We start from the raw sequence: 143,761 nt of genomic DNA on the forward strand, positions 1-143,761 counted from the left end.
AGCTGATGGATTGCTTCATCTGAGTTTGAGATTTGCCAGGGCTACAGTGAGACCTTGTCTCAAAACAGAAACAGGAAACGGCTATGCAAGAGTATTCTCAGCCACACAAGGAGTTCAAGGGCACCTAGGTTGCATGGATCCTGGAAGGGGGGGGGGGGAGGGATGAAAATGCATTATTTGTACTCTAGTAGACTTCATCATTTAACCATATTTTGAAACTAAGCACATTTGTTTAAGGATCATCCTGATATGAATTTATAGACCTTTCCTTGGATGTTTGAATCCCCTGGGCCTTTCCCGGTTTTGTCCTTTGCTTCCAATGTGTACAGTGCTTACTAGTTTTCTAATGGGCAGACATGGGTCTTCTTGACATAGCTGGGGCTGAATGAAAAGTACTTATTCTTTCTTTTTTCCTTTCTTTCTCTTCTTCCTCCCCCTCCCTCCCTCCCTCCCTTCTTTCCTTCCTTCCTTCCTTCCTTCCTTCCTTCCTTCCTTCCTTCCTTCCTTCTCTCCTTCCTTTTCTGTCCTTTCTTTTTGTTTTGAGACAAGCCCTGGCTGCCCTGGAAACTGCTGCTGTAGACTAGACTGGTCTCACACTCACAGAGATCCACCTACCTCTGTCTCCTGAGTGAGGAATGGAAACGATTAAGTGAAATGTAGTACTAAGCAAGACATCCAGTTATGCCAGTCTACATGAAAGGAAATGACACATGACCCACTGAGACAGCTACAGGGTATGCTCACCTTGGTTTGGTAAACATGGAACCTGTCTCAGCCTGGCAGAGAACGGGGGATTTGGGGTCATAGAAACCAATGACTGTCCTTTGGGGCTTTTGGAAGGAAAAGCAAGCTCCTCCATTGAAAATAAAATTACAACTGTGTGAAGTATCTTTTTGCTGCATTTGGGAGTCAGCACACTGCTGTTTTAGAGACATTACTTAACTGTCCAATTCCTGTGACTATGGAAAAAGGGGATATAGGAATGTTGCGTGAATTTCACACAACATGGGACGCATTCTGCCATGAGTACACATAGCTGAATAAAAAGCAGCAGCATTTGGCAATGCCCTGGGGCGTTTTGAGTTGTCAGGGCTTAGAGAGAAGGGGCATGAGGAAGTGATACAGGCATCTAGTGAATGGGCCAAGGCCCACGGGTACTACTCAGCTTTCCCCAAAACACAGGACAGCCATCCACAGCAAAGGAGAGCTGAACTTAACATTCATTATCTTGCTAATACTTTTATAATGTTTAAGAACTGCTCACAAACTCCTTTATGAATATTTTTTATTAAATATTACAATTGTTAATTATAGATCAATGTTATATTAATAAAAATAATCCAGTGTGAGAATGTTTTAGTTGGAAAAGGTGACACAAGAGTTGACATTTTCATTTTAAAGTCTAATTTCCATTTATTTTTTAATTTTTTTGGCAGGGGTTAAAAAAAACTTATTTTGAGCAAAAGAAGACAGGGACAGAGTCATCTGCTTTCAAGTTTCTAGATGGAGCCATTGGTGGTCATGAAGACTGTGAACAAGTCTATTATTTGATGAGAAATGCAAAGGCTTAGTCAGAGATCACCAGCTTGTGTCCCGTTGTAGTCCACCCCTAGGGTAAGGCCTCTGGAGTCAGACAGGTTTGTACTGGGAACTATTCTGTCACCGTGAGGTTCAGAGTAAGTTACTGACCTGATACATCAGTTTCTACATCTGCAAATGAAAGCAGTAATCTTTGAAGCACGTATAAGAGTGTATGTGTGGGTATGCACATGTGTGTGGGGGTATTCACGTGTATGTGTGTGCATGTGTGTGGGTATGCATATGTATGCGTGCATATGCATGGTGTATGTGTGTGTGTGTGAGAGAGAGAGAGGGAGAGAGAGAGAAAGAGAGAGAGAGAGGGAGAGAGAGAGAGGGAGAGAGCGAGAGAAGGCAGTTCAGCAGCAGCAGGCTTCATTACCTTAGAAACTGATGCTTTTGGGGCCAGGGAATGCTTTGCCAAATAGGTGGTTGTCTGTCCTGTGCTTTGGGGAAGTATCCACGACTCACCCACTCAATGCCTGCATCAGCTCCCAATTCCCTTCTCTCCTAGTCCTGACCACTTGAAATGCCCCAGATGTACTTGCCAAATGTCTCCTGTTGATAACGCACATCCCCCAAACCCCTTGCTTTAAGAATTGATCTGGTGCATAATATGTTCTCAAAGAAGATTAGCTATTACTGTCATCACCATCACTGTCATCATCGTCACCACCACTACCACCACCACCACCACCACCACCACCACCACCACCATCATCATCATCAGTATTGCTTTCAGGAGCCGCAATTTTATGCTCACAAAAACCTTTGTTCCTTTTGTTGGACTTCATAAAAACGTGAAGAAAAAAAAATACAAGAGGGAGAGAAAGAATGGTCTAAAAAGTACAATCGGCTCCCAAACATTTTCTTTAAACACAGTGATTTTCTCTCCTTTCGTCTGTAAGGAGAAGACAGTGACCCTATATGCAACCTCTTTGTTGCTTCTCAATATTTCCCAAATTTCACCAGGTTCTGCTGCTGCCCTTAAAGCAAAGGCTGTCGCTGTGCCGAGCTGGCTCTGTGAGGAAGGGGGAAGACAGCCTGGCTAAATCACTGGCACGCTATTATACAAGTTTCGCTCTGGTGAGCCACACTGTCCTCGACTGTAATTTCCGTGTATTTCCTCACCTCTCACCTTCCTCCACAGTTATTACTTAACCCACTGACCCAGATAGCTGCTTATTAACATTTAATACATGCCCAAGTGTTCGTGGGCTTTGAACAAAACATGAAGAAGTTTCTGATTTGCTTTCAGCTCGCTGCCCTTGAACCATTACACGAGTACATCTGTAAAGCTCTGCCCGGTCATGGCTCTAACCAGGGCACATATCATGAAGAAGAACCAGGCCCTCCCCCATGCGCACACGCAGGCTCTCATTCATTTAACTGCGCGTGATGAGCTCTGATGAACTCCTATTGTAATGGCCCTGTTACGGAAAGGAGGTCACGGTGCAGATTCACAATGCAGCACAGAGTTTATTCTCTTCTTGTTGGGAAAGCAGGAGATGGGCAGACCAAATGAGTCCAAGGCACATTCATCAAATGCGTCCTAGAAGCCCCTAACCCTGTCTTTAGGGCTCAGCAATATTTTCTGGGCTGCTTGAGTTTTGTATCAACTTGACACAAATCTCCACATATCTGAGAAGAAGGAATCACAATGGAGGAACTGCTGCCATCAGACTGGCCTTGATTAATGACTAATGTAGGAGGGCTCTGCTCAGAGTGGGTGAAGCCACCAACAGATGAGTAGTTCTGGGTGGTATATGTACATATACATATACATATACACATGCATATGTATACACACATGGATATATATACACATATATACATGTGTGTGTGTGCAAGCTGAACAGTCACAGTAAGCAGAGCTCCTTTATGGTATCTGCTTCAGTTTCTGCCTCTGGGTTCTGCTTTGAGTTCCTGCCTTGACTTTGCTCAAAGATAGACTGTAATCTTTGAAGTAAAATAAACTCTTCCCTTCCCAAGTTGCTTATGATCATAGTATTTATTGCAGCAATAGAAACCCCAACTAAGACAGTTCCCCGCGTTTAAAATCAAATGAGAATGAGAAGTGGGTGTAGTGATACACACTTGTAAACCCAGCACTAGGGAAACTGAGGCAGGAAGACAGAGAGCTGCAGTCTAGCCTAGTAATGTACAGAGTAAACTCAAGGCAAGGTGCACCCTAGACATGAACCTCCCCATGCATTCTCCATTCCCCATTTCTACCGTCTCAGCCAAAGAGGAGCAATGGCACTTGGTGCATTTCCTTTTGATGATCATGTAGAATTGTGGGATCCCTCCTAACTCCAGTCAAAGCCTATTGAATCATCCACAGCTCTGCAGTGTTCAACTTAACATCTGACCCCATTTAAGTCACCCTACACATACTTATGTTTGAGTTCCATTTTGCTTTTAACAACACATCTCCAGAGACCAATGGCTCTCTACCCTCCCTAAGGCTACAACCCTTAATACAGTTACTCATGTTGTGATGAACCCCCCAGCATAAAATTATTTTGTTGTTACTTCAGAACTATAAATTGGCTACTGTCACATATCATAATGTAAATATCTGATACAAGACCTTTGTGGGGGTCGCGACCCACAGGTTGAGAACCATCAGACTTAGCCACCCATCATTCTTATTTACTAGGCACAAACAACCTCTAAACATATTAATAAAAATGAATCTTGAGAGGATGGATGAAGGCTTCAGGGAAGAGGAAGTTCTGGCCATCATGCAGATAGGGAGAAAATTGCTCATCACAAGCTACATTCAAAATAAAACAAAACAACAAAAACAAAAACAAACCCCAAACCTGGTCACCTGAGGTCAGTATATTCTTAAGGAAGATGTTGTCCAAGGAGCCGATGTGCCCAGTTACAAAACTTCTCAGTGTGCAAACAAAGAACACCCTAGTCCTTGTCGCTGAGCTGGGCTGGCCTTGCTGGCTGGTGTAATTTACTGCCCAGTCACCCAGGGCTCCCCAACTGCTCTGTGCTGGGCTCCAGGCTGTCTGGGAGAGAGGCCGGCTGGCTCCATGACCCTGGGGCTGCAGTCTGTGATGCAGGCTAAGTTTTTGTGTTAATAACAAACATTAACTTATTTTTAGGTGGTGTTGGACTTTTCGGGTGCTACCAGAGCCCCCTAGATCATTGCCTAGCATTATGTGTCAACCTTTACTGCTTTTCATAACAATGTCCTCGGCGGACAGTTGGAGTAGAAACAAGACTGGATTTATGGTCAGAAACTTGCATTTAAATGTCTGCACAGCTGTTTATTAAAACAGATAGGCTTTGGCCAAACCACTTACCCTCACTGAGCCACAATTAGTTTTGAGGGCTATTTAATGGAGTTAGGAAAAGATGTATCTGCCACAGACTGGGTGCTTAGTATATGCTGGACACAGCTAGTTCTCTGCACTCTATATGAATTATTTATTCATGTGATTGCCATCATACCCCATTCTCACCCCATTTTAAAGAGGAGAAAACTGAGGAGTAGGGGGGAGTTAAATAAGGCCCAACGTTCTACACTATAAAAGCAAAGCGACGGCAGCCAGTGGTCCAGGCACGAAGAAGGATGGATGGAAGGAAGTGTGGTTTCCATGGCTCTTCTTTGTTTTTAAAAAACCACTTTCCTATAACAAGCTCACAAGTAAAACCACCATGCAGCTAGACCAAGGTAGCTGCTCAAACACACTCCATCCCAAGCTCTGTGCCTCTTGGTGAGCGCCTGTGGAAGTAGAATGGCCATTCTGAAGCCATGGGGCTTTCCTGGGGTTTTCTAGGTTTATTCTCATTTCCATTTTTATGGAGTTATTCAACACACACAGAAGGAAGGGAGAAAAGGAAAGAGGGAGGGAGGGGGAGGGAAAGAAGGAAGGGGGAGGGAGGGACAGATGGAGGTAGGATGAGGGAGGGAGGGAGGGAAGGGAGGGAGGGAGGGAGGGAGGGAGGGAGGGAGGGAGGGAGGGAGGGAGGGAGGGAGGGAAAACTCCCTACCATATGAACCCAGTCTTTTGCTCCTGGGCATAAATCAGAGAACTCCATATCTGCCCACAGAGATCTTTGCACATCCATGTTTAGTGGTGCTCTATTGATGGCAACAGGAAAATGGAGTCAACCTCGATGTCTATCAACAGGTGAACAGGTAATGAAAATGTGGTCCATAGACAAAATGGGGGATTATTCAGCTGTAAAGAAAATTAAAATCTGCAGGAAAATGGGAAGATTTTAGAATGTGAGGTTACCCAGGAGCTCAGAAGACAAGAAATACATTCTCCTCATACGTGAACCCTCTGCTACAATGTGTACATGTCCAAGCTGAAAGGGCAGTATATTAGAGCATTTAGACGAAAGACCAGGCAAGGCTAACAGTGGATGAGGAGGGAGCACACAACGCAGCCGATGTGGGTGTCACGAACGTGGATGAGCAATTAATTACTGCTCTATGTTAACTCTACCATAATCGTTTCTTTTCTTTTTCTAGGCAGACAAAGGCTTGCTTTATTTTAATGACTGGTCTATGTGATCTATTTCCAAGGCCACTAAGTACAGACAGGAGAGAGATACTTTTAAAATATGGAACATGATAAATTTGCATACCATGCTTGCTCAGGGACCAGGCTAATTTTCTTTGAATTATTCCAATTGTAGTATATATGCTGCTGAAGAAAGCATAGTCATTTTCCTTCCTTCCTTCCTTCCTTCCTTCCTTCCTTCCTTCCTTCCTTCCTTCCTTCCTTCCTTCCTTCCTCCCTTCCTTTCTTCTTTTTTGTATGAATAAGTCCAAAACACCTTTTAAGACAGAGCTGGCCAGTACACAGTTGGTCAACACTTCTCCCCTTTAACTATTTTCCCCTAGACAAAGACTAATAAGCTCTTAGAGCTGGCTGTTATCTCTGAAAGTGTCAAGGGCAAACTTCTCAGTTTTAGGCAGGATGACTCCGGGCTCAGAGCATCCAAGGAGCCTTGAGTGAATGCCAAGCATAGATTCAGCTGCCCACATCTGGTTGTGCCCATGGCTTTCTCCATTTGGTCAAAACCCACCACCACCACCACCACCACCACCACCACCACCAAAACCCAAAGCCATTTATTTTGGTAAAGGTAAACACACACAGTGGTATAGTGTCCCCTCCACCCCCGGCCTCTCACACAACTTCAACAACCACTTGGCCAGTCTCATTCCATCCATGTTCCTCACATCCTCCACCTCCTTCTCCCATCTCCCTAGAGAAATTTTAGTGATTCTCTGGCAACACTTTGTCATGGGCTCGATGTGGTGGCACACACCTTCGATCCAAGTACTCCGGAGGCAGAAGCAGACAGACCTCCTTGAGTTCGAGGGCAGCCTGATCTACGTACAGGTGGAGTTCCAGGACAGCTAGGCCACAGAGAAACCTTATCTCAAAAAACCAAACCAAACAGAGAAGCCCTGGAAGGTCTCTGATTTTAATGTCAGTACCAGGTTATTATCACACCAGGATAGCTAAGCTTGGTTTTAAATTGAACGGGATTAAAAAAAATCACCTAGGAGACAAATCCCTAGGCAGGTATATGAGGATGTTTCCAGGGAGATTTAACTGATGTGGTCCGGGGCCCTGGTCTGAGTAAAACAGAGAAGGTAAACCAAACACCAGCCTCTCTATCTCTTTGCTTGTTGACTGCCGATGCAGCGTGGTCAACCTCCTCAGGTCCTTCTGCCTTGACTTCCTAGCTATGATGAACTGAACCTCCAAACTGTGAGCCAACATCAACCCTTTCTCTCATATGCTGATTCTGTCCATAATGCAACACACTAAAATAAAAATAAATAAATAAATGAATATAACAGTTTTGGAGGCGGGAGGGGTGGCTCAGGGATTAAGAGCACTTGCTGCTCTGGAAGCAGACTGATTCCCAGTATATACATGGAGTGTGGGCTCATAGCTATGTGTAACTTCAATTCCAGGGGCCCTGACATCCTATCCTGACTTCCACAGGCATTGGGAACACAGGCAGTGCATAGACAAAGAACACTCATACACATAAAATAAAATAATCTAAAGCCCCAAATAAATAAATAAATAAATAAATAAATAAATAAATAAATTTTAAAAAGAGCTGGGGCTGAGGTATCCCACACCTCTAACCTCAGCAATGGGAGGTAAGGGAGGTGGATCTCTGTGAGTTTGAGGCCAGCTTATTCTATATAGGAAGTCTATTCTATATATCCCAGGATAGCTACAGCAACATAACGATCCCCTGTCTCGATACAAACAAATTAAAAAGACAACTTTGCTTACAAATTGTGATGGTTTGTATATGCTTGGCTCAGGGAGTGACGCTGTTTGGAGGTGTGGCCTTGTTGGAGCAGGTGTGGCCTTATTAGAATAGCTGTGTCACCATGGGTGTTGCCTTTAAGACCCTACTCCTAGTTGTCTGGAATCGAGTATTCTGCTAGCAGCCTTCAGATGAAGATTGTAGAACTCTCAGCAACTTCTGCACCATGCCTGCCTGGATGCTGCCATCCTCTCACCTTGATGATAATGGACTGGACCTCTGAGCCTGGAAGCCAGCTCCAATTAAATGCCATCCTTATAAGGCTTGCCTTGGTCATGGTGTCTGTTCACAGACACAAATCATCAAATATGCTTCCAAGGTTTAAATTGTTTCATTTGCCACAGAGTTTTAAAAAAATAGTTGTTTTGTAGTAAGTGACTATGGCACTGTGGAGGATACAGACTTGATGCTCTGAAGGAGTCTGCCTTTGATTCTAAACAGTTACCTATGAAGCTGGATCCAGCGTATGCTGGATAAAGCCATAGTGCACCATGAGGCAGAACTGGGCAGCCCACAGAGAGGTTATTTAGGCTGTCAGGTCCCAAGCCCGCTCTGCCACTTCCTAACCACGTGACCACGGGTAAGTGAATGTCTCCCTCACCTCGGGGAGGGGGAAATTGACCATGGGGCTAATAACAGAGCTGCCTGTTAGAGGTTTTTGAAGGAGACCTCTCATAGTACATGTGGTTGGATCCGAACACGGAACTTCATAATTAATCAGGAAACATCAGCAGGGCTATATGCCGACGTGGTGCCGTATGACCTGTTAATAAGTCCTGCAGGTGAGTGTGATAGAGGGCAATCCTCTCTGGTGATTACATCACAAAGAATACCACACAAGCATTATATATGTTATTATTATAGTGATGATTGTTTGGACTAGGGATTGCTTTCTTGTTGTCTTTCTGTTTCTATGAAGTTCAGGCTGCTCTGGTGTTTGCTATGTGTCCCAGGCTGGCTTTGAACATTCCACAATTCTGCTGACATAGTAGCAGTAAATGCCCATGAAGGGAAGCCTTCCTTCTTTCTCTCTCTTTTCTGAATGTGCTTCCCTAACGCTTTGGGTCTCACTCTTTCTCCACTGCCCCTCTCCCTAAGCTGTGGATGCTTTTCTGTTGTGTGACTGACTTCCTAGCCTGCCTAGTGTCTCCTCTCCATTGTCCTCTTCTGGGTGACCGCTGAGATTACAGCTTGCTTACCCTGGGGTGGTTTTGTTTATTTGTCTGTTTGCTTTGTTTTGTTTTCTTCTAAGCTCAAATAAGATTGTCCTTGTCCTTCCACTTGAATCCATCTTTAAATTATTTGATTAACGAGACTAAGAACCCAAGCGGGAGCCCTGATTTCCCCAGTGATGCTTATGGGCAGAGATTACAGACATTGTACATTGTACTTTGCCAGCAATTGATTTTTCTTTCCTTTTTCTTTCGGACAGGGTTTCGTGTATCCACTGATGGCCTTGAACTTGTTAGCAGAGAAGGACTTGAACTTCTGATTCTCCCTTTCTTTATATCATGCTTAGGAATGCCAGACCGTGCCTGCAGGCCTGTGATCCCTGCCAAGTTTATGCCACGATGGGCGTCAAACCGAGTGTTTTACACAGACATCGATGGTCAAGCACTCTCCTGACTGAGATGGAATTGCCTTTATCAAAGTTTTAAAATTGTGTGCATGTGTGTTTGTGAATGATACCTAGTGTGCCAGGGAAGGCATGTGGAGGCCAGAGGACAACTTTATGGAGTTGGTTTTCTCTTCTCACCTTTATACAAGTTCAAAAGATCAAATTCCTGGCTGCCAGGTTTTGGGGGCAAATGCCTTTGGCTGCTGAGCCCTCTCTCCCTCAGGTTCTGAAATTGCTTTTCCTGGGTTAATCCTATTGGTGTCTCTGTGGGAAGTGCCTGGAGGGATACTTCCCCTCCCCTGCTGCCTCTTGGAGGCAGAGGTCAGAAGCACTGGCCAGTTCTCAGTTGTTTTTAATTCCCACAGGGGTGCTCAATTCTCAGAAGAGAGCCAATGATTGACAGGGAACTCTAGGTTGTATCTGCCTGTAATGCCAATACTGGAGGCTGAGGCAGGGGGATCTTGAGTTATCAACCAGCCTGGGCTGCAAAGTAAATTCAAGATGACTAGTAAGATCCTGTTTCGAGCTATCAGAGAATAGATAAACAGCCCTTATAGCAACTGGTAGCAGCAGAGGCATCTGTTACTCAGGACAGTGGGAATGACACCAGAAATGTCCTGGGATGGGTGATAAATTCTGCATACCCAATGCAGAACATTAGGCCTGGTTTTAAAGAGCACGGAGCTTACTCATCTTTCCCCCACTTACCTCCACTCTCTTGCCTCTCTACCCCAGAGCCATATATAGCCCCATCCCCGGTCACTTTAACCTCTGGAAGCCTGGGGGCAAGCCACGAGGTGAGTGTCTGGGCGTCTGCATCTGGGAATGGTCTATGCCACAGCATACAATCTTTACCTTGGTAGAAATAGTGTCTACCTATTAAGAATAAATAAAAGATAGACCCTAGTGGGATCTGTTTACTTGCAAGCTTTAAGAACTGCTCAAAGTCTGCAGACAACTGTGTCTCCCTGGCTCCCACCAATCCCAAGACCTGGTTGATCAGGACTCTTAGTTAAATACATATTTACTTCTTGTATTCACTCAACCACGCCAGATTTGTAGACATAAAGTGTTTCTAACTCCTGTAGAAGTAGCATGACTTCTTTATTGGATAAGAAGGAAAATAAAAAATGATGAGGTGGTCATGATGTTTATGGTGCAATTAACATAGATTTCGATCACATACATTTATCACAATAATAACAACGGTAACAACATTTGATTTCCTGGGAACAAAGCAAACCCTGATGAAAATTTTAAAATTCAAAAGAAAATGCACTGAGATATATTGTCAATAATTCAGTTTTGCAAATAGGGGGTGCCTATCAGGTGCCCAGGTTTGGTTTGAGCAAGCCTTCTCCTGAGAGCCACGGTTGAATCCCAATGCAGTTTCCTCAAAGAATTATTGTTTAGTGGAGAGACTATGACAAGGTTACAGATAATTGTCACGTAAGCCAAAGAAAAATGTATGACTGACGAGGCATCCCAACAGTGTTCTGAGGGGATTTATGAGCTGTGAATGTCTCTCCTCTTTGCAGGAGGAAATATAGGTTTAGATAAGAGACCCTACTGTTATTTACTTTCTTCCAGTGCAAGGGATCAAATCCAGGCCACCACTCATGGCAGGCAAGAAGCTCTACCGCTACAAGTCCCCAGCCTTGTTTTCACCTTAAAGAAATATTTAAGTCAGGCAGTGGTGGCACACGCCTTTAATCCCAGCACTTGGGAGGCAGAGGCAGGTAGATTTCTGAGTTTGAGGCCAGCCTGGTCTACAAAGTGAGTTCCAGGACAGCCAGGGCTAGCTATACAGAGAAACCCTGTCTCAAAAAAACAAAAACTAAAAAACCAACCAAACAAACAAAAATTAAGACAGCATTTTACTAAATTGTTCAGACTATAAGACAGACTGGCCTTAATTTTGTGGTCATCCTGTCTCAGCTGCCTAAGTAGCTGGAATCCTAGGCCCACTCTACCAGGTCTAGCTTTTTAAAGAAAGAAACAAATAAACAACTTTCTGAGCAGTATGTGGGATTCAGTGCTGGGTCCCTTTAATCTCAGCACTAGGGAGGCAGAGGCAGGCAGACCTGTGTGAGTTCAAGGTCAATGTTGTCTTCAGAGGGAGTTCTAGGTCAGCCAGGGTCACACAGTAAGGCCTCATCTCAAAAACAAATAAGTAAATAGTAAGAAACAAATATAGGCAGCTCTCAGGAATAATCAACTGCACATTATCATGACAGTGTGTGTGTGTGTGTGTGTGTGTGTGTGTGACTCTATTTTCCAGAGACAAGCTTTCTGATATTAGATGTCTGGTGGGAGTTAACGCTAAAGATGGAAGTTAGGGCCTTGCTTGTGCTAGATTCTTGGGCTTCCCTTTTTAGTTTTGCCCTAGAGCACAATCCCTTGTGGTAAAAATTCTGTCTCCACAAGCTCAGTATGGCATGTGAGGGCAGGCATGTATATTCACCCCAAACCTTCACATTGGGCTGGGATGTTACAAGGGTAGTAGAGTAATTGTCTAGCATGCATGAAGTCTTGGGGGGTTGATCCCACTCAGCAGGGCATAAAACTAGGTACCACTGCTCATACCCACTAAATGAGCACCGAGAAGTTGAGGCAAGAGACTCAGAAGTTGTTAACAGCCCCCCCCCCAACTCCCCTACCCCGCCACACCAGCCTGTTTGCCCAGGATTAGAGTAATAGAGCACAAGGCTATGAAGTTGGTCTCTCCAGCGGTCCAATTCTGTCTCAAATTTCTGCAAGTTGTTAGGTTACCTCATGCCTTGGTTTTCCTCTTCTGCAACATGAGGTGAACAAGAGAACCTACCTCGGAAGTTTAAATGAGTTAATGCATAAGATAAGTTTAGAAATAATGTCAGGGACTGTCAAGTTTTCTGTTTTTGTCTTGTTTGACCTCTCTAAGGGGTACAATACAGTTGACACCCTATGTTCCCCGGGGGTCACCTTCTGGTACCTACAGCTCCTTTGTCTTTCTGACCCTCTCCTGCTTACAGGGCTACTTGTCGCAGTCTCCTTTTCTTCCTTGTTAAAGGATAGAATTACAATGTTTTATTTTTCAGAGTTATTTTTATTTTAGTATGTTTGCATGTGGGAGGGTGTATGATGTATGTGTGCGAGTGTATGATGAAAGGACAGAGGGGGAGAGAGGGAGAGGGAGAGGGAGAGGGAGAGGGAGAGGGAGAGGGAGAGGGAGAGGGAGAGGGAGAGGGAGAGGGAGAGGGAGAGGGAGAGGGAGAGGGAGAGGGAGAGGGAGAGGGAGAGGGAGAGGGAGAGAGAATATACAGGCATGCATAAGCCATAAAGCACACGGGGAGGTCAGAGGACAACTTTAGGAAGTCAGTTCTCTCTGCATCTTTGAGGCGAGGTCTCTGTTTTTGCTGAGGTTCATCTTCCAGGATATCTGGTCCACAGGCATTCTCCTGCCTCCAGCTTTCTTCTCACTTTAGGAGTCCTGGGATTGCAGATGCTCTCACTTTTTCCAGCTTTTTGATGTGGGGTCTGGGGATTGAAGTCTGCTTGCCAGGGTGGTGCAGAAATGCTTCGCCCACTAAGGCATCTTGCTAGCCTTATTTTTTATTTCTTATTTGTGGCTGGGTTTCTGTGAAGATATATAGATTTTGATTGGCTCTCTTTTTGATGCCAGAACGGGGGCAACACAGAAGTCCATAAAATCAAAAAAGTGTCCCAAAGAGCTAAGACAAAGAGGTTTGTTTTATAGACAGAAAAAGACTAAAGAAAGTTAAAAATAAGAACCAGGCTTGTCATATCTATGTTACTGTCCTTGCAAGGTAAGGACAGGAAGTCAGTCCAGGAGAAAACCTGGTGAACAGTAGGTTGCTTCAGGTTATCTTTGTGTGATCGGAGCAGAGGGGACTCTCTTATGTGTTATCTGCGTCTGGCTGACACAACCGGTAAGGGAAACCAGACTGCAGTCACTCCAAGCTTTTTTGGAGAAGGGTCACCACACAGCCTAGCTTCAGTCTGGTAATGTCGGATTTTAGCTCCAGTGGCTCTATATTGATTTTTTTAGTCTTGTCTGTCAGATCTGGTCCGAAACAATGGCTTCCTGTAATTTTCATTTACCATGCCGGTCCTTTCCATGTGGGCAACTCCCTTAGGAGACCACATCTGCCCTCTGCGTTCCTTGTCACACACTTGCAATGGACTAAGCTCAGCCAGATCCAGGCTGCAACGGCCTCTCTGTGACTGCTCTAGTGTGGAGCTCCAGGCCTTCGTGTTTGGCTAGATGCGTGACTCTTCCCACCCTGCTCTTCCTACCGAGCTTCCTCATCTTTTAACTCATCCTTCCTCACTGTTTTCAAGATCTTACCCCATCTGGCTACTTTAGAGTCCATTAGCTGTCGCTCTTGTTCTTCACATTCTGAAAGCCAGTTTCTTGTCTCAAGCTCTCTGAGGGGGGTTGGGGGTAGGTACTTCTCGTCGTTTGCCCAGTCAGTCTCCTTCCTCTCTTTCCCCTTGTCATCTTCTTGGTCCTGCAGAATCTAATGGCCACCTCTCTGAGGACGCCTCTTGGGGTCGCCGCGTGTATGATTTAGGTGCTCCTTGGGCTTCATCACGCAGTGAGTAACTTTTAGAAAACACTATCAATGTGGTCCTTGCCACGCCCACGTGGTTCTCTTCTTTCACTGGGAGTTCCATGAGGGCTTCAGCCTCCAAGTTTCCTTGGGCTTCGTTTTCTACGGACCTCATACAGTACATCTGGCACACCGAAGAGACACCGAATGGAAGCCGCAGACGAGACTGGTCTCACAAGCCATGAGGTGCCCTTGTGAGCCTGGTGTCTCAGTGTGCGTCATATATGCACGTCCTTAACTTCACGGATAGAAGATTTTCAGATGACCGTTGATAAAGCAAGGACTACTTAACAACAAAGTTGAATGGGCTTACACTGGCGCTGTAAGTGGCGCGGCAGCATTAAAGGTCCGTTAGGAACACTTCCGGTCTGGAAGACCAAAACAAACAAACAAACAAACAAACAAAAAACCCTCTCTGGCTTCTCCGTTGAGCAGGGTTAATGATCGAGCTAAGGGGCCAGCACACAGGAAGGTGGGACCGCCCCTAGGAAGATGCGTTTGCCTTAAGCCATGCTACAGAGATAGGCAGACTAATTATCCTTTAGTAAAGTAATGGACTTTTCCTTCCCAGGATTCTCTGACTCAGTCTGTAGAGGATCACTGATATGTGACTTCATAAGTAGGCCAGAAAAGCACCACGTTTTCTTTTTCTTATTTCTACCTCTGTCCTAAGAATGCTTTCCCCAGCACTTTGGGCTTCATGCTCTCTCAAGACCCACTCCCTACCCTGCGGCCATGTGCTGATCTCTCCACGTTGACTTTTTTCTTCTGCTTTTCATTTTTACAGCTGCCGAGATTTACCGCTGGTCTCTCTCAGGGCTGGGGGTGGGTGGTTGTGTGGAGCAAGAGGAGTGGGGTCGGGGGTTCTTTTAAACTCTAATAATAGTGTCTAAAAGCTTCCCTTTGAGCCTGCTCTTAAATTCTTTTATCAACGGAAACTAAGAACCGTTAGAAGAGATCCCAGTTTCCCTGGTATCATCAGGTGACTACAAGGGGATTCTCCCAAAGTTTCTGGAAACGTAACTTCTTCACTTCACTTCTAGGAACTAACCTAGATAAATACTCAGAGGCAAGCAATCCTCACCAGGATGTTCATGAGCAAGTATTTCATGGTGGCTAAAAACACTGAAAAAGAAATGCACGAACGAGGACTGTAGAGATAGCTCACTAAGGAGAGCATAGATCAGCTGCTCTTCCAGAGCCGCTAGCAGTTCCCAACAGTCTGTAACTCTAGTTTCAGAGGATTCCCCCCACCCCTGCCCGCCCCCCCCCCGCCCACCTCCAGGTGCGCTATGCACACAAGCATTGCACAGACATAGAAACAGGCAAAGCACCCATAGGCATAAAGTAAAATCTATTTAAAACATTCAGAGATATTTAAAGTGCTCAGAATTATGGTACAGCCATAGAACAGAGTCCTAAGTGATGTGGAGCAACATTCATATTACTTACAAAAAACATGGGTTAAAAATAAACTAATGTAGTACAATCTTAAATCATACAAAGAGAAAAACCTCACCCATGTTCAGAGAAAAGATGGGGGGTTGGGAGGGACATTAAAATGAGCTATTTGATGTTGACAACTTGATTGATTTTCATTTTGTTCCTTTTGATTGTTGGTATTTCCTAAATCATCTACAATAAATGTCCTTACTTTTAGAATCCAAACGATTAAAAGCAAAAAGCTGGCCGTGGCACATCGCCTGTAGCGCCAGCACTTGTGAGGCAGAGGCAGAAGGATCAGGAGTTCAAAGCCATCCTCAGCTGCATAGTGAAGTCAACTTAGAAATTTTGGTTGTGTGAGACTATAGTTAACAACAACAATGCAATAACAACAAAAGTTTCTTGCTATGTAGCCTTGGCTGGCCTATAATTCCTATGTAGACCAGGCTGGACTCGAACTCACAGATTGGTCTGCCTCTGCCTTCTGTGGTCTGGGATTAAAGATGTGTGCCACCATGCTGGGTTCAAATGTCTTTTGATCTTTCTGTGCAGCATTATTTATCTTTCTAGTGAAAAACTTACATCTTCCTTTGGACACATATCCTTCACTATTTTGGATTATAGAATATAGGTGAAGTTGACCTCCGACCCCAACTCCTTTGGAGGATGGGTATATGAAACACATCTAGCCAATCACTGCTTTCTTTTTTTGACATAGGGTCTTCCTATATCTCCCTAGCTGACATGAAACTCACTACACAGACCAGGCTGGCCTTGAACTCACAGAAATCTGCAAGCCTCTGTCTCCCAAGTACTGCCACCACATCCAGCTTCAATGGATGTCTTTTACTGATGAGCAAGTGACCTAAGACCAGTAAGTGAAGCTCTATCACTGCTTTTATAGAAGAGGCTGATGGGACAGAAGAGCTGTGCTCTGTTGGCAGTAGGATGCTGGAAGCCTAGCTGCTTGAGCACACAACACCAACAGAGCAACACAAAGCAGGTGTCCATGAAGGCTGGAGATGGAGGGGGAAACCTATTCACATCCAACACACACACACACACACACACACACACACACACACACACACCCCACTGTCGTCACCACCATTCCCATTCAAATCCTGACAGCTTTGAGTTCTCGGATGCAGGAGAATGTGCAATGAAAGCATCCTTGAGCCATTCAGGGGTAAGCACCCCAAAACGCTGCTTTCTTTTTTTGCTTGTTTAAGTCAGTTTGCAATATATTGCTACAATTTGGCACTCAACAGCCCCTCACTAAAATAATGACAAAGGACAGAAAAACACATAAAACACAATCACGACAGCATCTAGGGTTATCACAAAATATAGTACAGAACTGGCCCATCCGTTCTCCCTGAGAGAGAAAACAGTTCCATCTTTGAAAATGTTCAGTTGGACAGTGCTTATCTGTAACGTGGTTCATTCCCATAGCCCTGCACTAATAGCACCTTGCACATGTCTTCTTGCAGTACAAAGCAGGCAGGGGGTCCTATTGAAAATAGCTAACAACCCTAAAAGCACAGGTCCTGGAGGCTCTCTGCTGTGCGCAGCGTTCAACCTGTAATTGCTGGCTCTAAGGAGATGTGAGGTGGGTGTCTCAGGAGTGGGTTGGAACACGGGGCCACTTAGGAATGTGCTTAGGGGGTGGCTTTTAAAAACAAATCAGTGCAATAAGATTTCAATATTCTACTAGCCAATATGGCCTGTGGAGTGTCCTGGCTCAACATGAGTTCTATTCTCAGATGTTATTGCCTCTTATCAGAACGGCTGTTTTCCCCATCACATGGTGAATTCCTACAGGCGGGGATCTTGTCTTATTAATTTGTGTGTAGGCCTTGGTGCCTACTGGCAAGTCCTGGGCATTCAATAATGTTTGTTGAGTGGTAAACGCTGATGACAATTTAGAACAGTATAATTCCCTACTCTGCTTTTATTTTTTTTCCGAACAGAAATTTCTTGCCTGGAATTAAATTGCAATATGGTTTCCTTTTCAACACACTTCTGGAGATGCTATCTTCTCCAATGTCAGTTGATTGAACAAGAAAAAATGTAATTTTTCCTCTCTCAGGCATAATGTTAATCTTTTAACTCATAGTCTCATAGTAGCTTTTTTTTTTTTCTTAACACAAGATGGATTTAGAAGTAAGTCAAGATCCTAGAAGTTTAGGAGTATTGAGTGCTATCACTTACGTCTGTCAACCCAAGAGGAAAGTGTAGCTCGATGCCCCTCTGCAACTGCATGACCAGAACTGGTTACAAGGATGCTGGGCAGGGCTCCCATCTCAGATCCCACGGATGGTGAGCACGGGGCCACATCTACTAACAGTGCCTCGCTCCTCCTTGCTGGCCTGAAGGTGCTCCAAAGTGCACTTTTTAAGGAAGGGACACATTAAGTGGTGTCAGGAGAGGCAGTTATATACCTGGGTCATTTGATCATTCTCTAGTACTGACACATTTTAAGTGAATAGTTTGGAAAATGAATTTTCTTAAGCCTGTCAATATCCGAAAGGATGGCTTCAATATTAAATGATGTCAGAAAGCTGGGAAGTGATATATTATTCTTGATGATACTCAATGAGGCCATGTGTATTTAAATTGTTATTTTCCCCAGTGATTATCTCCCTTTTATTTTTCCATTCTTAAAAATATTATTTGTATTATCTATCCATCCATCTATCTATTTATCTACTCATCCATCTATCCATCCATCCACCCACCTATCTACCTACCTTCCAATTTATTACATTTTTGTGGTGGTGTGTGTCTGCCCTAGTTTACACTTTTAAGCATTCTGTAGGGCTGTTTAATCCATTTGTCAGGATGCCAGTGAGACCACTCATTTGGACCGTCTAGGGCTCTTGCTACCAAGCTGGAAGGTGCCTGAGTCCCAGGACCTATACAGTGGAGAGAAAGAACACACTCTTCAAAGTTGTTCTCTGACACCCACATGAAGCACCTTCAATAAACAAATAATAAATAAGTAAACAAATTATAAAAAAATATGTGGGGAAACGATACCAGAAAAAATATTGGTTTGAGGTCTCACACTTAAACACTATTAAGTGTACAATCTTGGGACTTAAAGAACCCCCAAAACAAACGTTTATCTTCTCTACTTCATAACGTTAACTGTAGACCCGGATACTATAAAAACCCAGATTGTTACTGTCCACCCCCGGATAGCCACAGTGACTGTGAAATGTCCCTAGGTAGAAATTGTCTTAAGAGAATTACTTTAGGAGTTGGAGAGTTGGGTCAATTAGTTAAGAACAAGAAAGTTGGCGCATGACTTTAATCCCAGCACTTGGGAGGCAGAGGCAGGCGAATTTCTGAGTTCGAGGCAGCCTGGTCTACAAAGTGAGTTCCAGGACAGCCAGTAACCCTGTCTCGAAACAAACAAACAAACAAACAAAGAAACAAACAAAGAACAAGAGTAGTTGGGCTCCAGGCACCCACAAGATGATACACAAGCATCCGTAACTCTAGTTTCAGGAGATCTGACATCCTTCTGACCTCCCTGGGCACTAGTCACACACGTGGCACACACACATATTCATGTAAGTAAAACACTCATACACATTAAAAAAAAACTTTAAAAGGAAATTATTTTGCTTTTATCTTGCTCCTAAGGCAGACCACAGTCGGATCGAGTTGGGGAAAGGGGGACTCAGAGGGGATGGGGCGGGGGGGGGGTGTTGAGGGTGAGATTAAAAAAATAATTAACACAAGAGAAAAGGCACCCAAATGCAAATAGGTTTTAAAAACCGAGTTTCAAAGCTAACTCCTTCACAGGATGCCTCTGTAGTCCACTGGCCCAGTTTCCACAAGTCTCAGCAGGAGCTTGGCTGGGTGGAGGTCCACGCTGGCCAATAGAAATCAGCTGTATTCTTACAGGTTTCGCAGCAGGTGGAGAAACTGAGCATGAAAAATTACTTAAACGTGGGCTCGGTCTTTTACTGAGGTCAGGGGTGCCACGATCCGTCCTCCTCTACCAACAGGAACAGAAATAAATGTTGGGGACCCAGTTTCCTAATCCCTTCGCCCGGCAATCCCGACTAGTAACACCTCCACCATAAGCCGAATATATTCTCCCCGCTCCGGAGCTTGCTGGAGGGACCGGTGGTTGTCCTTTATTGTCTAGGGAGCACCTGCCAGGTGGCTGGCCCGTACCTAATGCGCTCGTGGCGCTGGGCTTCACAAAGCGCGGGCAGCACCTGCGTGGCCAGCCAGCCGCCTGGACTGAAGGACCACCGATGGAGGGAGAGTGCTAGGAGGAAGAGGATCCAGGGTGGAGGGCCTGTGGGGGCTCCTGGTCTTAGAGGGCACAGCGCCCCCGGGATCAGCTTATTGCAGCCCGAGAGCCCCGGGCACTAGGCAGCGGGAGGGAGTGCGACCCGGGCGGGAGAAGGGAGGGGCGTGGCCACGAGCTGGGAGGAGGGCTGGAGGAGGGGCTGTCGCGCGCCGCTAGTGGCTCTGGGGGCTCGGCTTTGCCGCGCTCGGTGCACTTGGGCGAGAGCTGTAGCAGAGAGAGGAGCTCAGAGTCTAGCGCAGCCACCGCGATGAGAGGCGCTCGCGGCGCCTGGGATCTGCTCTGCGTCCTGTTGGTCCTGCTCCGTGGCCAGACAGGTGGGAAAGAGCGGCAGACAAGAGGACTGCACCCTCTGTGGGCGCAGCCCGGGTCCGGGAGGGGTGCCACCTGGGTGCGTCCGGAGTGGTAGCTGTTGGCTTTTCCCATGCCTACCACCTCGAAGGTGGTAGGCGGCCGCGGGACTCTGGTGGCCCGCCTCGCTCACCTGAGCTGAGAGACCTCAGCCCGGGTGGTGGAGACCCGGGGCCGAGGGTCTTCTGGGAACCCAGGCAGCGAGCTGCAGGCTGCGGGCGAGTTTGGTGATGCTTTTGTGCCGACTGCGCGCGGGTGGCAGGGGCGGGCGGCCTCGGGCTTCGCACCGAGAGCGTCCTCTCTCCGAGCGAGGTGCGGCCACGGCTTCCTTTTTGTTAAAAGTTGCGCGTGGGTGACCGACGCCTGGGACAACCAGCCCACGGGTCCCGGACACACGCCGGGCAAAGTTGGAGAGCCTTTTCTTGCGGCCGCTGCTTCCCCACCTCGGGCGCTCTTTGTGCACAGTGCTGGGGACGCAACTGCAGCCGCTCTCATCGTGCGCGGCGCCACCCGAGGAGACGAATCTCGGGCTTGCTTGCCCCCACCCAACTCCGTTTTTTGCACGGGGAGCACGCGGCGTGAGGCTCTGGGGCGGGACCCCACGAGCCTGTAGGTGGCGGCTATGGGGACAACTTGAGCCGGGCGTGTGGCGAGCAGCCGCTAGGTTGCAGACTTTTTCCTTTTGTAAATCTCGTGCTAGGGGCTCGCCCCTCTCTGCAGCCGCACGGTGTTCGTTGCTGCCACGCGCCAGGGAGCTGCTGTAGCCTACGTTGGTCGCCAGCTTCTGGGAATCAGGGACTGCGTGCGGGGACGCAGCTGTTCTTGCCACCTCGTGCGCGCTGGACCAGGACCGAGTCAGTTCTCCCCAGCTTTGGAAACCTCTGGTTTCAGTGTATGCGACTTGTAATCGCAGGTGGCCGTTTTTTTTTTTTTTTTTTTTTTTTGGAGGGGAATCCCGAGATCCAGAAACCCTCTCCCACGTGATAGCCATACTCAGGGCTGCCTGGGGAGGCTAGGGGGTGGGGGAGAAGGGGTAAGCTTTCTGCAAATAGCATTTGTTTCTTCAAGCTGTTGGGAAAATCTTGTTACCTTTTGCAGGGTAACTTGGGTCTCAAGATCTTAAGGTTCCGGAGCTCCTCAGCCCTGCCCCTTTTTTTGCCAGGTGTCGCTGGTGCACTGCCCGTGCAGGTTGCCTGCTTAGTCCTGAAGCCCTGCTCCCTCCTAGGTCATTTTCAAAACAAAAACCAGAAACCCTTTTAGGTTACCTTGATGCTATAGGCTAGAGACAATCTGCACGCTGCAATAAGGCGTCAGATGGCCAGCATCTCTGTGACCTGTTTTGAGCCCACCGCTGACTGCGTTTTCCAGATCTCACTCCCTAGATGCTTTTGAAAGGCTGGGAGAGGGCTTTTTTTTTGTGGGGGAAGTCTTGCATCTGGACCTCTGCGCGCACAGAAGAGGGGTCACCAAGGGTCACAAATGAGTGTTCAGATTCCTAGGCATATTTGACCACTTAGCTGAAAATGACCCCAGTGATCTTTTACGTTTTCCACCTTGTTCTGCTTTAGAGCAAGGTGGAACGCCACAAAGATCACAGTTCCCTTTTGAAAACAGAAACGAGTCAATGGTTTGCATTTTCCCCCTGATTAGTCTGCTCTGGCCAATAACTTTTTGGCAGAGGGAATTTGAAGGTCTGATTCCTGGCACAGGGTGTGTTGTAATTCCTTTCTCTGTCTCTCCCGTTTCAGGCCTCCTTTTCAGCCATTCTGCCTCCTTGGTTTTGTGCCCTTGGGCGGTCATTTAAATTGGGAGTGGGTGTGTGTTGGGGGGGACTTTGGTTTCCACGGAAGGTACTTGAAGACATTTGCATCACGAAGGATCTGAGGAGTTCACAATTTCAGAAAGCAGCTTTCTTGTCTAAGGGCCTTTTGGGGTGTGTGTGTGTGTGTGTGTGTGTGTGTGTGTGTGTTACGGTTTTGCTCCAGGCTTTGCAGGAAGCAGTTTTGTGTTTTTGTTTATGCTGTAACCTTTGGAGGGCTAACCAGTGCCTGCTCTGCAGTAACCCCTCCTTCCGGGGCATTCACAGTGGGTTTACAGCTCAACAGGATGGTCCTAGAACAGTGAATCAGACCTCCTCCCCCTCCCCACACCCCCTGTTCCTGCAGGTGCAAGTCCCTAGTCATTCATGGTCATTCACGCACCTGGCATTCTGGCTTACGATCCTGCTGGAGATAATCTGATAGTTCCTTGAAGAGATCCTCAATAATTCCACGTCTCCCCCATTCTGGGCTCTCCCCATCCATCCACACATTCGTATGACGTTATAAATCATGTATGCCATGCTTTTGCAACACTCTTCCTACTGTGCTTTAAATATCATATCATGGATGTGTTTTGTGCATACTTGGGGCTTCACAATCAGTAAATGTCTGCAAGGCTCCCCATACTGAGGGCTTTGCCTGCCATTTCTGTACTCAGGGGCCCAGGAGGTTAGACCACTACAGTGTCTATTCCTATTCCACCATTGTTTTCCAATTGGAGAATAAGTCACTTGCCCAAAACAGCCAGTGAAGGAACCGGAGCTCAGCTCCGTGTGCCCAACTGTGCATCCATTATACAACTCACCAGAATCTGATGTAAAGTAAGACAAAAGTATTTAATGAGTGGTTACTATAAGTCCATCCTGTTAGAGGTTCTGGGGGCCCAGGACTGCTGCTTTGGCTAAGAGGACTTCAGGTGACCTGTCTTAGCACATTTTGGTCTTTTCAATTTGAGTGGGTTAATTTGCTATGAGGATCCACTACTGTATAGTTTGGGTAGGGGTGTTTAAGACTATCATGAAGGTTTTGGTGGGGAAAAGGGAAGATAAGTTATCTCTAAAATGAAGTTGAAAACCATTCCCAGCCCCCCTCAAATAGCAAGGACTACAGCATTATATATGTGTCCCTGATAACTGGCTGGTGATCTCAGTGGCTGTTTACCGTGTGACCAAGTACGGTGAAATACAGTGACCACTCACCGCAGTCCCAGAGGAGACTCTCATCAGGAGTGTTTTGTGGGCTTCCCTGTCGCTCACTGAAGTTGCAGATGTTGTTTTGGTCATGGGTTTTTGCCACTGTTGTTGACAGTCCTTAGAAGTTACTCTTAGGAGTCTTGAGTCATTTCCTCCAGGATCCTCCAGCCGATTAAAGAAAGGGCGCGAGGAAATGAGCCAAACCAGCCATGCTGCTGTCCAGAGCAATTCTTAGCTGGATCTAGGTGGCAAGAGCACAGTCTCCTTTCTCCAGAATGAATTAGGTTCAAGAGTTGGCAGGCTGGGGTGTGGAAAGTGCTGTAGTCATGTGTGGTAACTTTTCCAAAAGTGGGATTAAAAGACATTTATCGGGATCCAAGTATGCAAAATTTCATATGCAGCTTCAACAGCACCAGTCGGTATTTTCACGGGGCAAGCAGAGCTTGGAAGGAAGTTGCCAGTGGGAGGGAGACATTGGAATGGAGGGCTAATTAATCCAGCAAGGCTCTTGTTGAAAAAAAAAAAAAAAACGTAGGAGAGAGAGAGAGAGACCTGGGAGCAAGACTGGCCCCCTGGCTCAGATTGCTGGCTGTTTGGGGGGATGGATGTGTGAGCCATCATCCGACTTCAGTCTCTGAGAAAGAAAGTTGTTTGAAGTCAGTAGCCAGCTCGTGGGCATGCTTGTTCGACTGACTGGATGCTTCTAGAAAACACGGGAGACGGTGCCTACTGAGTGTTCCGACCTGATCATTTCTCCACCTATCCCATGCTTCCGGTTCCCTCTTGGCTGTGGCACGTGCTCCCGTGTACAACTTGACGGCTAGGCTTCCAGCCGGTCTACAGAATGTAACTAAGTTTGATTACTATTTAGGGCAGGTGGCATCGGAGTTAAGAGCTTGGTTTCTGGAATTAACATCTGTGAGTTCTAATCCCAGAATCCCACTTACTGACTATGTGATCAGGGACCAGATGTTTAACCCTCCTGAGGGTCGCTTTCCACATCTGTATAAGGGGGAAGGGGGTCAGGGTGCAGAAGCTGGGGGGTGATTGCTGGAGGTTCTGTGTGAGGTGCGCTTAGTGCGGGAGCCCCTCAGAGGAAGTGGGTGGTCTCCAGCGCACTTGGATTTTATCACCCTCTTTCAGCTTAGTCTCTTAGAGAAAAAAACCACAAGTGGTCTAAAAGAAGATTACACAGCTTGTACTTTTTGGCTTTTTTGTTTTTGGTATTAAGATGAAATTTATGCCTCGATGACTAGGTTTTTAAAAAAAAATCTGCTGATGCGTGCTGCCTTCCCTACCTCTGTAGTTAGCATCCCCTTATTTGACTTCCCACCAAAGGGCAGAGTTTGGGATAAAAGTTTGGGGATCAAGAATCCAGGCAAACCCCTCCTCTGGTCCCAGGGGCCTTTTATTAGACATAAGTGGCTTCGCAGACACAGAATTGGAGGGGTTTTCCTGGACTACTTCCCCAGGAGTACAGGACCCTCACGAACTTGCCCTTGGCTGGGTTCTGACCCACAGCAGGCTGGAAACCACTGCCTTAACGGCTCTGCCACTCTCTGGACCAAGCTTTAAGCACAGGCAAGGCTAGCAAACACTGTATATCAGTTTAACGAAGTTTATCAATCCCCTGCTGGGGCCTCACAGGGACAGCAGATAGGAGGGTGGGAGGGACACTGGGGGGGTGCATATGCACGGGGGTGAGGGATGGTAGCATTTTTAAAGAGAGGAGCCTCAAGTCTAGTTGGGCGGTATTAGCAGAGACTAGGGGACAGTAGACACCCGCACAGGAGGTCTTACTTTGAGATAAGACAGCACGCACCTCACAGAAGGGGAGCGAACATCTGCCGCTGTGATAGTTGGAAGAGTTAAGGGAGACTGCGTGAGATGTGCAGATCTTGAGGAACATCTAGTCTTTGGTCTGGTCAGATGGCTGAAGGTTAAGGAAATGGAGGATAAGAAGGTAGAAATGTGGCCCCAGATTAGATTAGCCTCAAGGAATGGGGAGGGAGGGCGTTTACTTAGGGTTGAGCTTGGTCCAGATTGTGAAGAAGGCCTTGAAGGCCAGGCCAAGGTGGACTTGACTGGGAACAAGGTCACCAGTTGGAGCCACCTGCTTTGCCTTCTGTCCAATTAAGCGCAGTGTGGAGCAAAGCCATGACCTGCTCCAAAACGTGGGCTATCTTTATGATAGGAGGTCAAGATGAAGGCAGAGGGTTTTGTTGCTGTTGTTGTTAGTTCGTTTTTTGATTTTTAACTAAAATGTGTTTATCCTAAAATCGGCCCCTTTAACTTTTTGGAATGCACAGTTCAGGGTAGTTAGTACACTCACATTGTTATGAAACTAGCATTATCACTTCATCTTGCAAAACTGAAATGTTGTGCCTATTAGAGAACTCCTCACCCACCCCCTGGCTGGACTGTTCTGTGTGTCTGGTCTAAGTAGACCCCACAATGGTTGCCTTCTTCTGGTTGGCTTATTTTAGTACCGTAGCGTTTTCGGGGGTCTTCTGTGGGTGTAAGGCCAGAATGTCATGTTTATTTGTAGTTTTTGAGACAGGTTTTGCCATGTTGACCAAACCAACTTAACTCCTAATAGTCCTGCCTGTCTCTCTAGTGCCAGGAGGACATGCATGTGCCACCAGACCTGGCCAGGGTTCCCTCCTTTCAAGGCTGAATAGTTTTCCTTCTGTTGTATGTCGGTTGTTTCTCTGTCCACAGCTGGTGGGCACTTGGGCTAGCTCTAACTTCTGGAGACTGTGATTGATCTTTCAAGGGGATGCTTTGGAGGGCTATTATAGAACGGGTGTCTCACCTCAGAATGTGAGGCGCGTGCTCGTGGGAAAGAGCACAGAAGGACAACTCATTTGTACTCTTAGTGGTACCGGACAAAGGATGGGAAGCCCTGTCCGTTAGCTGTACTCTGGAAATGAGAGAGAAAGCCCGAGAGACCCAAGGGCATGCAGTTTGCACGACCTGCCATGCACCTAGAAGGGAAGGAGAACTGGGGTTCAGCTGGTGTAGGTCCCTGGGAGTAGTGGTGGATGGTGGCGGGTAGGGGTCACAGGGCAGGCTGAGAGTGAGACGAGGCTCTTTGAGGGAAAGAGCAAGGTACTACTGGGCCCCACTGGGCTTGGGTTACATTTAACTCAGACTCAATTTCACAGACACAAAGCTTGCTGTCAATGAAATTCTTTTTTGGGTCAGGTCCATGTAAGAAATAAATGAAACCCCAAAGTCCCAAGCTCTGACTCAACGCTATTATGAGAGGATTTGGGGGATTATAGAGAACTCTTGTGTTAAGTGTGTCCCGGTCGTATGAGAGAAAGAGAGATGTCACGAAAGGAACTGTCCAGTGGAGGCAGGAATAAAACGGGTGTTTTGGGCGTAGACACTGACACAGAGCTGATGAGCAGTTTGGGAAAGCAAGTCCTTTGAAGGCAATGTAAAGAAATTGGATTTATTAGTCCTGGCGATGATAAGGGGAGGAAGGTTGGTTTAGTGGCCGTTAGTCTTCAAGTATTTATAGTCTCTGACAAGAATGGTACTAGTTGCCAGTGGCTTCATTGCTTCAGAAGAAAACTGGGATTTTTTTTTTTTGAAAAAAAATTTTTTTAATTGTGGGCTGAAAAAGACTACCATGGTTGGTTAATCTCTGCAGGAGATAGGAGGAAAGCCAGATGTCATTTTGATATGGTCCTATCCCGCCTAATTCAGTTTGGCTTGATGTCCCTTTTATGGTCTGCAATCCTTGTAATGTAGTTTGGAAATGGGAAAATAGCTGGCTATGTTTGTTTCCTCCCTTGGTTGGCTGTGTGGTGTTTCTCAGATGTAGTGTGAAGACTCATAGGTCTTTGGCTCCATGGAAAACAGCCAGTGAGGAAGCCACAGCCTAAAAATAGGTTATTGATCTGTTGGGGGTCGGTCATCTAACCACGGAGCAAACCGTGCCTCGAAGTGAGTGGAGTGCCAAGATAAGGGAACGGAGGAAGTCTGAGGTCTAGAGAGATCCATCCTCACCTATGGGTGGAGGTGTGCTGTTGGGGTCTCCCTTGTGGTGGAATCACCCTGCACTGTGGTCAGGCAGAAAAACGCTCAGCTGGATGCAGGATGCTTGGCAGGGATGTAGGACCTGAATGCAGGATGCTCAGCCGTGATGTAGGATTCAGGATGCAGAACCACCCTTCTTTTCTGTTTTTTTGTTTTGTTTTGTTTTGTTTTGGTTTTGGTTTTGGTTTTTGGTTTTTCGAGACAGGGTTTCTCTGTGTAGCCCTGGCTGTCCTGGAACTCACTTTGTAGACCAGGCTGGCCTCGAACTCAGAAATCCACCTGCCTCTGCCTTCCAAGTGCTGGGATTAAAGGCGTGCGCTACCACCACCCGGCTCTCCTTTTCTGTTGATGGCTTGGGGTGCCTTGCTCCTTCTGTGGCTTGCCCATGACTCTTCGTCCCATCCTCCCTTCCCTTTGGGCATTCCACAGTCATGATTCAAAGTCACAGAGTAGATCAACCAGGGATCTGGAGTAAGGTGGGAGAGACCCCAGTCCTGCTTGTTCACTAGCTTCTGGTCAATAACATTGTGTAAGAATGAATGATGATATGTGTAAGGTGGGGGGGTCTAAGGGGCATCAGGGATGGGCAGACCCACTGGAATGCCAGGTGTCGGCACATTTAGTTGACAGTCTGGTCATATGCCTTACAGCTGGGTTAGAAGGCAAGGCTTCACTCCTTGAGTAGAACGGTGGGTTCAGAGGCATTCTGGGGACCTGAAATAAATCTTGAAGAGGGGGCCTGCCATTCAGTCAGTGTCTGAACAGCAAAAGTGTTGAGTGAGCCAAGAGGCTCCCGTAGAAAGACACTCTGGAAGATGAGGGTGCAAGGTGATAGGGCTAAGCTTTAGGGTACCTGGATTTTTCAGACTCCTTCAGAGATGGAAGCGCTTCCCACAATGCCATATGCGATGCTTTTTTTTTTTTTTTTTTTTTTTGGTAAATGAAATCTGGTCGAGTAATTGCCTATTCAGAGAAATAACTTTTAAAAAATGGAAAAGTATGCATCGTGCTTGTGCGTGTGGTTATGTCTGTGTATGTATCATGCAAATCCAGTTCGGGTTTGAACTGAGTTGTTTTTGAGTCCGTGGCTAATTACACGGCTCCTCGTTGCTACTCCCAGCCATGATTACAGATATCTGAACACCTGACAGTGGCAAAGAGCTGACTTCCCATCCTTCGATTATTGACAAAACTCTAGTGAGATGAGAAATAGGGTATGCAACAGGTTTTAAAAGAAGCCTTTTTAAAATTTTGAATTCTTTTGAACTTGCAAACCAAAGGATGGGCAAGACCTTTTGTAAGGTCTTTGCTGGGGCTGGCATGCACCAGGTCTTACCTGATTCCATGGCCACTCCTGTCTTAGGCTCTTAGGTATACTGCGGGGGCCTCTCTCTAAAACAGTATTGGGGAGAATGGTAGGTCATAGGCAGTCCATATATCCAGGAATGAGCGCATTTCTGGGTGTATGGACTGTACTTTGTTTGGAGTTTACTGGCAGAGATGGGCAGAATACTGTCACCTAGGAGAAGATGTAGGTCCTTGACCCTTACCTGGGAATAATACCTCACCCTTGACCTAGAGGGTCACTAGGAAATGAAACAGAGGGGATCCTCTTGTCTCTACCTTCGCCTGTGTCTTCAGTCTGCGAGGCAGAACATCCAGCTTGCCTCAGATGACTTGAGGTGTTTCAAAGGCTTAGGAGGGGGCACTCCCAAACGTTCTGACACTACCTGTAATTTGTATATAATAGTCTACCCTTAAGTGGAGAGATTGCTCTGTGCCTGAGAACAAATGACAGGGTGGCCACAGTGGACTTCCGCAGCAGTGACTGTGTCTCTATTGGGTGGAAGAATTCAAAGAATGGAATCCCAGTGCAGATTTGGGGAGAGAGGATGTACTGTGGATATTAGAAGTGTTCAGGCTAGTGGCTGTCATCCTACAAGGCTAGTGTATGCTTAAAAGGGAGAATAGAATTATATTTTAAAAGCCAAGACTCTTCTCTGAGAAACTAGACAGGTATTTTAAAGGTAATTGTTAGGTGGTAGAATTATTCTAAATGTGTTTCCACTTCCATCCTAATTGTCATGGTGTGGATATCCTCCATTGTTGTTGGAAAGATTTTTTTTTTTATTTAATAAGTGGGTGATATTTGATCGACTGATAAATACCATGTGGACTGGTTTTTGTTTTTTGTTTTTGTTTTTAATCTACAAATTCTCACTAAGTAGCTCAGGCTAGCCTGGTACACATTATGCTGCCCGGGTGGGCCTCAGTCCCCTGATCTTTCTGTTCCTCGTCCCCAGTGCTGACACTGTAAGCCCATGCCGCACAACCAGCTTTGGTTTTCTTAATATGAAGGCATTAGAGTAGCTAGTAGCAAATTTGTCCTTGAATGGTTTTGTATTTATTTTCATATAATATGTATGCTTAATGCAGGGAAATAGTAGGGATGTTCTGGGCTGTACCAGAACCAGAAAGCATCACTTTGATAGAAGAGGACCCACCGCCCCAGTTTTTAAAATAAGCTTAGCATATGTAGAAGGGGTTGTGAGTTTCTTCTTCAGATCTGAATGTGTTGCCTAATTTACATTTCCAGCATTTTTCAAGGGACATTAACTTAAAATTATCATCCAGTTTAGAACCGCTGTCTCCATAAGGGGCTGGGAGAGCGAGTGCCAGCGGGCAGGGAGCATCTCCTGACACAGGAAGTGACAAGGGACAGCAGCAGTGTCAGATGCTGGCCAGCACAGCGCCTTCTGTGGTGCTGCTCTTGAACAGAGCCGGTATGAGTAGCTATTAAACTTGGGTGGGGGGATAGCAGTGAATAACCCAGACCTGGGGCTTATGTTCTAGTGAATTCTTTCTTCTCAAGAGCCCAGAAAAAATCCGGGCATGGTGGCGCACGCCTTTAATCCCAGCACTTTGGAGGCAGGCGGATTTCTGAGTTCGAGGCCAGCCTGGTCTACAAAGTGAGTTCTAGGACAGCCAGGGCTATACAGGAAAACCCTGTCTCGAACCCCCCCCCCCCCCCCCCCGCAAAAGAGCCCAGAAAAGCAGGGAGGGAAAGAGAGTAAAGAAAGAAATGTGAAGGCTCGTCTTACAAAAATCTGCTGAATTTAGACTTAATGACCAGTGGTGTCTGTGGTTAGTGAAGGGACAAGCAGAGGAAGGCCTGAGAGGGCAAACTAAGAGGGCAGGGACAGGAGCTGGACTTGCAAGGATGGAGTGGAGGTCAGTGGGAATTTTGGGGTGATTTGGGGCCACTGCCTTCCCAGGAAGGACTGAACCAGGACAAATCAGATTGTCATTTGAGTCTTTGATTGTCATATAGGCCAGGGACCAAGTCAGAATTGAAACACTGGGGCATTCCCCACCTTCAGGATTTTGGGGCATCTTTAGAGTGCGCCAGGGAGTCTTGTCAGTCTGAAGATTTGGAACCCTTTGTTCTAGAACATACCAGAATGTTCTTCTTCCATAGCTGAGGGGGATGTTTCAGATGTTCTTTTTTTTTTTTAATCTTTATTTAATGTATATGAATTTTATATCTGCATGCATACCTACATGCCAGAATCCCATTACAGATGGTTGTGAGCCACCATGTGGTTGCCAGGAATTGAACTCAGGACCTCTGGAAGAACAACCAGTGCCCTTAACCGCTGAGCCGACTCTCCATCCTGCTTCAGACATTCCTTGGATCTATAGGAGGGTGGGGAGAGGGGCTCATTCTATACCAAAATTAAAACATCCTTTCATTTTTTTTTTTTTTATGAAGAAGCTGGGCATGACCATATTAAAGCCTACAAGACTGTACTTAGACAAAGTGCAGCTTAAGTCCCAAGCCTGTTACCATATCTGGTCAGGATGAACTACCAGCATGGAGATGTCACAGAATGGGACATAGTGAGGTTTATTTATTTATTTTTTGCATCTCAGCCTTTAGAATGGCCTTTCGGATACCCAGAACGCGTTAAGCTCTGAGCTCTTCAGTTTTAAAACTGGGATTTACTGAACTGAGGATTGAGACTTGGGGAATCAGGACTAGAAGTTTGATCCGTCTGTCCTTGGATGGTGGACATCTGGTCCTTGAGGAGGATCATGGTCCCCTCTTGGCTGGAACTGGGAAGGACATCCCTAAGTTGGTTGACTGGCCTAGTTGAAGGTTGTAGGGAGGAAGCCTGAGGTGGTTGCCCTGTGGCTTCAAGCACTGTTGATGAATTCACTGGCATTGGATATGGATCGCACATGCGGGGTTTTACTGGCCTACAGAATCATTTGTGTGAGGTCCTTGCTCCGTTTGATAGCTTGTTCTGATTCAGGGTAGTCTTCATTGTTGGGACCTACTGGTTGGGTTGAGACTTGCAGGGCCTGTGTTTAACTAGACCTCTGTTCTTGGCTTTCTATAGCTGTGATATGCACCATGACCAAAGCAACTTGGGGAGGAAAGGGTTTATTTATCTCACTCTACAGGTTAACAGTCTATCATCTAGGGAAGTCAAGGCAGGAACCTGGAGACAGGACCTAAGGCAGAACTGTGGAGGGGAGCTGCTACCTGGCTTTCTCCCGCCTGGCTTGCCTGGCCTGCTTTCTTACACAGCTAAATGGCACCACTCATAGTGGCCGGGGGCCCTCCTACAGCAATCAGTAAGTAGAAAAAAAGCATTACAGACATAGCCGCAGGCTAGTTGGATCAAGACAATTCCTCTGTCTAGGTTTCCTCTCCCCAGGTCCCCTAGGTTGGGTCAAGTTGATAATAAACACTTGTCAGTATAACCGTATTTAATTAAATTAACTATCACTTGACTGAGAAAGAGTAAACCCATTTTGAAAAACATCAGGTAGCCTCTGATCTCTATTGTTCCCTGACCCGTTTGGAAACTTTTTGGCAGCCATTTTTATTTCAACATGGAGGAACGTTGTCTTTGTTTTATGTAGCCCAGGCTGGCTTCAAACTCAGTATGTAGCTGAGGATACTTCAAACTCCTGGTCTTCCTGCCCTCCCCTCTCAAAAGCCGATACTACAGGTGTGTGTCACCACATTTGGCCAGCGTGGTTTTTTTCACAGTGGCATTTCAAGGACAACATAGTTTGAGCTCTCAGATCCACGAGGCCAGTCGTGGAGCCTCGCCCCTTCCCAGTTCACCATCTCATTCCTATGAAGCTTGATTTCCATCTAGAAATATTTTCAGTATGTAGCTCTAAAATACCAATTTCCTTTCGTAAACAGTCACGGTGTCACATCTGATCACTGCACTGACACCCCAACCTCCCACCCCACCCGAGCCTTCCAACCCATGGGGGAGGGACACTCTATTCAAGCAGGAAAACAAATCACACGGCTCTACCCTGCTGTGGAATATTCAGTACTCACCTTTCCCCTGGTGAACATAAGTACTATAAAAATGTAGACAAGTTTTACACATGTTTGGCTGACGCTGAGAGCAAGCCTCGGTTTGGAGGTCTCCCCGACGTTGCTTCTTGGTGGGCTTCATTCTGCCTTCGCTCCTGTGGAAGAGGCTGCGTGTTTGCTGATTGCATTCCTCTAACAATTAGCGTGCTTCAGTGTCTGCATTTCCTGTAAGCTGTCGATTGAGTGGTGGATCGTGATCACCTTTTGTTTTTAAAGGTAGACATTGTGTTCTCTCTAGTGGACCTTTGAGTATTTGCGGTGACAATGATGTTCTTCTAATAGGTGCCTTTAGACCTTTAGAAGCACTCCTGTCTGCCTCTTCCCAGAGCTGTTTTCTATTGGTTCCCTACCATGAGTGACATTTAAATCGGCCACTAGTGTGCTCTCTGTTCCTTTTGTGCCAGGAGCTGGGGGTTTGAAGGAAGAAGTATCCACCCCCCCACCTCCCCACCCCCCCAGCTAATTATCTGTTTGCAGAACTTGCTCTCTCAGGTTTCCAAGACAGGGACTCACCTATTCTCCACTATCACTTTCTTTTAGTGCCAAAAGTCAGCCTGCATCCAGTGTTGGGGGCGATGACTGGTCTTGCGCCTCTTTCTGAAGGGATGCTCTGGGAGGCATCTCAATGATGTACTCACAGCAGCTTGTCTGTAGTCTTTGCTGGAAAGGTCACATGTCTCATAGAAAGCCTCAGCCATCCTGTCCTTGCTCAGGTATCTTTGTATCTTTATTTTTTTCCTGTATTGTCTTTTTGCCATCAAGTGCTGTCAAAGTCAGATACACTAATATGGTTTTTCTCTGCCTCTGATTTGGCCACACATTTACCTAGATACCCACAGGAATGCTTTCTTTACTCTTCCCAGGACAGTCACTTTTGAGAGTTCATCTTTTCAGAGAAGAGACCACAGCCTTGACATAAAATCCCAAGCATGGCTTTCATTTTCCCTCACTAAAGAGTTGTTGAAGATCAGAAGTTTTTATTATTCTCCAATGGCTTCAGAGCCAACAGCAGCATATGTTGGACTTTCTTTGTCTTCTAGACCTACCATGTTCTTGGAAATCCTTTTAGTTCCATTATCATTTATCTAGAGTCACATTTTTCCTCACACTCTGATCTTCTGGCCTCAGCCTCGCAAATTCTGGGATTACAGCAAGGGCCATTGCACTCTGAGATACATTCTTGTATTTGTTCTTGTGCTCTGTACTTTGGTGGTTTGGGTTGGTTTTGCTTCCTGAGACAGGGTCTTACCAAGTATCCCTACCTGGCCTGGAACTCACTATGCAGACCAGAACTCACAGAGATCCAGCTGCCTGTACCTGCTGAGTGCTAGGTTTAAAGCCGTGATCCACTATGCCAGTCTTTGATTTTTTTTTTTTGAAGTAGGTTTCATGTATGCCAGCCTGGCTTCGAACCCACGATGTAATTGTGGGTGGCTTTCAACTCTTTATTTTCCTTCCTGGATACTGGAAGTTCAAGGGTGTGCCACCAGCTGAAAGACTTTACTTTCTACATTAGAGATGTCCCCCAGCTTTCTCATTTTTCTTAACAACTCTTTGGAATGCAGTAGCAGATCTTTTGGGGAGGGCAGGTCAATACTGTCTCGTAAGTATGGCAGACCGGAGCTCTCTGCTCTTGTTTTAACTAAGCGATAATCTTACTCTTTCGGCCTCTCCTCAGTCCCTCTCTCCAGACCTTCCTTCTCCTTGCCCCTCTTCTGTCCTTGAATCCCATCCCCAGCTCTGTCTATCTCCCTTTGTGGGGCTTCATCTGGGGTTGTGACTTCTTAGGGATCAACCTCTCTCATTCCAGAATACTCCAGCACACTGAATACACATGCGTCACCATCTCCTCTGCACTTCCGGTCTGTGTGGTTCTCCTCAGAATAAACTGTGTGACAAGCTGCCATGTTTGCTGCTGGTAGTTTGTCCTGACCCTCTTGGAGGCACACAGTAGATCACACAGGGCTGTGTTGTCATATTTTGGGCTCCCAGCACTCAATCACATTGGGTTGTGATGTCAGACCCTGGGCGCCCCACACATAGAGGCACTCAGTGCTGTGATGTCATACTCTGGGCTCTCTGCTCATTGGTTCACACAGTCTGTGTGATGTCATACTCTGGGCTCTCGGCTCATTGGCTTACACGGGCTGTGATGTCATACTCTGGGCGGCGCCCACATGCACGCTGAATCATATGCAGATCAATGAGTCATCTGAAGTATCGAATTCTGCCTGTTTGCTCAGTTTTGAGACTGAGGTTCATCAGTTACATTGCCGGTAACTCCTGAAGCCAGAACAGCCCCCAAACTCTTTAAAGTTACCTTTTGGTTTTGTTAATTTATGGCTTTGCCAAGCTTGGACCAAAGTGAAATATGAAATGACTGGCTGACGCCTTTGAAAACACAATCTTCCTTAAAAATATAATTTAAAAACGTTTGTCGCCGGGGACAAGAGTTGTGTTTGTAAACGATCTGAAAACAGATCAGTGTGAAAGCAAATACTTCCTGCCCCTCTGACATCAGCTGTCTGCGCTATTGTTTACAACAGAGCATTATGGTGGAAGTCAGTCAGGAGAGCAGGAAGCTCGTTAGGGAGTTGTCTTTGAGGAACACTTGGTAAGAACCAGTGTTCTTTGCCATTGGCTGTCTGGTAAAGGATTCTTGAGTTCTGAAGGAGACAGTCTTTTTTTTTTTTTTTTTTTTTTTAGTTTTGAAAGTGTTAACACCGCGTCTACATGGTTAATACCATATAATAAAGGTATCACTGCTGCCTAATTGGGTACATTTCCACTCCCTCCTGCCCCCCGTGGAAAAGTTTGCATATTTCTAATTATAATCATTTGAAAAAAAATGTTACCAGGGGTTGACATATTCATTTAAATTTCCAGAAATCTCAAATTTTCTTCGTCCGATTTGAGTCTCTTCCACTTGGTCTTGATTTCAAATATGCTAACAGGTTCCTAGCCAGGCGTGGAGGTGAGCACCTTACATGCCTTTAACCCCAGCACCTGGGAGGTAGAGACAGGGGGATCCCTGAGCTAGAGGCCAACCTGGTCTACATAGGAATGCCAGGACCACATAGGCTCTGTCCCAAACAAACAAACAAACAAACAAGCTTACAATTCTAGAATGGGCTTCCTTTCCCTGTCGTCAGGGATGGTCATATTCTAAAGCTATGAGAAAGAACTAGAGTTTTCTCAGTGGACATACTGGATGGGTTGTTGTTGTTTATTGTTGTATTTCTCAGTTCTAGAAAACAGTTCAGTTTCAGGCATTTTTCTCTTGTTCCTTACAGGCACTCAGATCAGTTTCCACAAGGGAGAATTCCTTGAAAAGGGATGCAGGCTTAATGTGTGGTTCTGAGTAAATATCACCCCAGAAAAATTAAGAGAAAAGTGAACACTCATTAAGCAAATTGACCACCAGCAAGCGTTCTGATGAGTGTTGAATCAAATCTGAATGCACCCATCTTGTCCATTAGTGTGCTTTTACACCAGGGCAATTGTTTGGCTCTAATTATTTTCTATTTTGCGTGTTTGAATGTAGAATGGCTACAGAATTAACTGTTGCCGGGCAATTATCTGATTAGCAATTGAGGAAAACGGTCACTGGTATCCGACCATTCACCAAGAAAAGCTGCTTTGGTGTAGGGCTCTGAGGGGACCCTGAAACAGACTGTTGGGAGCCAGACGTTTATTGGAAGGGTTATTCATGCTACATACATACAGACAGACAAGAGCATGGCGAGAGCTCACAGGAGAGTTCAGGCCCCAGTGTCGCAGACAGCAAGATAGGGTTCTGAAAGAGAGAGCAGCCTGGTCCCTTTTCAGAGTTCTCTGAGGGAAGCTGCAGCAAGGCTCTGCCTCCCTCGAAGGCAAAGTTTATTGCTATTTGAGGGAGGCAACCCTCCTGTTCAACCATGTAAGGGGACCCCTGCATAAGGGGACCCCCGTGCTTCATATTGCACCAGAGTGGGCTAGGAGGCCCCCAGCCCAGGGGGAGCATGGCAAGATGGGGGAGTGCCAGGCCCTCCGAGTCACTGAGCCAGATTGAGGTCTGATGCGCTGCAGAAGTTGTCTTTGCCACCAGTGTCACTGTTCTGGAGTCCTGTAGCTGTGACTGGTGCATTCTGTAACATTTCCCACTTGAAAGCTCGGGGATTTGAGAAATCTGTGCGCGCACGACTGGCTGCCAAGGCTTGTCAGGGGGACCCAGCGCGAGGCCGATTTCTAGGTGTAAAAGCCAGGCAGATTTGCTCACTCAAGAAAATCTGTCTCTGCAGGTTTTCCCTGAGTTCCAAGATAGAGATCCTGGTACGGCTTCTTGCTACACTAATGGCTGGTGTCCTGAGTCTCAGGGGTTTTGGGTTTTGTTTTTGACTGACTACTGTGTAGGTCAGGGGGCTACCATACCAGTTCTTCAACGGTCAGGACCAGCCACACCAGGCACGCCTGGGACCAGGTAAAGACGCCAGCCCGCTCTCTCCCCCAAACCTGCTGCACTGGAAATAATAGCAGCATGGGTTTCCAGTCCTTGATTTAATAAGGCCGTCAGAGGAAGCTGCTGCAGGCTGAAGGCTGAGAACCCCCAGCTATGAGGGGGTCAGAATGCCTGGGCTTCATCCCAGCACAAGGCCCAGGGCCTCTTAAGTCCCCCGATGCTCAGACAGGGTGCAGTTCTCGGTTCTCCTTCTGACAACCTAAGAATGGTAGACGGGAGTTTCAGTTAGTCCAGACAGGAAAGCAGACAGCTACAGTACTGAGGGGCTGTGCAGAGGTTTCCAGAAGCATGCGTGTGCGATGAGGGAGGCGAAGCCAAGGCCTTGCTGCAGGTGGTATTTTCAAAGGATAAATAGGGTTAGTACCTACCTTGATTCCAACCTTCCAGAGACTACACACCCAGTGTTGCTCACCTATGTGGGGGTATGAAGATAGCCCCTTGCGGGGCCTGGTTCCTACTGCCACACACACTTGCCTCCCGCTCTGCACTTACAGCTGCCCTGGCTTCCGTAAAGATATGTGGCTTCCTGGCCTCTGCTTACTACCTGGGGTACAGAGCACGGTGCTTCCCCTGACACTCCTTGGTGCATGCCAGTTTCTAGCTCCTGTGTCTCCCTTCACGATCCTCGTCCACCTCTAGGGTGGGTCAGGTCAGCTCCCTTGTGCTTCTCGGCTCTTCACACTTCTCACACAGTAATTATAGAACTGTGTAATTGTTGGTTTATGGCCCAGCCAGGAGCTAAATATAAACAGCGCGGGTGGGCATGGGGAGGTCTTGTACACTGTTGCTCTAAGGGCCCAGCACACAGCCAGACTTCAGTGTGGTATTTTTGAGTAATGGGGATGGAGGTAAGGTCTAGCCTTTACCCTTATTTCAAGAACACCTGAGCTTAAGGCTACATGATAGCGCTCTGATTTTGCTGAGTTTTAGGAAGGGCTAACTGGAAGCTGGTGCTGCTGCAGTAGCGTCTTCTTGCTTGCTTGCTTCTAAGCTCAGTTCTGGCTCTGGGATGCAGGAGAGAGCAGGTTCTCGAGGGCTAGACTTCCAGGAGAGATGGCAGAAGGAGAGAACCTGTACTTGGAGATCTTGGAGATGCTGTGATGCAGGGTCAGAGGACAGCAGCCTGCACTGGAAAGATCCTGGGAAGGTTGTCATGGAAAGGAGTGCTGCCTTACTCTCCCAGGGCTTCTGAGAACGGCTACCCACTTTGTGCCCAGAAGCAGTGATGAGGTATCCTGTTCTTCCCACACAGTAACAGAAGAGAGATGCAGGGACTAGAGAGATGGCTTAATGGTTAAAAGTGCTTTTTGCTTTTCCAGAGGAGTCAGTTAGGTTCCAGCAACCAGCAACTCACAACCACCTTAGCTTCAGGGGCCCAATGCCCTCTTCTGGCTTCTGAGGGTGTCTGCACACAGACAACAGACATATGGACAGAGACACAGACATACATACACACATAGACACACACACACACACACACACACACACTGAGGTAGACAGACAGACAGACACACACACACTGAGGTAGACAGACAGACAGACACAGACACACACCAATAAAAATGTAAAGAAAGAAGCACCATTGGCCTGTTAACTGGTTTTGCTCTGGCTAAAGCTTTGTATTTACTTTCTAGAAGGTGACAGCTTGGGGACTCCATCTCAGCAGCAGCAGCTGCAGCCGTAGATGGGGGCATTTGTTTAAAATAAGACTCAGTCTCATTGGTCTTTATGAGAGGCATTAGCAGTAACATTCACGCATGTCACTTATAAAAACAGCGTAGCCTTAAGAAACTTTTTTTTTTTTGAAGATGGTATTTCAAGACCCAGGGAGTTAAAATGCTCACATGATTATGGAAATCTTGCTTTGAGTAAAGAAACTAGTAATCTATTGACTATTTGAAATTATTGGGTGTCTGTACACATACTCTGTTTTTCCAATGCTAAGGTTTGAACCAGGGGTCTTGCTTGTGCCTGCTCTCTAAGCACTCTGCCACTGAGCTACACACCGCATGCCCCGCAACATACTTTCTTATAGCTGTTGTAAAATTCTGCTTTGGTTCAATAAATTAGTAGAACAGTCAATTTAGGAACAAAAGCTGTAAGATTTTAGGAGGCATGTACGGAGCTGACTAGGGCGGTTGGTGCCCTCGAGGGATGTGATTTTTGTTTCCCATGTCTGTAGTTTTAACGTCTTCATCAAGTACCATTTTCCTCCTAACTTAAGGGAATTCTGTATCCCCTTTCCCTCCCCCTGCCTTCCTGCTTCCTCCGGGCTCCAGGAGTGTTTTCTTTGGTACTTTCTCTGGTACTTCAGGTGCCACTAGGTCCTTATCTTCTCGCTGTGACATCACCAGCAGCATTACCTAGGTTCTGAAGGGAATTAGAGATGGTGCGAGGATCCCAAACAACTCTACTCATGGCTTTCCGTCATCTCCTCTGAGGCCTGGGGAGGCCAGTTGGCTTCCCCAAAGCTTCACTGCTTTGGCTCCGGATCCCTGTGTGGCTCTGAAACCTACACTGAGTGTCCCTGTATTCCTGTGCTGTCACCTGCTTACCCAAGCTCAGGGCAGCACCTGGCACTTATACCCTCTGGTCAGGCTTTAATAAGTGCTGTATAAAGTTACAAAGTTGGACAACTCCCCACCCCTACCCTTCTACCACCACCACCCACTCCCAAGAACTTCAGGCCACAACTGCTAACTTTTTTTGATCCTTGCTTTTTTTCTGGGGATGAGCGCATGCAGGCCACCCAGGCTGTGCCTCTGCCCTTGACCAGAGACTATTTTCCTGCCTTCTGAGAAGGCCTTCCACCAAGAAGGGTGCTTGGAGTTCCTCAGGGAGCCCCTTTAAGCCCTGCGAGTTCGACACAGGCTTGCTGTCTTCCTAGAAATCTCCAGCGCCTACACAACAGATTCTCCTCTTTGGCAGGGTAACGGGAAGGCGAGTAGAGATGGCTCAGTAGGGATTCGCCCCCCGGCCTGTTACCCAGGGCTGCAATGCACTGTCGCCCCGGAATAGAAGTCCTGTGGTAGAACAGTTAACAACTGCCTCTGCCCTTTGCTCCAGCAACTGCCTGAGATACAATTTCTAGTGGGAAACATGACTGCTTTAGTCCCCACTTCTGTAAGATGACATCTTGACAGTAGAAACAGAAGGAAATTTTCCTGTTTGCAAGTTGTGTGGGAAAAGGGAAGGTACAATTTCCCTTACTTGACAGGTTCCTTTAAAAGTAGGTTTTAGAGTATATTTCTGAGTAAAATGTATTGACTTGCCCATTATGAGGAAAATTAGCATATTCATCTAGTTTAGTCGAGTATAATTAATGCGCAGCATCTCTCAAAGCTAGAAAGTCAGAGAGGCCCCTCTCCAGAGTGTTGATCGCAGTTGAAAATGCCTCAGGGAAACCATCCAAATGTCAGGATGGGGAGAAAAAAAGAGAAGTGTGGCCCAAGCGCACACTGGAGCATTAGTCAGCCTTGAATAGGGATGCGGTTCTGGCACGCTACAGCATAAACGGGGCTCTGTGACTCTCCGAGGGAAACACGGAAGTCACCCAAGGACTAATAGTGCATGCGAACTCTTATTCCAGGCACCTAGGAGGACAGATTCATAGAGATAGAAAGTGGATTGGGAAGACTCAGGGAGAAAGGAGCATAGAGTTACCAGCTGGCGGGTGGGGAAGACAGGAAACGAGTGGAAGTGACCTGTGACAGTCACTGCCCAGCCTCGTGAATGTCCTTACTATTACCTCTCAGCTGCATACTTACAAATGGTTAAAGTGGTAATTAAATATTACGCATATTTTATCTAATACATTTCTGAAATGCCCCGATTGCCATATGCGTGTACATATGTATGCGTCTGTGTGCATACACACACATGGATGTGTGAAAATGTTAATCATTTCTTACCTAATGTCTCATTCGACACCATTAGAACTTGATGCTGGAGGACTGGAAACAGAGCCTAAGGTCCCCCAAGCTTTATTTGCAGTCATTTATTTTATTTTATTTTATTTTATATTTTGGCTTGCCACCATTACTACCTTACATTCTCTCCGGGGCCTGCAGGATTGGCATGTGGCAGAATTCTAAGACTCCTGAGAGAACATGGCAAGCCGAGAGGGCACCACCTTATCCACACGCACAGGCCACGCCTCTCCCTCCTGACCTGGATCTGTGGCCAACTCCTTCGTAGATCCCTGCAGGCCCCGTGTGCGCCGTGCAGCCAGGGAGGCAGCTGGGAGTCTGGACATGCTGAACTGTCTGTGGCCTGGAGTCTGACTGTCCTGCTGTAGCGCGTGGCTGAGCTGACCCTTGCCTCCCTTCTTGACCTGTCTCCTGCTTTGTTCTCGGTGTTCTGGAAGTTAAGGAAGTCGGTGTTGAAAGATGTGGACAGACAACCCCCGACACCATCCCCAGCCAATGGCCGCACAGATGATGGCCGGGTTCTTGTTCTGGTGTTTATTAGAGAGACCACTCCTTAGTGCTGCTTATCTGGTTCACATTACAGTAAGTGCTTTCCAGAAATCAAAACACGGAAACCTACATATTTACAGCAGGGGCTGTGCTGGGCGATGGGGAAAAACCCAGTGGAAATGAGAAAGTTCCTCCGCTGAGATCTGCGATGGAGCCACATAGACTGTCCATGTCAAACCCAGGGCTTGCCTCATTCCCCCAAGGCCAGGTTCATAATGGCTGGGGAGAGCTTCCTCTCTTTGGGCGTCTTTGAGCCAGGGTCAGGGGGGGCGTCCTGTTTCCTCAGACACTCATAGTTGGATTTTTCTTAGGATAAGCAAGCAGGGACTCTTTTAAAGGAAATATTTTTCTTGGGAAAACCTGAACTTCTAGAAACCGTATCTGGAAGAAGTTCTGAAAAACAATTAGTTAAGAAGACTCCTCCTCATTGGTGTGTGTTGGACCGGGAATCACTGACCTGGTGGCACCTGGTTATGCCACAGGGATTTGAGTACCTTCCATGTCCAGCCCCAAATCTTTAAGGAGAACCCTTTATCTTTACCCCTTGTGTTCTAAGTATTTGATTCTGGGTCCCGGGTTTTTCAAAATAATGTTTATATTATATCCTAATTATCTTTAAGTTTTATCTATTTTTACTTTGTGTGTATGTGTAAGGGCATGTGTATGCCATGACACACGTGCATGGAGGTCACACGCTAACTTTAAGGAGTCGGTTCTTTCCTTCTCTCTTGTGGATCCCAGAATTGAATTCAGATCAGGCTTTCCAGAAAATGCCTTATCTGCTGGGCAGACTTGCTAGCTCTGGAATTTTAAGCAGACACCCTAGAGCCATCACCTAAGTTTCCTGTAGTGGTAGAAGAAGCTTAGAGACAGGTCTCAGCTAGCCCAGCTGGGCCAGGAGTTGATGGATGTCAGGGATGACCTTGAACTCCTGAGACTCCTGGAGGGGCTGGGATTGCAGGCCCAGGGGCCCCACCGCAGTATAGGAAGTGCTCCGGAGTTGAAGGCAGGGCCTTTGGTGGCTGAGATGGACTCTAACCACTGGGCTACACCATCAGCAGGTCCTGGACTGGCATAGCTCTTGAGACTTTTGGACTTTAATTCTTGGGTGAAGAGACTTCTGTCAGTAGAATTCAGACCGTCTGTGTATCTGTCTCCACCTGGGGCAGCCCTTCCTTTGCTAGTTGCTTGAAAACAAACGCAGGTCGTTATGGGTTTTATTTAAAATGTACAACTATTAAATCATAGTCGAACCAAGCATTTCACATTTTCACCCTGTCCCTCAATCAGCGCGTAGCTCTGCTTGAAAGCTGGTGTGTAAAGCCCTCAGAGTCCTTTTCAGTCCCTTAGCAGCGGCAGAACATGACATCTCTTTGATCTTGGGTATGCTTTTCAAAAGGCACAGGCAGCCTGGGGCGTCTTCTTTGCCACCAGATAGATAGTGTTTAAGATTTTGGGGTGGGGTTAGAGCACACCCCACTAAGATGAGAGCTCAGAGAATTGGAGAATCGAGTTGTTCTTAACAGCAGAGTGAGATTGGCGAGGGGTTGGAGGTGGGGTGGGGTACAAAAGCCAGGAGCTGGGTGCAGCTGGGCCCGCAGCTGGTGGCCCTCCAGAGACAGAGATGGGAGATCACCTCAGCTCAGGCATTGGAGACCAGCCTGAACAACATAGCAAAATTTTACTGATAAGATTAAAACAGTAGTAACAATCAAACCCCCAAAGCTGAGAAGCAGAAGCGCAGGCTACAGGAAAGGTGATCTGGGGAGGTGATTTTCTAGCCCCGGGCCTGCCCAGTGGTTAGGGCAGAAACTGCCGAAGCGAGGCAGAGGCAGGAAGGGTTCACATGCAGCAGAGCAGTTGGGTAGGAGGGGATGGAGAAGGTAGCCTCCCACCCCTGGCTTGCTTGGGCACCCCTGTTTGCTTGGGGCTTCCTTCTCTGGCGCTGGAGGACTACGCTTCTTCCAAGACCCCTGAGATTGCCCTCACCCCAGCCTCTTAGGCAATGCGACTGCAGGCTGCCCCTGTTACTTTTGTGAAACCTGGCCAAATCCGCCAGGCCTCACTCCACCGGTATTTCTCCCTTTGGACTCCTCTCTCGGTCGGTCCCAGCGGAGAGCCTCCGTCAACTTTGTGCTACAGCTAAATTTTCCTCAAAGGACTCGTTCCAAAATATGAGCGGCTTAATGTGTGTCTTACCCTAACTTGGGTGTCCTTGAGCCAGTATGGGCTCCTGTACCACTAGGCCACATGCAGCATTCCCCGAGCTACTTCTAGCTTGTCGGAGCTCTTCAATCCCCTTCCTCCTTCAGGGACCTTGGGCCTTGCCGTCTATAGCTCTGGTCTTTGTAATCTACCCCAAGCCCCAACCCCAGTAATTTCACAGACACTCCAGGTACCACCACTTTGGACTAGACGGATCCAAATATCCCTAAGTCTATTTTTCTTCTAATCACTTGACATCCACAATGTTCCATCACAGAGGCCTCTGACACGAGTGTCATCTTGTCTCCTCACTGTCCAGGGCCAGCTTGCCTGGAGTCCCCTTAAGCACTTAGAAATACGGTCCTCCAGCCATCTTGCTCTTCCTTGTTTCTCAACTGACTTTGTTCTAGTCTCATTTTCTCAGGGCAGACTCCCTCCTGTGGAAAAGCAGGTCCTGGGCTGGTCTCCCCACCCTAACTAACCCCCAGCTCGCTGCTCTTTTTCTGGGGGGGGGGGGGTTGTACTTGCGCTCTCTCTCATCCCACCCGCAGCCTGGCCGTACACTTTGTTCAACTTGAACTCTGAACTCCCGGAACCCCTTTCTGATCTCTGCTGACACTCCATCCCTTTTCACTTTAATCAGTTCACTTTAATGCAGATATTCCTTACGTTACAATAGTAGGAATGTTGATTTAAAAAAAAAACTTAGAAGTTATAAATGTATTTAATTAATACACTCAATCTGTCAGATATCCTAGCTTAGCTGAGCCTGAGACTCACAACTGTTAGCCCACAGTTGGGCCAACTAAGTTGAGCCCTTGTTAAAAAAAAAAAAAAAAAAAGGCACCCAAACACTCCATGCCCAGTTTCCAGTGAGGATGGCTTCTTAATGTTCCTAAGGTGAAGAGCCAAGGATGGATAGCCCTTTTGCCAGCACTGGCTTCATTGGTCTCTGGCTGGGAGCGTCCCTCCTCCAGCTGGGTGTGTGGTAGGCGGGTGTGCTCTTAGCCCTCAGCACTCCCTAAGTTAAATAGCGGGGCTGAGTTCCTGCTGGTCCTCGGAGACCCAGCTCACACCTGTTGTAGCAATTGCAGGCATGCCCACTTTATTAGGTTTACTTTCTCCTCCTCTCTTCTGCCAGCTAGCTCGCTTTTAAGCCAATCTTGACAGATACCTCTCTGCAGGAGCTGCTTTTAAAAACACCCTGCAAAGATACCTTGTCCTTTGTTTTGGGAGTTTTGAAACTGACTTAAGCGGCTGCATTGCTAGTGCTTGAAACATCAAGTTGGCTCATAAATCCAACAGACTCCGCACCAACTCAAAACGTATCACGTCTCTGAACGCTAGACAGAAATTTGCATTAGACAAGGGGTTGTTTCCTGGGGCCTGTGGCCTAGGAGACAGGAGAGTTTGTTTATTGTCTACACCTCTATGACCTTGGTGATGAATTCCGTCAGTACTGTTATCTTTGTACTACTGATTTAAATATGACCCAGAAAGCTCTTTGGAGACCTCAGAGTCTTGTGTCTGTGTGTGAGTGTGGTCACAACTGACCAGGAAGATACTTTGAAAGGCAGGTAGTCTTAGTAGTTTGAGCATAAAGTGATTTGATTTATTTCAAAGCACATGCTACCCTAAGTACATTTGATTTTTTTTTTCCTTTTAGTGTACAATATATAAAACAACAGGAAAGGATGACGGTCTTTGACACTACATGTAGCAAACATACCCGCTGTGGTGTGGTGTAGGATGGTGTTCTCGGTTACTGGCCCATCTCTTAGACACACCTTCTCATTCCCTACGCCTACTTGTTTATTGGGCACCATCTGCATTCCTGGACTCTAAGAAACTTGACTCTACAGAGACTGGTGCTGACTGTCCTGGAGGCTGAGCACTCACTGCAGGCCCAGCCCCTCATAGGCGTAGCTTACCCTGATTCCCTGACACCATCTACTTTGAAGATGCTCTCTTCCTCAAACATCTGTGTAGATTCCCCAGACTTGGGTATCATGGTTGCTTCCCCTGGAACCTTTCTTGGTCCTTCTGGGAAGCCCAATAGCTGCTCCCCTCTTTGATGGAACACATTGCTCCTTCCCTCCCCCTCTCTCTATTTCATTCATGTTATCTGTCTTCTGTGCAGGGCTCTGGGTTGCCCACCAGCACCGTCTTTTAGTTATGTGATAGATTCTTGCTGAAGGCATTGGCTTCTGCAGAGCAGCGTGCAGACAGACAGTGACCTCTGTGACCTGGCTTCCCTTAGTGTGCGGGTGACCCAGAGTCTCCCTATCCCTAGGATTGGCTTGAGGGCCCATGTGACATTCACTGAGCCCTTCCTTACTGTCCCCAGCTTAGTTCTATTCCCAGTATCCTCTTTGTAAGGACTCCAGGGTGTTGTAGGTAATTACCAGGATTCTTTCATCTTGGTTCTTACCCACTCTATTCCTATGGGGCTAGGCTGTAAAAGTCTGTCAAAAACAAAGTGACACTCCGGCCGTCAGACTTTCTTTTTACTATAAATGTAACTAAGCACAGAAACTGAGGAACATTTGAGCTACAAGGTCTAGAGGCTCTGTCTTCTCCTGGCCTACTTCTCCAAAACTAGACTTCGTAGGTTTCCTTCCCAACCATTTCTTTATCTGGTTCCTTATATTTACCTACAAAGAAGGAAAGACTTTAAAATGACTTCCTCACTTTTAACCCCATCTAGAACTCCAGGCGTTGCAGGGATTTTTTTTTTCTTTTTTTTTTTTTTTTTTTTTTTTTTTTTTTTTTAAAAGAATAAGGCCCTGGGAGTCAAAGCTAACAAACAGGAGCCAACCACTACTGCAGGGGCTGGCCAGAGACTGGCTCAGCCAGCCAGGAGGATTCCTGGCCGGGCCTCTGTTTTGTTAATTGCTACATTGTAACAAACACAGGTATTACCTTTGTTTTGTTTTGTTTATAAAGAAAAAAAATGCCACACAACATACTGTATCTTCAGTAGGGAGCCAAATTCTTTTCTTTGAGATTTGGTTGCTTTTGAGTTTCAGAGGAGTTCTCAGAGGTGTTCTGAGCAGCCGTCCTTGCTGTGCATGCTCCGTACACCAAATGCAAGCTCTGTGGATTGTAATTCGGTTTCCTCCCAAGAAGTTCTCCTCAGGCGTGCTGAATACAGGCTGCAAATTGGAGGCCCCCTCTAATCTTAATCTAATCTAAACGTTTCACCCACATTAAATCCAACAGTAGATCTCCCCCAGTGAGGCACCCCTTACGTGTGTGTGTGTGTGTGTGTGTGTGTGTGTGTACAGCAAATACTTCATACATGTAACTGATCCATAATATACTATCTGTATGCATCCTGGACAGGTTTGGGAATAAAGTCAGATGACTCAGGCAGTGTGAGACTTAGTTGGTCACCCTGGGGCACAAGTGTCTTGGGCTCCCACTTCTGTGGAGTCAGCATGAGCTTCTAGATCCTTCAGCTCAGAGTTAAAAGGCCTCTTTCAACACTTCAGCACTGGCTGCTTCGGACAGTGAGGAATTCAGGGTGTTTTGTTTTTGTTTTTGTTTTTGTTTTGTTTTGTTTGTTGTTTTTCCAATTGTTTTTAATGACACAATTTAAGCCACCCCTGGAGCCACACCTAGTTTTAGCTAAGAGTGAGCCAGGGCCAGCTGGAGAAGGCTAATGTGGTTCTGGTCCACGATTTTTGTTTGTTTTATTTTAACTTCAGGTTTTTTTGTTTGTTTGTATGTTTGTTTGTTGGCTTCTTTGAAACAGATTTTTTTTTCTTCTGTATAGCCCTGGCTAGCCTCACACTCTGAGATCTGTCTGCCTTTGCCTCCTGAGCACTGGGATAAAAGACATGCACCACCACGCCTGGCTTAATTTTAGTTTAGTTTTTTTTTTTTTTTTCTTTTTTCTTTTTAAATGATGGTGCAATATACTCAACATGGAATGTGCTATCCTAAAGTATCTAGTTCAGCAGCGATGAGAGGTACACAGTGTGGGACAGTCGCCATCCCTTCTCGTTTCCAGGGCCTCTTTCTCCTCCTGCCAGAGTGGCCAGTGATAAATTGAGCTGCTCTCCCCGCCCCTCCAGCCTCTAGTAACTGCCACTCTGCTTTCTGATTCTGATTTTCCCAAACCCAGGTATTTCATGTAAGGAAGGACATGTATATTTATTTATCTGTGTCTTTTCGTGTTGTAGCTCAACAGTACTTCATTCTTTTTTTATGGCTTACTAATATTTCATTGCATTAACACCCAACATCGTGTGCTTCATCTGTCTGTAGACAGTTGTGCTCTTTCTGCCTCTGGGCTCCATCGAATAATACAAAAATGCTGTCGGGGTTGTGTCTGAGTCCCTGCCTTGAGCTGACCGGATTTTGGATAAATTTTACACAGTTTCTAGGGAAGCCACTGTGGGTGCGGAGGATGCCTTGATGTTTCTTTGGCACCAGTGCCTAAAGCTTTTCATAGTTGTCTACTTATGTGCCCCCTCTGTCAAGGGACTGTCATTGTTTGTTTGCTTGTTTGTTGTTTTGGTGAGCAAGAGCCCGCACTCAGCAAGGACTTGTAAGTTCTTCCTGGAGAGCAGCTGTGTTTGCCATCTGACCCTCCTTTTTCGTTAGATTCCAATCTCTAGGGTGCTGAGTTTTATCATATGTCGTTTTCTTTTGGTTCATTAATTAACATGTTCAGGGACAAGAGAAGAAATCTCACTACTGTCCATAGCCACACATGATGAAGGATGCGTGTTCATTCAGTGGTACAAAAATCTTGGTGGGAGACAAAAGGCAGCCCAATAAACTCATGGCTGAAAGCTTGCGGAATTGAATATCAGGTATGCACATCAAAATGTGTGCTTCAAAGTGGCCTCATGGCTCAGCTGAAATACTGAGATTGTGTGGGTGGGGGTTGGGGGTGGGGAGGTGGGGGATGGGGTGTGCATGGGCACACACAGCCCTGTGCACAGAGGTCAGAGGAGGGCCTCAGGTGTTTCCTTTGCTGTTTATCGCCCTTCTCCCCTGAGAAGTGATCTTTTACTGACCTGGGGCCTGCTCTCTGGGCTAGGCCAGCCAGCCAGAGCTCGAGGGCCTGGGACCTGCCTGTCTCTGCTTGCCAGCCTGGAGTTATAGCGGCACACTTTCGTGCCTGGCTTTTTCTGTGGTAATACTAAGGACACAAGTTTAGGATCTCAGGCTTGTCCCACAAGCCCTCCCATCCCTGAGCATCCCAATAATCCTGGAGTATCTTTCTGGGGGATAGTCCTTTAATGTGAATCTCTATTTTTCTAAACCGGAATCTCTGTCGTCGTCTTCATCATCATTTGGGAGGCTGTGATATAACAACACTGAAGATAGTTTAGAAACAAAACAATAAACATAACCTTCGCTTGTATCCCAATAAAACTTTTTATTTTATAGTGTGTATGAAGATTGAGCCCGTAAGTCATTGTTGAAAATAAAAACCCTAGATATATCCAGCGGCAATTATTTCTAAATTTCACCAAGTGACGCAAGGCATTGACTAAATTTTTTGGATTAAGTTTTCTAAGAATATTCTGTATTCACTGTAGCTAGTTAGTCTGTCCTCCCATCGGTCCGTCTCTGACGTTCGGCGAGGGTTTACATCATTGGCATATAAGGAACTGAAACAATAGCACCCCCACTGTTACTTTTAAATGCTTCCTTCCTAGGCCTCTGGAAACAGTCCTCTTTGCTCCTATGTCCATAAATAGGCCGGGCCATTGAGATGTGGAGCCTGGTAGCCCGGGCTGGCTCTTGTCATCTTACAGCATCTCCTGGATTACTGGTGCCTAGTGACCCTTGATGGCTATGGTCCCTGTCATTATTGTCCTGGGTGACAGCTTTTGCTCGAGAGCAACCCTTCGCTTGACCCCATGGGACTGTGGTTGCAGTCCAGGTGATCTGTTGGTTGGATTTAAACAGAGATTGCAGCTGGTCACGCATGCATAAGCCTGCAGAAGACAGTTTGAGGGTTCCTTTACAGTGCCTTCCGTCTGTCCCTGTCTTCGGGCCCTCTTCCTCCTGTCTGTATGCTTTTCGAGCTCCCCCCGCATGCCTGGCTTTGTGGCCATCTTTGCTTGTATATCTTTTTCCTCCATCTCACACTGGAAGGAGAGCTCTGCACTTGATACTGCCTGCCCTGGAACAAGGAGACATTCCCAGACCAGTGAAATTGTGACCTTGACATCCAGGAGTGATGTGTGTGTGTGTGTGTGTGTGTGTGTATGTGTGTGTGTGGAGAGAGGGAGGGAGGGAGGGAGGGATGGAGGGAGGGAGGGAGGGAGGGTGGGTGAGTTGTTTGAGATTTGAGACAGGGCCCCACTCTGTAGACCAGGCTAGTCTCAAACTCATGGACCTCTGACTGCCCCTACCTCTCAGGTGCTGGGATTAAAGGTGTGTGGCACTATGGCTGGCCGGATCCAATCTTTCTGTTACCATCTTAGAGGACATGTTTTTGGTCTCACTGTGTGGCATCTGCCTCAACCTGCCCTTTTTTCCCCCCCTGGCATTTTCTAACGCATGGTCTTGCCTCATTCCTTTGCTTTGGCCTCCTTCCTCTCCCTCCTCTCCCTCCCTCCTTTTCAGTGATTTAAAAACAACAAAATCAACTTCTTCGTGGCTTTCTTACCTGCTTTTGGCTGGTAGAACCCTTGTTTTTTTTTGGGGGGGGGGTTCCATCCTGAAGTCATTCCTGACTGGTGATCACTCTGCAGATTGGCCCATATGTATGCTGAGGTGTGGGGGCTCTTAATGGTCTTCCTTGTTCATCAACCTTAGCTAACATATATCCCCTTGGGCCATTTTCCAGCCAGGTGCCTCGCACAGGGCTTTCTGGGAGGGCTGTTTTTCTTGCTGTTCAGTCCTTGGCAGCCTTGTCCTCCCCCTCATCTGATAGGACCAAGGTCCAGCCCACCTCTTCTTCCTCAGTCTAAACTTCTAGCTGCATTTCATTTACTCTGGTGCTTGAGTGGTGCCCTTTCAAAACATTTTTTATTTATTATCAGTGAGTGCCTGTGTTCATTCACGTACCTTCAGAAGTCAGAGGGTAACTTTTAAGAATTGGTTCTATCCCCCGGCTTATAACTCAGATGGCCAGGTTTGCCTGACAGTGCCTTTTTCCCTGGCTCCTGGCACTGCGTTCTTTCTTTAACTCTGAAATGTATGTAAAGAGCATATGTCACACTAATGTGGACTCTCTAGGTGTTAGATTGATCAGATTGGAAGCCAACATATGTGGTAAACAACCCAGAGTCTAATCTTGATGATCCAGGCATTTTTTTTCCCCGTAACATTTGGGAGATATGTAGATATTATTTCAGTGAGGACTGTCCTGTAAGGAGTATTGTTTGAAAATAGGTGAATTCCAAAGCCTGAAGAAAAAAAGATGTCCTCTCATGTATATTCTTTTTAATGTACTTTTTTAGTTATGTGCACACACACACACATATATATGTATATATATGTGTATATATATATATATAGTATATATGTATATATTATATATGTATATATATATAATAGTATATATACACTATAGTATATATGCATACACATATGGTATATAATTTATATAGTATATATAAATTATTAGTATATACAGTGTATTATAGTATATATATTTATATAACATATGTATGTGTGCACGCATGTGTGTGTGTATCATACCTGCCTACTGCTATCCTGCCTCCTCAGTGCATTCCTGTCCTCCTCTTCTCTAGCTCTCCTCCTTCACCGAGTCTTTCTGTTTTGCCTTTGGTGACCAATTGACTCTAATAAGTAGGGTTTGGGGCTTGGTTATTTGAGCAAGGGTGGCTTACCAGTGGCTACACCACTGAGGAATACATCGTGCAGCTCATTTTTGTTTCTGGTTTCCACTGTGTAAGACGTAGCTGTGATTTTTTTTTTAAAAGATGAATATTCATGTAACAACAGCCTGAGGACAGACCATCCTCGTTGGGCACGGTTGACCCAGAGAAAGCTGTGTCCAGCCCGGCAACTTGTACACCAAGCGTGACCCATAGGACTAATTGAAGGCTGCAGAAAATAACTTTATAGATGAATTTAAACTTTAGACAGAATTCCCTTTGCAGCCACAAATAGCAGGGCTATTTTTATTGTAGCATCCACAGTCGAGATGGAACTCAATATTAGAAGAAATGGTTTACTTCGCCAAGACAGCTCACACTCAACACAGTCCTTGTTTTTCTTGGCAGCCACGTCTCAGCCATCTGCAAGTCCAGGGGAGCCGTCTCCGCCATCCATCCATCCAGCACAATCAGAGTTAATAGTTGAAGCTGGCGACACCCTCAGCCTGACGTGCATTGATCCCGACTTTGTCAGATGGACTTTCAAGACCTATTTCAATGAAATGGTTGAGAATAAAAAAAATGAATGGATCCAGGAAAAAGCCGAGGCCACTCGCACGGGCACATACACGTGCAGCAACAGCAATGGCCTCACGAGTTCTATTTACGTGTTTGTTAGAGGTAAATGCTGGGTTTTCCGTGGCGCTGTGGTGGAGGGTAGTTGCTTCCCTGTTCTCACCCAGAGGTGACCAAACCACAGGCAGGATTTGGCTGGCTGGTTCAAGGAGGCCTAACATACATGGTTTTCTTCACCAGCTTCCTCATGGCTTGGAGTGTGACCCCTGCTGGGGGTCTGCAGGCCGGAACTGGATTACAGTCTGGTTAACCCATTTGTCCTGGTGCTCGGAGTCAACCCCGGGAATAAATTAGGCCCTTTGGGAAAACTGTATTTTAATGCCTTGAAATACTAAATATTCCCACTTAAGTAAAAACACTTCAGGGAGCCCAAGGCCTCAAAAGGCCCGGACAGACTAGTACTTCAAAAGACTTGGCCCACTCTTAGGGACTACATTCCAGAAAACAACTCGGACAGCTAAGCATTTGTTGTCAGTCATAAGCTCCTTCGGGGTTGGTTCTTTTCAGCAATTACAGCCTCTCAGAAACAGAAGACAAAGATGTGGCAGTTGGAGCCCCTACACCTCATTTCCTAGACGCATTCAGCAATCTGTGGATGTGTGTTTGCTATCATGTCAAGAACTCTCGGGGCGGTATCCTTTGGGTGATGTAAAAACAAAGCTAATGTCAGTCTAAGAGACAAATGAGAAAGGCAGAAGATGGCAGTCCTGGTTGTAGCACCAGTTGGACTGGGACTGGGTCTGTCATTGATCGCATGCTTGCAGCTCTGTGAGTCTAGGCTGGATGCTTTCCTGTGCCTGGGAGGTGCTGCCCGGGGCCTCCGTTTCTCCCTGTGGTCCTCAGATAAGATGAGCAGTCTCACTTAGGGTATTGTTAGGGAAACACAATTATACAAATCTTAGCACGCTCAAAGAGGGGTTAATAAAGCTGCCTCTGAAGATGGCCGGGAAATTGACTGTGCCTCTGCCGGCGGCGTTATCGGTTGTCCTTCCTGAAGTGGGCAGCTGAGGAGACATGCTCAGTGATAAGCCCCAGCTTAGCTTCAGAAATGTTGGGCCCACCCGCAAGCTGCCGGTGACACTGGGGAAGAAATTTTTGTAATTTCCAGGCGGTAATGAGAGTAGCCATTGGGCTGCATGGTGGGCTGCGTAGACGCCTGCTTGCAGGTGGTTGAATTAGCCAGAGCAGTCAGCTCACACCCTTTCTTCACGGCTAGACCCTTACCTAGTGTGTGCCTCTCTCTGAGAGGGAAAGAAGTGACTCCTTTGGGAGGCTCCTATGCCCTGGTGATTGGGAAAGTATAGACAGAAAACCAACGGCAGCTTCTGATGGTTTTTCTTGTCTTTTTTTTTTTTAAATTAAGTGATAAAACAAATATATTTCAGTGGCCACAGATTCTGTTTGTGTGTGTGTTTATAACATTTGATTTCCATGTAGAGAGGATGATTTGAAAGCAGAATTTCAGAGGGCTGAGATGATAGCTTGTCAGGCAAGTGAGTGCTTGCCTACAGGCAGGAGGACCTGCATTTGATCCTTAATATCCACATAGAATGCTGGTATGTTGGAGGCCAGAGAGCAAGCTCAGCCTTTAAGAGAAGGTGCTGCTTTTACAGAGGACCCAGTTTGGTCCCCAGTACCCACACTGGGCAGGTCAGTTAGGACCACATAGGACTCCAGTTCCAGGAGATCTGACGCCCCTTCTTCCGCTCTTTGGTCCGCGTGCATCTGGATTAGCTAGCAGAGTCATATATGTAAAGTAAAATATCAGACTTTGAAATCCATTGTGTTATTCAAGCTTGTAATCTTTTAAATCTTTTAAACTTGTTTTCAGAGAGCAGGTTGTGGTGGTGCACACCCATGCCTTTAATCCCAGCTGAGGCGGGTGGATCTCTGAGTTAGAAGCTAACATTCAAGTTCCAGACCAGCCAGGGCTACATCTCGAGACCCTGTCTAAACAAACAAGCTCACAAAATGTTTTCAGTGTCTCCACATCCAGCTTTTTGTTCTTCTCCACAGATCCTGCCAAACTTTTCCTGGTTGGCCTTCCCTTGTTTGGCAAAGAAGACAGCGACGCGCTGGTCCGCTGCCCTCTGACAGACCCACAGGTGTCCAATTATTCCCTCATCGAGTGTGATGGGAAATCTCTCCCCACGGACCTGACGTTTGTCCCAAACCCCAAGGCTGGCATCACCATCAAAAACGTGAAGCGCGCCTACCACCGGCTCTGTGTCCGCTGTGCTGCTCAGCGTGACGGTACATGGCTGCATTCTGACAAATTCACCCTCAAAGTGCGGGCAGGTACGGCCTCTTTCTTCCATCCTGTGGGCGATGGAGACCCTATTCATGGGGCTGATTTCTCTCCTTCCACTTAGCCTAGGGCATCAGGACACAGCTACTAGTAAGATGACCACCTTCCAGATAATGGTAGACATTTGTAAATTCTTCCAGAGAGACAGGTCCACCGCTGTTGCTAGCTAAGATGGTCATTAAACCTCCTGGTTTAGGGCATCCCAAGGTGACATCCTTGCCGCAAGTGTTCCTACTCAATGCAAAGATTTAATTTGAGGACATAAGTCTACAAGTGATTTATGCTTGAATTTGGGTGGACCTGTTTGTTTGTTTGTTTTTTCCTGTAGCTGATTGGTTCCCAAGCTACTCAGGCTCTGGGAAAGAAAGTGCTCACAACCCATGAAGCTGGTTTCCATGGCATCACCTCGACCATTCAGTGGCCAGGAGATAAACTAGGCTTTATACTTGAGGTTATCTAATTCAGCATCACTTTGGGATTCAACTGATGAGAACTTTTAATCTGCTTTTGAAAAAACTGTACTCATTAAAATGAAGGGAATTTTAATTATTTAAAACCTAGAGTTTTTTTTTAGAAGTAAGCAAGGTGTGATTGTATAATATCTGGGAAAGGTACCCATTTGGTTGAAAGGATATTATCAACTGTAGTACGAGAGATCCTCAAAAAATCATCAAGGGTAGAGATTAAGACTGCTTTATCAGGCTACCCTCTGCCACCCGAGGGGGGAGGGGGGGGAAAGCCAGGAGTGTTCATGATCTCTTCCTGGGCTCTCCTGTCCTTTTCACTCAGCATGAATGAGTTTACTTGTGGATGAATGACTTCATAGGTCTATATTTAGGTATGCAAACAATACAGATTGGTTAGTATTGTGCTTTGTATTTTATTTAATGATGTATGGCACAAGCTGTGTGTAGTCGAGAAAAAGCAACGTTGGGTCTGGAGAAGTAGCTCAGGAGCTAGGAGTGCTTGCTGCTTGCTCTTCTAACAGATCAGCTCAGATTCCAGCTCCCACCTCGGGTGACCCGTGTCAGCCAACAACTCCAGCCCCAGGATAGTCTACACCCTCTGCTTTGGCTTTCTCAGACACCCTACATGCGTGGCATACACATACAAAGATACACACTAATAGATAAAGCTAAAATAAATTTTAAAAAGAAAAAAAAAGGTGTGTTAAAAATAAGACAAGTTGAAATTCCCACTGTGAAGGAAGGACTGACGTCAGGGCCGTATTCCTTTTCTTTGTAGCCATCAAGGCTATCCCTGTTGTGTCTGTGCCTGAAACAAGTCACCTCCTTAAGAAAGGGGACACATTTACGGTGGTGTGCACCATAAAAGATGTGTCTACATCCGTGAACTCCATGTGGCTAAAGATGAACCCTCAGGTGAGTGCTGTTTAAGTCCTATCACGGGCTGTGGTCTCTGTGTGGCTGATTGTACAGGTTGTCTCCAAAACTGGCCCAAGGGTGGTGACCCTGCTGGCAGTCATAGCTGTTAGGGACTGGCCTAGAGTACGTTCATGTGCTGTCTCAACTACGTACACTGCAGCATGTGTGTTCATTATGAGTGATAAATAGCTGCCACATTGTTACTATCTTTTGAGAAAAGAAAGGGCACCTGTCTCAGGTTGTTACTTAACGCTGGCTTTGTTTAAATGGCTTTAGTAAGGAAATTTAAAAAAAGCAAACAGAACAAAGTAAATGAATAGCTGTATACTATCCAGATAATGTATACTTAAGGTCTGCTTAGGCCACGTGACAGAAAGAGTCATCAACACCTCCCCACCCCCTTCTTCTTCTTCTGAGGAAATGCCAGCATGTATGACCCACAAAGCTCTTCTGATCCCGCAGAATGGCCACATCATCTGGGATATGGGGTTCTCTTTGTGCGGCTTGGATTTCCCCCTTTGAGGCTGGTTCCCTGAGATTAAATTGCTAATGGATTTCCGTTTTTTTGTTTGTTTGTTTGTTTGTTTGTTTGTTTTGTGGCTATTAATAAAATGGCTATCTTTCGTGTGGAACATTTGGACGAGTTTTTGTTCTCATTCAGTTGACAAGTATGTACTGAGTGCCTATTATATGTCAGATACTGTGCTGAACATGTCTTAAATAAAGCTTAGCCAAATCCTTCCTTCCCCATCTCTTTTTCTTCCAGGGCTAAGGCTTGAACCCAAAGGCCTTATGCCTGCCTGCGAGGCAAGGACACTGTCTAACCCTGATTTTAGACAATTTCATTTGGATTTTTTTTTTTTGTCTCAAATACTCAACAACAAGGTTTTGAAACTCTTAATTGTCCCCAATATTTTCCATTAAAATTCCCGCTGACTGAGTTTCTCTTCTACCCGTAGTGAGACAATGGCGTAGCTATCAGCAGGTCCTCTTTCTTTTACATCTAGGAATGTGAAATGTAAAATAAAGGGGTACACTTATTTTTCCTCCTCCTCCTCTTGGCCAGTGTTCAACGTTGGCAATTTCATGCCTGCATACAGAGTTCGGTGCGAAATGCATAGCCGTGGTGATGTGCATAATGGTGGCATTTGTACAGATCTTGATGGATGATAGATAACTTGCTTTGTCTACGAAGCCTGCCGCTGGCCTGGAGATCGGATTGGACTGGAGACTCATTCTTTCAAACCAATACCTCAGAGAAACAAGTTTTAGTTTCCAGACCATCTAATGTAATACAAATAATAGCTTCTGTATGGATTTTGGGCTAACCTTACAGAGCACAATCCCATATTAATTGGCTTTCTATAATCCTTGATTTCAGATGAGAGAACAATTTAGACTATGTGTGTGTGTGTGTGTGTGTGTGTGTGTATTTGAGCCTGTGTATACTTGAAAATTAGCCCTTTTAAGATGAGAAATTCAATTTGCCCCAGGTGGTTTTGTTCTGAACCCTGTTTCCCAGGAGCCCCCACATGCCATTCCCAATTAACCCACTGGCAATGGGAGCTAAGTCTTTAGTGTTAGGGGCTCTTTGGGGAGATCCCAATGTGTGCCTCCAAGGGTTAAAGAAAAACCAAATCATGTGCAGACAGCATGCAATGTGTGACTTGCAGATGGGACTCTTGGCCCTCTGCCAGGGTTCACCGTGAATCTTTTATTGATCCTTTGGCATAATTTGGAATGCTGTTAGCACTATCAGATTATTTTTAAAAAATCCATAATGTTTGAACTTGACCATTTAGAGGAAGCTTCACTCATGAGAAATGGAGGCTACAATGAGATCTTAGGAGTTGTTGCGATTATTTGTTCAAGCATTTTATTCTTGGGGTTTAGACAGGGCTCGCTCATCTTGGCCAGCTTTTCTAATGCTTCCGAACGAACACTGAGCTTTCTACTGGCTTTCAGTGCTGAGCTTGGTGGTATGCTAAGTTAAGATCTTTGACTTTGGGTGTCAGCTAGCACATCATTTTTGACCAAGCTATTTTGTTCTTCACTAATCATCTCAGACCTTGTGCTCAGCACCCTTTTGGGGGACTCTCTGATCCTAGGAAGAGTGGCGTTCCATCTGTTCTTGGTCACTGTGGCTTTGGCACTGAAGGCAGAAACAGCAGCCTAAAGGCCAGCGGGAGCATGGCGCTCATTTTTGGCTTATCATATAATAGAGCGATCCTATACCCTGATATGGCAGATTTCTACCACTGGAAACACCTAGAGGGATGGCTCAAGATCTGCTGAGGACCATGTGAGAATGGCAGGGAGAGCCCTATTTGTTATTCACACCTTTAGGAACAAAGGCCAGGTCCAGGTGTCTTTGACTTGATTAAGTCCTTGCAGCCAAACAGATTCTCTTCTTTTTAATAAACCTTGGGTCCAAAATTTTTATGTATGCTTATTTTAATGTAACAGGATTCCAAGTACTGTGACCCGGACATGATGTTAGCTCCATTACAGAGCCTTTGCTTTGCCTGTGTGAGGCCTTCAGTTCCAGCCCTGAAGAAAAATTCTTAACCTATAATTATACGAGAAAAAAAAAAAGGCATTGTCTATGTTTGTAGCTAGCAATGCTGTATATATAATAGAAATATAATGTGAGCTGCACAGGCCATTTAAAATTTTCTGATAGGCACATTCCAAAAATAAGTGATTTTTTAAAAAGTCATATTTGGCCCAGTAATATGAACTATCATCATTTTCTGCTAAAATTAACATAAGAGTTATTAATAATGTATTCTGCCTCTTATAATTCAGGATCTAGGATATATTTTATGTGGAGTCACAACTACAGTGTTTGAAGTACTCCATGGTCGCAAGTGGCTAGTCCTTATTAGTGACAGGTGGCCTGCACGTTTTCCAGGTTTCTCTTGTCTTTTCCCCATATACGTCATGCATTACCACGTGGTTGTAGCTTTAAGATTGATGCTTTACCTGTTATAGGTTCTTACTATTGTAGCCCAAGCTGGCCTTGGACCTGTAGCCATCTTTCTGTCTCAGCTCCCAGGTGCTGGCATTATATGTGAGCTGTCTTCAGTGTTTCTCTTACTTCCTACCCAGGCATAATCTTTAATGTCACATTTACCCAACAGGTATTTGTGTCGCTCCAAGCGTCACTGCAGTCGGTGTCACGGAACTTTTGTCCTCTGTTATCATGAGCCTTAGACACGGGTGATCCGAGGACCCCGGCATCCTGCCAAGCTCCTATTACCAGCACTGGCTGCCGGGCCTACACCGCCAGGGCAGTATAGCCATAGCTGGCCATCGCCCTTGGTCTTTATCGGTATCAGCTCCTGCTCGCTTGCTTTAATTGATGATGTTGTTTTCTCTATTGTAATGGGAATGTGTGCAGAGGCCAGCGGATTTGGAAGATGCAGATTTCAGAGTTAAGACTTCTTTAAATCTTTTCAGTGGAGTTGCCAATATTAAGGGTTTCCCATGGTAATTCCTGTGCAAGCATCTCTCCATGTCTGATCTGCAGACAGATCACAAGAGTGGTGCCCTAAGGCCAGAACCACAGTCCTTTCTGGTCAGCCTGCTGGAACACTTTGCGATGGGGTCTTAGAGACATCCTTTGCCTTATCCCTTGAGTCATTCAGAAAATTCTGCTGGGTTAATGACTATGGTGATGAATGTCAAGTCAGTTGTACATATTCTGGTTCTAATTTCATGTTTTTTAAGATACTAAATGCTAATGAAAAGGTTGTATGTTTTCTTTCAGTTGTTAGATTCACACATGGAAAAGGGTAAAGGGGGGTAGCGGGGCTGGGGATGTCTCTTGGTTGATTGAGTGCTTGCCTGGCATGCATGAAACCCTGGGTTCAACTCAGAGCACAACATAAACCAGGCTCGATCCTCCGTGCCCTCAGGTGGAGGGAGGCAGGTGGGAGTTCAAGGTCATTCTTGCCTACATAGGGAATTAGAAGCAATCCTGGTCTACATGGTCTACATCCGTTCTCAAAGGGCAAAAGGAAACAAAATGGGAATGTTAATATGACATATGTATGCTGACTCATTATGACATATCCATATTCTATAATATTTCTTGTGTGGTGACTCCGAAAATCTAATGCTGCGGAGAACTTGGAATGAATTTTCCCGTATTTTCCAATCGTTCATAATGACTATCTTTCAATATAATCCTGTGATATGAAGGGTCCCAGTGACAGGCTTGTCATGACGCTTTATTATCCCCCCTCAGTAGTGTATAATGAATGCTAATATGGAGAAGTTAATTGCTGCTATTTTTAATTTAGGAAAGATCCTGAATATAAATTATATGGTAATCTTTGATTTTTTTTTCTTCTTCCCCTTCTGAAAGCCTCAGCACATAGCCCAGGTAAAGCACAATAGCTGGCACCGGGGTGACTTCAATTATGAACGCCAGGAGACGCTGACTATCAGCTCGGCAAGAGTTGACGATTCTGGAGTGTTCATGTGTTATGCCAATAATACTTTTGGATCAGCAAATGTCACAACAACCTTGAAAGTAGTAGGTAAATATCTCTATGGGAATGTATAAATTACGGGCAATAGTGAGAGGAGAAATTACTAGATAGTTTCCTTTTTATGCAAATGGGATTCTAAGAACCAATTCTTAGAATTTATTATCACTGAATGAATGAATGAATGAATATTATCCCCAGAGCTTCTTGGCAGCAGAACACAAAACCAGATCTTACCAGTTTACCCAAAAGACAGGAGAGAACTGTCACTGAAGTTCAGACCTGTCCTTCTGCAAGCAGAACATATACTGACTTTCCCTTACGTCTTGGCCCTTGCTACAGTGGTTCGAGTTTTGCAACGGTTTGAGTTTTGCAATGACCAGAGATGTTCTTTACAAGGCCTCAGAGATGTGTAGAGCATAGAGCCTGGGGTACTTCTCTGTCTTCTGGAACGTGCTGTGTGTCAGTTGTTGGCTCTAGTCCCTTTGTGGTCAGTGTTGAGTTGGGCTTCTCCAGCCCGTTTGCTCTTCTCTGGCTCTGTTCTGTAGCTCTCAAGTTCACCGATGGCTCTCACGGTCGGGAAAGCTGTGCTGGTCCTGGAGAGCCTCAGAGAAGGGTCTTCGGGTCTCCTCTGCCTTGGGTTCATCACGTCTGCTCTGTACAGTAATAGGTGTGGCTTTGGTCTTCTGGATGCAAGAAAGTCCACAAGTATTTATATTTGAGGCAACTACTTAAAAAGAGAAGCCGAGCGTAGAGTGTTCCTGTTATTTTTGATTTATCCAAATCAATAATAGTTTTCCCCCAAAATATTTCATTCATAGGGTTTGTTTTTGTTTGTTTTGATTTTTATCTTCTGTATGTTGTTTGTTTATACCTAATTTTTTTTTTTTTTTGCTTTCTGTCTTTATTGTAATCAATATGAAAGCCTTTTTAATGAAACCATTTTCTTGACGCTTGCCTTTGATAACACCCATGTAAGGGGGGGGGGTGAAGCTCATCTCTGTAAGCGGTAATAAAGCAAAACACTGCTTGCTTGCGTCCAATCCCTCACCCCGCCCTGATTTCAGTAATTTATGGAACAGAGCTCTGTGATTTTTTTTTTTCTCCTGTAGTAACCTCATAAAAATCTGGTGCTTCTGCCCAAGTTCTAATGGAAAGTCTCTCAACAGATGAACACAGAGAAGACACTTGCTTGTAATTACAGAGTCATCACACACAAAGTGTGCTCCTCTGTCCCCAACTGTGATCGTGAGCCATTTATTAATTTGAATAGAAGGCTATGCTTTTAAAATATTAAACTCCATAAGCACTAATTTGCTAAGTTGATTAGGGAGCATGTTGATATACCCTCTTCAGCTCCAGAAAGCAATTAGGAAGGATGTTTTGAGCATATTGTTGTATGTAATCGGATTTAAAAAAAATCCATTCATCAGTTTCCAAGAATTAGAAATGTGTGACTGGAAAGCTCTGTGGCTATGAAATCCGAATCTGGTTTTGTCGTGGGTCAGGACTGGGTTGTGGTGGGACAGGAGCAGGAAGAGACAAAAAGGCTGATTCCGTAGGGACTAGGATTGGAGTTCAGATCCAACATGGCATGGGTGAGAGAATGAGACTTTCTGACCATCTGAATATATATGCACATACATACATATATACATACACACAAACACACAGTGTACGGTGAAGGCATTCAACGTATTACGGGAATACATATAGGCTATAAAAATGTTACTATAGTGACACAAATAAGCATATCCACCATCTCCCACAGTTATGTTTTGGTTTTGTGTGTGTGTGTGTGTGTGTGTGTGTGTGTGTGTGTGTGTAAGAGCAGACAGAATCTGACCTGGGTTTAGGTTAGGGGCTTTTCTGCTTCTCTTTCTAATGTACTCCAGTTCTTCTCTGTATTTCTTCAGAGGAAACTGCCTCCAGCTCCCACCACGTTACAGATGAAATGAGACAGATTTTATGGGAGTGTCAGGCAACAGCGTTTAAACCTGATTAAAAGTTAATGTGCCACTAGTGCAGAAGCTCTTGAAAAAGAACTTTGTTATAATAGTTTTGTTAGCATTGCTTTTTTTTTTATGTTATGGTATCTAAGGTAGAGTCTTAATCCTTTTTGCATTGTAGAAGTCTAAGGCTCAGTTCCACTATGTAGCCTACCCCTCCTGTGTTGCCAGCCTTCTGTTTTATGACAAATACCTGACATACTTAAGGTTTAAAGAAGCGAAGGGTCACTTTGGCTCATGTTCTAAGTCTGTGGACTTGAGACAGCTCTGGAACATCATGGTAGGAATGGGGGGGGTGCAGAAGAGAGATGGTCACCTATGGCAGCCAAGAAACAGAGCAGCCAGAAATAGCCAGACGCAAGATAGGCATTCCCCTAGTGATCCATGTCCATCAAATAGCACCCCAACAATGTACATCCATTGATGAACTTAGGACCTTTATGATCAAGTCCCTTCCTACAAGTCCATTCACTAGCAACCAAGTCTTTAACACAGGGGATTCTTCATAGTCAAATCAGAACACCTATATTGGCAAGGAAAGGTTACAGAAAACCCAGGACTGCTGAAAAAAATATATATATACATACATACACACACACATATATGTGTGTATATGTGTGTGTATGTATATATGTATGTATTTATTTTAAATTAATTAATTAATTTATTGTATGTGAGTACATTGGCAATGTCTTCAGAAACACCAGAAGAGGCCATTGGATCTTCATTACAGACAGCTGTGAGCCATCATGTGGTTGCTGGAATTGCTAGGTATCAGGAAATGCTAGGTATCAGGACCTATGGAAGGGCAGTCAGTGCTCTTACCTGCTGAGCCATCTCTCCAGCCCTGATACACATATATACATATATATGTATATATGTATACATGTATATATATTTTAAATATACATAGTTTATTTTTATGTCATGCTCATTGATGCTTTGCCTGCATGTATATCTATATGAGAAGATCAGAAACCCTGGAATTGGATTTGCAGACAGGTGTGAGCTGCCATGTGGGTGCTGGGAATTGAACCTGTGTCCTCTGGAAGAGCAGAGGATTTATTCACTGAGCATCTCTCTAGCCGTGCTTACACATTTTATCTATGGTAACCTGACTTCTTTTGTGTTTGTGCAGTTATCTGAATATATGACCTTGTGAAGCAATACTGATTCTTTTAACATAGCAGGATCTAACAAACAAATAAAGCCCTTGTTGTAAAGAACGGCATCATCATCTGGGAGCCCCAACTCCAGTTTTTAGTTTGGATGATTTTTTTTCATTCCCCACTGAAAATAATAATCCTTTCAGATTGGTTCAGTAGAGAGAGGAAGGACACAGGATTGTGGTTTTGACCTTGAACCTTTAGGCAACCAAACAGCATTAAAAAAAATACCCAAAACAAACAAACAAAAACCCTACAATGATAACCTTCTATGTATACATAGATAACTACAAAGTTAGTAAAAATTTGCAATACAGTTTAAGCACTTGAAAGTGAAATGGAACAAACTCTAACTTGGTGTGGCTGCTTCTTAAAGAGTTGAGTATTTTGCTTATATTTTTACATATGAGTTTTCATTATACAATTTTATTCATATTCTTATTCTCCCCCTTAAAATGTATAGAGACTCTAAAAAAAGCAGCCACTCTTGGCTTCTCTTAGACCCATGTTTAAAGCTAGACTTTGCCTATAATAGCTCTGGATCTAAACATAAATCATCAATTTCATCTATAAATTAGAGATTACAAGTATTGCCTATAAATTGGAGTAACCACTAAATCTCTAACCTGGGGCTGGGAGGTGGCTTAGTGGGCAGGAATGCTTGTTCTACCCACGAGGAGCTGAGTTCAAATCCGCCGCACTTATCTAAGAGACTGAGCATGGTTGCCTGTGACTAATTCCAAGACTAGGGGACAGAGATTGCAGATCCTGAGAGCTCCCTGGTCAGCCATCCTTCCTGAAATGGTGAATTTCTGATTCAGTGGAAGACCCCTGGAGTTCTGTCCTAGTTCCAGGGATAGCTCTGGCTGTCCTGGAACTCCTCCTGTAGACAAGGCTGGCCTCAAACTCAGAGATCTGTCTCTGGAGTGCTGGGATTAAAGGTGTGTACCACCACCACCCAGCTAGTCTCCGTACTCTAATTGTGCATGTACTATAGACATTGACAACACGCACACACACACACACACACACACACACACACACACACACACACACACTTGCAGAAAACCCATAACCTGCTTTTCATCTATAAATTAGAAGCTACAGCTCTCTGTTCCAGAATGATTGTAAGCATAAATGTCATAATTATTAAATGAAATGTGTGCTAACGTGCCTGAGGCAGTTCTTGGCACATAGTAAGCACCATCCCCTAAATGGTAGCTATAAAAATAAGATCGGCAATTACCTTATTGCTCTTTTTCAAGCTCGCTCTTGGATTATTACATAACCACGTCCAAGGCTGTACTATTTACTTCACCAATGTTCTGTCATGTCAAGAGTTATCGAAACCCGTGCAAATAGTACTTTGTGCATCTCTTAACCCATTTTAAGAAGAGTTCTCAAATGGAAATTATAGGATTTAGACTTAAAATAGATAATTTAAAAAAAGAAACTCTCGATTGCTAACTGGTTCTGAGACGTAGCATGCCAGTTTGTCACGTGTGGTTCCCTGCGCTTCTTCGAAACACACTCGAGATCCTTGGGTTTATTTTAAATTAGTTTTGCTATTTTTGATAAATGGAGAGTGCCATCCATATTTTAATGACTGGTTTAGCTAAACAGTCCTTCTCCCCTAGTTTAATGTCCTCTTTCCCAGTACCTTAATTCAAATTCGCCCTTTGCGATATTTTCCTTTTCTCACCTCCCAAAAGCACCCACCCCTCTCCCCACTAAGCGGTAAAAGCCCAGTTTTCACATTAAAGCATTGTCTGACGGATGACCCACGATGCGCTAACAGACGACACTCAGTACGGATGGGCGGGCTAGCCATTTTCTTCAATACAAAATGATATTCTATCACTTTTTGGAGCTTGTTCTTGCCTTGACTCGGTGGTATCCTTTTACTACATCTGTAATTCTTCTGGGCCTAGGCGGGGGCTATTTAATAAAGTATCCTGAACATGAACCTCACAATTGTGGAGGCGAGCGGGTGTAGAGACACTTACAGGGAACCGCTAGCAAGGCCGCCGTATACATCCGGGGCTCAGTGTGTGCCCTGCCTCACCCCGGAGATGGCAAAGAGCAAAGGCGGCTGACGCACATCTTCTCACGGGTGCCAGTCAACACTGGAAGCCGTCATTTGCCACCATTTCTGTGACTCTTAAGTTGACCTTGCATGCTCTTGTCAGTTGTGGATACTGACTGCTGTCTTAACTCTGTTCCGATTAGAAAAAGGATTCATCAACATCTCCCCTGTGAAGAACACTACAGTATTTGTAACCGATGGAGAAAACGTAGATTTGGTTGTTGAATACGAGGCCTACCCCAAACCCGAGCACCAGCAGTGGATATATATGAACAGGACCTCGGCTAACAAAGGGAAGGATTATGTCAAATCTGATAACAAAAGCAACATCAGGTAAGAAGGGGACCTGTGCCCGGCTCTCCCCGCAACCTTCCCGGGCCATGGTTTGGTGACCCAGCAATGAGTGGGAAGATGCCACATTGAGGAAGGACATCTGGGGCTTCCTCTGTGTCCTCGGCCAACAATTCCGTTTTGTTGTGAGTTTAGAATGTTCCCACCACATGTTTGGACGTGTGCCGACTCCGCGTCTCATTTGGGATGTGGTGGGTTACTTTTCTCTTAGTTTTAAGGGTAACCCAAAGCAATGACTAGCATATCTTCAGGACACAATAGTTCTCCTTAGAAAGAAAGGGGAGTTAGTATTGTTACTACTTTAATTAAATCTCTGGGGCAACTATGCATCACCATGCTTCCGGCCGGGTGATTGATTGTGGTTTTTTTTTTCTTTAGATCTCTTATTAAATCTTCAAAACATCGTAATTACAATAATAGCAGTCATGATACCTTGTGTGCTTTCGTCTGTTTCTGTCATCTGTACCTTACACACAGCTGCACACACCTTAGATGTAGCATTTGATTTATTTATTTTTTTAAACTTAACTTATAGTTGTGTAGATATGTAATGGTGCAGGGACACAGCGCACCCCTAAGTGTTCGTGAAGGTCGGAAGACAACCCTTGGGAGTGAGGTCTCTCCTTCCACGCTTACCTGCAGACTCAGGAGCTGTGCTGAAGGCACCTTTATCATCTCACTGACGCCGTGGCACTCTTTGTGCCCCTATCTTTGTGGAAGAGGAACCCAAGGCCCAGGCTTGGTGATGTGACCAAGATCAAATGACTCATAAGGGGCTGGAAACTGGGCAGAGTCTGTTAGTCCATTCAGGAGCTTCTGCTGACCATTGGATGAACATGAGAGAGAGCTGAGGCGCCCTTAGCTTGGGGTTTTGCATGCATTTGTCTAAAAAGGCTCAGGTCCCTAGAAGCCTATCCTGAGACAGGAGGTCAGGGGTTGGGGTTGCTAAAGGAAAGCTATGAGGAGTCAGGAAACCAGCTGAGAAAGGACCTTGGGGAATTCTCCATTGAGCTTTCCTGTACCTGGCCACTCGGGATCACCCTTGGCTGAAGGTGATAGAGGTGAAGCATCCCCAACAAGGGTCTGTGGGGACATGGGCATAGGCCGTAGAAGACACGCAGGACGGAGGAGCTTGCCCGAGAAGCTGAGACTAGAACATTCGATCTGTCTACCGATGGGGAGAGGAGAGTGAGCAAGGCCACTTGAGTGTGGGCAGTCGGGCATGGCCTGCTCAGGAGATCTATCATCTAGAGCTCACACTAGCTTAAGGATTGCATAGTGTCCCTCCATCAGCCGTCCTGTAGGTCCCTGAGTAGAACAGATACTTGCATAACAAATACACCTGGGGACTCTGGGACAAGAAGCCAGGGAGTAAGAAGAAAACTAAGAGAACTTGACAGGAAGAAGCAAGGCAGGGGACAGTGGATGAAGGAGTTGGTGTGGATCCCAAGGTCTAAGTGTCAGCGTGAAAGTCGAGGGTGTGTGCAGGCTACTGAGCTATGGGTTCCCAGAACAGAGGTCAAGGCGCTGCTACAGGTAGGCAGAGGAGGAAGTGGTCACGAAGGTAGCCTGGGACTGTGGCTTGGCTTGCTTATTTCTGTGTCTTCCTAGGTAGGCCTTTGTTCCCCAAATAGAGTGCTCTGTGTGTGGTGTGTGTGTGTGGAGTGTGTATGGTGTATATGTGTATGTATGTGTGTGTGGATATGAATGTGCATGAAGTGTGGGTGTGTTGAGTGTGTGTGGAGTATGTGTATGAGTGTGTGTGTAGAGTGTGTATGAGAGTGTGGAGTGTGTGTGTGTGTGTAACACTGAATTAAGTGATTCATCGATATTTCTCCCTAAATAGGTATCTCTTTCCAAGTAGAAACTGACAGAGACGTGCACTCCAGGACAGACTCTCTACAGGGAGTTGATTTATTGTCCTTCCTTTGTAGATATGTGAACCAACTTCGCCTGACCAGATTAAAAGGCACAGAAGGAGGCACTTATACCTTTCTGGTGTCCAACTCTGATGCCAGTGCTTCCGTGACATTCAACGTTTACGTGAACAGTAAGTAAATCGCCGGGCTCCTTATCTTTTTATTTTGTGTTATTGCACGCTGCAGCCCGTGGGTCTAACAGCTGCAGAGCTGCGTTGCTTGTGTACTATGTAAATAATGTTTCATGATAATTTTGACCTTAACAAAGACCTCGTGGTTTGGTGGTTGGAAGAGAAACCAATTCCCTGCCCTACATTTCACTGGCCACATGACCTTGTTGAAGTGCTGTGGATTTCTGAGGGCCGCCTTGGAAGTCAACAGAGGAGCCAGAGAGGCCCAGCTTAGCGATTGTTTAAGAGAAAGTGTATTATTATTGATTGTTCAACTGGAGAGCCAGATGTTGAATGGTGCTGGCATTTGCCATTGGGGAGGGGGAGGAGAGAGAGAGAGAGAGAGAGAGAGAGAGAGAGAGAGAGAGAGAGAGAGAGAGAGAGAGAGAGAGAGAGACTGTTAAGCCCTGACAAGAATTTTCTCTTACTTGAGCTTTCTCTCTTCAGCCTGTGATATACCATTTGTGTTTAAGATTGTTCTCCCACTATGATGGATGTGCTATTGACCCAGCTCAATGGATCACCCCTGAGTATTTTAGCAGGACCTGGGGAGCAGGCAGCAGGTGGTTTGGTGGAGTTGTCTGTAGTCATGGGAACCTCAAAACCTCAATACCAAAGCCTTGCATTGCTATGGTTCTTAGCAGCAAGGCAAGGGTGGGGGGTGAGGATGGGGGAAAGCTATGCAAGCAGGAGTCAATCCTTGCTGCGGCTTCTGCCAAGTACAGGGCTTCTCCTTGGCTCTGTTCTGGGTGCAGCCACACTGGCAAGGAGTGGAGGACACCATTCTATCTCCTAGAGTACTCGGGAAGATGGTCCGATAAGTAAATGCTAGAATTATCCATCTTGCGTGCGGGTCTGGGGAAAGGGAACGTTCCCGTGATAGTTGTTGCTGTGAGAGAGTGCACAAGCAGCTTGAGGGGGGCGGGGTTCGGTTCTTGCTTGCAGGGAATATAGGCCATCTTAACAGCGAGGGCATGGCTTTGGGGTTTGGTCTGGGCAGTGGGAGCATACAAAACTCGTTCACCTCATGACTAATCAGGAAGTGGAGAACTGAAGCTGGAAGCCAGGCTACAACCCACAGTGGCCTGGCCTGCCTTGCTAACCTCTTCTGCTAGCCACGCCTCCTGCCCTGAAGGTTCCATGCTCCGGATACTTCAGATCAAACCAGAATGGACGCCCTACAAAACGAGCTTAGGAACTGGACAGTACACGGGACTCTAAGCGGGTTGTAGATGGCTGGAGTGGGCGGAGGCAGGGGGAGTGTCTTCCCTCCCTAGAGCAGCATATCTGCAGTGGTTTCAGGTATATCTCTCCCATGAGTCCCTGTCTTGCTGTGATAGCCGTTTGGGTGCGGTCAGATCCATTTGTTAGGTGAAAAAGACTCAGCTAGTAAAGCCCTACTCTGGTTGGCTTTTTTATTGCAGTCTAGGGTTGCTTGGCCGTATCAGTATTTCTAGAAATGTGCTTCCTGATTAAGATATATCAGTCAGGGTTCTCTGAAGGAACAGACCTGCTAAAGCGCACGTGCATGTTCGTGTGCACACAGGTACACACACAGAGGCACACACACACACACACACACACACACACACACACACATAGAGAATTATTAGATTGGCTTACAGAATGTCATCAGTGTAGCCCAGCAATAGCTGTCTCATTCGGTCCACCAGGCTGAATGTCTCAGGAGTCCCAATCTGATGCTAGAAGGGTTCCTAGAGAGCCCTGGTCTTGGGTCCGCATTGGAATCCTGAAGAAGGCCCAGACTGAGGGAGGGCTTTCCTGCTACAAATAATCCGATCAAGAAAATCCTTCAGAGGAGTGCCCACTGCTTGGGTTCTAGTTGATTCCAGAAGCAGTCAGGTTGACAACCAAGACTAGCTACCCAGGACATCAGTATGCGTTTGAGCTGCGTGTCAGGGTACATGCCTTTGATCCCAGCATTCTGGAAGGTGGAGAGAAGTGGATCTCTGTGAGTTCAAAGCCAGCTTGGTCTAGTCAGTGTCAAGGGAGAGAAGTGTCACAGGCCCATAATTAAGTACTTTAGTGTTGCTAACTCTCCCAGAGTCCTTTATCTATTGATGTATATCCTATACTTCCTTAAAAGGGTGTGTGTGTGTGTGTGTGTGTGTGTGTGTGTGTGTAGTGGTGGTGGTGCCAATGATCTCAGGCTCTGGACCACAGAGCTCCTCCCTTCCAAAGGAAATGTTAATTAATATTTCTGTCCCTGAGAACAGTTTTGATTATTTGGTATCTCATTGGCCCTCAATTCAAATATTTCTAGATTAATTCAGATGTTAATCAAGGGAGCTTAATATATTACACATGGGCAAAATTACCTACTTCTGAAAACCGTAATAATTCAACTAATTTAAGAGACGACCGTAGGCAAATCAGGATCTTTGCAAGCATAATGTGCAAAATTGTTCATGCAAAACTTGATTCTGAGTGTAGTAGGCCCCTCTTACCTACCTTCGCCAACACCCTAATCCATGGTAGACCAGTACTCCCAGAAAATACAGTACGAGCCAGTTACTACAAAGGTAAAATAAACAAACAGGTGGACACTGTGTCAGGTTTTGTTGGGCACTCAGATTGCTCCATCTGAGTGCCACCAGTAGCAAGTGGGTCCATGGGACCCCTGAGAAGCTCGTCATGTTACTGTTAGCCTGGCCTCCGGGCCCTCCTTTCCCAGGGTGTTGTCTGCCACTTGGGCATGAGACACTGATACTTCCAACTTTTCTTTCTGGGGGCAGAATTGCTGTCATTTGAATTTTGAGGTTGTCTTGTCACCCAGCAGGGTCAGTTCTGATCAAGTCTGCTAGGGACACTGCTACCTTCCAAAGTGATCCCCACCCCCGCCAGGAGGGGCCTCTTCTATAGTCGAGAGTTTTGTGCTCTGACAAGCACCTAGCCATTGATGGGATGCCTTGTTCGTCATTCTGGGAGGGAGGAGGATGGGGCAATGGGCTCTGCCCTCCGAGATTAAGCTTTTCAGGGAGGCTTTTCATTTCTGTCAGTTTCTTGCAAATGCTAAGTTGACAAAAGCTGTTCGTTTCACTCACAGGGCACATTGGATTTACAAATGGCTTTGACAGTGAGCATATTTGTTCAAACTGTCCGCCTCTTGTGAGGCATGTCCCAGTCTCTGTACTGTTATAGTCCACAGTATTATGGGTTTATGTTTCTTTCTTTTAATTTATTTATTTTGCATTGGACTTAAAGTCAAAGGCTGGGGATGTGGCTCAGTTGGTAAAACGCTGGCCTGTCAAAGCTCCAGCATTGCACAAAGGCAAGCCTAAGCATGGCGGCCTGTGCTTAGATCCCCAGGCAGGAAGGTCAGAAGTTCAAGGTCATTCTAGGCCACGTGGTGAGGCCGGCCTGCTATGTTTGGCCTTGTTTGAACCTGTCGCTAACAAGCCACCAAACAAAAGTGTTTTAAAATCAGAACCTTGGGACTCATCGTGTCCGTGTTGCCATCACGGGGTAACAGTGACAGTTATGGGTAATTCTATGCATGGTTTATTCTGTAAATAAGCTTAGCCTCCAGGGGGAAGGGAATTATGTATTGCAAAAATTAGAATTAATAAAAGTCAAGGTAATAAATGCACCGGGTTACACAGAAATTCAGGCTCCTTAGTGACATGATGCATAATTGCTTCCCAGATTCAGTGCTAAAGAAATGCTAATGCACGGCCCTTGATGTGGAGTGGTCTAAAGGCGTCAAGAGTCCATGTGTTTTGAAAATATCTCGAGTAGATTTCAATGTAGTCAGTGTGGGGGTAGGGGGCTAATTCCTCCTGTAGGAGACTTGAGGATTTCATTAAAATAAAAACAAAGCCTCGATTTTTTTCCCCCTCCATTGAATTTGCATTACTGTAATTCCTCCTGGGAGTGCTTATCCAAGGTGTACATAGAAGTTGAATTCTTAGCTCTGAAAAGTCGGTGCCCTTTGGGAAAACAGTGATGCATGTGAAAACTGCTGAAAGCGTGTAATTGTAAAACTCCAAACTTTGCCCCAACCATGCTTCCTCCATGAGGCATGTCTCTCCCAGATTCCTCTCGATATTGGGGGCAAAAATCCCATCTGCCAGCCGTGTGACAGCCCGTAGTGCTTATTGCGCCCCTCTGGTGGTGCTTGCTATAGTACCCAGGTCAGACAGTTCCGTGTCAGCCAGATCTAAAATCAAAGGCCATGTGCTTCCTCACTTGGCTTTTGGGCTTTTCCTCTCATCCCAGTCTGTTTTTTTTTTTTTTTTTTTTTTTTTTTTTTTTTTTTTTTTTTTGGTTAAAGGACAGACTTTCTAAAGGGCAACCAATAAAGTAAATCTCTTTATAAATCTATTGTGACTTCTTAATCTCAAATATCCATGTGACTTGTGGAGTTATTTATATAATCACTGGAGGACATGATGCTTGCTCTCTAACACTAGTCATCTTTAGACCTCTGAATTGTCTTAAATCTTTGGACAGCATCTGATAGCATTTGCAAATCAGCTTTAGGAATTTAAATATGTGGTATAGAAGGGTCATCAATAGCTCTTCCTCCATCCCTAAAGGGACTACTTCAGTGACAGACCTCAGCCACTGAGGAGGGCTGCTGAGGTGCACGGGGATGGGGACAGGAAGGGCTCGCCTTCCTCATGGTGCTTGCATAGAACTGACTTGTCTTCACTTAGACTTGGGCGCCCACTGATGGCTTGGTCCACCCCGCATTGACTGTCAGTATCACCAGCTTCTCTCTATTTATGGAAGGTTGCTAACAGGGCACCAGAAACAACTTAAGGAAATGCCCAATAATGGATTATTTCTAAATCATTGCATCAAATAATTAAATCCTGCTGTGGTAGTCACTCGATTATTTATAGACCCTGCAGTACACCAAAAATCAGCCCAAGTAATAAATCACCCGGAATGAAGGTTCTTGATGAGAAAGTTCCCCTTTGACCGCATTTGCAAAGTCCAGGCTGCTTTTGATGTATTTTGGGGGTCACTGATAGCTAAATCTGGTTACAGATGGCTAATGCCCGGCTAAGGGGAAGTCACTATATGCCGGGCAGCCTGCATGTGAATCACATGGCCAGTCCACTTGCCAACACTGAAGGTGGACCTGTCAAGCCAGCCGTGTAGACAGCTTCAGACCCCCTGCCAGCCATCTGGGTTGTCCACCTGGCTGGAATCGCAGGGTCCTTTCCCAGTGTGAACGTGTAAGAATGGCTTCCTGCCTTCAAGGGCTGCTCGGTTTGGGGTCTCGGAGGGAGTATGCCCTTGAAGAGCCTTATTGAGCAATGAGAGCTCTTTGCAGAAGGAGATATTCTCCAACCACCTAGCTTCTTGGTTTCTGCTTCTGTCGTCTTCCCTTCTCCTCACTGATTGATTACTGATGGGATTGAACTCTCAGGCCTCTGAATACCTCCTGCCTCTGAGCTGTGTTCTCAGCATCCATGTTTATTAAGGATTGGGGGTGGGGGGAGGGTTAAGATTTTCCTAACAAGTGTGTGTCCAAACTGTCATGTTTGAAAAACCCCAGTGCGTTTCTCTGTGGGGTTTTGTTTGAAAAGGTTTTTGCCTCTCTAGTGCTGCTTTGAGGCTTGGTCCAGGAGGGCGTCGTTTAGATTCTGAAATAATAGAGAGTTGGGCTTCGTGGAGCCCTGACTATTGACTTGCTTTTCGGACGCGGTGGGGCTTCCACGGATGCTGGAATGTAGTCTGTCCTTGTAACTTGGCCATCCTGTTCCATGAGGATCTTCAAGGGCAGATTCACGCCAAGCCTCCTGAAGCCGAGTTGTCCCTGAAGGCAGGCAGCCATTCTTCTCACACTGGTCAAGGACCCTGAGATGCCAGCCAGGTGGGCGATCCAGATGGCTGGGTGATCAGGCCTAGATGGTCTGAAGTAGTCTACATGGCCATCTTGACAGGTTCACCTTCACTGTTGGCAAACGGGCCATACACAGGCTGCCTTGCAATGTAGTTGGCCGTATGTATGTATTTCTAAATTCAACCCTTTCATACTTCAGAAGTTAGGTTTGGTAAACCCAGAAAATGTCGAAGCAAAAACGAAAAGCAAAATTTATGTTTACTGTCCGAAAGTTTTTTTTTCTTTTGACATTTCATTGCTTCCCATTGCTAATACCCCTCATTTTGTATCTTTCCGGCCCACTCTCACAGGCGCATGTGCATGTGCAGGTGCACGTGCATGTGTGCGCGGACACGCATGTTTCTAAGAGGCCACGTTTCTCTGGGGCCATCAGCCGGATGCTCTTATAGAGCACCCAGGCTTGGTTTCCTGCACTCAAAGGGTGGTTCACAACCATCCATTGCTCGAAATCCAGGGGATCTTATGCCCACTTCTGACCTGCACAGAGACACACTTGGTACACACACATACATGCAGGCCAAATGGTCATATACATGAAATAGAGTAGATACATATTAACAAAAGTGAGGTTGTATTATTTTATATCCCGACTCGTTAGTGCTGAGTGCAGATGTACTGGGAACTCCTTTCCAGTCAGCCTCCCTTTGCTATCTCTTTGAGCAGATCTTTCATAATCCCTTTAAGCCCACGCCGCATACAATTTTGAGACATTAAGGAGCGAGACGGTTCTAACATGATGTGACAGAGTTTTAAAAGAAACCTGTCAGGAGTTTATGATCATCTATTTAATCTTGAATGTGTGACCTTGCCTAAGTGCCTGGAAGTTACAAAGTCGCCATCTGTCACTGTATCTGGTGCTCTGTGTCTTCCGCACACAGTCATTCCTCAGGACCGTTCTGCATTAAGCATAGCTCTCAGGTTGTCTGAGTATAGTAGATCATCTGTGTGAAGACAGTTGCTGGCCTCTGGCATTAATCTGTTTGTAGACTTTGTACTTATATCTGAGATCGGGTAGGACTTGAGTCTTATCAATCTCTTAGATTGAGTATTGTTTTTTTTGTGTGTGACACTTTTTTCAACAGTTGTTTTATGTTGTGTGTGTGTGTGTGTGTATACACTCACATGTCCATACACACCATAGTGTGACTACAAAGTCAGTCACGAGTTCATCCACGCCGCAGTTGTGAATGGAAAGGTTGTAGGACAATTTAAGGAAGTGAGCTCTCTCCTTCTACCGTGTGGGTCCTAGGATCGAATTCAGGTTGGCAGGCGTAGGGGCAGTGCCTCCCCCCATGGAGCCATCTCTCTGGACCCTTGATGTGTGCAGCATTACATCTCTATCGAAATAGAATCTCTAGATACTAGAATGGTTATAGACATTGAAATAGGAGGGGACAGATACAGAAACCAGCTGTTAGCATAGAACCCAAGTCTCTTTCACTCTGAGGGGAAAAAAAGACAGCAGTAAACACCTGTAAACATCTTTCTCTGCTCCAGTGTTGTCACCATTACTGTCCTTTATGTCTCATAAGATGATAATTCATCCTGTGTGGCATGCCATTAATTTAGTGTATCTATTTGAATGCCAGACATCTTAGAGAATTCAGTCACCTGCCTCGGTCCTTGGGCCCTTTGTTGCCTATGTTGCTTGTATGGTTAGACATTATTATTATTATTATTATTATTTATTATTATTATTATTTCTAATTAAATGGTAGAAAAGCAAAGGAATGGGTTCAGTGTGCAACTGTAAATGTTGATGAAGTTGCCCCCCGACTTTTCCAGACAACAGCACGAGGAGCCATTTTATATCGTGGACCTTCTGCTGTGTGGAAATTTCCTTTGTATTTGAGCCAGGTGTGTTTGTACATCAAATTAGCCCCATTCATTTATAAATGTATGCAGGGTCGCCTCTAATTCAGCAGGAATTTAAATTAATCCAAGAATAGGTACATAATTTTTTTTCTGTGGGCATTATGTCAATATCCTCTGAATTACGTGGCAAAATGAATGACCTACTTTACAGAGTAGAAAAATAACATTTCAACCTGTGCCTGTGCACCTTGGCAGCCCACTTAGCTGCTTCGTGATGGGCGTTCGGGTCCCCTGCTCACATCTGGGACGCACACAGCACTGAGGATCTTATAAATGGAGTTTAACGAGTCTGAGTAGAGAAGGCTTTCTCCAAGTAGAGACATTATTTTGGGATTCTATCCTGAAACTAGGAGGTTGGTTGGTTGGTTGTTGTTAGATAGTGTATGTTGTAGCATGCGTGTGTGTTTGTATGTTCCCATGTGTATGTACATGGACATGCTGCTGTGCAAGTGTGTATAGAGGCCAGAGGTTGATATTTTATGTCTTTATGTATTAAAGCAGTAGTTCTCAACCTGAGGGTCGCAACCCCTTTCGGAGGAGTTATCATATCAGATACCCTGCATATCAGATATTTATGTTACAATTCACAATGGTAGCAGGGAGTAGCAATGAAATTAATTTTTTGATGGGGGAGGGGTCACCACAACATGAAGAACGGTATTAAAGGCTCACAGCATTAGGAAGGTTGAGAGCCACTGTGTCAAAGCAAGGTCTCTTACTTGAACCTTGAGCTTGCTGATTCAGCAAGCCTGGGCAGCCAGTTGGGTCTTAGCTTCCAAGCACTGAGATTAGAGGTGGGCCACCATCCCCCCACCTTGTGTTTGTATAGTAGGTGTTGGGGATCCCAACTCTGGTCACATGTTCCTTACTCCTGGATGGCAAGCATTCCCACTGAGCTGTCTCCTCAGCTCAGAGGAGCTAGGGGCTCTTTCTCATGGTGTTTTAGAACAGGGATTTGGAAAACTATATAGGTGGTTGCTGGGTTTGAACAGTCAACAAATTAAGAAAAACCATTTTTTTAAAGTAGGTATAAAGGTCAGAGATTGGGACTGAAGAGATGACACAGCGGTTAAGAGCACTGGCTGCTCTTCTAGAGGCCCTGAGTTCAATTCCCAGCAACCACATGGTGGCTCACAACCATCTATCTGTAATGGGATCCGATGCCTTCTTCTAGTATTCATGAAGACAGGGCACTCATGGATATAAGATAAATAAATAAGTCTTTTAAAAAATTAAAGGTCAGAGATTTTTGAGACACAATATTAAACTCATAATCCAGTTGGGCATATCACTGCGTTAAAGTAACGTTTTTATTGTTAAAATGGGTTTGGTGTTTAGCATATATAGTTGAAGTTTTTAATTTTTTTCATTTATTGGACAAATTTCTGTTTTAAGATGCGTATTTTAGGTCTGATGGTGTGTGTAGATCAGTTTGTAGAGTTTACTTAACAGGCAAGGAGGTGCCTTGGGTTTCATCCCCGAGAGCAGTGTGCTTGGTAGGGGACATTTCAGCACTCTGATTTTGGAGGCAGGAGGATTCGAAGTTCAAGGTCATTCTTGGCTATTTGTGGAGTCTGAAGTCAGCCCAGGCTACGTGAGACTCTGGCAGAAATACCCATTTGTCATTTTTAGATAACTGTAAGTTGGGATACAATGCAATATATTTCCTCACTGTCTATAGCGGGGATTTTTGTGACACATGCCTATAATATATCTTTTAGCAGTTTTTTTTTTTTTTTTTAAAGTCAGCTACAGTTAGTTTATAGTCTTGTCTGAGCTGGTTTATATTCCCTCTCATTATAACAATATTGTGGCAGAAATGTAGCTTCCATCCAGACTCAACCCAGGATGGCGACGAATTGTGAGTGCCCACTGTGTCCCAGCAAACCCAAGAGTTATGAAAACCAGAAAGTCATCCTTCCAACCACTCTCCATTTGGTCTTTTATTATTTGGAGCCCCGAGTCTACGTTCCCTCTCCCGCTGCTGATAGAGTGCAGGCAAATTGTTTTCAGCATGGGACCTGGTTAGGGTGGGCAGGGCCAGAGAAAACCCCGACTCAGAGCCACTGGCCTGCAGGACATGAATGGAAGGGTGAGTCCCCCCGCTTCTGTGGCCCAGAGCCACCCAGGGTTTGCTGCCAGCTCTTGTTCTGTGTACCGAGATCTTAAAATTCATTTTGTTCTCGCTTTCCACATGGACCTGATGGTGGAGAGAAGGGTGGTTTTCAAAACCTCCAATCTGCCGGGTAAATCGGTGTTTCGGATTTTAATTACATGAGCAGTAACATTCTCACAGTTATTGCCTACAAGCCAATCAGTGATATTGGAGGACACTGGGGTGGCTTAAATCTATGGTGGTTTTTCAAATGGCAAGGGCTATTTTAAGAAAAAAACAAACAAACCTGCCCAGGAAACATGAAACTTAGACATTTCTTAGGCTTATCAAAAACCCCAACGTGGGAGGAGTTAGGGAATATGTCGATAGATATCCTACTTACTTCAGGACGTCTAAGAAACCACGGCTCTGACTCAACCTGGAGAACTGCGGTTGTGTATCTCTTGCGGTGAAATGCATATTTAATGCCTTACACCGTGCATTGAGCCACTTATAAAATGCAGATAAGCTTTGGGTTTCATTTTGGGGATCAGTTCTACCTAGCTCATTCTTTATGCATTAAACAGTTTCCTAGTGCAGCCTGACACAGACAGCCAACGCTGGGCCAGAGTGACTTAGCCTTCTCAGAGTGAGGTATCACACCACCAGTGTCGAGGACAGGGCTGGGACTAAGATGAAGTAAGAGAACAGATCTGTAGGCGGGAGGCATGCCCTCGTAGGTAGCCACATGTCCCTTAAGGGTTGGTGATCCTGAACTATCACCCCTGGGCTGCTTCTCTGTCATACTTCTAGTCCTGGTTTTTATTGGGTTTCTTTAAGGTGCTTTGTTTTAAAAACCACCACCACTACCACCACCAACAACAACAGAACCAGCAAAACCCAAGCTCTGGCTGGCTCCGATCTTTAGCTTTTAGAAGCTGGAGGTTGGGGCAGGAACCTTCATTTAGCTTCCCTCATAGCTAAGGTTTAGGACCGTCTGAGGCTCAACAGGACAGAAGCCATTCAGCTAGCCTCAGGTTATATCCTACCTGGGATAGCAGCTTTAAAAAAAAAACAAAACCCACCTAATTAGCCAACACACAGGAACAAGTAGGCCAGCCAGACCACATCTCTGGTTTCAGCTGACCGTTATGTAACCGCTCCCAGGTGTCGCGCTCGAAGGCTTGGATCTTAGAGAGCCCTTGTCACGAAAGCAAAGTATAACTGATGGCCCAAGTTTGAGCTGTTCCAATTTTTTTAATTAGAAATGTTTTATATGTTCATTTTTGGTTCCACGTTTACTGTATGATAGGGAAAAACGGTTAGAAGAATAAAATAGATGCCATCTCTAAGCCTGTTAGGCAGAAGTCAGCATTATTAATGCCCCACAAGGCAGCAACTCTCTGATGCTGCAACCCTTTGGTACAGTTCCTCATGTTACAGTGACGACCCCCTCCCCCCAGCTATGAGATTATTTTGATGTTACTTTATAACTTTAATGAATCATAATGCAAATACCTGATACGTAGGATATCATATATGTAACTCCCAAAGAGGTCATGGCCCACAGGCTGAGAACCACTGCCATAAGGTATCCTTTGAACATTTAGGAATTACTTTTCTATCGTATTAACCCAAGAAAAGCCCATCTTAGGACATGATGGACCTACACAAGGCTGAATGCCAAGAATATAAGCAGATACAGCTAATGACCTTGCCATCTCTGCTGCCTCTATGTAGACTCCCCTGTTCAATTTTTGTTTTGTTTTTGTTTGTTTGAGACAGGGTTTCTCTGTGTAGCCCTGGCTGTCCTAGAACTCATTCTGTAGACCAGGCTGGCCTTGAACTCACAGAGCTCTGCCTGCCTCTACTTCCTGAGTGCTGGGATTAAAGGCATGCGCCACCACCGCCTGGCCCCTAATCATCGTTACTGTCAGTATACACAAACTCCCCATGTCTAGGCGTACGTGTAGATTTCCTCTCTCTTGTTTCTCTGTTGCAAGAATAAAGCAACTAGGCCTCCCGCCCAGGAAAGCCACCTTTAGACTTTTCTTATCGTTACTTCCCAGTGACATCGAGCACTTGTTCCCTTGGTGGTCCTGTATTCATTCACCAGCTCTTGCTACATGTCTGCTGCCGCCAAACCATCAGTCTAACATGCTGCTCCTGTCATTGAAAGTCCGAAGGAGGAGGCAGAAAAGCAAGAGTTATGTAACAAAATCAAGTGTTCCCGAAGGCTCCAGGGATAGAGAGAGACCAACCAACTTGGCTTTGGAGAAGTGGGGTTGCTTAGAAAAGGAGGTGACTCTGGGGCTGAGTCCAGAGAGGCCCAGCGTATGGCTCCCACAGTCCCCGGCACAATAGCATGCTCCTACGAGTCCACTGTTCTTTTGTGTCCTACTTTTCAGCCTGATGCCACAGTTGCCCATGATAATTAAATGAAACTTGCCAGATGGATGCTTTCTCGAGACGATGGCTCGTCTTCTTGCTCTATTTGTGAAAGCTGGCGTAAGATCCAAGTCCTCAAGGATACTCCTACCTTGAGATAGCTTTGGAGAGCAGTGGCTCTTTTGTGTGTGTCTGCCACACGGCCTGCCATCAGCAGGACCAGGTTGAGTGGCAGGTGGGTGTGTCACGCATGCGGACACCGATCCCTGCCAACTCATCGTGCCTCGGAGGGAGGGGGTGAGATGCTGAGTGGCTCTTCTGCTGAGATGCTGTTGATCATCGTTACCTTCCTCTGGGGAAATGGGTTCCGTAAGCTTCTGATCTGTCAGCCTTTCTGTCTCACATCTATTGCTCTTATTAGTCCGTGTATAATAGATGTTGAAGTCCCAGCACTCCAGGCTAACACACACACACACACACACACACACACACACACACACAGTCACACTGTCCTAAAGAAGCAATTTTCAGAGCATTAAAGGGAGACTGAAAGGTGATAAATGTTACCAACATGTGCAGCTAACTCCCTTAACTGGTATTCTAATAGGAAATAACCAAACCAGTTGTAGTAGTAGTAGTAGTAGTAGTAGTAGTAGTAGTAATAATAATAATAATTATTATTATTATTAATAGTAATTATTATTATTATAATGGGTGTATCATCTGTGAGTCATTCTTCATTCTTTTTGAAAACTTTGTATTGCATTTATTTATTTGTGTGTCTGGGGAGCAGTGTGTACCACAACATGTACATAGGGCGGGGTTAGAGGACAACTAGTGGGGGTCAGTTCTCTCTCCTCCCACCCTGTGGGTTTCAGGAATCAAACTTTGACAGTCAGGTTGGTGGCAATTGTCTTTACCAGCCGGGGCATCTCAACAGCCTCTCCTCCTTTAGTTCTTTGCATGTTCCATCACCTTTCCTTAACCAACATCCTATGAGATGGAAGCCATGTTCCCTCTCCATAGATGAAGATCGTCATCAGTTGGATTGCCCACTACACACCTGCCTTGCTGGTTCTTACAGCCCAGGCTTTTGTGCAGTGATGTGCTTGGCCTTGCTTCCCATCTCTGCCCGCACGATGCCGGCCGACTGGACTGCTAAGCACACTCATCCACAGAGGACCAGAAGCCTTCCAGGATTAGTCTGCCCCTAGATCCATGCCCTAGAAGTTCACCTTGCTTTCACTTTAGAAATAATTTCCAGAATTTGAAATTGTCGAATATCAATTGATTATTGTAGTTACATAGGGCTGTCAAATTAGAGTCTTCCTGCTGGCACAATTTATGTTTGTGCTGATTATACCCAGGCTGTAGATAAATGCATAAATGAAACTCCGGGGCTGGTTTCTTCCTCCTTCTCTGTCATCCTCTCACACTGCCATTCACGGTTGTGGTCTAAGCTTTCCTGTAAGTACAGCAATCCAGCTCTTACCAGCACCACCTCTTGTATCCCCTGAGAGTATAGCTTCTATTTTTCTACAACAACTTCTAATTTCATCTATTTCAGTCCCTATAGTAACATGAAGTGTCTGAGCAGGTAGGCTGACTTGAAGGCCTATTGGCAAGAAGTCCAAGTTAAGACAGCTGATTTTGACCTGAAGCAGAAGCTAGCCAGGCTGGTCTTGCAGGCTCTGGTCTACAGAGTTCCTTGGGATCCTGATACCTTCAGGCCGATGGGGAGGGTCTGGGCAGCGCTGGACAACATACCCACTGCACCCTTATGCCACCTCTGGGTGTCTCCTTAGCTTTCTCAGTTGCCTCCAGAAGGTTCTAGGGATGAGATGAGAAAGAGAATGGACAAAAATCACGCCGTGGTTGTTCAGCCAACTGATGAGGCTATTTCTCTTCCTGCAGCAAAACCAGAAATCCTGACGTACGACAGGCTCATAAATGGCATGCTCCAGTGTGTGGCAGAGGGATTCCCGGAGCCCACAATAGATTGGTATTTTTGTACAGGAGCAGAGCAAAGGTGAGAGGTTTATTTTTGGCACTGCTTAAAATGCAGAAGGGAAGGGCTATAATTCACTTGAATTTCAAATGTGTTTTCGGACTTGCGATTTATTTTTTTTTAGAATAAAAGGCTGTCTTCTGATTACTCTTTTCCCCCCTCCTATATCTGTGTGGCTTCTTAAGAAGGGATAATGGCTATATTTTTTCTGGTCGACATTAATTTTGTTTGCTGAAAAATGATTGCTGAGTGACTTCTCTATTTGGGTGGTTATCTTTTTGGGTTTATCGTGCAATTTCTAGCCTGCAGGTAGATAAAGCAATTTCCCAGGACAGAGTAATTAGATTTCCATTCTATACACAGGAGGTAATGTGTGTGGGAAATGTGGCTGCAGTTACCATGAAAAAAATTACCTCAGAAGTTAATTGCCAAGTAGCCAAAAAAGTAATGATCGCACAATTACACATACATACAGCGTTTGTGAGCAGTGGGTTTGCAAAAGTGTCTCTCCTTGGTGAGGTGCCCAGCCCCCAAACAAGGAGCATCTGCCTCTGCGTGGCTCAGAGTCCCTCAGAGGCCACACTTAAGCCTTAAATTGTCCTCTCGAATTACCTGAAGATGAAAATGGGGTCAATGTTGCCGGGTTTTTTTTTTTACCCATAAAACACTGTGTTAGACTCCAGCTTTAAAGGCCTAGTTTGGCCTCGTGAACAGAATGGTAGTGGAAGTTTTGTTTATCGTGGAAGATGTTTTAGGACAACATATCAGGATTGATTGTATCGAATTATTATTTTAGTGTGGGTTTTTAGCAGAATGTTTTGTTTGGGGGAACAATAAAGAGGTCATAAAAACTCTGGACGCTGTGAGCTCTGTGCCATGGCCTGAGTATGTATCCCCTGCTCAGCAGAGTGTGTAAATGGAAGCTAACTGTGTGCTCAGTGCTAGTGTGGTGTACACCGTCCAAGGCTGTGCCCTTGTCTCTGCCTTGCCTGTATCCGTATTTTATGGGTGGAAAGAGACCGCATACAGGGCGAACAGCTGACATGTGTAGGTGTTTAGAAGACACCTAGAAGATGGCCAGAGTGGCCATCACCACATGATGGGACCTGCTTCCAACTCTGGATCTCGGGCACCTCCCTCCTGCACCTTTTGAGTCTCTCTTGTCTTCATTCTTCCAATTTCCTCTTCTGATCTTCGACCATCACACATCCTTTCCGAGAGTCTGGCATGGCAGGATCTGATGCTGGCAGCCATTGAGTCAATTTTTGAGTCTTTTGAGTTGGTACAGCCATAGAAACCTAACCCTGGAGAATTCATAGAACCTGGTGGAAGTCACAAGGTTGGGCACTAAGAGTCAGGATGGAAGTCCACATCCAACCTTGAAACCATCACTTCCTCTTCCCGCTCTTCTGCAGTGCCTTGCTCGCTCACAGGGCCCCAGGGATTCCCTTCTCCTCGGGCCATCCTAGGAAAGGGAGTCTGAGTTCCCCGATTTGCCATACAAGCATGCCAGCTCTAGGTGCTGCAGGCTTCTATTTGGCTTACCAGCGTAAGCCCACACTGTTCTCTTGTTGTAGGTGTACCACTCCTGTCTCACCAGTGGACGTACAGGTCCAGAATGTATCTGTGTCACCATTTGGAAAACTGGTGGTTCAGAGTTCCATAGACTCCAGCGTCTTCCGGCACAACGGCACGGTGGAGTGTAAGGCCTCCAACGATGTGGGCAAGAGTTCCGCCTTCTTTAACTTTGCATTTAAAGGTAACAACAAAGGTATATTTCCTTTTAATCCAATTTAAGGGGTGTTTAGGCTCTGTCTACCATACCATAATCTTACATCCATTCCAGTATTGGTCATATCATTTCCAGTAATACCGACAGTACAGCAGTACACCATGCTACCATCAAACGTCACAAACTCATCCCATACTAGTCTGCTGATGAAGGTTTTGCAGTTACTGATGGAATCTTAACTATTTTTCTTTCGCTGGTCTTTGTGTGTTTTTATGAACTTCTTGACAATGAGTAATATACGTACAGTCATAGTTGGGTATACACCAGTATAATTAGGACACGTTGGAAATGTTAAATTCAATTTAAAATTTCAGTTAAAATGAGTTACATTTTGCTAAACATCTGTATCGAAATGTTAACAGTATCTTTTATGTGATCTTGTCAGCAAATGTTTTCTTTTCCTGTTCTATATGTATGTGTATGTATGTATGTATGTATGTAAGTGCTTACCCATCTGCACTGTCAGAATGGTACAGAGCCCACTGCAGGCTGTGTAGATAGCCTCTATGTCTAGCTGTGACTAGGCTTCTTGTCTAGCGACTGAGTGACTAGCAGACCTTTGAAGGCATTGTGGTACACCTGAGATAAGGAAACAGGGCACTTGAGGTTTTTTAGTGCCCAGTTTCTGTGGTGTTTAGCATTGGCCATAGGACTCATGCCAAAAAGCTGTATATCCTCAGTTTCTGGATGAGGAAGGGGACGCATCATAACTCTGCTCTCTGTTGTTAATTTCCCCAGCCAGAGCAATGAAAAGGATGCTTCCAAAATGTCTTTCTTCTCTGTGGAAGACACTTACGTTCATTGTAGAAACTTTAGAAAACGTAAGAGAGCAGAAAGAAGCAAATGTAAATCACCCAGAGAGGCAGTCCATTCAGATGTAGCTTTTCATTAAAAGCAGCATAACGTTAAGTGTGTTACTTCAGGAATGTCAGTTTCTCTGTACTCTGGTTTCAACTTACATCTTTAAAGATGCCTGTGCAGCCAGTAAGGATGTGTTTGTGGGTATTGTGCTCTGCCAGAACACATGACCAGGTTCTAGTCCTAGCACCAAGAATAAATGTAGGTAGGTAGGTAGGTAGGTAGGTAGGTAGGCAGGTAGCTAGGGAGGGAGGGAGGGAGGGAGGGAGGGAGGGAGGGAGGGAGGGAGGGAGGGAGGGAGGGAGAGGGAGAGATGATGTATTTGAATACCAAGAGAAAGCTTTGTTCCCTGAATGTGCCATGAGGGAAATGGTTTAGTTTGGGATAGGTGGTGGTGGCGGCGAGGCTGTTGTCCTGCGGCTGCTGGCTCACAATCATGGTTCCCTTCCTTGCAGAGCAAATCCAGGCCCACACTCTGTTCACGCCGCTGCTCATTGGCTTTGTGGTTGCAGCTGGCGCGATGGGGATCATTGTGATGGTGCTCACCTACAAATATTTGCAGGTGAGCATTGAATTGTTCTCTTCCTGGGGACGCCAAGGCGGCAGGGCAGGCACTGATTGTTCAGCGGGTGACACATCTTTCTTTTCCTTTCTCCTCCAGAAACCCATGTATGAAGTACAATGGAAGGTTGTCGAGGAGATAAATGGAAACAATTATGTTTACATAGACCCGACGCAACTTCCTTATGATCACAAATGGGAGTTTCCCAGAAACAGGCTGAGTTTTGGTCAGTGTGAGGCAGGGGCTTTCCACGAAGAAGCCCTTTTGTGTACGCGTAACCGTGATTTTTTTTTTTTAAGGAACCCGCAGTGGCTTCCTTTGTCTTGTTTCACCTAAAACAAGAAGTGCTTTCTGTCAAACTGCACAGGAGTTGGCAGGGTTAGCAGAAAGAGCCCCGTAGAGAAGTGGCTCCAGACACACATGTCTTCCATTGCCTTGTTGATTTGGGAACCTCACAAACTGTTGGTTGGTCTTCCCACTGACATGACCCTGCCTTCTTCCTTCCTAAAGGAAAGACATTGGGAGCTGGTGCCTTCGGGAAGGTCGTTGAGGCCACTGCATATGGCTTGATTAAGTCGGATGCTGCCATGACAGTTGCCGTGAAGATGCTCAAACGTAAGTGTTTCGGGGGCACTCACCCCCTGTACCCACCACCAGTTTATCTAATAGGTTCTTCCCCCCTGCCCCCACGCTTTGTTTTGCTAAAATACATCACTTTCCCTTTTAGCAAGTGCCCATTTAACAGAAAGAGAGGCCCTAATGTCGGAACTGAAGGTCCTGAGCTACCTGGGCAATCACATGAATATTGTGAACCTGCTTGGCGCATGCACGGTGGGAGGTGAGTCTCGAGTTGCCATCTCTCTGGTTATCAAAGTATGATTTAGGCAGTGCCTAGCTATAAGCTACTTGAGAGATTTTTTTTTTTTAACCAAGCATTTTGTTCTATTTTGCTAGGTTTCGTTTTCCACAGTGTTCCTCAGAATGTAGATTTTTATAATTTCTATGCTGGGAGCCTTCAGACTCATGTCTTGTCATGATTTTGCAATGTAGGTTGTAGTTGTTCCGCTGTGTGGTCGAGTGTTGGAACTACTCATCACAGTTGTGTTTGGTACCCATTACTCAGATTCTTATTTCTCCCCTCCCTCTCCACAGTCCTAAGGACCTCTATTCTGCCCTCAGTGGATCAACATTTTAAACTCCCACAAGCTTTTGGGAACACACAAGGTTTCTCTTTATGCAGAGCCACTTACACCCCGCCTTTCCTCATTAGGCATTATATGTGTGTATTGAATTATAATACTCTCCCCCTTAAATGGCATAAGCAGTGGGGGGCAGGTAGCTTTATATAATGCGGGGGGCCGTAATCAGTCATTTGAGAGTTAATGTTGATTTTCCTTCTATAACTGAGAGTGGCCCCAGCCTCCCAGTTCTCAACTGTACACCAAGTAGATCCAGCTTTTCACTCCCACAAAAGCAAGCTGGCGGCTCTAGCCCCTAAGTCAGAGTGCCACCAAGGGTGCGCAGGCACACTGTTCTACAGAACAAAGCTGTGTAGGGTGAGCTGGTGCTGTCTGTCCTGAGAGAGCCATGGGATGGTAGGCAGCTTAGACAACGTCTCCGGACAGCCCACAGACCCGGCACTCTGCACACCATGAATTGTTCATGCGACAGTATCTACCCATGGCAATTAGTTGCCTGTTAAGTTCGGAACTGCGCTTTTAAACATCCTGAGGAACCACTCGTGTTTTCAAGTAGTCATGCTCAGAAAAACGGGCCGGCCGTTTCAGGGGTTTTTTTTTTTGTTGTTTGTTTTTGTTTTTTTTTTTTTTTTTTTTTTTTTTTTTTTTTTTTTTTTTTTTTTTTTTTGCCACTTTCCAGTATGGGCTTAGCTGGCTGTTCCCTGGTTACTTCCCTACTAGGCTTGCATCTAGGGTTCTTCATTTTCATCATAACATTATGGCGAGGACCCAGAACTGTTGCGCGCGCTCACGACCGGCCAGGAAGAACGACGCTGCTACAGGATCCTTCTGCACACGTTTATTCAGTCCTGTTTCTTCTTTCTCTATATCTCCCTTGTTTATATCTCCCTTGTTTATATCTCCCTTGTTTTTATATCTCTCTTGTTTTTATATCTCCCTTGTTTATATATCGCCCTCGTTTTTATATCTCCCTTGTTTTTATATCTCCCCTGTTTTTATATCTCCCCTGTTTTTATATCTCCCCCGAACCCTGGGCCTCTCACTCCTTTTATACTCTCTCATCCACGCACCGCAGGCCACGCCCCCTCGCCAGTCACGAGGCTTCAGCTAATCAGGGCAGCAGGGGCAAATCTCCACCAAATTGGATTCACCTGTATCCTGGTACACCTGCGCAGCACTCAAGATGTTTGTGTCTTATATGAGGAAGTCAGGTGCAAGTCATATGACTTAGCTGCAGTCCCTGGCGCCTTTGGGACTGCCGCCACACCCGCTCCCCACAATTCCCCCTTTTTTCTTTTTTGGCAGAGAGAATGTCTGTAGATAGCCCCTCGCAGCCATGCCCCTTACCCGTCCTTGGGTGACAAACAGCATTGGTTTGATCCCTGTCTTAGGTTGGTGACATGCCCAGGGAGTCTTATCACTGACTACCTCTCTATCATGCCAAGCCACTCCTGGGGAGATTGTGTTTTGCTTGCGGCAGGTGCATCAAAAGGCCAGGATGTTGATTAATCTATGGCCAGATCTTAATCGCTGCAAGCAAGCCTCATGGGTGAAGGTAGAGGTCTGATCCCCAGTGTGCAAGCATAGGGGCCCTACACAAAACCATCCCTTAGGCTCATCACCCAGAGAGGTCTTGGCCAGCTCCCCTGTCGTTTTTCCTGGGAAAAGGGAACTAGGACACTGAACCTTCATGCAATCAGACGTGCCTTCCACAGGATGCCAACAGCAAGCTATCCTCTGTGCAGTGCTTAGCCTTGCACCCCACGGCATAACGCAGCATAATTTCTTTTAGAGCGGCAAACCGAATCTGAGGAGATTGTCCCGCCTCCACTGCAGCAAAAGCCTATGCTACCATGGCGAAAGTGCGGGCCGCACACTCTGCACCTAACACATGTGCCAAACACAAAACACACACACACTATAACAAGCATACATCCCAGGGCTCTCATCCCCGCTCATCTTCCCTGAAGCAAGGGATAGATGGCCAGAGGGGCTATATCTTTAAGGGGAATTCAGGGATCAAAAAGCGATCTCCCATCTCGGCTCCATCCTTTATGCTTGTGGGATCATCCACCACATCCACAGGGGCAACTGGATCAGGAGCCTCATTCTTGCAGCGTCTCACCAATCTCTCCGGCACCCAAAGAGGTTCCATCTGGTCCTGTGGAAACACACAAACAGACCCTCTCGCCCACGTCAACACCAGATCTGGTCGATCCTCTCCAAATCTCCGGACAGAAGGTCCACCTACAGGTGGCTGCTGAGGAGGCATAGGGAGGCGGCACAAAAGCTAATTCGCCTTCCTCCTCCGCCTCAGCTCTTTTATTTTGTCCTTTCTGTCCACCTGATAACACTGTGTCTCCTTTCTTTTTCCTTTTTCTTTTTAAGCCCTTCTCCTCTTCCGACATACTTTCTTGTTGTTCTATAAGGATTTTCTGACCTGTCTTGACTGCCTCTACACACAGTTTCAAACAGTAACAGAGTCCATATATCAGAACAAACAAGACCAAAACTATCAGACCTACCCACAAAGGGTCAATGGGAGAAAAAAGCATAACTACACAGCGAGGATCTATTGATCACTACACTGAGGTTATCATAGTTCCTTAACTTGTCCCCAAACAGGGAACCTTAACTTGTCCCAAAGCCGGGAACCTTTTGTTACCTTGTGCCTGCTTCCTGGCAACTTTATGCTCGCCTCTATTTTATCCGAGGTCCTTCCCAAACTCCTGGGTTACTTTGTGCCTACTTCCTGGCAACTTTATGCTCACCTCTATTTTATCGAGGTCCTTCCCAAACTCCTGGGGTCACAAGTTTCACTCACCGTGAACTTACCCTGCCAGCAACCACTGACTGCTGAAAGTTCTGAACTCGGTGGGGGAGTCGGTTCCCCGTACGGGCCACCAATTGTTGCGCCTGCTCTCGACCAGCAAGAACGACGCGACCACCAGTCCTTCTAACAGCAGTTTATTCAGTCTTCATCTTTCTTCTTTCTCTTCATCAGTACCGTTCCCCAGCTGAAGAGTTCTGAATCCACGCCAGATCCTTCTCAACAGTCTGTTTTACAGGAACACTTCATTAACCACTCCTTCCCCGTGATGCAGTTCTGAATCCTCCCTGTAGTAGGGGGTCTTCGCTCATGCCTGAAGATGTTTCTTGTCCCGGGTTTCGGCACCACTTGTTGCGTGCGCCCAACTGGCCAGGAAGAACGACGCTGCTACAGGATCCTTCTGCACACGTTTATTCAGTCCTGTTTCTTCTTTCTCTATATCTCCCTTGTTTATATCTCCCTTGTTTATATCTCCCTTGTTTTTATATCTCTCTTGTTTTTATATCTCCCTTGTTTATATATCGCCCTCGTTTTTATATCTCCCTTGTTTTTATATCTCCCCTGTTTTTATATCTCCCCTGTTTTTATATCTCCCCCGAACCCTGGGCCTCTCACTCCTTTTATACTCTCTCATCCACGCACCGCAGGCCACGCCCCCTCGCCAGTCACGAGGCTTCAGCTAATCAGGGCAGCAGGGGCAAATCTCCACCAAATTGGATTCACCTGTATCCTGGTACACCTGCGCAGCACTCAAGATGTTTGTGTCTTATATGAGGAAGTCAGGTGCAAGTCATATGACTTAGCTGCAGTCCCTGGCGCCTTTGGGACTGCCGCCACACCCGCTCCCCACACAGAACCCTGCCTACCGTACACAGCAGTGAATCAAAGGCTTCCTGTAGGGAGCTTGATCATAGTTGAGCCTTTGAAAGTATTCACTTGTGGCTACTGAGCCAGCCATCACGCCTGTCCCCTAATGTCACTTAGACATCCAGGTAGAAAGGGGCTTGCTTGTGCTACTTCACTCAGCACAATGCTGCCTTTTTTGATGAGCGGTGTTAACAGATAGAATTATGTTGGGACTAAGAAGGCTTAGCCACTGAATCTGAATGTTAATAGCCGCGGTCACCCATGGGTATTTTTACAGGAGGCGGGATTATCTAAGGTATATCATCTTGCCTATACCTAACATTGTCTTCTATCCTCATAGGGCCCACCCTGGTCATTACAGAATATTGTTGCTATGGTGATCTTTTGAATTTTTTGAGAAGGAAGCGTGACTCGTTTATTTTCTCAAAGCAAGAAGAGCAGGCAGAAGCGGCACTTTATAAGAACCTTCTGCACTCAACGGAGCCTTCCTGGTAAGGCTGATTTGCATAAACAGTCAGCTGTTGACAGGCAGTTCATGGGGTCATAAGGGTTTGCAATCAAGGCTGATTCTTTTAAAAAATGAGCAGAGGTGCTCCTAGGTGTGAAATCAGAATTATTAAATTGTTTAAGCGTGATTAACTATTCCGGAAGTTCAGATAGTAGTACCCTTGAAGATTCAAATTGAGATTTGTCACTGATTTCTCTTAAATGTGTGTCTCTGTCCTTCCTTCAGCCTTAGTCCTGTGGGATTGGATGTGTCACTACTTGTAGGGAAGAGGAGAAAGGCTGTCCTATGGTGGTTAAGTCCTGGAGACTGCGCAGACTGGCCAAGACCACCCAGCATATGTAGACTACTAGTTATCAGCATTGTTTTGGCATCCGAGTCTCTCCCCGCCCCTGGTCCCATCCCATGCCCCATCATTTTACTGCATTATAGTCACATCACTATCAAAGAACGTTGTTTGAATTCTGGACCTCATCGACATTATTCTCATGGACGATGATGCAAAGGATGATGGATGTATATGCAGGTTCAAGAGCCTTGGAGGAAACCTAGTTTGATGCACAACCAGAGTAGAAGTCATGGCTGTGGCTTGTCCATCCTTTCTTCCCCAATGTGCTTGAGACCCTTCAGGCCCAGTGGATATCATAATTGCCCCCTCGTATTTTATACTGCTTCCATTGTGGAGCGGATCTTACCTCTGTTTCATGTTTACTCTAAGCCCCGGGTTCAAATCCCAGCACCAGAAACTAATATCATGAAATGCCATACCAACTGTCTTTAAATGGCAGGATTTTGTCTTTGGAGGCCTTAAATCCAGGCTTCCAAGGAGACCTCAGTTAATGGGCGATTACCATCGCCCAGTGTAGCCTTTGCCACCACTAAAGCTTAAAGTCCCAAGAGAAGCCTCATGCTTTCATTTCAGTCCTGTAATTTTGAGTTGTTTAACATGGTACTAAAATGCCACCAAAACCCACCTTTTGTTAGTTGTTCTTGGACATAGACTCCTCATACGGAGGCAAGAGCCTCTTTGCCTTGTCTGGAGACTGGGCCCTGTGGTGGTTTTTTTGTTTTTTGTTTTTTAAACTTTCTGAAATAATGGCCTGAATCGGTCCATCCTGTGTGATGTTCTTTGCGCTTTGGGATCCCATATGGGTTTGGAGCCACCAGCACGCTCTGAAGGAGGTTGTTGTCATGGTGTTTCTATGCTAATCAGAGGCAGGAAGTACTAGAAATCTTGAAGAGTCTCCAGCCAAATGTTGCAGATTCAAGAGGTCCAGATGGTCTAGAAAATCATCCAAATTATTGGTGTTTATCTGAACCAAACTTGGGTTTTTTCAAACCTTCTTCCCTTCGTGGCTGTGTTCACCATCTCCCCCCTCAAATGTCTTCGAAGTGCCTGTTGACTTTCCATTTGTCTGAGTAGGGGCTAATTTAGAGTCTGAAGTAACCTGAGGTAACATTTTTTAGCTCTGTTTTTCCCCATTGAATTCTAACTGGATTCCCCCCCCCCCAAGACATTTAATTCCCTGAGAATTGGACCTTAGCGTTGAATGGCAAATATATGTATCCCACAGAACCTGATTTTGAAACTTTATTCAAGGCTTGCATTGCTTTTCTTGCCCTGGAGTCAGTGCTGCACGGTGAAGTGGGTGAGAACGGGAACCTGGCCTGGCAGTGCCATGGCCCCCACCTGCCTCACAAGTCCAGTCCCTTCAGTTCTGACACGGGTCTCGCATCTCTCCTGCAGTGACAGTTCAAATGAATATATGGACATGAAGCCTGGCGTTTCCTACGTGGTGCCAACCAAGACAGACAAGAGGAGATCCGCAAGAATAGGTGGGTACCCACCAACTAGCCAGAGCAGCTTAACACGCTGGGGTTGTAATCAAATCTTGTTCCTTTTTTTTTTTTTTTTTCTCTTGTCTCAGGGAGAGGGCTTAGGGGTCAGGGGCTGAGTCTGAAGAAACATGGGGCAGGGATTGTGCCTCTTTCCCACTAACTGAAGCGAGTACAGCATTCCCTGGAAGGAGCTACCGGTGGCAAAGGAAATTGGCCGGTGGCAGTTAACAGTACACAAGCAAAAGCACATGTTTTTATATCTACTATCTCACTGTTACAGTTGTGAGATTTTGAAGATAGACCCCCCCCCCCCCCATCATCCTAAGGTTTCTGGAACCCAGCTGGGGATGATCAGATAGCTATTGGCTTTGTGTCTACCATTGTTCCTCCCTGGGGAGGTGACTGGCCTGGGAGTCGACACTGCTTATCCACTGCTAGCTTTGATACTAAGGCTGCTTCTCCTCTCCTTACCACTAAGGGTTTTTTGGTTCTTGTTTTGTTTTTTTTTTTGTTTTTTGTTTTTTTTTCCTTGCTATCTTCCTAATAGACTCGTACATAGAAAGAGACGTGACTCCTGCCATCATGGAAGATGACGAGCTGGCTCTGGACCTGGATGATTTGCTGAGCTTCTCCTACCAGGTGGCCAAGGGCATGGCGTTCCTCGCCTCCAAGAATGTAAGTGGCATGGAGTCTCATGAGAGGAGCACGGCATCCTTTTTTTTTTTTTTTTTTTTTTTTTTTAAAGCCTTGAACATTTCCTAGTCCTAGTTAGAATTCAGAGTGTCATTTTGAAGTGTGGTAACCGAAAGCAGGGGAAAATTTCGTTTCTTCACGTTCCAACTTCTGTCTCTTTGGAATTCCTGTTCTAATTTCTAAGCTTGAAAGCGCAAACCTGTCTAAATGAGCCTCCATGAATATTCTTTTATATGCAGTGAGTTCATTTAAAAGCTTTAAGATGTAGGATGCGCTTCTAGAAAATAGAAGGATAGTGGTTTTATCAGAAAATGGGGGAGCCAGGAGTGTGACTCCCTCACTGTTACTGTGCCTGGTAAGGCATATGACTGTGTATGTGAGACCCACGTACTGTGTATGTGTATGTGACTCACAGAGGATCAGGACATGAGAAGGGGTCAGAGAGAGCATGGAGCAGCTAGGGAAAGGATAGAGACGGGAAGAGAGGGATGGCACGGGATGAAAGTGTTCCGGGGAGGAAGGTGTGGCCAAGAGTGAGGTCACAGTGGCTCTTCTAGTGACATTCCCAGGTAACTACCAAGCTAAAAGACAGGCTGAAATGAAAGACCCTCTTCCTTGTGTCCTTGGGAGAAGACGTCAAGTTGAAGCTGTGAAACTTTTTTTTTTTTTTTTTTTTTGGAGAAAACGTTCAAAGAGATGCATACAAAATGAACTTTCATTTTAGAAATGGGATTTGACTATTTATAATGCATTTTCCTGTGAATGGAAGGAAGGGAGAAAGACGTTTATTAAAATTGGGTTGGAAAGCAATTATAGTCATTAGAGCCCCGATCCTGTGAAACACAAAACGGGAATATCACTTGCACCATAATTTTTATTTTCGGTGTGCTAAATACTTTAAAACGAAAGTTTCTTTTTTTTTTTCATGTAAACACCATTGTAGTATTAAAATCATCTTCTCTCGGAGAGCTGAAATGAATGGCTGTTGCTGTCTTTCCTTTTCTCCCCCAACAGTGTATTCACAGAGATTTGGCAGCCAGGAATATCCTCCTCACTCACGGGCGGATCACAAAGATTTGCGATTTCGGGCTAGCCAGAGACATCAGGAATGATTCGAATTACGTGGTCAAAGGAAATGTGAGTACCTTTCTCCATCTCATGAGTCTACCCAGGGTGCTTTGGTATCCAGTCTTGATTCTAAATTGTTTTCTATGATCATTACAACTCCTACCTTGTAATGTCACATGTTAGTACCACTAAGGCTTGTTAATAGAATTTTTAGCTATAATTGTATAATTGGGGGTGTGCGAAATAAACAAAAATAGCCTTAATTTTTCACGATAGGCTGAAACTAGCAATCCATTTGATTTTGCTCAACTATAACAAATGTAGACCTGAAGGTCACGGTAGGCTTTCTCCCCGCTTCGTTTGAAATACTATGTGGAAATGACTACAGTCTAAGATGGTGTTAGAGTTAGCTGTATGCAATACTAGGATGCTTGGGTCTCTTAATCAATATAGGGCTATTAAGTAGATTCATAAGTAATGGTTGGTTTGTGGGACACAGTGAAGTTTTCAAAGTGCCAGCCTTCTGTAACCTCAGAACAAACCTTAGAACATGTTGTCTTCCAATGTTTATAGTGGAAGAAACTAAGGTCCAGTATAGTTCAGTGATTTATATCTGAGATAGCTAGTCAGCAGGGTCCACTGGGTAGGGAAGGCCATAACCTCCTAGATATATATTCTTAGGTGCGTTTTTCCCCTCAGCCCATTTGAACAGTCCATATTTATTCCTGGAGGTCAATTTTTGTGTCTGTCGTGATAACGCAGTTCCTTCTCGTTCATCACCGTGGCGGCAGCATCTCTGTTGGTAGGCTGTGCATGACTTGGTTTTGTAAGGAAGGGTATTGCTGGCTTTATATCCTGGCTCAGTCATACAGTTCTGAAGAGACTGTCAAGGTCAGATTTTTTTTTTCCAGGAGGTTTGATGAAATCAACTTCCTGGCTTAATATTCGAAGGAAGATGGGAAATGCTTCAGTATTCCAGGATAAAGGAGCAAAATAAGGAAATGGGGTGTCTGGGCCCAGGCTGGCCGAGTTCCAGCCTGGTCCCATTTAACGGGGGTGGGACCGAGTCAGTACTTGTAGGAGTTACTACATGGCAGAGTTCTCAGAACAGGGCCAGGCCCATTCTCCTGCTTTGTGTTTTGAAATCCAAACCATCAGGACAGAGGTTGTGCCCAGAACCTTCCTAGCTCAGTCTGTAGTTGACAAGTCTAGCCGTTGAACTGGCCAATTATTTGAGAAAGTTTCAAACAAGGGAAATGTATGTGACGCGGCGCTGCATGGAATTTTAAGTGTAGTCATTGTAAAGTCCCTTTGTTCTCTGAAAGATCTTTCAGAGTTGTGAATTCTTAATTATTTTCCACGCTGGGCTCTGAGTCTACGGGCCTATGGGCCCCTTGTCAGAATACCATTTCAGATGAATGGAATACTTATATTTAGCCAAGAAAAGCAGACTCTGTCGAATGACCGTTGTATCGAATTCTGTAAAGCAAATTTAGTGGTAGACGATGGGCGCGCTTCTTTATTACACGGAGCAACATATCATAAAGGCTGTTGTGATTTTCAAAGGGACTGCGAATGGAAGTTTTCTTTTGTAATTCCTGTAAATACTGCGATGGGACGTGAAGTGTCTGCTGTGAAGGACAAGCCACAGAGCCTCTTTTACTGCTTTGTCTAGTTTTAGACAACCCTAGATTTCACTTAGAAGTTAATTTTTAGATACCCAGGCCCCTTGAATTCAAGACACTAATAGATCCTCACTTAACACTCCTGTGGAGAACGCAGCATAAAGTCTGGGGATAGATAGTAGATGGTTTTTATAGTTTGAGAATCATCTCCTCCCTCAACCCTCCACCCCCACCCCCACCCCCCACGCTAAAACAACTTCAACCCTAGAAGGGCTCTCTTCCTACTGTTCAGTCGTAAACGGATTTAAAGGATTGATTCTGCCTCATGTGACAGATTAATATCCAGAAATCCTGATAGACTGTAAGAGGCAAGGTCAGAGTAAGCTTGGCCTGACCGAGTGGAAGGAACTGGAATGTCTCCTGACATAAGCACTAACTGTGCGCGCTCGCGCGCGTGCACACGCGCGCGCACACACACACACACCACAGAGATCAGACACAGCTCATCAGTGCCTGCTAGTCTGGGTAAATCTTAATGAGCTGGACGTTGGTAGGCATTTTTTTATCCTGCATTGCCTCAGTTGTCCCATGAAATAACAACTCCTGGTATTTGAAGTTATTTTTGTTTTGCAAAAGATGATTCTGGGCCTGGCTTATCCGTGTTTAGGTAACTTCTCTAGTAGGTGCGTGAGGGGTGCACTTGTGTCAGAGGTCCAAGAGTGAATGGGAAGGGATTTGGGGCCAGGCAGAGAATTCTGAAACAACACTTAGCACTGAACCCTTCTGCCTCTCTGTTTTGTCATTCCTACATGTAGCCCTCCTCATTCTGGTCAAAGATGACCGGACCAACAGCCAGCCGTCATGGTATAAGGCAGATGTGTGAAGGGATGCCACTAGAAAGACTATATATATATGGTGTATAAAACCACAGTATTTTAAGTGTTTTTTTTTCCTCATGCCACTGCATAAAATTTAGATCTTAGCAGCTAAAACTAAGTGGTCTGGCTATAGCTTGCTGCAAAGCAGTCTGGGAAATGTAGTTATAGTTGGGAGAGGCCATATATGTTGTTGACAAAAAAAAAAAAAAAAAAAGAAGAAGAAGAAGAAAGTTGCTAGTTGAGGCCATTACTAGAAGGAAGGTTAGAACCCCTGGACTTCTCTGCTCTTAGTTTACTGTCCTATACTGACTCAACACCCCTATTTTAAAGGGAGATATTAGAATTTTGAATTATAAGTAGGGGAGGTGGCTGGAGGTCACAAGGTTTAAGGTCCTCGTCTATCGCTGTCTTCATTAGCTGCTTGAATTTGCTGTGTTCCGTTCTAGGCACGACTGCCCGTGAAGTGGATGGCACCAGAGAGCATTTTCAGCTGCGTGTACACATTTGAAAGTGATGTCTGGTCCTATGGGATTTTCCTCTGGGAGCTCTTCTCCTTAGGTAAAATGTTCCTTACCCAAGATGCCCTCACTGTCTAAAAGCTTCTGTCGTCTCCCGCCCACATGGACACTGATTTGCCACCTCTCTGCACCCAGGAAGCAGCCCCTACCCAGGGATGCCGGTCGACTCCAAGTTCTACAAGATGATCAAGGAAGGCTTCCGGATGGTCAGCCCGGAGCACGCGCCTGCCGAAATGTAAGGACTCACAAGCCTTTTCTTCTGATAATGTCCTTTTGAAAGACAGAAATGTTGACAGTCTTTGCTAGCAGGGTTTGAAATGTCACTCACTTGGTTCTTGGGCCACCCGCGCTCAAATGTCATGGCTGTGGTTCTTTTCATAATCTCTTGTCACCAACAGCACCGAAGCTTTTGACAGTATCTCACACACACGGGGTCTTATTCTCTGTATGTCACTCACGCGCTATGCACATCCTGGCACAGGCCCCCAGATTTGTTATTGAAGTTGTCATGTGCTGGGCAGCAGAAAGCAGGTTAAGGGAACCAGGAGTGACAAACAATGTCCCCTCCCCTTCCCACCCCTCCTCTCTGCTTCTGCAGGTATGACGTCATGAAGACTTGCTGGGACGCTGACCCCTTGAAAAGGCCAACATTCAAGCAGGTTGTCCAACTTATTGAGAAGCAGATCTCGGACAGCACCAAGCACGTGAGTTAATGGGCCAGGCCTGGAATCCTCTTTCTCCTTACTCTAGGGTCACAGACACCTCAGGCTTCAAAGGACAAGGACCAATCTCTCCCACCTCCCTTCCTGGTTGAATTATAAGCTGGGCTTCCTTCTGCGGGTGGAAGGAAAACAATGCAAGCCCATTCTTTCTGCTTCCTCCCACCCACCTCCACCCCTGTTCTCATCCAGAGAGATGTGAGATGGGGGAGGGGCTGGGGCTGGGGTTCTGCTGTGTGGCATTAGATGGTGTCATAAGGTCTGGCCGTGCTTCCTCCCAGTCCTGGAATGTTGATCATGGGACTGTCTGGTCTCCTCACGTGGCAGGGCCAGTCACCCTGGGTGGGTTGAGGTGAACTGGAATGAAAGTCATGGCTTTCGTAGCTTGTTACAACAGTCAAGTGAACTTTAAAACAGCCGGAAGGAACCAGCCAGCCGCCGCAATGGCTGGGATGCCCGCAGCTGTGTAGAAGGGTTGGCTGTTTGAACTTAGGACATCCCTCTCAGTAATGTGGGGAGTGCGGAATGAACTAAAGCCATTGTTTCCTCTCTTGCTTCTAAGGAGGAATTGGCCATGTTTACTGGGACCAGACTCCATTTAAGCCGCCCTCCCCCTCCCCTGAGCCATCTGCGGGAACTATCTTTCCTAATAGCGCAACACTGATCTTTTCGAGTTAGCACTTGTTCTGAGGGGCATCAAGGCACATTTCAAATGAAACGCCACTTTCCACCCAAGTGCTTTTGATTCCTGACAAACCACCTTTGGAAGAGCCATGGGTGCCACTGCAAATTACACCAGCCCTTGGGTTGCAGTTGGCTCTAGGGATCCTCAGATCTTCTTCACAGGCTAGCTAGTACTTGCTTTCAGACACACCCCAGCCGAAGAGAAACATTGCAGGCAGTGTTGTACCTCATTCTCGAAATGATTTACCTGGGGAAACTGAGGTATAAGCCCCATCTTGATTTTTGACCACTCTTCCTTGTCTTCAGGATTCTGCAACAGTTGAGCGGGCCCCATTTGCTGGGTTTTGTCACCAAGCCGCTGTATTTGACCGTGGGCTCTTTCTCTGCAGATTTACTCCAACTTGGCAAACTGCAACCCCAACCCAGAGAACCCCGTGGTGGTGGACCATTCCGTGAGGGTCAACTCGGTGGGCAGCAGCGCCTCTTCTACGCAGCCCCTGCTCGTGCACGAAGATGCCTGAGCAGAAACCCAAGTCCAACAGGCTTTGCTGCTGTCTCCGACCCCGTCCTTCTGGCTTCTGTGATGGTTACTTGGTTTCCCTTTGACTTGCATCCTATTCCAGGGTAGCGAGTTCCCCACCCCACCTCCAACCCCACTGTGATTCCGCCTTTACGAGCACACACTTTAGTGGCCGATGGCCTTTTCTTTTCTGCCATCAGCCACCGTCCCGCTGCGAAGGTCCGAACTGTATGTATATATTTTCCCAATAGCAAAGTAGCTCCTACTGTAAACAGAAGGACTCCTCCTGCTTTAGAGGAGAAGGGAAGGGCGGGGTGAAACTGGATGCCCAGAGTTCTTCCCCCAGTGCTCCCCTGAGTGTATTTGAAAAGTATGGCCAGTAGTTCACTTGAAGAATAGATGTAGTCCCATTTGGCCCTGAGAGCCATCCTTAATGATGGGAGATATATGTAGCAAGACTAGAAAAGGAAAGCCAAGCCCTTTGTGTAGAAAGCAGACCATTCTTAGAACAGAGGGCAACGGGGCATCGGAAGTCTGGTCACGCTAAGAAGACCGAGGCTGAGAAGGAACAAGCCAGGGGAAGCGTGAACAATGATGCTCTGCTCTGGGCTGCCGCTCGGGCTTCTGTACAACTGACCTGGTTTCTCAGTACTTTGCTGTCTGGGAGTAGCATTGGAATCAAGGCCTCCTCCCTAGTCAGCCTTTGTATATACTCATCTATACGTTGTATGCGTTCATACTTTGGAGGAGGGATTTCCCACAAGCTTTCGTTTCTGTGTACAGCCCTGGCATTAGACCTACTGTGTGTAAGAATAGATTAAGAGCCATACATATTTGAAGGAAACAGTTAAATGTTTTTTGGTTGTGGTTGTTGTTGTTGTTGTTTTAAAGAAAAAAATGTATATGCTAAGCACAATCTTTATAAGACCTCTTAGCCAACATACTTGCTCTGTCTACACTTCGGAACAAGCCTTCCATGTCAGAGTGGCTTTGCAGGCAGGAGAACTGAGGCTGTTTGAAAAGGTTACCACAGGATGGAGAAAACAGTGCAGTCCTGGTTTGGATTCTCACATAGCAGGGAGCACAAGTTAAACTCAGCCTTTTATAGGCACGTCCCGGACATCGGGCCAGTATCTATTCAAGTGTGTATGTGTGTGCATGCGTGTGTCTATGCGTGTGGGTGAGTTGTGTTGGGAAACTTGCCCTGCATCCCTGAGGGTCCTCCTTCAGGACCCAAGACGTAACAGCTTCTGTCACCGCTCCTGTCTCTCCAGTTTCCCTGCATGTCGCTCACTGTCTAGAATTTACTCAAAGCCGCCACAGAGGCTTAGCGGAGTGAAGTGCCGAAGGACCTCTTTATTTGGAGTCCTCCTGTATTTAACAACACTCTTATCGTAGACCCATTCATTAGACCTTATGTAATGCTGCCAATCCAGGGAAACAGATTTAAAGTGTACCCCGTAGACAGGGCCCAGAGGTTCCCTTGTCCTTGCCCTCCCCCACACCACCCATGATCACTGTCCAACATAAAGGGTTCAGTGTGTACGTGGTCATGTGTTGTCCTTACAGGATTCAGGTATGTTGCCTTCACGGTTTTCCCCACCCCCTCCTGCCCTTTATCCTTTAGGCCGTGTGGCCATGAACCTGGAAGAAGTGATCGTTTGCACTTGAGTGCTACACTCTTGCACCTTTCCAAAGTAAGCTGGTTTGGAGGTCCTGTTGTCATGTACGAGACTGTCACCAGTTACCGCGCTCTGTTTGAAACATGTCTTTGTATTCCTAATGACTTCAGTTAGAGTAAGGAGAATAGCTGTTAATATGGATGTCAGGTACTTAAGGGGCCACACCATTGAGAATTTTGTCTTGGATATTCTTGAAAGTTTATATTTTTATAATTTTTTTTACATCAGATGTCAGATGTTTCTTTCAGTTGCTTGATGTTTGGAATTATTATGTGGCTTTTTTTGTAAATATTGAAATGTAGCAATAATGTCTTTTGAATATTCCTGAGCCCATGAGTCCCTGAAAATATTTTTTATATATACAGTAACTTTATGTGTAAATAATACGCTGTGCAAGTTTAAACATGTCACGTTACATGTGGGTTTTTTCTGATATGTTGTCCAACTGTTGACAGTTCTGAAGAATTCTAATAAAAATGTAAATATATAAATCAAATAAATTTTTCTGTTTGTTTTTTAAAGGTACATTTATTCACTCAATCAGAAAGTGTTGTGTACAACATTTGTGTAAATACATGCAGGATTCTCATTGTCACATTAGGGTTTAGATCCTTGAAAATTCAATAGAGATTTATTAGTAATTTTAGTGTGTGCTATTTTGGGTTCTTTTAAAATTTATCCTCACGACCCGGAGGTCTCTATTTAAGTTGAGAAATGTAGAAAACACTTTGAGAGTTTTCCACATAGCTATGATTAACATTTGGTTGGTTCATGGGAAGTGAGTATTTGTTAGAAAATAACAGTAAATAACAGCGATCTCATGTGGTCCAAGCTAACGCACACAGCATGTTTTCTCCTAAAACAGAGTGACTAAAAATTAGCTTCAGTAGTAATGAACAAGGCGAGACCAGGGAGCTGGAGAAAGCAGTTTATGTTCTTGTTGGTGTAGGGATTGAAGTGATGTCAGCGTGAGGGAAGATAGACACTCTTGCCCCACCATCAGCCTTCTGATGACATGGTTCTGGTCTTACTAGCTTCCAGAAGAGTTTAGTGCTCTCACTTGGAGACCTGTGGTAGGTATATGAGGAGAGTGTTCTGTGGCTGGATCGTCCCATGGCACCATAGGGCACCAACCAGACCATTGGAACTGTCTGAGAAAGCCTCCCTATACCATGTAGCCTGGTAGGAAGGAAGGGAGGGAGGGAGTGGGGGAAACCCTTGTGTGGTAACACAAACTTATAAATCTGATACATACCTGTAATCTCAGTGCTAAGGAGGTGGAGGAGGAGTTATGAGGCTTCCTGGCTAGCCAGTCTAGCCTCGAGTAGTCAAGGCCTCACCAGTGAGAGAAGTTGCCTCGAAAAAACAAAGAACAGTGCCTAAGGAGTGTAACCTGAGGTTGCCCTCTGACCTCCACATGCATGTGGCAGCACACTCAGCACACATAACCCCACCCCACCTCCCCCACACACACTAGAATGGGTTAGAAGCCCAAACACCAGCAGTCTTGACTCCCTGTATAGGCATATACACTTGCAGAAGTATCCTCTAAGGGATAGGAAAAGGTTGGGAGGTGAGCTTGGATGAAGACAAGTCCTTTCGAGTCAGGAGGGGATTTTTGTGGCTAGGAAGGTCTCAATGGCAGGCAGTAATGGGGAAGACAGACGGACAGACAGTTATGCTACGTTTCAGTCAGGTGATGGCCACTGCCTTGTGACAAACAGGAATGAATGTTAACTGACTATAGAACAAAGGGGCCTTTTCTTGCAGAATGCTTCCGCTGTCATTTAGTTAGCCCTCCTGGGTTTGAGATCTTGAGTTGGAAGCAGTTGAGGAGCTCATGTTATTAGCCTGTCATGATTTTCCCCACTGCCCCAGGCCCTCCTTCAAGCTCAAATTGAGTTCTAATCTTGACATTAGCCCTGTCTTTACCATTTACTGGGGTGTGAATTTGAGCTGATTGGCTCTTGAAATATAGGTTTCATAGGACTACAAGTACCATGATGCACTGGTACATAATCTTTAAAGCCACCTCCCTTATATACCACTCAGTGTGGTAAATTAGGCTTAGTAGCCCTAGAAGGACAGCTCAAGTCATAGAGATTCAAAGATCACTTCCAAGTAGTATCTTCCTCCTAAATTAGTGGCTCTCAACCTTTCTAACGCTGCGACCCTTTAATACAGTTCCTCATGTTGTGGTGACCCTCAATCATAAAATTATTTTTCTTGCTACTTTATAACTGTAATTTCACAACTGTTGTGAATTGTAATGTAACTATGTGTTTTTGATGGTCTTGGGTAGCCCCTGTGAAAGGGTCATTTGACCCCCAGAGAGGTTGTGACACACAGGTTGAGGACCGCTGTCCTGGCATGAGATGACTTTGCAGTTGAGATTTCTATGCTCTTATAAAAATTCCAACCTTTTCTACAGTCACTCAGGCTTCACTTCCATGTTCACTAGTCCCTAAGTATACCCCGCTCCTTTTCCACTGCCAGTGTCAGCCTCGCATCTCCTGTCTCCTAAGTCCCCATCATGCAAGATCAACAAACCCATCCCAGTCGGCAGCTGCCCCTCAATTCCTGGACTCCATGCTTCTGCCTTCAACTATAGTCATTCTGGCTCCTACCTCTGCCCTCCCCACTTTATCTAGTCTTGAAGTCAATTAACATAGTGCCCACCCGTTCCCTGGTATGTACTGGCCCAGTATCAAAGCATGCGGTCCTTGGGAGATGGTTCTAGCATGGTTTTCTATGGCTGTGGTAAAATACCACAACCAAAATATGACTCAGGGAGGAAAGTTTGTTTCAGTTTACAGTTCTCCATCATGAAAGGAGGTCCAGGCAGGAACCTGGATGCAGGAATGAAATCTTAGAATGTGGAGGACTGCTGCATACTGGCTTCTTCCTTCTGGCTTGCTCAGTGTGCTTTCTTATATGCCACCTGCCCAGTAGTGGTAGTGCCCACAAGAGGTTGGGGCCTTTCTTGTCAATCATTAGTCAAAACCATGTTCCTCAGACTTGCCTACAAACAAAATCTAATGGTGACATTTTCTCAGTTGAGGGTCCCTCTTCTCAGATGACTCTAGCTTATGTTGAGTTGACAAAAAATGAATCCCAACACAAAAGGTTATGAGTGCCTGAAGACGTCTCCCTTAGCAGTCTGTGGAATTATAACCTACATCTAGATCTGAATCTTCTCTTTAATCATGGCAAATACTGAAGATTTTCCCATGTTGACATCTCCCACCTTCGTGTCCTGGAAAGACATCCATCCCAGCCCTTCTTTGGTCCAACCCAGGTAGCCCATGCTTTGGCCTGAGGGAGACTGGCCTGCCTCACCACCACCTCGTAACATCATGAGTTATTATTGCACATCTAAAATTCCCATGTCCCTTTGGTTGGTATGTTAAATCAGGTAAACTTTGTCTGGGTGTTGAGTTACCATATTTTGATTTGGGTATGGTGTGTGTTCAGTTGACCATTGACCATCCAAGATTTGGCACACAGGAGAAAGGAGCAGTTTCAGTTATGGCAAATTCCAAGGAGTAATTTTGATGTTATCTTTTTAAATTGTTACTGCATGTGGCAAAGCCCCTTAGTCTAAATTACTTCTCCAACGGTCTTGATACTCTTACCTTGGTGCTGGATTGAAGTGTGATGACTAGAGCCTGTTTGCTTTCACCTGCTTCCAGTTTTCGTCATTAGAGAAGTCAGCTCATGAGGTTGGGAGATCACTCTGAAGTTAGAAGTGTTTGCAGCATAAGCGTGAAGACCCCAGTTAGACCCCAGTTCAATCCCCAGCACCGGTATAAAAGCCAGGCGAGCCTTTGTAGGCCTGTAATCTCAGCACTAGAGAGGCAGAAACAGGAGGGTCTTTCTGGATTAGCCAATATGGCTAAATTGGTGAGCTCCAGGTTCAGTGACAGACTCTGTACTAAAAAACAAAGTGGAAATTAATAGCAAAACACCGACCATCAACCTTGGGACTCTACACTCATGCGTGGGCACATGATGTGCACCTATGCACGTATGCAGAAGAGCACACAACCACATCCCCCTACACACACGCGCGCACGCACACACACACATGTACACGCACACGCGCGCACACACACACGCACACACGTACATGCACACACACACACATGCACACACGCACACACACGTACACATACACACATGCACACACACGTACACACACACACGCACACACGCACATGCACACGTACACGCACACGTACACACACACATGCACACACACGCACGTACACACACACATGCACACACATGTACACACACAGACACGCACACACGCACACACGCACACACGCACATGTACACATACACACACATGCACACACACGCACGTACACACACACATGCACACACACGTACACGCACACACGCACACACGCACACACGCACACACGCACACGTACACATACACACACACATGCACACACACGCACACACACATGTACACACACACATGCACACACACGTACACATACACACACATGTACACACACGCACACACACGCACACACACACGCACACACACACGCACACGTACACATACACACACACATGCACACACACACACACAGAAGCTCAGAAGTCAGCTCAGTCTGTTCTGAGGATATTTACATCTTTATTTTTATATTTCTCTTTGTCTTTGGAGCTTAATACTTTATTATGATATATGCAAACTTGAGCTCCTTTTTATATAATGGATTTCATGAGTCTATCTGCACTTTGCTTGCTCACTTTTAATCAGTGATGGAAAATTATCAGTTCTTTTGAACTTGTCTGTACCCACGTCCTGCCTTTCTTCTTCTGGGACTTTGCGGCATCTTAGCTACTCTCCTCCTTCGTCCGTGTCTTTGAGCACCCGCTCTGTTCTTCATTTACTTTCTTCTTGACATTCTATGCTGCATGGAACACATTTCCTATTCCTATTTCCTGGATCCCCTTTCAGCTCCGGGCCTTTGGAAAATATGTTTACTTCTTTCATTGAGATGAAACTAATAAGCCAATGAAAAGTGTATATTTGATGACTTTATTGTGCATTTAATCCCTGCGATTGGGTTTCAAATTACTGTCATTCTGAAACTTTCCAGTTAGGAGATATTGTGATTTTTAATCAGATGATTGTCAGTTGTTCTGGCCTCCTGAAATGAAGCCACACCTTTCATTTTCATTGCACAGATTCACTCACAGATTGTCTTTGGGCTCTTTCTGGATCTATTGATCATTTGAATAACAGAGACAGTGGACATGATGACATTGCCATAGTGCCTAAAACACACTGTATTATGGATGTATTATGTTTTGTTCTTCTTCTCTCCACTTAAGCAATCCCGGAAGAGAAGTATTGCTCATCTCAAAGATATAAAGATTTTGTTTCTGAGGGCTTTGCTCTCTTGTCCTAAACAGATGGCTATGGTAATGCAGTTGGAAAGAACTCTCTAGTGTTCTCTCTTGAATCCAAAATACTTATTAATTTACTTAATAATTATTATCATTATTTATTTGTCATGCTAGACCCAGGCCCCTACATAAGCTGGGCAGGCACTAGAGCACTGAGCCACCCTCCTAGCTCATCTGAAGACTTTTGGCAGCATCCATCCGGCCAACATATGAGCAAGCCCTCTATTGTCTTTTGCTCAGCTGTGAGTGACCATGATGCCATTTGCTTTCACCTTTAAAAAACCACAAAGAGTGGTAAAGAAGTCAGAATGGCTGCTCTGCTATCTCCTACTAACTTCTCTAAGAGAATGGTGGGAATGAGGTTGGACTGGAATGTTCACATGAGGGAGGTCCCAGGATAGGAAAGTCTCAGGATTTCTACTTTTTCCACTCTCTCATGTGTCTCATGAGTGTCCTGTGCCCCACAGGAACCTCTCTTCCTCTGCGTTTCAAAGAACTGCCTTGTTCATCTGAGCCTCATGAGAGAATCAACTCCCTGCGCTCACAGAGGGTTGTGGAAGCGACAGAGGACAGAGGAATCTCAGCTTTCCTACTTGATGTGAAAGCATCACCTTCCCCCGAGGGCACCAGCCATCCCTGTTGTTCTGCCTCCACAAGCTACCTCCCCCCACCCCCACCCCCGTGTCTCCCCCCACTGTTGATTACACCCTTGTTGGTTGAATGCAGCTTTTATGATGTGGGTTTTTCTGTGAAGGGTTTGACCTCCCGAGGGCTGGGTCCTCGGTGGAGATACTCCTTTCGTGAGATGAGTGTTCTTGAGTGGTGGCTCATCTGCGTGTCTCCCTCCACGGCTGGCTTTGAAGTGTGCGTGCTCTTCCTGAGCGCCTCGGTGGGACTGTGGTGTGTTTTGTGAGAGAGTGACCTTTCTCTTTGTGGTCGGTGGCTTAGCAGTTGCTGCTGTTCCGTAGCGGATGAAGAATGAGGACAGCAGGGACTGTCCTCATGGCTGCTTGTTTCTGTATGAATAGACGGTCTGAGGCAGCTGAAAACCCTGTGCCTACACAACAGGCTGCCTGGTCTCAGTGCCAAACTTCTCCGTTAAGGCAGTTAAGGCATTGTTTGTTTCTAATCAAGCTATGCGTTATTCCGACAGACTGTTGGGTGTAGAAGACTGGTGTGAAGGAAAAGATTTTCTCTGTCCCTTCAGCTAGATTTTCTGCTGGACTCAATAGTTTCCATTTGGTGAGCTAAGCAATGAACAACTACCTAAATAAAGTAGCTTTGTTAAGAGTACAGGTGTCTGACAGGTGGTGGGGGTGGCACACGCCTTTGACCCCGGCACTTGGGAGACAGACTCAGGCAGATCTCTGTGAGTTCAAGGCCATCCTGGTCTAAAGAGCAAGTTCCAGGATAGCCAGGGCTAGACAGAGAAACCCTGTCTCAAAAACAAACAAAAAGAGTACAGATTTCTAACAGGTTCTGGGGAAGGAGTGCTGTATTTGATTGGTTATGTCTGTTCAGAATTGGGAATGGGGATCTGTACTATGTGTGCTTTCACATCCTAAGTGTAATATGTCCATTTAAATCTAAATACATCCATTGGTCCAGTCTCTTCAATGACCAACTACAATAGTTATTATTTCATTCAGGAGGAAACTCAATTGTGAAGAGTGTGTTGGCTATTCTTGGTTGTCAACTTGACGACATCTGGAATTAACTATAACCCATGCAGCTGGGTACACCTTTGAAGGATTTTTTTCCCTTAATTAAATCATTTAAAGTGGGAAGACCAACTTTTTAAATTTTTTAATTGATTATCTATAAATTTCATATCATGTACCACAATCCTACTCAACTCACCTCTTCATATTTGCCTTCCACCCTTGCAACCTCCTCCCACCAAAGAAAAATAAAATAAAATAAAAAATTTTTAAAGACCAAAAAATAGCAACAAAAGTCTCACTGTGGAAGTAGTGGTGTATCATGGTGTGTCACACAATACACCCTTTTGCCCAAAGAGCTTTTACTTAAAATTGTTCATTGTAGTGAGTGGTTGCCCTGGCTCAGGGCCTCTGGCTCCTTCTACTCCATCAATCCTGCATCCTCACCGAAACTCCTCTCAAGTCCTACTGTTGCCCTGTGTCATGGAGACCCTACAGCTTTGGATCTGCAGAACCAGCCCTTCCACGTGCTCTGTAGATGGTGTAGATGCTGGGGGTAGGTCAACTCAAAGCCCTGGATATTTGCCTGGGTGGAAACTGAGTTCAGCTCTCCTGCTTTGATCAGTTGAGGGGTAAGGCCATCTCATCCACTCTCCTGGCCTTAGGACTGGCTTGCTTGTGTCCAGGCCACCAGAGCCAACTCTACTTTGCTGCTCAGGAGAGCTGCAAACCACTCTTCCAACTTTGGGGTGTGGGAGCCTGGAGACCCGCAGGCCCTTGCCACCATATGGCAGAATAGGGGAAGGGAAAACCCACTTTTAATCCAGATACTTTGAAGTAGGAAGATATACTTTCATTCTGGGCCATACCTTCTGTTGGCAATTTCTCAAAAGGGAATGGAGAAAGATAATGGCTCTTTTTGCCTGCTTGTTCTCACTCCTGCTTGCAAGTCCATTCCTTCACTGGTATCAGAGCCTACTTCTTTGGGATTCTAGAGTATACTGAAAACCAGCTAAGACATCCAACGTCATGGACTGAACAGCTATTGGATTCTTAACCTTCCATTGGAAGACAGCCATTGTTGGACTAACTAAATCATGGCCTGTAAACCATTCTAATGAATCATCTTTCTACCTACCTACCTATCTCTATCTCTATCTCTATCTCTATCTCTATCTCTATCTCTATCTCTATCTCTATCTCTATCTCTATCTCTATCTCTATCTCTTTCTATCTATCTATCTATCTGTCTATCTATCTATCTTCTACCTATCTGTCTTGATACAGAGATCTCTTTAGAGAGAGAGAGAGAGAGAGAGAGAGAGAGAGAGAGAGATTCATTCTATCAGTTCTGTTCCTCTAGAAAACCCTGACTAGTACAGAGAAGTCAAGGTAACTTGCCCAGGGTCACATAGCTAGTATGTAGCAAAGACAAGATTTAAGTCCAAAGGGACAAGGTTCAGAGTATGTATGTGTTCTAAGTCATTATGTCAAGTTGTCTCTGTGCATTTTCTCAGTGCAGTAGATGAGAACAGGGGATAGAAACTGGCTAGGCACTTTCAATAGTAAAGATAAATATGATGTTTTCTGTTTGTTTGTTTTAAATCTTGGCCAAAATCTGGAATATCTTTAGGCCTGTCGGCAGCCTCATCTGCCCAAAGGTGACATAAGTAAATAAAATAAATTTTTTGACATAAATAAAGCCAAAATATTTTTGATTTTGTGATAACTGTAGGTCAGGGATGTCAGGATGGGGGTCTGGGTTTCCTTGATTTATCTTCCCTTATAGGAGTGTCCCACTGTTGAAAACCATCCTGAGGTCTGAAATCATGAGGTGCCTGGACACCTGCAGTGGAAGCAGACTAAACAGTTCATTCCTTCTCTGTTCCTCCATCTAGTAAAGCCTTATAGATAGACTCCAGGTCCTTGCCCAGTTCTAGGCGCCCCCACCACTGTACAGGGATCTTTCCATCTTTCTGTCTCTTAAACTAACTTTCTCTCTCTCTCTCTCTCTCTCTCTCTCTCTCTCTCTCTCTCTCTCTCTCTCTCTCTCTCTTTTTGAATGAGAATGACCCCAAAATGGCTCATACAAGTTGAGAGCTTAGTCTCCAGTTGATGAGCTCTTTGGAAAGAATTGGAAGGTGTAGCTTTACTGGAGAAGGTGTGTTGAGGTGTTACTAGGACTGAGCTTTGAGGACTCAAAAACCCACACCAGTACCCCCCTCGCCCTCTCTCTCTTTTGCTCCCCGCTCCACCTGTGGGTCAGGATGTTGTACTGGCTAGTTTTGTGTCAACTTGACACAGCTGGAGTTATCACAGAAAAAGGAGCTTCCGTTGAGGAAATGCCTCCATGAGATCCAACTGTAAGGCATTTTCTCAATTAGTGATCAAGGGGGAAAGGCCCCTTGTGGGTGGGACCATCTCTGGGCTGATAATTTTGGTTCTCTAAGAGAGCAGGGTGAGCAAGCCAGGGGAAGCAAGCCAGTAAAGAACATCCCTCCATGGCCTCTGCATCAGCTCCTGCTTCCTGACCTGCTTGAGTTCCAGTCCTGACTTCCTTGGTGATGAACAGCAGTATGGAAGTGTAAGTCGAATAAACCCTTTCCTCCCCAACTTGCTTCTTGGTCATGATGTTTGTGCAGGAATAGAAACCCTGACTAAGACAGATGTAAAGGCCTCACCTACAATTACAGTGCTACAAATAATATCTGTTAGCTTCCCACCATGCTAAGAGTGGACCAATCCTCTGAAACTGTAAGCAAGCCCCTGATTAAATGCTGTTTAAAAATCAATCAATCAATAAATATTAATAGAAAAGTAACCAAGCCATTCCCCATAATAAAATACTTCTTTCTAAAACCTACCTTCTGTGGGCAATGAATTAAATTGTTCAAATCCACAAGACACAAACAGAGCCACTGGCCCTAGAAAGTCTCTAATTCTCACAAAGACACCCCGGTGTCCCCATGTCTCGGTCAACGGGGACAAACAATGTTAGCCCAGTTCAGAAGGGTTTGCCTCACTTTTATTCACTACCTAAAGATACCAGAAGGAGGTTTCTCCACCAAGCTGTTGACCCAACATGAGCTTCGTGGAACTCTACTGTACTGCTTTCCTCTGAGGTCGACAAGAGCGCAGTCCTAACCTTACAAAAGGAGATGGGATTTACAAACAGAAAAAGATGAGTGAGTGGACCACTCTCCACCAACTGTGGCTACCTGTACAAACTCAATCCAGCCAATGTTCTAGCATAGATGGGGGGAGGGCTCTCTAGCCCCCACCCCCTATTGGCTGTTGATAGCTTCTGGTGAGAGATCACTCTTTGGATTTCTTGTGCTCCATTGGATGGGCATACACTCATACATGTATGTACAGCGCTAATTGGATTTAGTATGCTATCAAACAAACACAGAACATGAAGTTGGGAGGGGGCCATATTGGGAGCACTTAGGGGTGGGTAGAGGAGTGGTTATGGTCATGTTTCACTGTATACAGGTATGACATGCTCAAGAACAAAGAAAAAAAATATATAAAACCCTCGAGTCTCTGAAATGCCTCACAAGGAAGTTTAAAGATGCTGGGATAGACAGTGACTTCCAAGCCTACCATTTTCCCTCTTCTTGCAACTACTTACCTTGTAGGCATCTCTTTAGTCCCCTTTCTTAAAGAGACAGTTTATAAGCACTTAAAGCACATTTTGGTCTTAATCCTCACAATAGCCCTAGAGATAGGAGTTATGTGTGTTACAAAGTTGAGGAACTTAAGGTTATACAAATTCTACCAGACCTCTAAGTCCATCTCAGTAGACTTAGAAAATGGGAGCTTTAGGGTATTTCTGTGGCTGATGAATCCCAGGTTCCTGTCCCTTCCCACAGTGATCCCCAAACTCTAGTCTTTTGTAAGTAACCTTTGGGGAAATTCTGCAGTCCCCTGACATTCGGCATTTTAACAGCCCATCCCCCCACTCTGTGATGGCTGTAAGACTTCCTGCCTTTGGGGTGTTTGGGGGGTATTCCCTAGCTGCTTAAACACAGACTGCTAAACTGACTCAGACAGGAAGATGTGGAAGGATGTCACCTGTGTCTTTCCGTTTTTCAGACATCTCTAGCACCAAGGCTCTTACCTCCAAACTCCGCTTAAATTTTTTTTTTTATTAAATATCTATTTGTTTCTTCATGTCTACAGGGAGTTAATCCTATGACCTCCCGCAGGCAGGAACATCTGAAGATGCTCAAGCCCCTCATTTAAAATAGGTTATTTGCATAGAACACGTGCACCTCCTACCATATGCCTTAACTCGTTTCTAGATTGCTTATAATACCTAATACAATGTAAATGCTATGCAAATGGTTGTTATGCTGCATTGTTTAGGGAGTGACAAGTCTATAAAAGCTCACTACTGGAACAGTGGTGTGTGTGTGTGTGTGTGTGTGTGTGTGTGTGTGTGTGTGTGTGTGACAGAGAGAGAGAGGCAGAGACAGAGACAGAGACACAGAGAGAGAGACAGAGAGAGACAGAAAGAGAGAGAGAGAGAGAGAGAGAGAGAGAGAGAGAGAGAGAGAGAGAGAGGCAGAGAGAGAGAGAGAGAGAGATCTGGGAATCCAGACTCAGTTCTTCATGCTTATTCTGCAAGCACTCTATGCCCTGAGCCATCTTCCCAGACTTAGAAGTACAATTTAAAATTCTTTCTATCCTTGTTGGATGAATTCATAGTTATGGAACCTGCAAACTTAGAGGTCTGGAATATTTGCTTAATTCTTTCTCTTCCGTAGCAAATCAATGATAACTTTGATATGGTTTCTCCCATACCTTTCTACTTTTATGTGTGCATTTCTTAAAGAAATAAATTATCAGCTTACATTTTAATGAACACTGGCTTATAGAAATTACTCCATGTCACTGTAAATCACTGTAATTGTTCATATTATGGTCACAAAGAGAAATCTAATAATTCCAGGTAAGACTTTGCTGATTGGCTCTGGAAAGTCTGAGATCTGGTTTTCTTCCGTCCACTTCTACCCTACATGGAAGCTGGCATATATCTGGGTTAAAAGCTACATCAGGGGATGTAAGTAAAATTTGACTTTAGTCAGTTTATTAAATAAAGATAATCCACATGAGAAAGCCTAGCGCTGGGCTGGGAGAAGTGTGTGTGCTCATTAAAAGTTAATTAAATCTGAAAATATAATCGGCTTTAATAAGTAAAAGTATCCTGAGAAAAAAGTCGGGATACCAGCGTGCCTGGGTTGATTTTTATTGGATGTATTTTTAAAAGAAAATTGCTAGCCTTTTGGGGTGTCTAAAGGCAACTAGAAGAAAAGGAGTCATTTTCCAATCACACCCATACTTTACGGTTCAGCTGCCTGTGGTTAAAATAAAGGCAAACCACGCCAGGGTAGCATTAGGTAGTCGCCCTTCTTATAACAATAGGCTATCACTTTTCCTTTGAATTGCTGTCCAGGGAGTGCACCCCCTCCCCCATATCAATCAATCCTTCCTTGCTCGACTTGGGCTGATTGGGAAAGCATTAGCCTACTCTTGATGGACAATGAAAATAGCTACCCTCCAGGCCTTTGTCAGACGTGTAACCTCTGGCTCCCCGATATTTAGAGCCCTTCAAATGCCTCCTTGATAAAAAAAACAAAAACAAAAAAACAATGCTTACATGAAGTTGTCTGAAGAACCATTCTCTGACTCATTTCCTCTTTGAAATCCGAGTTCTGTCCATGAACATAATAAGCTGTATGTGTGATTAGGCTGTGGGATGCTATCACCGCAGAAGTGCTTCACCGGATTGTACTCGGGGTAAACTGTAAGCTTCCACCCTAGATTAAGGAAAACATAAGAAAGGAATTATGTGATCACTGTTTAGTACACGGAGACAAGAAGACTTGAGTTTTCATTCTGCCATGCTGTGTATAACCAATATGATTTGAGGGCAGTCTTAAGCAGTCTTTGAGCCCAGATTATTTTCCTGTTCAGAGGCTGGCCGTAGAGTTTACTGGGATACTATGTTAAGTAAGTATGGCTAGTGTAGTCCTTAGTACACATCACCTTTCCGGAGCTGCTGTTGATTTCATCATTGTCTTCTAGTTCTCCTGCCCATCCTAAAGACTTCTGTTTAAACTCATGGTATGTTCTGGGTCCACTTATTCTCTAGTTTGCATGCCCACTTGATCATACCAGCAAAGCTGTATGCTTATCGAAGTCATTGTGTTCTCAACATATTTATGCCAGTTGAAGTTGCTATTGGCACAATGTGCTATATTTACATTAAAATGTTTTTAAAATACCACTGACTTTCTTCTTTCAATAAATTCAAAGGGAATGTTTGGAAAGACTTCATGAAGGTTGTAGTAGTTTGACTATCTTTGGCCCACAGGAAGTGGCACTATGAGCAGGGGTGGCCTTGTCAGGGTAGGTGTGGTCTCATTGGAGGAAATCTGTCACTGTGTGGGTGGGCTTTGAGGATGCCTAGTGCTCAAGCTCTGCTCAGTGTGGAAGAGCACCTCTTCCTGGCTGCCTGGGGAAAGACAGTCCTTTTCTGTTGCCTGCAGATCAAGTTGTAGTGCTCTTGTTCCTCCAGCACCAAGTCTGCATCTGTGATGCCACCATGCTTCCCGCCATGATGATAATGGACTGAACCTCTGAAACTATAAGCCAACTCCAATGAAAGGTTTTCCTTTATGAGAGAGTTGCTTTGGTCATGGTGTCTCTTCATAGCAAAGCAACCCTAAGACAAAGGTGAACATGAGGGACCATAGGTATAGATGTAACTAGAACAGGTGTAGATGTGTTGTATAGATGTAGCCATAACAACTATAACTGGAAAAGGACCATCTTTTTAAAATCCTAGGGGGGAAAAATGTGCTCAGAATTCTTCATGAGTTGTCGGATACCGTGTCCCAATTTAAACACACCAAGGCTCTAAATCACAGATGATGTATTGTGGATATAATTCACATAGGAAAGATGGCACTATAATTCAAATCAGAGGACTCTTAATCAGAGAGAGAAAGCTTCACTCTGCTCTGAGAGACTGAAGGAATTAATGCATATTCATGGAAGTAATTTAAATAGAAGCTTTAAGGTATGCCTGTATCATGATGCTGTTTGTAAACCCCCACTTTCTCCAGGACTTTGTTTTTGTTTTTCATTAAGAACCAAAGTTACCAATCCAGATCACTTCTACTGACTCAGCACCACTGGTACCAACAAGATTCATAAGGGAATCTTTTTCTGGTCCCCGAACAAATGGTTCTTTGCCATGAATGAAATGCTTTTGCCTTGGATTTTGCGAATCAAATAATTGCTTCTTCTCTCTGTAAAAGTCACTCCTGGGAAGCTTAGCGACGAGCTCGCGTCTCCTCCTTGCAAAAGGAGGAAACCGACATAACGTGCATTTTGTCTAATCTCCTGCTTATTTTCTGCTTGGTTCCTTTTTCTTTTGTTGTTGTTTAAGGCTTGTACTATTTGGTGTGAGTCCATGTATCATTCCAAGTACACGTGCAGAATCCAATGCCCTTACTGATGCTTTCAGGCAGAGAAGGGTTTAATGCAGGGAGTGGTTTGCTTGGATGAAGGAGCTGGGTGGTCCAGTATGGGCTTCCGCTCTCATCACTGACACAAAAGCACCTTAAGGGATAAATGGGGTCATTTTGACGCAGGCATCATGCCACAGAGTCTGTGAATTGGCTTCTTGGATTCAAGATGAATGGTCCTTGCTCAGGTAATCATCTCTAGAAACAACCCCCCTTCCCCTGTCCCCCGACTCTCAGAGAGGTGATCGCCCACATTATTTCTGAATCCAGTCAAGTTGATAATGTAGACTAATCATCCCCCACAGATGTGCTCTAGGCTGGTATCTGAGAGCTGTCCTGAGAAACACCACCAAACAAATCCCCAAGGGACAATCAAGAAGTGAAAGTCAAGAGGTTCCCACTGGACCTGTTGACTTCTAAAGCTCCCCTCAAAGCTACAGCCTGAGAGGAGGAAGCTTCTCTCCTGAGGTTTTGCTGTCACTATTACTTTGTCCCCTTGAAACCATGGCTGGCACTGCAGTGCGGAAGCACACGTCCCCAATGTCGTGGGTGCTGATGGCAATGGAAGCAGGAGGGAAAAGATGGCCTCCCATATGAGCATCTTGTACGTTCTCCTGATCCACAAACTCAAACACAAGACAAGGCACTAGTAGCTTTCAGAGAGCCCAGAGAACACTTCCCAGCCAAGCAGTCTGCAGTGCTGAACTCAAAGCAGAAGACTGCATGACCATGAAGGGACACTGCAACAGTCTGTGTGCCCACAAGTTCCTGTAAACCCTTTCCTCTCCAAAACGTGAAGAATCTGACCCCTCTACTATAGAAATGCTCTGGGTGACAGACAGTAAACTTCTTAGCTCCTAGGCACAGGGACCTGGGCTTGACCTACCATCTGAAAAAGAGAGGTTGTGGTGGCATGTGCTTGCAAGTCTGCCACTAGGGAGGCAGTCACAGCAAGGTTTGCTGGCCAGCCAGCCTAGCTTACTTTGCCAAGCTCCAGGGTAGTGAGAGATCTTGTTTCGAAAAATTCATAGTAGCTAACTCCTGAGGAATGGCATCCAGGTTGTCCTTGTCTCAAAATAAAACAAAAACAAAAACAAAACCCCAAAGTAGATGTCTTATAAGGAAGCCATTATCCAAGGTTGTCCTCTGGCTTCTACATATGTGTGTGTGTGTGCGTGCATGCTATTATTTTATATTTATATCCAATACTTTCTGAGTTGAATTCTTGGAGGAACAAATTGGAGGAATGAGTCCTAAACTTAGATCTTAGCCTTCACAGGTGCTAAAACCGCTCTGAGATCCATGTTTCCCAGAAGCACTGAAACACCTGCTTCAGCTCCTTCACATAAGGTCTACTGTCTGGACCATGGGAGATGATACACGCAACACATTCTCTCTTTGCTTTACCAAACTTGCCTCTGAAGATCTCATTGTGTGGGGCTATAAAGACGTATTCATAATGCATCCTTTATTTTTCTAGATCAAATTTGGCTGTCTTTGGCATCACCATCTTATTCAGCTAACAAGAGATTTTTTTTTCTAAGTCATTGCTGAGAAATCTGAGAAGCTGCTGAGATGTCCAGAGTGAGAGGGTGGGCACTCAGTGAAGGTCACCTTGGTCACCAAGATGCTCAATTGCAAAGTCATGCTGAACCTTGGGAAACCTAGCATTCCTTTCTTTCCTTTCTTTCTTTCTTTCTTTCTTTCTTTCTTTCTTTCTTTCTTTCTTTTAAGACAGGGTTTCTCTGTGTAGTCCTGGCTGTCTCTGTAGACCAGGCTGGCCTCGAATTCAGAAATCTGCCTGCTTATGCCTCCCAAGTGCTGGGAGCTTCTGTTGCCTCTAGAATTACTAGCAAATGGGTCTTGACCTTGGCTGCTACTTATTTACTATCCATCTGTCTGTCTGTCTGTCTGTCTTTCGAGGATGTGTCCTAATTGGTAGGCTATAGTGATGTAAAGGTTATGTTCTAGTAACTGAGTCTCAGAAATATTCCCCAAATGTTCTATTGGGGTCCAGCCACATCTCTACTTCTCACAGCTCCTTATCCTCTCTTGAAAAAGCCTATTCCTAGTGAGCCTCAGCTTTAGACAATGAAACTAGAAAGGGAGATCTGGTGTCTTCTGGCAACTTCTGTCTGCTACATGGATCATTCTCTCAACAAGATCTACTACCATATGTGACAGAGTTGTTTAGATCTGTCAAGTGTTGCACAAATATATAGGACATAACTCAAGGTTTCCATTTGGTCCCGACAACCATAGCATTTGGGCTGCAGACCTCCAATAGTGCCCTGAAATTATGCACACTGGAGAAGAATCAACAACACCCTGTCACTCATTGTGATTAGCAGGCATGTTTATGGGAAAGGAAGCAGAGGGGCACCGGGAGGCAAAGCTCCTCTAGATGTGTCTCATCCCATTCGTGTGCTGAACCAAGCAGCCCAGGGTGTGCAGGGTGTGGAAGCTCTGTTCCATTGGGTTCACCTTTGAAATGAGGTAGTTGTGGCACACCCATGGTTTCCAATCCACCTAGTGGGCATGAGGACAGAGGTGGGTGAGACTCCAGTTCTCTAGTTTCATTTTAACTGTGAGTTCCTGGTACTTAGGTAGTTTGTGTAACTAGTTAAAAAGAAGAGAGTTCTGCTACTTAAATCAAGAAGCAAAATGCTTTGAAAACTGCCCTGGCGGATCTATAGGCTCTGAGATTGTATGTGTGTGTGTGCGTGCGCCGCTGGATCTGCTGAGAAGGGGCAGTGACCTCTTTCTTGCATGTTGCCCCATGAGAGCTCCCCTCTTAGAAATGTGTAAAAGATGGTCATGAGGGGTTGTGGCTATTAGACCATAACTCAGATATGTGACAACAGAAAGAGTCCTCCCTGGGCTGCAGAACTCTGGGAAAGCAGAGTGTCAGCTCTCCTATCCATTCAGCCATTTCCGTTGCTTTTAAACGTGTTTCTAACTCTCCCGCCCACCCCGTCCTGATCTAGCCTTGAACTACATAAGCTCAAGGTAGATGAATCGGGTTCCGAATGGGCAATCTTTCGTTCTCTCTGCCGTCTGCCTTAACGGTTGCTTGGGTACTGGCACTGTCTGCACCAGTCAAGTGAAACCTATGGTCCTAGGAGCCAAGACATTGTCTATGAAGTCAAAGCAGATGGTGTGAAGCAGCCATTGAATCCCCACAGTCCTCCCTCCAATGCCTCTCTGAACACCTGCTCTGCATGAGGCACACAACTAGGTGCCAGGCACAATGACAAATAAGGCACACATAGACCGTGTCCTTAAGGAACATATGGGCTCATGGGACAGAAGGATCATGAATATACAACTCGTTTTGGTGGAATCTGGTGTACATGCAATGCCTTGGGAACACAGAGAGGGGTCCAATTGGCTTTAATATGAAGATATTTCAAGGTACCTGGGGTACAGAAGTGACTCAATAAAGAGATGGTTGAGATGATTGACATTAGGTATAGGCTACAAAGAACTAAATCCAGCCTCCACATTATCAAACAGGCGAATATGGGCAAGTTACATAACCTCTGTCTCAGTTTTTCTATAGGATAATGGGGTAACCTGTCCTGCCATCACCTAAGAGGTGAGGATTAAGAGTTGATGGAGGTGAGATGCTTACCACAGAGTTTGCAGTCTAGGAGAAGTCTCACGTGGCCTACTGATGACCGTGAGCAATGAGTAGGAGTCACAGAGTAGAGAAGAGAAAGGACAAGTCTTTGAGTACAGTTAGGAAACAAGAGGAAAGTTCCAGAAGGACTGAAGGAGTTTGCTCTGATGGAAGTTTGTAAACTATATAAACCCCAGGGAGTAACGGCTAAAACAAAGTTGCAGAGCTGGGGTCTCACCCTACCTCCATCTTCAAGCTCCAAGCTCCTTACATTCAGAAACCGATCTTTAGGCATGAAGAAGCAGCCAGGAGCCACAACCAAAGGCCTCAGAGAGTTCTAGCTTGGCATCTTCCAGAGGGGCCTTGGTTCTTCCGTTCTGCAAATGATGTCGTGCCCCTTTTCTCAGTGTGGAGGTAGAGAGCTTATTATCATCCAGGCCTGGTCCTGACCTGAGGTAGCTTCCTAGGGGAAGTGTACCTTACACAAGGGAGAATTCAAACAGGATGTTTCAAGAGAATTGTCAGTGCAGTAAGGAACACAAAATGGACCTAAGAATAAAGGCATCTGTGATGGTTTGTATATTCTTGGGCCAGGGAGTGGCACCATTTGGAGGTGTGACCTGGTTGGAGTAGGTGTGTCACTATGGGTGTGGGCTTAAGATCCTCACCCTAGTTGCCTGGAAGTCAGTCTTCCACTAGCAGCCTTTGGATGAAGATGTAGAACTCTCAGCTCTGCCTGTGCCATGCCTGCCTGGATGCTGCTGTGCTCTCACCTTGATGACAATGGACTGAACCTCTGACTGAACCTGTAAGCCAGCCCCAATTAAATGTTATCCTTTGTAAGACTTGGTCATGGTGTCTGTTCACAGCAGTAAAACCCTAACTAAGACGGCATCTTTGTGGGGAGGCAGTTGGTTTTAAACCTCATGGCCAGCAAAGTCCACCTATAGAGCTGCTCTTTAGCAGGATCCTCAGTACAGAGAAGCAGTGGCTACAGAGATACCTGGGCAGGGCACCTCCACAGTAGTTCCCAAGATCCAAAGTGGGTTTAAGGAGCAAGGACCCCAGGAACGGATCATCACAACCTCAGATGGATGGAGGTGGACAGTGGAGTTGGGAAAGGGACAGTGACTGGAATCTGTAGGATCTTGTTAGCTATGTCTGTAGATTTGGGTTGGAAGTGACAGAGTCAGAAGGGAAGATTCCATCAGCAAAGGGATTCATCCAGAGGTTCTCTGTGCCATGGGACTGGGAGGGGCAGATGCAGAAGAGAACACATAGTCACAGCTGACCTTCGCCACAGATGGTGCTCCTGTTGCCAGTCCTGTGAGCACTGACCCCTGAGCACCAGCCTTGCTCCCACTTCTGCTCCATCTGACCCCAAGTCAAAGCTTGGATCAAATGCAGGTACATTAGACAGGCATGTCCAAAGATTGGCTATGAGGAATTGGCTCCTAGAAGACTTTACACGGTCTTCATTTGGGCAGCCCAAGTCTTAGGAACACAGATAGTATAGGTCCAGCCCAGACCTTACAACTCCAGGTCTAAAGGCCAGAGAAGGCTGACATCCCAGTTTGAGGTTAGGGAAGCAGACAGTGGGTTCTTTCATTCTAAGATTTTGTTTTCATTCCAGGTCTTTAACTGACTGCGTGAGACCCACCCACATTGGGAGGTAATCTGCTGTACTCATACTGTCTATTCAAGTGTTAAGCACATTCAGAAACAGTTTCATGGGCACACCAAGGATAATGTTTAACCAAATATCTGGATACCCGCCACTCCATGGAGATGAGACATAACATGGCTTACCACAGTGGGTGAGTATAACAGCTGATTAGATGAGGTCATGCTATCTACTTTCTGGGGACGAGGAAGGTCAGAAAAGAGAGAATGGTAAGTCTTCTAGAGTGGGAAGCAGAGTCTATCATCCATCAAAGCTCCAAAGGCAGGTTGGAGCTTGTAGAAGCTGAGTGAAGATTCTGGGTAGCCAAGAAAATGATGAATGTCCACTGTGTCTCAACGAACATTACCTCTCCTTTTACGTACAATGGGAAGTCCCTGGAAACCTTTGAACAGGAAGTGAAACAAACTAATTTATTGTTTTCCTTATTTGTGGTGGGGCTGGGGATTGAACCTAGGGCCTTGTACCTGCAGGGCAAACACGGTTCCACTGAGATATATCCCCAACCCCAATCCATAATTTTAAATGGTCACCCTGAGAGAGATTGCTCGGCAGGCAAAGTGCATGCCACACAAACCTGACGACTTGATTCCTGGAACCTATGTAAAGGTGAGAGGGGAGAATGGACACTTCAAAGCTGTCCTCTGACCCCTGCACACATGCCGTGGTAGCTTACATCCTCCCGGGCACATGATACAGGTACAATAATAATAGATTTAAGAAAACAAAAGGCTGTATTTGCAGGGTGTGACTGCCTGGGACAAACATAGGTGTGACTGCTATGCCTGCACAAGGGCTCCCAGAGATCATGATGAGGCAGGTCCGTTGCATAGGTGGCTTACCAACCTGGGACACCTCCCTGTATCCATCTACACACAGACCTCTCTCCAAACAAAGCAACTGAGCACTCCTCCCCATCCTGGGAGCAGAGGCAGTGTGTCCATCCATCCTGAACTGGTTTGAGGAGCCCGTGCAGCAAAACTGTGGCCCTATTTCCTACAAGGGAACTTCTTTGGGAGGTTCCATAGTATGACTCCATAGTATGGCTGTATATACATGCTTAGATGTGCCTATGGTTAAAATCAGATCCATCATGGGAAAGGACGTGCACAGTAAACAAAGGTATATATATATCATTCAAACCTGTCAATCAAAACAAAATCACCCACAACCTGCTCCTAGCTATCAAGCCCACCCCCACTTCCTGAAGGAAGCCCCAGGCGGTTACCAGGGCTCCTGAGAGCAAATCTCCCGGAAGCCTGCTGCCATCCTGCAGGATCCACACTTTGTACTTTCATTTTGCCTTTGGAAAACACCATTTGCAACCTCACTATTAGCGGGTGCCTTCAGGTCTTTGAACAAGAACTCCCACAACCTGAAAAAACACCTGATTCAAAGAATGAGTACAGCAACAGTCAGAATTTATTTGGAGGTGGAACTACCAGGATTTGTTGGTAGATTTAGGTGGATTGGACTTTCCTCGAGTATGGCTTCTAACTTTCTCAATGAAAACCTTTGGTGGGTGGCAATACATGCCACAGGGATGGGACAGGGACTGAGGAGAAAATCGGGAACACAAGACTCTTTGGGTTTTGATGTGAAGTCTCAACATTCGTGAGATGCCTATTGGTGACCCAGGTAACAACATAAAGGAGATGGTTAGTTACACATACGATTCCATAGAAAGGTCAAGGTCAGAGACAGAAACTAGCAAAACGGGCTGTGGAACAGGTAGCTTGCTTTGACCTCAGGCTCTGCTGGTTTCTGCTTTTGTTTTATTTTGTTTTTGTTTTTGTTTTTGTTTTTGTTTTTGTTTTTGTTTTTTGAGACAGGCTGGGCTGGAATTATAGGAACCAGGCTGGCCTCAAATATACAGTGATCTTTCTGCCTCTGCCTCCTGAATGTTGGGATTAAAGAAGTGCATCAACACACTCTGTGGTGCCCAAGTCTTGGAGGTCAAAAAACAAGGTCTCTCCAAGACCAGGATCCCACTGAAGGGGTCAAAGCAGGGGCTCCCTCCTATCACTCCCCAGATTCTGGCACTCACTGGTAATGGCTGGCTTTCATCAGCCTGAGGTTCCAGTCTGCCCTCCCTGATTCTTTCTGCACCTCTCTGTTTCTGTGCTTGTTTGTATTTTTCTTTTTTTCTAGAATATGGCGAGCCAGGCTTTTCACATCTTTTAACCACACTGGACAAAGAACTGTTTTTTTTTTGTTGTTTTGTTTTGTTTTTGTTTTTTGTTTGTTTGTTTGTTTGTTTTTGTTTTTGTTTTGCTTTTTTCCTTTTCTTCCCAGAGTCTGACTCTGTAATCCCCATCTCTCTCCTACAGTGGGTTCATAAGTGTGAGCCACCATGCCTATCTCAGACACTGCCGTTCTTGGAGACGTGTGATTTTCCTTTCCCATTTTTAGGTGATGGTTCCTCTCTTGAGGTTTGAGTGCTGTTTCCCCCATGATCCAACTCAAAGTCTTCACTGCATTCTGCAAGGAGTGCAGTTCATAAACAGTGTTGTGCGTCTCTCAAGTTGCACACCAGCAGGTATGCTGTCTGCCTGTCCCACCCGGGCACAGTGGGTTTTAATATGTGTTTCCACACGATTGACACTTGGGTAGCTGTGTAGCTGCTCTTAGCCACTTCGTGAGTTCTACCTTTCCTCACCTTTTATCTCCCCAGTTTCACCCCTAACACTAGATAGGAAAGAAACAAGGAGAGAGGGGAGAGAGGAATTAGGAAAAGCCCTGAATCTAATTCCTTTCTTTTGATTTCTTCTTTGACCACAGCGACAAACAAATCACAACCAACCCCCAGCCCCCGAACAACCAACAGTCACCAACCCCCTCCTCTGTGGGTCCTCACATTCATGAACCCTCTGAAAAGTTCCTAGAATTCCCAATGTCACACAATCACAGAAGCTATCTGCAGCTGGTAGAAGCATCCCTCGGCTAAATCATGATGCAAATCATAGTCAGTCTGAAGCAGCCCTACAGCCTTGTACCTGAAATTAAAATGAAAGCACATTCTTAGGATATTTCTGTTTTTGTTTTTGTTTTAAAAGAAACCAAAATTCCAGAATTCCCACTACACAGCTGTGCTGGTTACCACGAAATCCTTGTCCACATATCCTTACCACTCGGATCTGCGCAAAGCATCAGTTGGGTCCACCATCTCCCCTCCTGTTGCTCTGTGTAGTTCCCCTTGATTCTTGTCTCCCCAAGTGTCAGTGGTCTGGCCTCCAACATCATGGGATAGTGCTGCCTGTTTTAAAACTTTATGTTGCAGTCCTTGGCTTCTCTGTGAGACCCACTGATGCAAACACAGATTTTCAGATCATTCATCCTTACCGCTGTATATTCCATTTATTATTGTTGTTAGCCAAGAGGGCACATTGTTCCTTCTTTCCTCTCTCTCTCTCTCTCTCTCTCTCTCTCTCTTTCTCTCTCTTTCTCTCTGTGTCTCTCTCTCTGTCTCTCTCTCTGTCTCTCTCTGTCTCTCTCTGTCTCTGTGTCTCTCTGTCTCTCTCTCTCTGTGTCTTTCTCTCTGTCTCTCTCTGTCTCTCTCTCTCTGTGTCTCTCTCTCTGTCTCTCTCTGTCTCTCTCTGTCTCTCTCTCTCTGTGTCTCTCTCTCTGTCTCTCTCTGTCTCTCTCTGTCTCTCTCTCTGTCTCTCTCCTTCCCCTCCAGCATTACCACAGCTTGTTTATTTTATAATCAATTGATGTTAGGCTACATAATAACTCTTCCCATGTTCATGTATGTTGAATCTTCAACCTCTCTTGGGCTGGTATGAGGTGCTGAGGCCTCTGGAACAAGATTTGAAGGAGGCTAGGAGGGTGGGGCTTCTCTGATATTAGAATACATTCTTTGCTATAACAGACCAATTAGGAGGTGGAGCCTTGCCACTTACTTGGGGGTAGGCCTTGGGATTTACGGTCTGTCCTCACTTCCTGTTCACATTCTGCTTCCTGATCGCTGGTGCCATGTGCTCAGCTGGCCTCCTGCTCCCACGCCTTTTCTGCCAGGGTGGAACATATCACCTCAGACTATAAACAGAATAGATCCTTTCTTCCTAGAAATCAATACATAAAAGAAGAGGAGGAAGAAACTAGCATTTTAGAAAAGAGCCCTTCCTAAGGCAGAGGATGAAGAAAGATGGTGATTCCCCTGAAGTTAGTTCCTGTCTGTGGTGTCAGGCAGGAGAGAAGAGTTACTCCCAATTTATACTGTCTACTGGCAGGGCTCTAACTATTGAAGAGCACGGTGTCCCCCTCTGCTTGGCTTTGCCACTTTTACTGTCAACAGGCATGAGTGACATCATAAAGTCTTTTACTGTCCCTAAACATAGGTGTAGATCCATTTTTGGTTGTTCAGTGATGTTCCTTTGGCTTCCGTTCATGCCCGTGCAAACATTGTATTTTATCGCCAGGGGCAGATATCTGAAAATATCTAGCAATAAGTTGGGCTGTATAATTTATTGAGAAGAGGAAGCTGTTGTTGATTCTTTGTGTTTTACCTAAAAATCTAAGATTGTCTTGTTGGGTTTTAAAACAAAGTATCTGCTGGGATTCTAATTACCTTTACATTAAACCTATAGGTCAATTTGAAGATTGACATCTTCATCATATTGATCTTCTGGTCCATGAAGACTGGCCTATGTGTGACTTTGCCTACGGTTTCTTGACTCTGGCTGGCTGGCATTTTATACTCTCCAGTCTGTAGCTGCTGAAGTACCTGTATTAAATGTAATCTTAGGTGTTGGCTTGAGACTACGGTAAATGATCTGTTTTATTTTAAAATGTATCAGCGAGCTGTATGCCTGGCAGATAAAAATACAAATGGCCACTGTTCATCTTTCATTGTGATATCTTTTTAGATTAACCCATTATTTATAAAATATGGAGATCTCTTGGGTGTGTGCACCGATCATGCCCCCTATAAATACTGACTGCTCCATTTCATGCTTCTCAGTCCGTTCAGCCTTTATTCCTGTTGAATAGTTTGGTGCATTGATCCTATCGGACGGCCAGTCCATCTTTGGCTGCACAGGTAAGAGGAGCCTCATTACCTTATGTTAGATTTCAAGAGCATTGTGCTGCAGGGTTCCTGTCAGTACTCTACTAGACTATGAACTTGTTCTCTTCCCAGGTCCCTAAGAGTTTTTACTGTATGGATGCTAAATTTCCTGAAGTGCTTTTTTTCTGCCTCTGTTAAGATTCTGTGATTTTCCCCCCTTTGTTCTGTTAGCGTGCTAAATCACATCTATTGATTTTCAAATGTTAAATCAACTTTGAATCTTGGGAAAAGCCCAGTTTGTGCCTGCTTGATGCATTCTCTTTCTTACATTCAATTTGCTAATATTCTTCTTTCAGGTGTTTGTATGTTTGTCTGTGGGAGTGCGGTCTGCATTGTAATGTGTGTTCTAGAATTTAGTTTCATTTCTGTTGGTCAAACAAACCAAAAACAACAGTATCATAAAACAATTGAGAATTGTTTTTTTTCTTTCTGTCTTCAGGAAGATTTTGCATAAAACTAATATTGTTTTATCCTTAAATAGCTTAGATATACAAAAAGGAAAGAAGTCCCGTTTGTGTGTTTTCTCTGCCAGGAGGGGAGAACAGAGTCCCATACTGTGGTACATTCCGCACTGCTGAGATGCTCTGATTATTCCATGCACATTATTGGTAGGTTTCTTTTCTACCTACCAATTTACAGAGAGAGAGAGAGAGAGAGAGAGAGAGAGGGAGAGGGAGAGGGAGAGGGAGAGGGAGAGGGAGAGGGAGAGGGAGAGGGAGAGGGAGAGGGAGAGGGAGAGGGAGAGGGAGAGGGAGAGGGAGAGGGAGAGGGAGAGGGAGGGAGGGAGAGAGAGAGAGAGAGAGAGAGAGAGAGAGAGAGAGAGAGAGGAGCCAGGCTCAGTGATGCACACTCAGAATGCAGAGGCTGGTGGTGAATTGAAGGCCAACCTGCTCTACACAGAGAGTTCCAGGCCACCCAGGGCTACAAAGTAGACCCAGACTCAGAATAAAACCACCACAAATGATTTCTCAGGCTGGGATTCGCTGTATAGCCGAGACTAAATTTGAACGTGTAGTCCTTTTGTTATATAGCCTCCCCAATAATGGGTCACAAACTTGTGCCACTGTGCATGGCTTCCGTTCATCACAACTGCAAAATTTAATTTAAAAAGCAATATTCAGCAATAAAGGTGTGGTGCCGCACACCTTTAATCCTAGCACTCGGGAGGCAGAGGCAGGCAGATTTCTGAGTTCGAGGCCAGCCTGGTCTACAAAGTGAGTAGACAGCCAAGGGTATACAGAGAAATCCTGTCTCAAAACAAACAAACAAACAAAATTTTAAAAAAGCAATATTCTTGACATCTTTAACATTTTCACTACCCCATGAATCTCTGTTTCTTTTAATTTTTTGAGTTAGCATAGAAAGTAACAATATTATGTAATGGTAACCACAAATGACCAACCAACTGACCAACCAACCAATCAACTGACCAACCAACCAACCAACCAACCAAGAGCAATCAGTTTGTATCTACTTATATAATTATTTACAGCTATTTATATTTATAAATGACAAACCTAGGTAGTAATTTTCAAATCTTTTATGTCATATTCCTGTGTTTGGTTGTTATATCAAAACTAAGAGAAACATGCTAAGCCCATGTGTTTCTGTTTTCTTGTTTTCTCTTTTCAGAGGAAGGATATGTTTCTTTTCTGAAAATTTTGAGAGTTTACTTTTCTTTCCTCAGGACATTTGAGTGACGTTGAGTCATTTCAACCTAATGAACTGATTGGAAGCTGACTCGCCCCGAGACCTGCTCTCTTCCCATGCGCCTGTTGGGTAACCACCAGAGAAGACTGCTCAGGCATGAATGTAAGCCAGTAGAAAGTCTTTGTTAGCTGGTGGGCACGTACACTGGGGGTTCAGGATCTCAGTGTAGCCCCAGCCTCTCTCTGGTGAGCTTTTACGTACAAAAGCCATGTCCTGGGTTAAGAAGAACACACATCAGTTAACAAGAACAGTTAGCCAGATGCAGAACTACAGAAGCCAAACTGCAAGGTTAGTCCATTTAGAGACTTTCAGGGAACTGTAGACTTTGATGGATTGGGCCTTTGGTTTCATTTTGGCAGGTGGTTCTGTCTCCCTGCTGTTTTACAGCCTGAGTGGCACTTCCACTATGGAGTCAGTCATGCTAAAGTCAGGGGCCCTGTTAACGGTATCTTCCGTGTTACTTTTATGAAACATTTTAAGCTGCTCACACTCTAGTTGGTTTGACAACATGTCTTGCCTGTCTGCAGTATGCAGGTCACTAGACTTGGTGGTGAGCCTTGGGTAGTCTTCAAAGTGCTGTGAACGCAGCCTGATGTCTTCAACCAAGCTGGCTGTGTATTTGGCCTCCTAGTTTCTCAGGGATACCTTCTCTGACTCAGCTCTGTTTTGCTGTCTGGTGGGTTTCTATGAAGCATTTTCTCTGCCTCATTTCTCATATTCAGATCTTGTCTTTGTTTCCTAGTTTCTATCGAGTAGAACAGAGTTTTCTGTTTTGTGTTGTTTGCTAAAATGGGTTCTGTGTGGGAGGCATTACTTTAGATTTTTTCCCCCCTGAAGGCTTTTTTAAAATGAGTCCTTCAATCCCACAACCATTTTTAATTAGGGTGTCGGGTCCTGGGGAGGGTCCCTGGGTTTCACCTTCCTTGAAGAAAATGCTTAGTTTAAGAAACTATTTGAAACTTAAAATTTTGTTAGCTCAGGTCCTCACACTCAGCTTTTTAAGTGAGTTCTGGGGCCTAGAACTCGAGTATTCACGCTTACAAGGTGAGCACCGACTAAACCACTGCCCTAAACCGTTTGTTCTGGGATCGCTCTATTTCCTTTCAATTCTGCTTGAAAACTGAACCATTGCTTCTTTAGCAAATCTCTCTTTTTGCATACCACAGAAAGCTACACAGAACAAAGAAGACATTGTCAACATTCTTTCTGAGGACTTTCCCAGCCATACTAGTAACTAACTAAATGCTCTGTGTACTTCCTATAACTAGAGGTGACAACTTAGCAGACTTTCTACAACTACATGATGCAGGTGGCTTTTTTCCTTAGGTTCCAACAGATGTCTTCTTTGCATCTTTCCAGCTGTTCCGGGAGTCTTGGATAGACCCCCCTACCAGCCATTTGGTTCCCAAAGCCTCATTTCGTTGGAACATTCCATTCCCTGTAGCAATCGTCCTTTGTTTGTTGCGGCATAACAAATTACTTCACGAATTTGAGGTTTAAAAACAACTATTTATTATTTCTCATGACTCTGCGGGTTGACTTGGCCTGTTTCCTGCTTTACATTCGGCATCTGTCGGGCAGAAAGAGTTGAGTCTCCAACACTGGCTCGCATACATGCCCCATGCCTGGGTTGGGGGTGGCAGAAGAGGTGGCCTCCGCTGGGCTGCTGGCACACTTGGCCGTTCTCCCTGCTGCATGCAGACCTAGGCCACCTCCTTCCCACAGCTCCTCCCTTCATGGTGGCTCCAGTGTAAATGGTGCTTTCGTTCCCATGGCCCGCTGCTTCCCTGTGAGGCTTTCTTCGGTCCATTGTCTCTTGGCCACCAATAAAAGAAGCAACAGGCAAAGAATGGGGCCTCAGAGACCTTTCCCGTCTCTGCTTTAGATGTCCTCTATGGTGTTTTGAAAACAGCTTGCATCTTTCTCAGTGACTGATATTGGAGACATTTTTGGTAGTCTTACCACTTCCTGAAGTGGGTGAGCAAAGGTGACAGGAGAGGGAATGGGGATGTATGTGGGTGAATTTGTTCAGAACTCTAAGAAAAGTGTTGAGGGCTTGGTTATGATTAGCAACTGCATGATACTTTTGGTATTATTGCTCTCCTTTTAGATCTAAAAATGTCATCTGCTTACACATCTTACTTTAAAATTGATAAATCCCTTTATCTTTAGCTTCCTAACATGCCCTAAAGATTGAAGAAATATTTTCATTTTTATTCAATAAATAATATTTCCCAAATGATCCAGGTCATGTACTTGTTCATCTATCTCATCTTTAAAAAAAAAGACCCTTTTTGTTATGTGTACATATGTATTTCTCTGTGTGGGTATGTGCACGTGAGTGCAGAGGCCCACAGAAGCCAGAAGAGAATGTTGGGTCTCCTAGAGCTGGAGTTATAGGTGGTTCACATGTGCTGGGAAACAAATCTAAGGCCTCTATAAGAACAGTATGTACTCTTAACCTCTGACTATCTCTCCAGTCTTTTTCTCTTCCTTCCTTCCTTCCTTCCTTCCTTCCTTCCTTCCTTCCTCCCTCCCTCCCTCCCTCCTTCCCTCCCTCCCCCCTCTTTCTTTCTTTCTTTCTTTCTTTCTTTCTTTCTTTCTTTCTTTCTTTCTTTCTTTCTTTCTTTCTTTCTTTCTTTCTTCCTTCCTTGTATGTAAAAGCAACGTTTGTTTCCTAGATTTAATTACATTGCCGAATAAGCTTACTCTTTCTAGCTCTTTCTAAACTTTGGCTGGCTGGTTCAACTTAGTTGTTCTGGCCCAAACTCTTCTTGGAGCTGACTGATTCAAACTGGCTTCTCTCATCTTTTGACTGAATTGTTCCGCTTGGCCTCAAACTAACTCTGGCAATCTATTCTAATCTTCTGGCTCTTTCTCATTCTCTGTCTCATTCTGTCTCTACCTGCAACCTGTCTCTGCAAAGCTGTCCCAGTAGAACTGTTTTCTTCTCCCTCTCCCTCTCGTTTTCTCTCCCCACTCCCTCCATCCCTGCCTGTTAAGTCTTGCCTTTCCTTTCTGTTCTCCTGAGAGTTAAATTAATCTCCTATCTCTGACTCATTCTGTCAAATCTTTCTCTGATTCCTCAATTAGACATAACTTCTAATCATGGCTGCTTCTTCAAACTAACTTTACCTTTATTATAATGGATTACTGGGGTGCACTAAGGCTATGTCTATATTCACCCAGATCTTATTGTAATCCAGAGAGTGTCTGCATTCCAGTCCAATCACATAGACCTAGAAGGTTTTTGGATGTGATCTCTTGCAAGAGTGGCCATGTTGCCAGGTTAAAATTCCTCTACAGGTGTGAAGATCCATCTTTAATCTGGGCCACACCCTCTAATGGCAGACTATATAAAGGATCTGGAAGAAGGAAGTTTGTTCTCTTTGCCCACTTGCCCTACTCTCACTGGCAAGTCCATTCCTTCACTGGCATTAGAGACTACTTCTTTGAGATTCTGGCATATACTGAAGACCAGCTGAGACATCCAGCCTCAAGGACTGAACATTAGATTCTGGGATCTTCCATTGGCAGACTGCCATTTTTAGACAAGCTGGACCACAGCTTGTAAGCCACTCTAATAAATTATAGTCATTCTATCAGGTCTGCTCCTCTAGGGCACTGCTTCTCAACCTGTGGGTTGTGATCCCTTTAAGGGGTCCCATAGCAGATATTCTGTATATCAGATATTTATATTATGATTCCTAAGAGTAGCAAAACTACAGTTGTGAAGTGGCAACAAAATAATTTTATGGTTGGAGGTCACTACAATATGAGGAACTGTATTAAAAAAGTTGTAGCATGAGGAAAGCTGAGAATCACTGCTCTAGAGAACCCTGACTAATACAAATATCTATTCACCAACTACCATCATTAATCAATTACCAGTATCAACATTTATGTCCTGATTACCCTGGAACTGGGCCGGTGTACAATATCAACAGACCATTGATGAAGCTTTTAATGGTTGGTGGATAAACAGAAACTAATCAATCATACATCTTCACGTTTGATCATGGCACGGGAAAGAGCTGTGAGCACAGGCTTCAGAAACACACAGAGCTCAGATTCCATCAGGGTCCTCCAAAGATTCGTGTGTTAGAGCCATGGTCACTGGGCAGTGGAGCTGCTGGAATTGTAATGAAATGGGTGAGTCTATTTGGAAGTACTTATGGCATTGAGGACATGAAGTGGGTATTAGAATCTCAGTCCCTTCCTCCTTCTGTGCTTCCTGGTCGATAGGAAGTGAAGAGGGGTTCTTTGCCACCATGAAGTGGTGCCTCACCACAGGTTCTAAGACAAGGGGCCGACTATGATGAGTCAAAAGAAAAGTCTCTTTTAAAGAGATATTTTGTTACAGTGGTGGAAAGTCAGCTAACATACATGTTCTACTTCAGGGGTTCAGAAACAGCTTTCAGGAGAAGTTGTGAACATCAAATATAGAAAGCTACAATACAGTCCAGGTGGCAGCTAAATTGCACATGAAGCAGACTCTGAATCTCTGAGAAGTAGAAGGTGAATGTGATGGGGAGGTAATCAATACAGGCCAAGGAGTGGTGGATGAGGCTGGGGAGACATCCAAGTAGTATGAACTTGAGCAAACCCCTTCACACTTCTGAACTTCAACTTTCTTCAAGAAGAGAGAGATTTCCACACGCTGAAACTTTAATGTTGACTTCTCCTCTGAGCTCCAGGCCCTTCTGTGTCATATTTATTCAGTCAAATTCATCAAACACACTTAACTAGCTTACAAAGTTGACTTCTTGGTTGCTAACCTACTCTCTCCCTCAGCTTCTTCCACATCATCCGGTGCCTCCCTTACCTGCCCAGCTCGAAGGTCAGGAGCCATCCTCCATGTATCTCGGTCCCTCAATTCTCCAGAAAGGAGGGTGTGCTGCCTCAGATGACAAGACAGATCCTAATCTCAACCACCCTGGCCTTCTCCACTGCAGTGGCCAGAACTTTTCCATCCCCAATGAGATTGCAATAGTTCTGTAGCGCCCCTGGGTCTACACTTGCTCTCCTGTCACCCAGCATGCACACACAAGCAAGAATGCTCTGTCCATTGTTGTGCCTCTCCTCAACTTGAAATTCTTATGAAAATTTCCTGCTTCACTTTACATGGAATGTGGACGCCTCACATACCAAAAGTAGGTGAGTGGGTCTCCATGTACTTCTCTGTGACCATCTTGTTCCTCTTCCTGACCAGTCATGCTGGGCTCCCATCTGTGGTCAGACCTGGTGATGTCATTGCCAGTCTTCATGGAATCCTTCTGATAAAGTGAATCTTCAGTCAAAAACAAAACAAAACAAAACAAAATAACAACCCCCCCCCCCACACACACACACATTCTTAGAGAACTCTTCTGTGACCACTTGTCTAAATGAGTCCATCTCCAAAGGCATTTATCTGGACTAAAATCACTATTTAGTAGTTGTTATTACTGTTTTCAGTTTACAGTGGCAACCTCCATTTTCTGGAAGCCTAAGTTTACTGATATCTTGCCCACCTCCATGGGAGCAGACCTGCCCACTCCAGTACTTCTTGCTTATCAGAACGTCTGTCTGGTGTTGAATGACAGTTCCAGTTATCTTGCTAAGTCACTGATTTGTGGATGAAATCTCCTCACAGTGGACCCACTCTGCTCAAGAGCCAGAACCTGTTCCTCCAGACGGCCCATTACGGCTTCATGTATGAGATAACACTGAAATCTGACCACCAGTGACTTAGGACCAGACATTTATGAACATAGACTCAAGTTCAGGTTTTAAGGCACAAATCCATTGTCTTTGGTACAACGTTTGGGGCTACTCTCAATGTGGTGGATTGAATATGTTTGGCACAGGGAGTGGCACTCTTAGGAGGTGTGGCCTTGTTGGAGGAAGTGTGTCACTGTGGGGGTGGACTTTGAGGTTCTTATGTTCAAGCTCTGCCCAGTGTGGAATGGGAGCTTCCTCCTGACTTTCTGTTGATAGGCGTCTCCTTCTGCTGCCTTTGGATGAACTTGCAGATGGATGTAGAACTCTCAGCTCCTTCCCCAGCACAGTGTCTGCCTGGATGCTGCCATGCTTTCTGCCATGATGATAATAGACTGAACCTCTGAAACTGTAATCCAGCCCCAATGAAATGTTTTCCTTTCTAAGACTTGCCTTGATCATGGTGTCTCTTCACAGCAATAAAACCCAAACTAAGACGCTTGATATTATGGACCATGTCAATAAACTCACATAGTTTATATATTTTACCTGATGTAAGTTTTGCAACAACTGGAAGCTCATAAGGCACATGTGCACACACAAAATTATATATATGCATATATAAACACACACACACACACACATATATACACACACATATGTTTCTGTTTAGAAACATGAAACAATTCGGGAAACTAATCTGTCCTAGAAGCACATAAACGTTCACATAATGTTTTTAGACAACTATTGGTTGCCCAAGAGATAATATGTAAGTACAGATCACGCATTTGGTAAGTAGGTCTTTGTGGGTCCTTTGAAACTTGTTTTATTGAGCTAACAGATAATTAACGCCCTTTATGCAGATACACCATAACTGCTCCTTAGGAGCCATTCACGTTTGCAGAATGGGTCCCCAGCTCTGCTCTCTGTCTTCTAATAGAGCCAAGAAGCTCAGGGTGGAGCTCCAGGCTGCCTTGTAGGGAGCGAGCTGCTTTTCATTCAAGGTGGAGGGATCCCCACAGCAGCAACCTGGGCCAGACTTGGGGAGGGAAGGTCAACAGCCTCCCTAGTCCTAGAGTCGTCCTGGCTGCCTTCAGCCTGCCCCCGGGCACAATGTCCATTGCTGCTGCTCTCCAGCTGGTGTGGACCAGCCTGTCCTGTGTGGGCCTCAGCACTTTCTTCTCTGGGCAGGATGAAGTGTTTCTCAGATTTCAGTTCCAAGTGTCTTCTCGGCTGAGGTTGTGGTGACATGACCCTGACTTTGCTTTCTGACTTACACTTTGAGAAACACTTTCAAAAGCTAGCCACAACGTTTCTTCCATTATTCGGACCCACAGGGAGTATCCTGGCTTAGAGCCTGGGATCTCAAGTAAGACAGGCTTTAATTTTGAATTTAGGCTCTGGCGTTTCCTAGCTAGGTGAAATTTCCTACCTTTTCTGTAAGTCAATAACAATATCAGCAGTGGCCAACTTTTCAAAACCACTTTACTGTAAAGAACTCACAAAATTGGTCAGTTTTTAAAAATACATTCTTGCTAAGCATCAGATACCATTCCAGGTAACTATAATGATTTTCCTTTTTAAGAAAGTGTAAGAAGTACTGAAGAGTCTTAAAGCTGGATAGAGAGGCAGCTGCCAGGAACTCTGGGACTTGGGAGGCAGAGGCAGGAGGATCTGAAGCTGAAAGCCATTCTCAGCTCCCTAGCAAGTTCAAGGCCTGCATGGGATGCGCGAGATTCTGTTTTGACACAAAACAACAGAGGAGAAAAGAAATATTGATTTAGAAATATGTTTGATCTCGACTTGGAGGAAGATGGATATGCCTCTGGAGTTAAACAACTTGCCCGAAGCTGGAAAGTCTCTGTGAGCAGAAGTGACAGCAAGAACGGTGCCTGCTGCAACTGTTCAAAAACCGTGCCTTCTGCTGTGGTGATCGCCAACCATAACTGTATTTTTGCTACTGTTAAGAATTGTAATGTAAATACAATTCTTATGATATGAAGGATATCTGAGAATCAGTCCCAAAGGGCTGAGACCCACAGGCTAAGAACCATTGCCCTATGTCATAGCTTTAAGTATTGAAGGCTGGGTATGGAGAGGCACATTTCCGTAGTCCTGGCACTTGGGAGGCAAAATGGATTCTGTAAGTTTGAGGATAGCCCGATCTATATTGTGAATTCCAGGTCAGTCAAGACTACATAGTATTATTCTACTTAAAAAAAAAAGAGCATTTAGCATAGATAGAGACAAGGAATATGAACTCTTGCTGTTACTAATCTCTGGTGTGCTGTTAGGCGTCTCTTGATTCAGCCCAGCCATCTTATCATTTTCTTCTGTCCACCCTTTGAACTGTGTTTGCTTGCTCTTCTTCTTACCTCCCTGTAAGGGTCAGCTTCTCACGGCAAGAAGTCACCTACTCATCACCAGGTTCCCCAGGTTAGACTGAGTAGTGAGGCGGGGGAGAAGGATAGAGAACGAGGCCAAGATTAGCCTATCAAAGAAGTCAACGGGAGTACTAGAGAGATGGCTCAGTGGTTAAGAGCACTGACTGCTCTTCCAGAGGTCCTGAGTTCAATGCCCAGCAACCACATGATGGCTCAACAACCATCTGTAATGGGATCCGATGCCCTCTTCTGGTGTGTCTGAAGACAGCAACTGTGTGCTCTTATACATAAAATAAATCTTTAAAAAAGAAAGAGAAAGAAAGAAGTCAATGGGAGAGAGACTGGACAAGCAATAGAAGGCCTGCAAAACAAAAATCTATGAACGTCACGGTGTGGGGGAGGGGAGGGCGGAGCGTCCTTGAGTGTCTGACATTTTTCTCCTATATCTGGCCCGCTTTTACTCTTGGAAGCCTCTCCTTTTTTTCTTATTGAGTCATCTCCACTTCTAGCACAAAGCCTTATCTGATTTTGTTGGTTTGTTTGTTTAGGGACACAAGAACCTGGAAGTCTCGGTACATGCTGACTGGACCCTAGTGTTTGTCGTGTCAGTAAGACTTGAGGAAAACACTTTGAAGCTGTGTCATTGAAATGCACATTGGGTATGTGGAAATCCACAGAAGCCCAGGACCGGGCAGTCCCTTTGGGCCCTGTTAGGAAAGCATAGTTAGATAGCGGGGGTGGGGGGTGGGGTGGGGGGTGGGGTGGGTGGTTGGATAGAGGTGAGTGATGAGAGCAGGGACAGCTTCACACCCGGCCTGACTGGCCAAGTCACATTGTGGACTTCACACAAGAGCTAAATGTAGAGAATGGGCTGGGGATGGTTGCAAGCAGAGGGCCAGGCAAGGGTAGAGGCCACTTAGGAGTCTATGGCAGTGGTACAAACCAAGATTGGCTATGGGCTGTGGTTTCATACTGCTAGGGAAAAGAAAAGGGTTACCAAGTGTCAGATAAACCCTGGAGTTCTTTCGCCAACTTGAAGAGGTTCCTTCCGTGCCTTCAGTATGAGATGAGAACCCCAAAGGCAGGGTTCAGAGCCCCAACCATGGAAAAGCAACGTTTGCTTTGAGGTACCTTGTCTGCCTCACCATTCTGGATGCGATTAGGGACTTTCTAGAAGGTTCTAAGGAGGCTTACAGCCAGTATACCACTTGCTCACAGGCAATTCAAAGGAAATCCAAAAGAGACATGTCTCCTAGACATTGGACCCACAGGTGACCTCTCTCCATACTGATCTTTTCCCATCTGGGTAACCTGTGTCCATTCTGCCCTTTTTCCCTGGAAGTGACCAATGTTACTGTATTGCAAATTCTGACAAAGGAGGAGAAAGGCAGGCATTACCCAAACCTCTGGGGAAAGTTCTAGGCAGAATCAGAAACATCCATTTCTTCCGAGCTTCAACAGCAATTAAGGAAGCCATGACTCTAAGTAGGACAGATGAGAGCCAAGTAGGATAGGTGCCAGAGGACCTTTTATTTTCTTCCTTTAGAATAACCAGGAGTCCTTTCGATCCTCTAAGGACTTAGGCTCTGTTGATGCACAATATCCCCCAGGGGTTTCCCTTTGGCCTGGTGCTTTGGAAGAGAAGTTAGTTAGGAAGGGGGAAAAAAGACTTTATGAACTTTAAATAAGCAAGAAAAGGACCCTGGCTGAGCAGAGAAACTGATACAAGCCTTGGGGGAACAGGCTGGGCCTGATTCACTCCTGGTAAGATTAAGAGTCCTGGGCCTAAAGCCCAGTGGAACCTGTGTGCAAATTGCCCACAGGTTGTCTAAAGTTTACTCTTCTGCAAATGGAGCCCAGTAGACTAGAAATGCCCTCTGTCTCAGAAGGGTTATAACACACTGAAAGCTTGAAAATTTGTAATCTGAGGTTCTGTGAACCATGAAACATTTTTATTGATCTTATCGTGTATCTTCTCCATTATAGATTCTTTTTTATATTTAGGTCCCATAAGGCCCATTTAACAGATCAAGGGACTCAGATTCATAGGAGTTGGGTGTTTTTCTAAAGGTCGTATAGTAGCTGTGTAGTGGATACAGATTTAAACTGGGTCTCCCACCGTACAGGATGCTTTTCACTGGCATGTGTTAGAGTTGATCAGTCAGGATCTTAAATTAAGTACGAAGGAGACAATGGTGGCATTGTCCTGTGTGGGAAATTCTCACAGTCTAGTTCAGCGCTTCTCAACTTGTGAGTTGTGGCTCCTCTGGCAAACCTGTCTCCAAAAATATCACAATTTATAACAGTAGCAAAATTATAGTTATGAAGTAGCAATGATTTGGGGGGGGGTGTCACCACAACATGAGGAACTATATTAAAGGCTTGGAGTACTAGAAAGGTTGAGGACCACAGGGAGTTGAAAATCTACTCATTACTCCCTTCCCCCAAAGTACTAAAGGATGAATGAGTTGGAGAGATAGCTCAGGCAGTCATGTGCTCACCTTGCCAGCATGAGGATCTATCTGAGTTTGACCTCCAGAACTCAAGTATAAATACCACGCATGGTGGTGTTCCCTTGTAATAGCAGCACTGGGCCAGCTAGTTTATCAAAACTAGTGAGTTCCAGGCCAATGAGAGAATCAGTCTCAAAGGAGTCATGCAAGTTCCTCAGGATGAGAGCTGCCAGTTGTCCTCTGGCCTCCACACACGCACTGCCACGCCCCCGGCCCATGGAAGCTGCGTCCCCCACCCCATGAAGGTGTACTACAAAGTAACAAAAAGTAAACTATAAATACAGATAAGAATTATAGAAAAGAAAGCTAGGTTGCTAGGGGGACGTGCGTCTTTGTAGGTTTGCATGAATGTTGGAACACCCGAGGCAACATTTGAGCCCTGAGGAATACCGGAAGAGCATGGGGGCCAAGGGTGAGAACAGGAAGGCAAGATCCTGAGCCTCGGGGTCTGCGCGGGTGTGGCTGGCTGGGTTAGAGCAGGCCAGCAAGAGAGTGTGGTGCTGGAAACTCAAATCTGTGAGCTGCATCCGGAAGAGCACAAAGGCAGGCGCTGGCTGGTGCAGTCTAAGCCCTGAGAAGAAACGGTGGTTTTAGACAGGGGCATTGCTTTGACTTTATGCTTCAACAACCATTCAAAATCCACAGTCCACATCAGGTTATAGAAACAGAAAGACCAACTAGGAGCATAGTGAAAAAATTCAGGATGAAGACGACAGACAGCCTTGAGTCTTCGGGTCCTGGAATTTTGGGCTGCAGTATGTGTCATGATTGTATCTCTAGATAAAAGGCCAATAGCTGAGGTTTGTCATCCTTTGCTATCATTTAAAAAAAGCCACTATTGAGGGTATTTTGTCTTTTTTTGTCCTTACAAAGGTGTTAAGGGATAATAAAACCCTTGACACATCCCACAATTATCAAAGATTCTACTTACATGGTTCCTAATGTCTCTATGGTCTAAGGGCCATATGATAGGGCATGCAGATGATACTCGGGAAAGAAACTGACTGTCAGGATGCTACTAACTGGCCCTCGAGTATCCAAGGGTCACTTTAACTTTTGTTAGCTGTGTGACAATGGACAAGTTGCCTAACCTCTCTGAACCTTACAGTAGCTTCTCTCACAGAATCATATCAGAATAAGTCTGGAATTAGATTCAGAGAGGAACTTAGCACACACAGTACCAGCAGCACACAGGTTCCTCTTCCACAGATGCTAACTAGTTAATGATGATATTTTAACAGTGCAAGTGGATAAAATTAGATAGCAACACCACTTCACGGAACAATCAATTTCTGTCCCCAGAAAGAGTATTGACATATGCAGCTTAATTGATGAGACATCATGTTTCCGCCCACCCCAGACTTCTTTAAAGTGCTTTGAAATTCACCCATAAAAGAAGTTAGACAAATATAAATCATTTTTGCTCCAAAGAGGAATTTTGTCTTGTGGAGGTGGGCATTCCCTAGTGACTATGGGCTGTCTCAACAATATGGGCCTATTTTATTATCACCTTGCCCAGGTGGCAGCATTGAACATAATTACGTGTATTCTGCTTTTAAAAACCAATGTTCACTGGGTTCTAAACGCTATTGTGGAGGCAGGCAGTTCTTCCTCCAGCTTCAAATGACTCTGAAGTCTTACTCGTCTGATGATTTCCCAGGGGCTTAAAGTAAGCCCTGACGAAAGCGTGTGCTTCTCCGTGGAAGAAGGAGGTAGTAGCAATAGCAAATTTACAGGCCTGCTGGTTCTTAGCTAAAACGCACACCCCTCCCCCTTAAAAACTTTGCCTGACAAGAGTGACAGAGGGGAAGTTCCCAAAATTTATCACCTCCTCTAAACGTCAGTGGTCTTAAAAAAAAAAAAAAGTCTATGATAACTTGGAAGTCCCTACATAACCCCAGATACTACTGTGTCCCCTGTCTCCTTGACCCATGTGGCTCAGTTTCTGGAGGGGATTTACACTCAAAGATTTAAAAAGACAACAGAGGAAAGTAGACAAGGACAAATTTCACCTTCAAGTTACGTGTCTTGAAAAATTATGAGAATATAACTTAGAACCCACTTCCTCTCTCTCTCTCTCTCTCTCTCTCTCTCTCTCTGTATGTGTGTGTGTGTGTGTGTGCACGTGTACGCGTGCATGCTTGTGTATGTGTGCACAGCATGTGTGCAGATAAGTGTGGAAGTCCTCCAAAGTCCTCCGAAGTCCTTGCCCGGGTGCCTTCCACCTTCTGTTTGAGACAGGATCTCTCTTTGACCTGGAGCTTCACCATGCAGGCTAGACCAGGTAATGACCAAGCTTCCAGGCCTCTGTCTCTGCCTCCCACTCTGCCATTGCTGGGCATGGCAAGAGTACCCAGATTTTTGTGTAGGCTCTGAGCATTAAATTCAGGTCTGCACACCTGTGAGACAAGTGCTTTATGACTAAGCCACCTCTTCAGCTCCTGGGACACTTTCCGAGCCTCCTGGTTACTGTCCCTAACTCTTGTGTGCCTCACATTGCTCCGTACCGTCCATTCCCTACCACTCTCCCACAAAACACTTCTCTAACTCCTTGAGCTTTTCGTTCTTACCCAGCATTTAAAGTCACTTGCTGTCTGCTTGGCTCCTTTATATAAGCTGTGAAATCTCTTCTTTCCTTACTTCTTTCCCCACTCTATATTATGGATGCCAGGGGATCCAGTTGACAGAGGCTCTCTCCGTGGGGACAGAACATGTCACATCCTAATTAGGATAGGATGTTTGGGGTCTGTGAGCTGCTGAGTGTTACTCTGGAGAGTGGTCAGTGTGCTATGGGTGTGCTGTGGGTCACTGGCACCTTGTTGGTTGCATCCAGTCATTTCCCCAGGGGAAAATGTAGAACAGGGAAGAGGAAGGAGTTAGCAATGGGGCTAAAGCCAGCTGTGTTGGTCCTGAGGGAGCTTGGAAGTATGGGAAGAAAAGCCTGCTATTAGCTGAGTCCTGGAGAAGAGAGAAATGAGGGGTGGGGAGAGGAAGAGAGTTTAGAGGAGAACAGAGGTGACAGAAGGGACAGGCTCTGGAAGGTAGAGCTGGAAGTGGAGAAGAGAAGACACAGGATACAGATAGAGGGGATGGAATCCTTAGGTAAAGGTCACTTGATTTCCAGGCTAGGGAACTGGATAAAATGGCAGAAGGGACCTGCCAGGAAAAGATTTCTCAATGGTGACTTCAGGCTATGGCCAAAAGACACTGCGATAACAATCAGAAACCTCTCTTGGCTGTGGATAGCTAAGGTAGCCTGCAAGGGAGACATCCCTAGAGCCTGAGAAGATACGCCATACTTCGGTGCTACCCAGATCCACCTCATGGTGCTTTAAAAATCTGCCAGGGTTTCCAACTCAGCCTCCCAGACATCCACGCAGAGAATCTCTGCTTCGGTGGCTGAGCCGGCAGATATGAAGCAGCAGTAGTAGGAGACACCTAGGGACTGTCGAAGTTTACTTTCTATTACTATTATAAAGACCAGGACCCAAGCAACTTGGGAAGGAAAGGGTTCATTTGGCTTATGCATTCTGATCACAGCCCACCACAGGCCGGAACTCAAGCAGGGCAGGGACTGGAGGGACGCTGCTTACTGGTTAGCCCCTCCTGGCTGGCTCAGTCTGCTTTCTTACATCATCTGGGATTACATGTCCAGGGCTGACACCACTCACAATGGGCTGGGTCTTCCCACGTCAATCACGAATCAGGAAAATAATACCCTATAGACATGCCTACAGGCCAATCTGAAGAAGGCATGTCTCAACTGAAGTTTTCTCTTCCCAGACTCCCAAATGACTTTAGCTTGTGTCATATTATTGGCAAAAAACCAAAACAAAGCAAACCACTAACAACAACAACAAAAAAAACCCAACCAAATAACAACAACAACAACAAAAACCAAACAAACAAAACATCACCAGCTAAGGACCATACAGAGAAACTTCCTTCTTTGAGATCTGCGAGAGTGAAGACTGGAGTAGCCACTAATAACGTTCACAAATCCTGCTTCTGAAGTTTGGTCCTCAGCTCCTGATCTTTAGGGGAGGTGGAAAGGAATTCTACAGCATCTCAAGGTTGACAAATAGGACACGGTAAACAGCGAAGACATCATTCATGTGTCCATTATCTTTTTCAATACTTAAAATAGATAATGATAGGAGGTGGGACTGATCCATTTCACAGATGAAGAAACTGAGTCCAGACTCTTTTCAGCATCTGTGGATAATAGAGAGACAGACCTCACATTGCAGTGGTGAATGCTATACTACCCTCAAATGTTGATTCCTTACTTATGGGAATGGCTTAGCTGAAGGTGGTGGCACACATCTGGAGGTCGATCCAGCAGTGTGGAGGATGGTCATTTCTATACCTGTGGTGCTGCCAAAGTGGATGGGACAAATGGAGTCCTGTTATCTCAACCGCTGCTGAGTTTTGGTTTTGAAGTCAGAGAGGTCTCTATGGTGTCTACCACTTGCAGAACCATGCAAAAGGCAAAGTGCATAGAAGAGAGATGGCTTAGAAGGCCAAGAGAAATGAAGAAGTGAATAATAGGCTATCGTTCTTCACTCTTGCCTCCCACCTCTGGTCATTTCCTCCCTGGGATAGGCCTTTGGAATTCACAATGCTGAAGTACTAAGCTGTATCCGTGCTACCCACCAGTCTCAAGATGTTCATGAGTGACATAGAACAGGGCAGATGCCTTCCTTTTAAACTGGAGTCACAGGGACACTGCTCTTAGAATCTTCACACAGTCTGACCTCCAGGGGACAAGCGGGCTCTGGTCTCCATCTCTGCTTCTAACACGTGTGTACATGTGACAAGGTGAAAGCCTTAATAAGATATGGGTTTAGGTGGTTGCTGTGGTATACATACTTGTTATTATAGCGTTTGGGAGGCTGAGGCAGGAGGATTGGGAAGTCAGAGTGAGATTGTACCCTAAAACACATGAAAGTGTTGGGGATTAAGAGAGGTAAGCGATGGGAGAGAATCATGGGAGCCCAAAATATCTCCTCGAGCCCTCCACTGGCTGAGGGCACTGTCTTTGGCTGCTTCGTTCCTTTACTGTTCCCTGTTGAACACCTCTGGGGACCATGCAGGTGTGTACA

General features: G+C 45.4%; 1 protein-coding gene, 1 long non-coding RNA gene and 1 other non-coding gene across 10 annotated transcripts; 2 read left to right on the forward strand and 1 right to left on the reverse strand.

Moving 5' to 3' along the window:
* Positions 1-6,165: 6,165 nt before the first annotated feature.
* On the reverse strand, positions 6,166-6,270 carry Gm24502. Its single transcript, XR_003956055.1, has one exon. It is a non-coding gene; the product is annotated as a U6 spliceosomal RNA (small nuclear RNA).
* A 13,836-nt stretch (positions 6,271-20,106) lies between these two features.
* Positions 20,107-101,842, forward strand: Kit (KIT proto-oncogene receptor tyrosine kinase). 4 transcript variants are annotated; one of them, NM_001122733.1, is made up of 21 exons: positions 20,107-20,238; positions 52,146-52,418; positions 54,390-54,671; positions 55,927-56,063; positions 60,439-60,613; positions 65,967-66,156; positions 68,109-68,224; positions 82,414-82,528; positions 84,085-84,278; positions 85,613-85,719; positions 85,819-85,945; positions 86,230-86,334; positions 86,447-86,557; positions 90,956-91,106; positions 92,868-92,956; positions 93,507-93,634; positions 94,667-94,789; positions 97,670-97,781; positions 97,877-97,976; positions 98,340-98,445; positions 99,534-101,842. In NM_001122733.1, the coding sequence occupies exons 1-21, from the start codon at positions 20,172-20,174 to the stop codon at positions 99,663-99,665; spliced, it is 2,940 nt and encodes a 979-aa protein (NP_001116205.1). In that variant the 5' UTR covers positions 20,107-20,171; the 3' UTR covers positions 99,666-101,842. The 4 variants fall into 4 exon arrangements, with proteins under 4 accessions (NP_001116205.1, NP_066922.2, XP_017176176.1 ...); NM_021099.3 differs by having other exon boundaries at positions 20,111-20,238; positions 84,085-84,266; XM_017320687.2 differs by lacking the exon at positions 20,107-20,238 and adding an exon at positions 20,863-21,185 and having other exon boundaries at positions 99,534-101,839.
* An 18,529-nt stretch (positions 101,843-120,371) lies between these two features.
* On the forward strand, positions 120,372-133,319 carry Gm32558. 5 transcript variants are annotated; one of them, XR_001784881.1, is made up of 8 exons: positions 120,372-120,408; positions 121,234-121,417; positions 123,694-123,820; positions 125,871-126,047; positions 126,150-126,322; positions 126,882-126,957; positions 128,037-128,161; positions 132,854-133,319. It is a non-coding gene; the product is annotated as a predicted gene, 32558 (long non-coding RNA). The 5 variants fall into 5 exon arrangements; XR_001784882.1 differs by lacking the exon at positions 132,854-133,319 and adding an exon at positions 129,419-129,754; XR_001784880.1 differs by lacking the exon at positions 132,854-133,319 and having other exon boundaries at positions 128,037-129,754.
* Positions 133,320-143,761: the final 10,442 nt, after the last annotated feature.

The sequence above is a fragment of the Mus musculus genome, chromosome 5, assembly GCF_000001635.26.
Source record: "Mus musculus strain C57BL/6J chromosome 5, GRCm38.p6 C57BL/6J".
Classification (NCBI taxonomy): Eukaryota; Metazoa; Chordata; class Mammalia; order Rodentia; family Muridae; genus Mus; species Mus musculus.

Excerpts from the sequence above, each read along its gene's own strand:
- Kit (NM_001122733.1), top strand. The coding sequence starts at position 20,172 with ATGAGAGGCGCTCGCGGCGCCTGGGATCTGCTCTGCGTCCTGTTGGTC. Across the intron at positions 60,614-65,966 it reads AACAACCTTGAAAGTAGTAG|AAAAAGGATTCATCAACATC; the intron begins GTAAATATCTCT and ends TGTTCCGATTAG. Across the intron at positions 68,225-82,413 it reads ATTCAACGTTTACGTGAACA|CAAAACCAGAAATCCTGACG; the intron begins GTAAGTAAATCG and ends CTCTTCCTGCAG.